General features: G+C 43.9%; 3 protein-coding genes across 9 annotated transcripts in view; all 3 read right to left on the bottom strand.

The window, feature by feature from the left end:
* Nucleotides 1-22,082, bottom strand: part of PHF8 (PHD finger protein 8) — a 33,140-nt gene extending 11,058 nt beyond the window's left edge. The window contains exons 1-9 of the mRNA XM_075835243.1: nucleotides 21,883-22,082; nucleotides 14,216-14,460; nucleotides 13,112-13,197; nucleotides 12,826-12,943; nucleotides 10,527-10,687; nucleotides 7,707-7,848; nucleotides 7,262-7,448; nucleotides 307-469; nucleotides 132-219 (exon numbers count right to left, since the gene is read on the bottom strand). Of these exons, the coding sequence (XP_075691358.1) occupies nucleotides 132-219; nucleotides 307-469; nucleotides 7,262-7,448; nucleotides 7,707-7,848; nucleotides 10,527-10,687; nucleotides 12,826-12,943; nucleotides 13,112-13,197; nucleotides 14,216-14,313 (1,043 nt within the window). The 5' untranslated portion in view covers nucleotides 14,314-14,460; nucleotides 21,883-22,082. The remainder of the gene's footprint in view (nucleotides 1-131; nucleotides 220-306; nucleotides 470-7,261; nucleotides 7,449-7,706; nucleotides 7,849-10,526; nucleotides 10,688-12,825; nucleotides 12,944-13,111; nucleotides 13,198-14,215; nucleotides 14,461-21,882) is intronic.
* A 6,835-nt stretch (nucleotides 22,083-28,917) lies between these two features.
* FAM120C (family with sequence similarity 120 member C) lies at nucleotides 28,918-58,332 on the bottom strand. 2 transcript variants are annotated; one of them, XM_075835242.1, is made up of 16 exons: nucleotides 57,425-58,332; nucleotides 47,441-47,687; nucleotides 43,517-43,599; nucleotides 42,192-42,320; nucleotides 41,842-41,941; nucleotides 41,670-41,752; nucleotides 41,066-41,343; nucleotides 40,662-40,941; nucleotides 39,362-39,533; nucleotides 36,943-37,192; nucleotides 36,736-36,850; nucleotides 36,431-36,640; nucleotides 36,059-36,260; nucleotides 35,845-35,959; nucleotides 35,657-35,720; nucleotides 28,918-34,947 (listed from the first exon to the last, which is right to left on the bottom strand). In XM_075835242.1, the coding sequence occupies exons 1-16, from the start codon at nucleotides 57,968-57,970 to the stop codon at nucleotides 34,723-34,725; spliced, it is 3,099 nt and encodes a 1,032-aa protein (XP_075691357.1). In that variant the 5' UTR covers nucleotides 57,971-58,332; the 3' UTR covers nucleotides 28,918-34,722. The 2 variants fall into 2 exon arrangements, with proteins under 2 accessions (XP_075691357.1, XP_075691356.1); XM_075835241.1 differs by having other exon boundaries at nucleotides 35,845-35,983; nucleotides 57,425-58,330.
* Nucleotides 58,333-64,739: 6,407 nt separating this feature from the next.
* Nucleotides 64,740-141,412, bottom strand: WNK3 (WNK lysine deficient protein kinase 3). 6 transcript variants are annotated; one of them, XM_075835237.1, is made up of 25 exons: nucleotides 141,366-141,412; nucleotides 132,246-132,839; nucleotides 111,059-111,231; nucleotides 107,031-107,251; nucleotides 102,870-103,027; nucleotides 102,432-102,520; nucleotides 100,580-100,799; nucleotides 100,143-100,434; nucleotides 93,426-93,622; nucleotides 92,272-92,367; nucleotides 88,943-92,185; nucleotides 87,149-87,198; nucleotides 85,965-86,106; nucleotides 85,765-85,881; nucleotides 84,889-85,032; nucleotides 84,759-84,807; nucleotides 84,054-84,182; nucleotides 81,826-82,640; nucleotides 79,756-79,990; nucleotides 79,211-79,338; nucleotides 77,537-78,030; nucleotides 75,906-76,117; nucleotides 72,895-72,972; nucleotides 72,477-72,679; nucleotides 64,740-72,011 (listed from the first exon to the last, which is right to left on the bottom strand). In XM_075835237.1, the coding sequence occupies exons 2-25, from the start codon at nucleotides 132,771-132,773 to the stop codon at nucleotides 71,697-71,699; spliced, it is 8,328 nt and encodes a 2,775-aa protein (XP_075691352.1). In that variant the 5' UTR covers nucleotides 132,774-132,839; nucleotides 141,366-141,412; the 3' UTR covers nucleotides 64,740-71,696. The 6 variants fall into 6 exon arrangements, with proteins under 6 accessions (XP_075691352.1, XP_075691349.1, XP_075691354.1 ...); XM_075835234.1 differs by lacking the exon at nucleotides 141,366-141,412 and adding an exon at nucleotides 140,729-141,334; XM_075835239.1 differs by lacking the exon at nucleotides 141,366-141,412 and adding an exon at nucleotides 140,729-141,334 and having other exon boundaries at nucleotides 79,897-79,990.
* Between the last annotated feature and the right edge of the window lie 2,767 nt (nucleotides 141,413-144,179).

Raw genomic sequence — 144,179 nt, 5'->3', positions numbered from 1 at the left:
AAGTAAGCACAGGCAAGCACTACCTACAGAAGTTTTTACCTTTTTTTCTAAATATGATATAAATAAATTTGTGACCCCTCTAGTGACGCGCTGACATGAATGATGTACACTAGTTGTTCCTGTTCTCTTACCTGAGCTGCATGGCAATGTTTAGACTGTGCAGAAAATTTCCTCCGAAAGCTAAACAGTCCACTGGGGTGAGCACTGCATGGATCCACCCTGTGCAGAACATACATGACAATCAGTACATAAACCCCCACCATCATCTGTGAATAGAAACAAATCCTTCAATAGTAACATGGTCACCTGTAGGGATGAAGAGCGTCTGCCCCTGTTTCACTGAACACCGGTAACACTTGTCTACTTGATCACCGTAGAACATTTCATTCTGGTTGGATGAGCTGCTCCAGCATTCAAACAAGGCCAGATTAGTCTTCGTCGGCTGTATAAGGTAGAAAATCTTTTCTCCCTGTTGAGGCAAAATAGTCACAAAAAGGTCATTACTGCTACAACTCACAAGGGAGAGCCTGGAAATAGGACGGCACGGTAATGGCAATAACGGCATGTCGACCGGCACTTGTTTGCCCCCTTTAAATGTAACAAGTATCTGGAGTATGGGGGTGAATGAGCGTCAATACGATAGTTCGTCCCCATAGAGTTTGCAGATCGCCCCCAGCACATCCCATTTACACAGGGAGATGTACTGGCCACATACGACCATTTCTCCAGCCACATAAAAGACCAGACCGGCCGACACACGAGTATTTGCTTGTTTTGCCGGTTTATTGCTGCCGTGTTTACACAGGGCAATGATCGGGAACGAGCGCTCATACATGCGCTTGTCCCTGATCATAGGCTCGTGTAAAAGGGCCTTCTGCTTCACTAACAAAACCTGAGACACCTGAATATCCTTTAAGGAAATGCTTTAGCAGGTATGTCTACATAATACGCCAATATATGGACTAGTGCCTTCTAGATGATGCAAATCTACAACTCCCGGAGGGCGTGGCTTAGCGGCATATGTGAGCAGACGCAGGAACCGGAGCTCCCGCTGCCGATATCCTGAAACACATCCTGTGGCTAAATTCCTCTAACAAAGACATACCTGTGCAGAGAGGGGAGAAGGAGGAGAACCTGGTGACACTATTCTGTAGAATCTGGAGGCTGTAATGACCCGTTCAAGGAAGTCTAAGGCGGCAGAGGAAGGTGAGCTGGGATTACAAGATGGCGCCGACATGTACGTGATGGCAGAGAGCAGAGACTTGAGAGGGGCGGCGGCATCCCGACTGGAGCGCTTTGCCAGAAAGACACCCGTGAAGGCAGATGCTGGAGGAGAGATGACAGGAGTAGGGAAAAAGCAGGCAGACTGCTCCGGGTCCAGATATGAACCGGTGCGGGCACAGGTGGACTCAGAGGAGGAGGAGGAGAATGGAGAAGATGTTGCAGGCAGCTCAGGAGGAGGGCTGGATCGAGGCCCGCACAATTCAAATAAGCCTGGGCCTACGTTGGCAGATGTTTTTTCGGCGGTAAGCCTATGTAATGCCACGCTAGCTAAACTCACTTGCCAAGTGGGCGGAATAAAGGAGGATATTTCCATAATACGGCACGATCTGCAGAAGGTGTCGGAGCGTACAACAGCGGTGGAAGGTAGAGTCAGTGATGTGGAAGACAGAATGCTGCCCATGAGGAGAGATGTAAATGCGGTAGCTGTGGATGTTACTTATCTGTTATCTAAAACGGATGACCTGGAGAACCGTTTACGTCGCAATAACGTACGGATGGTGGGAATACCCGAAAAAGTGGAAGGGTCCAATCCGGATTCCTATTTCGAAAAATGGTTACTGGAGGTGTTTGGCAAGGAGTCGTTGACACCATTGTTTGCGGTGGAAAGAGCCCATAGAGTACCAACTCGCCCGGGTCCACCTGGACGGCCGCCAAGACCTGTGCTGGTAAAGCTGCTTCATTATAAGGACAGAGATTTAATTCTTCGCCAGGCCCGGGAAAAGCAGGATATACGGGTGAATGGTGTGAAAGTGTCATTTTACCCGGATTTTTCTGTAGAGGTCCAGAAAAGAAGGATGCAATTTCTGGATATCAAACGACGACTGAGGGATCTGCGTGTTCAATACTCCATGTTGTACCCGGCGAAACTTCGAGTTGCGGCGCTGGGATCTGTACAATTTTTTGAGAACTCAAAAGATGCGTTAAGATGGCTGGACAGTCACGAGGATCGCCTTCGTCAGAATCGAGAGGAAGCTGCTGCGTGATTATGAGGTGGATGGTTGAAGAGGGGACTCTGCTTACTATGAAAAAGGAGGAGGATGCGCCGCACAGGGGAATAAGGCATTGTTTTTCTGCATTTTATTTACTGTTCTAATTTGGGGCTGCAGCCTCTAGGTTTATAATGCTGAAGGAAAGACAGAGATGTCAGGTTAATTGAAGATGTTGGGGTCACTAAAATGCTATATGTCTATGGTAGTAAGGTGGCGGGAGGTTTGTGGTTCTCAGGTTTATATTGTGGGAAAAGATGTGTTTCTGCAGTGTAAATGGGAAGCTGAACAGTCACATTGGTGGAGATTTCTTCACCAGCCCGGGCCCTCTTTGGAGGGTAAGTTTCTGGAATGTTGGGCGGGCTAGGGAGGGGGGTGGAGGGAGGAGAATGTTTTGGAGGGAAAGGGAGTTGGAAATGCAGTACGCACTGGATTAAAGGGTAATGGCCTCTGTCAGATAAAAAAAATGGATAGATGGGGGGTAGGGTAAATCTTTTGTCCTGGAATGTGAGAGGTATGGGAGAGGCAACAAAACGGAGGGCTATATTTGACTTTCTGAAAGGGCAGTCTGCTGGAGTGATGGGACTACAGGAAACGCATCTTACTGCTGATACTGTGCAACAGGCACATAGGGTGTGGATTAGACACAGCTTTCACTCCTATCATTCCACATATTCAAGGGGGGTTAGTCTCCTGGTTCATAGGGATGTACCTTTTTGCTGTTTGGCTTCCTTTAAAGATGGAGAGGGCAGATATGTAGGGGTACATTGTAAGTTGTTTAATTGGGAATGTATAATTGTGGTACTGTATGTGCCTCCCCCATACTCGGTGGTTCCAATAAGAGAAGTGTTGGAAAGGCTGGCTAGTTGGCCGATGGTCCCGACTATACTTATGGGAGACTTTAACAATGTAATGGATATAAGACGTGATAAATTTCCAAAAGGGGGGGGGGGGTAGGTGAGGCTGTTCTGACGCGGTTTGGGAAGTACATGATAGAGGTGGGGTACACGGATATTTGGCGGGCAAAGTGGCCCTCTACTACGCAATATTCTTGTGTGTCATCTACTTATGGATCGTTGTCTAGAATAGATTTGATGTTTAGTAACGGGTTGGGGATTGAGTGTGTGGAAGGGGTGGAATATCTGCCAAGGTCACTGTCTGATCACTCCCCAATGATATTGAAAGTTCGAACTAGTCCGCAGATAGGGGGGCTAAGACTGCATTGGAGGCTAAATCCGTTCTGGATACGACTAGTGGGGGAGGAGATAATAACTGCGAGCTTGCAGGAGTACTTTGAGTTTAATAAAGGTACGGTACCTATAGATATCTTATGGGACGCTATGAAGGCGAATATCAGGGGGGTGTATATCTGGGAAATCACGACCATTAAAAATAGATCACGACAGGTGGGAAAACATCTACTGGAAAGGGTGACATTATCCGAGGAGACTCATGTAGCTAATAATACAGCAGAAACGAAGGCCCAGTGGAAGGTAGCCCTAAAATTACTAAAGGAACATCAACTGGAACAGGCAGCTAATAAAAGGTTGTTTTTGCAGCAAAAATATTATGAGGAGGGGGAAATGACGGGCAGATTGTTGTCAAATATGGCTAGGCCTCAGAGGGAGGGTGCGTTCATCCACCAATTGCAGGATAAAGAGGGGACACTGGTTGGAGAAACAGGGGACATACTGGATGTGTTGAAGTCCTTCTATACCGAGCTGTATCGTACGAGGGTAGATTATCCGGAAGATCTATTGACAGACTATCTAGAGGAAATGGAGTGGGTTACCTTAGGGGAGGAGGAGAGGGAGTGGCTGGAAGAGCCAATTACATTGGAGGAATTGCAGGAAGCAGTGAGTTCTATGGCAAATGAAAAGGCTCCAGGCATGGATGGTATACCTACAGAGATGTACAAAACATATGGGGGGGAGCTTCTGCCAGAGTTATTAGAGGTGTTCCAAGATAGTTTTGCCAGGGGACGACTGCCACAGACTATGTATGAAGCGGCAATAGTAGTCATTCCTAAAGAGGGGAAAGATCGAACACAGCCGGATTCTTATAGACCAATATCCCTGCTGTCCGCAGATGTAAAAATTTTGGCAAAGGTTCTGGCTAATAGGCTGACAAGAGTGGTGACTAAGATAGTGGGCCCGGATCAGTCGGGATTTATGCCATCAAGATCTACAGCAGTTAATCTAAGAAGATTATTCTTGAATTTGCAGACAGAGGCTGCAGATACACAGGGTAGAGCAGTGTTGTCCTTAGACGCGGCTAAGGCATTTGATAGTGTGGAGTGGGGGTATCTGTGGGCTGTTTTGGAGCGGTTCGGATTTGGGAATAATTTTATAACATGGGTAAAATTGCTGTATAAGGAACCGGTGGCTAGGATTCGAGCCAATGGGCGGATGTCAGATTCCTTTAGACTAGAGAGGGGGACGCGTCAGGGATGTCCACTTTCCCCGCTATTATTCGCTCTAGCGATCGAACCTCTCGCAAATGTGGTAAGGCAACATCCGGGTATAGAGGGGTTTCGATGTGGGGAGCTGGAGGAACGCATAGCATTATATGCGGATGATATTTTACTATTCCTGGGAGAGATAGTTCGGTCACTGCCGTTGATAATGACCATATTGGAACGGTTTGGCAAATTTTCAGGGCTTCAAATTAATTGGAGTAAGTCGACATTGCTGCCACTCAAACCATTGGAGGTGCCACTGGTGGTGGGGGGAATTGCTGTACCTTGTGTTAAGGAATTTAAATATCTGGGGATTAAGGTCTCGGGGAGGGTGCAGGATTTTGTTGCGCTGAATGTGAAACCATTATTGGACAAACTAAAAGATAAGACCAGAATATGGCTTGGACTACCACTTTCAGCGCTAGGAAGAGCAAACCTGATTAAAATGATTCTGATGCCTCAGGTTCTTTATGTGGTGCATAATGCCCCAGTGTGGTTGCCTAAATACTGGTTCAGGAGAATACATAATCTGTTTAGGGACTTAGTGTGGAAAAGGGGGATCCCCAGGATTAAATTGGAAAAATTACAATTACCAACGGAAAAGGGAGGATTAGCTATTCCAAATGCGTGGATATATTACTTAGCAGCCCAAGCACAACATTTTAAAGGTTGGAAGAATAGGGAAGAGTGGGACTCTAGTGGGAAACTGGTGCATCATTTGAGTCGGGGCGAGGATATACTAGAGGCAATGGAGTCTCATAAACTAAGGAGGGAGGCGAAAGGGAAACCGACTTTGCTATTGATACATAGGGTCTGGTGGGAATGCAAAAAAATACTGGGCGTTACTGGGTGCTCCAATTATATGCCTCTATGGGATAATCCATACTTATGGGAATTCCATATCTTGGACGGCTTTCAGGAGTGGAAACAAGCTGGGGTCAGATATGTATACCAGGTATATGAGGGGGGAAGTCTCAAATTGTTCTCACAGTTACAGGAGGAGTTCGGACTCCCACATCGGATGTTTTACCAATACCTCCAGTTGCGGCATGCGGCGCAGGCCCAGGGTAGATTGGTGGATTTGGGCTGCTCTACTATGGGAGTGATGGAACAGGTATTGGGAGCAAAAGACACTAAAGGGATTATTTCTGTGATCTATGGTACATTACTTTCCAAATTCCTTGGAGATCCGATGGGGGTGATCAGATGCAAATGGGAAGAGGATGTGGGGAATATAACTGATGACGAGTGGGAGGAGATACTGGAATCGCCCAAAATGCTCTCCATTAATGTAGCACACAGGAGGTCACAACTTTTTCTCCTACATAGAGTGTACAGGACGCCTAAGGTGTTAATGCAAATGAGACTCAGACCAACGCAGGAGTGTCCCAGGTGTTCGTTTGAGGGGGCAGACATAAAGCATATGTTCTGGAGTTGTCCGAAGCTGAATGATTACTGGAAGGAGGTTGGAGGCATGGTAGAGAGGGTATTTGGGAGAGTTTTTCCGTTGGAACCTAAGATCTATGTGTTGGGCTGCATGGGGGAGGAGGGGGGAGATGGAGCTGAATTACTGGCCATAAAAAAGGTTTTGTATCATGCTAGGAAACTAATAGCAAAATATTGGTTGAATGCGGATCCCCCGGAGGCGTCTGAGCTAGTGGAATACGTTAATCACACGGTGGCATTGGAACATCGGATATACCTAAAACGTGGGGCAATACACAAATACGATAAGCAATGGGGAAAATGGGAACACAATTATGGCACTGCAGGGAGGTAGAATACACCTTAAGGTGGAATGATCAGGAGGCAAGTATGGATATATCAGTAGGAGGCAGGAGAGAGAATGGTTATATGAGTCAGGGAAAGGAGGAGGTTCCGCCGGGGGGGGGGGGGAGTTGGGATGGAGGGAAGTGGGAGTTGTGATACATATAACTGTATATGTTGTACAAAACTGAAAATGTATTGACGGTTGGAACCAAGTTAATGTACATGAGATGTATGATATATGTTGTATTATCAATAAAAACTGGTTTGATTTAAAAAAAAAAAATCTACAACTCCCAGCATTCCCTGAGAGTCACAGCGGCCGTGGAGGACCTGGCACATCCATGCATTTCACAGGCAGCCCCTTGATTTCAATGGGCACCATATAACGCCTTATTTTTCCTGTGGTGGCGCTGCAGGGGAAATGAACACTTGCTGCACAGATTGTAGCGGACCAATGGCCATCCTAGCAGTGGGACACAATATGAGCAGATCATTATTAGTAGACCCTAATGAATTGCCCAAAAATAGACAACCCCTATAAGCTGGGGGCACACAGCCCGATATATGAATGCAGGGGGATGATGGAGAATGCTTCAGGCACGTTGACTGGCACCCTGTCGCACTGGTGACATCGTTGGCACAAAAGAGGTGCAGGCTAATGTGATGAGCGACATCTTATGTGACCTGCTTTAGTTACGCAGAACTACTTTAATTGCTGGTACTGGAGCAGGTACATTGAGTGCAGCATTACATAAATGCCTACCTTTAACACGTGATACCAGACAGAGGTGCCCCCAAAGTCTATGTGGAAATCTGTATAACTGTCCTTGACGCCCATCAAGCAGTATTTTTGAACATTCGGTCTCTCAAATACACTCTGCTCCGGCCACAGATTTTCAACCCAGGAAAGTTTGCGGACAATTTTTGGAGTTTCCACAAGGTTAGATAACCTATTAGAAAAAGATACAAAAATGAGATGATCAAGAATTATGGCTGGAGGAGATCAGCATGAGCTAAACGAATGTACTGTGTTATTTCTAGTGCAGGGCCTGAGGGGGTGGAGCATGACAAATGGACTCAAGGAAAACCAGGGAGAATCCATGTGTCATGCTCCACCCTCTCAGGCCCTGCATGGAGCATATTATAATTTATCAGTGACGTAAATTATTGTTGTAAATCTTATGAGGTAAGCCGCAATACTCACACACCTCGTCTCAGAAAACTCCAAGCTGATAACATTCAGAACTTTCTCCCTTTTGGGGCTATTGTAATATTTCACAAAATCCTTCAGCTTCATCTTCATGTCCGCTTGTCTTGTCACGTCAATGACATCAATCTCCTTCTCTCCCCCTGGAAATACAGAGAGACAGAGGTTCATAGCGGACATTAAAGGGGTATTCCGACCATTAATATTTTTCGAATAGCCATAGGACAGGGACGAGGAACCTTTTTTTCTCCCAAGGGCCATTTGGATATTTATAACATCATTCGCGGGCCATACAAAACTATCAAATTAAAAATTTGCCTGCTATATTTGGTCAAACATTTAATTAAGTCACCCCTAATGTGACGGCTGGAACGGCTGCTCTTTGGTGAGGCGTGTGATGTTCGCCGGTATCGATGATGTTGCTACTGCGTTGGTCAGTCTGGAGCGCAGTCGACTCTTAACAATGGTAAGTTTTGAAAAGAACTCGCAGCAGAAAGTTGTTCTGACATACTTAAAGGGTTTTCCCATCAGGGACACTTATGACCTATCCACAGGATATGTCAGATAGATGCGTGTCCCACCTCTGGGACCTGCAACTATCTCTAGAACGGGGCCCCCTAAACCCTGTTCTACCTCTTTGTGTTCCGGCTGATTTACGAACATGAAGAAGAAAACAGCGGAACTCACTGAGCTGCGCTGTTTCCGTACCTCCCATAGTAGTCAATGGCAGTTACAGAAGCAGCGTAGCATGCGAGTTACGCTATTTTCGTAACTACTATTCAGTTCTATGGAACTTACAGAAACAGCGCAGCTCAGCAAGTTACGCTGTTTTCTTCTTCATGGTCGGAAATCACAAGCTCCAGCCACAACACAAAGAGGTAGAACGATGATTGGGGGCCCTGTTCTTGAGATAGATCTGGGGGTGGGAGCTGCATGTATCTGACATTTATGACATATCCTGTGGATAGTTCATAAATGTCCTTGATGAAAAGTCACCTGACCTCACTTCGAGTGGGTAGGGCGTGTGGACGGAGCCAAGGAGGGAATGACACGGCGGCAGCGGCGGTCAGAGTGAGGACGGGTCATGCTGTGACAGGAGTGGACCAGTCCAGTCACCTGACTTCATGTCACTGACTTGAGGTAAGCTGACTGGACTGTGCCGTTCCGGGAGTGGACCAGTCCTGTCACCTGACCTCACATCACATCACTGACTCCGGTCAGGTGACCGGACTGGTCTATTCTAGGGCCAGCACACAACGACCTCACTCAGACCACCGCCGCTGCCATACTTGGCTCCGTCCCCCCTTCTCCTGCTCCTAAATGTGAGTGAGTGGGGCGGACGGAGACAAGGAGGGAATGAAACGGCGGCAGCAGCGGTCGGGGCGTGCTGTGGGAGGAGTGGACCAGTTCAGTCACCATGAGTTCAGGTGACTGGACTGTGCCGGCCTGCAGGGGCGTAGCTAAAGGCCCATGGGCACTGGTGCAAGAATTCAGCTTGGGCCCCTCTACCCCTCCCAAACACCACCAGACCCCTGCGCACGCCTATGCCTAGCTGCCTTGCCCAACAGAACCCATGAATGGCCCCCACAGTATAATGCCCTCCATAGCTGCCCCCACAGTATATTGCCACCACACCGTATAATGCCCCCATAGCTGCCCCCCCATTCTAATGCCCCAATAGCTGCCCCCACAGTATATTGACACCTATAACTGCCACATACAATATAATGCCCCCATAGCTGTCCCATTCTGCATAATACCCCCATAGCTGCCCCATACAGTATAATGGCGCCAATACAGTAGAATGCCCCCATAACTGCACCATAAAGTATAATGCTGCCATACAATATAATGCCCCATACCGTATAATGCCCCCATAGCTGCCCCATGCAATATAATGCCCTATAGCTGCCCCATACAGTATAATACCCCCATTGATGCCGCATACAGTATAATTCCCCCCATAGCTGACACATACAATATAATGCCCCCCATAGCTGCTCCATACAGTATAATTCCTCCTCAGCAACTACCATATGAACCCCCCTCACATACCCAGTATAATGCCCCCATATGTACCTAATAGAAAAATAATAACATAATTACCTACTTATCCCCACAACGGGTGGAGGATCCTTCTCCTCCTCTGCTCTTTGCTGTGAGTGACTCGACGCAGACAGGCGCGATAACGTCACTACGCCGAGCCGCTCGCGGCACATTGAATGCTGGAGCAAGGCTTCAGCATTGAACCCAACTGGATGTGCGTCCTGCGGACGCAGACTCAGACAGACCAGCGTGGTCAGCGCCGTGTGGCAGCGGGGGCCCTGCGGGCCAGCCAGGTTTAGGGGCCCGGTCGCAGTTGCGACCCCTATAGCTACGCCATGGCCCGGGAGTGGACCAGTCTGGTCACCTGATCTCACGTCACTGACTCAGGTCAGGTGACCGGACTGATCCAGTCTTGGGCCGGCACACACCGACTTCACTCAGACCGCCGCCATACTTGGCGGAAGCGGTGGTCAGAGTGAGGTCGGGCCGCACTAAATGATCCCGACGTTCCCCACCCCTGCCATAAGATATGCCATTAAGGTCAGACTAGTAGGACCCCCAATAATCAAAAGGGAAGCCCTGTGTCCCCCAGTGTTCACATCTGAGCAATAAGCAATAAAATGGGGGACATGGGACCCCTGTTCTCTGGATCATAAAAACCCGCTCCATACAATATACAGTCTGATAAGGTTATAAGACACAGGACGTAATATGAATAAAGCTTTAGAAAAGGTGGCAAAGACGTGTAACCAAAAAAGAATAATCTCTAACTTACCCACATAATACTCCACATCATTCACTGCGAAGGAGAGAGGGGGGAGGGTCATCCCAAGTCCATCTTTTTTCAGAACCAGGATTGGGACACTGAAACTGTTCTCCTCCAAATACTCCACGGTCAGCTGAGCTCCCTGCGGCTTCAGGATCACCTCATCTGCACTGCAAGTACATAAGACGGGGTGAGAACCAAAAGTATCCAAACAGCAATGAACATGACTCTGCGTCATCCATGGACGGATGTATCTCATGCTGGACTGATATATCAACTAAATAACTGGAGTAGGACTAGAGTTTAATAAAATATAACTAGAGGAGATGTAGAACACCCCCCCCTCCTCGCGTGGTACTAGGTCTGATTCACCCTGTGAATGCATGCGTCGATAGATGCCTGCTGACCCTCTGTCCACGGAGGGCGGCTCCGCTGCATTTGTAGAGGTTCACCGACTGTGACAGGAGGCACAGACCCGATGACTCGCGATTTTGGTGGGAGGAGCTATGCGCTGCCAACGAAGAAACAGGCACCACCCATTGGGAGGGGCTCTGTGTTCGGCAGCGTATCAGCTTCCACCTGTAAACACACCTCCAGATACGTCACTGGGGGTGTGCGCAAGAGGGAGGAAACTCCTAGTTAAATAGTAGCCAAAAAGCACATGTGGGCGATGACGTCAGACAGGCGCACGTTCCAGCACTGTGGGAACAGGTGCGGTTAGGAATCTCTGCCACTGCAACTTAATTTGAGCCTCCAGTTGAAGGGGCCATCTGGCCTTATCGCTTCTGAAGAATTTCAGCCACAAAGAAACGCGTCGGGAGATTGCCTAGACATAAAAAAAGGAATAATGAGGTTTCGCAGTCCCCAGCCGTAGGAACAGTACGGACTCTGCTACACTACAGAACGGGTAGGGGGGGGGGGGTTCATTACCCCATAGATACCAATATCTATCTTTCTGGGAAGAACATTATCCCTATGTATTGAAATAATTTGGAGCATTACATCCATTCTGTCAAAAATATGAATATTACCTGCATAAATCGGCATCTAATGGAGTGTTATATTCTCTCTATAATCGGGAGTATTTCTCTGTTGTGAAAAGTTTGTCTTAGTGTGTTCTTATTTGCACACCTTTTTAAAACATAGGAGTAAAAGTTATATCTTATTAAACTCTAGTCCTACTCCAGTGATTTCATTACGATTTTGAGTACAGAAATTAGAAATTACCTTTGGCGGAGGGCTTTAAATATACCACTAACACCTAAATCTGGACTGATATATATTAACGGTTTATATGCCAAACAGATTTTGCGGATTCCTTCACAGTATGGGATATACAGAGGGACTCATTGGCCGACAGGGTCATTAAAGTGACTGTCCATCTATTAACAGCGCATCTTTTTAGGTCCCGCATTCTGTGTGGATTCATTCATCATCAGTATAAGGGTTGGAGCTTTGTTTTTCTAACACAGAGCTCCAAATCCCCTGCACAGTAAGACATTCTGGAGGCACTGAGGAGGTTACTGCATACGGATTGTGGAGATCAATGTAGAACTCGTCAGATTGAAATTTAAAGAGTAACTGCACTTATCAAACTTTTAATATGTCAGAGACATATCAAAAGTTTGGATCAGAGGGGGTCACCGATCCTAAAACGAAGGGGCCGTAGCGATCAGTTGAGCGCCCTGCACCCTCAGCTTTGATCAGCGTCCTTCATCAGGCAGAAGACGGCACCTATCTAAAGAACGGGGCCCCCTAAACCCCGTTCTACCGCTCTGTGTTCCCGCTGACGCGTTCTCGCTGAGCTATACTGTTTCCGTAATTGCCATTCACTGCTATGGAAGTTATGGATTAAATTGTGGTCCTATTCACGTCGATTGGCCACGGACGCCTTTCCGTATATTTACAGATGTGTATCCAGGCCGTAGAAAAGATCCGCAAAATATAGAACATGTCCTATTCTTGTCCACAATTGCAGCACAGACTCGCCCATAGAAGTCTATGGGCGCTTCCGCAATTGCGGACGGCTACGGATGTGTATCTGTAGCCGTCTGATCCGTATTCGGGGACAGTAAAAGAGATATATATATATATATATATTCAGGGATTTGGAGTCACATTCCGCATTATTACACGAATCACTGCAGTTCATAAACCGGAGCATTTGGGGTAAGGGGGGTTCCCTCAAATTTTAAAGGAGAGCCCCCATAGTCAGAGCTTCACTTTAATCTTCAGCATGATAGATCCATTATTAAGAGATGCATCTTGTATTAACCCCTCCCAGTCCTCATCTACAAGTCGGGTTTACCTTGGAAAATTCCTGCTTCTCAATTCCTTAATAAAGCCGGCGCTTCCGGTCTGCACCGGCTTCCCCACATCTTTGATCACAGACAGTTCTTGCTTTGGATTCCCTCGTCTTTTCTTCACTGATTTAATAGAAAAACACAGAATTATTATAAGAGAAACTTAAGAGTGAAACGTTGCAGAGACCGCCTGCTATGCATTATGGGAGAATATCAGTAAGTGCCAATTAAACCCACTACAAGCCCCACCCAAGACGAGCTATACCATGCTTAAAAAACCAAAGTACTTACTGACGGATGGTCCATGAGTGATCTGGCAGTTCGGACAATGATAGAGATCAATATCGGACGCCTTTTCCTCCTCCACACCTACACAGCTGTCATTATGGGAGGAGATGGTTAGCACAATGGCGAATCACGGCGTCACTATCAGTAGAACGGCTGTATAGGGGGGTAACACCTTCGTCCACTATTTAAAGGACATTATCATGAAAACCCATTAAAAAATCAATTCCCCAATATATGAATCACTCCCTTTATCAATGGGGCTGAAGAATTCGTCAAACTTTCACGACTAAAGGGAGTACTGCCAAAAACAACATATTAAAGGAATATTCCCAACTTAGACATTTATGGCATATTCACCTGACTCCCGTTTTTCCTGGTCCGGCGGCCGCAAGCTGCCGATTCCAGGTGGAGACTAGTGGAGAGGGGGAAGCACCTATCCGTTTTGTTTAATGGGAGTTACAAAAGAGCCGAGCAAGCGCTGCCCCCTCTCCACTAGTCTCCACCTAAAATCTGCAGCCTGTGGCCGCCGCACCACGGGTGGGTGACCCCTGTTCTTGATATAGGTGAAGGTCCTAGAACTGGGACCCGCATCTATCAGACATTTATGGTATATCCTGTGGATAAGCCATAAATGTCTAAGTTGGGAATACCCCTTTAAGGGATTTTTATTTTTGCAATTGCCTAATACACTCTTTAACCCTTTCGCTGCTGGAACAACTATTACGTTTTTGCCAAACATAAATCAAATTTGCATTATAAAATGTAAAAAAACAAAACATAAAAAATCATATTATACCCCCACATTTTTTGAAAGTAGTCACCCTACACATTGTAAAAAAAATGCCACCCAGTACTTTACACTCATGGGCGGCTTAATGCAAGTGTGCATCTATGTGCAATGTGTTGGAAAAAAACCCGCATAAAAAGTGATGTCTGTGGCTAAAAGTCCGACCCAAGCCAAGCCTGGGACACACAATACCTCCTAAAGTCCAGGATGTGCAGCGTTCAGATGCCACATAACCTTCCTGATTGGTAGGTGATAACATGAAGAACATTCCCATTATCACCCACATGTCGAATCATGTATCCCACCAGTGTATAACCCACCTGCCATGGAACCAGTCTTGGCAGACATCACATTCGATCATAAAGCGTGTCACGTCATAGGGCAGACGGCACAAGCAGTAGACTGGCACAGACGCCATGCTGCACGGCCCGGTTGGTCACTACAGTGTTAGCGGTTTCCTCTTTATCTCCGCTCAGTAGGTGAGAGGCGCACGGACAATCCGGGTAACGTTGTAATTTTCTGCTATCAGTGAATGGTTCTCATGAAATCAAGATTGTAGAGGAACCTGCAGAGAGAGAGAGAGAGAGAGAGAGGACACAATGACGGGCACTCCGCTGTAATCCAATCTACATGATCTGAAAGACCAGCCACTAATCCTCAGGGAGACGCTCCGCACTCTGGTAAATAGAAGGGATCCCATGGAAAGTGGTCACCTATAATAGACAACCCCTTTAATTTTCAAAATGGGACCAAGCAAGCAAAGGACGTAACCATGGCAGACGAACCTATAATATATTGGCACTATTATAAATACGACTGGTAGAAGTGCTACACTGGCATCTATGGACACTACGGCATAAGGGTGCCTGGCTGGCCATATTAGAAGGGTGCCTGGCTGGCCATATTATATTATAAGGGTGCCTGGCTGGCCATATTATATTATAAGGGTGCCTGGCTGGCCATATTATATTATAAGGGTGCCTGGCTGGCCATATTATAAGGGTGCCTGGCTGGCCATATTATAAGGGTGCCTGGCTGGCCATATCATAAGGGTGCCTGTCTGGCCATATCATAAGGGTGCCTGGCTGGCCATATTATAAGGGTGCCTGGCTGGCCATATTATATTATAAGGGTGCCTGGCTGGCCATATTATATCATAAGGGTGCCTGGCTGGCCATATTATATCATAAGGGTGCCTGGCTGGCCATATTATAAGGGTGCCTGGCTGGCCATATTATAAGGGTGCCTGGCTGGCCATATTATAAGGGTGCCTGGCTGGCCATATTATAAGGGTGCCTGGCTGGCCATATTATAAGGGTGCCTGGCTGGCCATATTATAAGGGTGCCTGGCTGGCCATATTATAAGGGTGCCTGGATGGCCATATTATAAGGGTGCCTGGATGGCCATATTATAAGGGTGCCTGGCTGGCCATATTATAAGGGTGCCTGGCTGGCCATATTATAAGGGTGCCTGGCTGGCCATATTATAAGGGTGCCTGGATGGCCATATTATAAGGGTGCCTGGATGGCCATATTATAAGGGTGCCTGGCTGGCCATATTATAAGGGTGCCTGGCTGGCCATATTATAAGAGTGACTGGCTGGCCATATTATAAGGGTGCCTGGCTGGCCATATTATAAGGGTGCCTGGCTGGCCATATTATAAGGGTGCCTGGCTGGCCATATTATAAGGGTGCCTGGCTGGCCATATTATAAGAGTGCCTGGCTGGCTATATTATAAGGGTGCCTGGCTGGCTATATTATAAGGGTGCCTGGCTGGCCATATTATAAGGGTGCCTGGCTGGCCATATTATAAGGGTGCCTGGCTGGCTATATTATAAGGGTGCCTGGCTGGCTATATTATAAGGGTGCCTGGCTGGCTATATTATAAGGGTGCCTGGCTGGCTATATTATAAGGGTGCCTGGCTGGCTATATTATAAGGGTGCCTGGCTGGCTATATTATAAGGGTGCCTGGCTGGCTATATTATAAGGGTGGCTGGCTGGCTATATTATAAGGGTGCCTGGCTGGCCATATTATAAGGGTGCCTGGCTGGCTATATTATAAGGGTGCCTGGCTGGCTATATTATAAGGGTGCCTGGCTGGCTATATTATAAGGGTGCCTGGCTGGCTATATTATAAGGGTGCCTGGCTGGCTATATTATAAGGGTGCCTGGCTGGCTATATTATAAGGGTGCCTGGCTGGCTATATTATAAGGGTGCCTGGCTGGCCATATTATAAGGGTGCCTGGCTGGCTATATTATAAGGGTGCCTGGCTGGCTATATTATAAGGGTGCCTGGCTGGCTATATTATAAGGGTGCCTGGCTGGCCATATTATAAGGGTGTCTGGCTGGCCATATTATAAGGGTGCCTGGATGGCCATATTATAAGGGTGCCTGGATGGCCATATTATAAGGGTGCCTGGCTGGCCATATTATAAGGGTGCCTGGCTGGCCATATTATAAGGGTGCCTGGCTGGCCATATTATAAGGGTGCCTGGCTGGCCATATTATAAGGGTGCCTGGCTGGCCATATTATAAGGGTGCCTGGCTGGCCATATTATAAGGGTGCCTGGCTGGTTATATTATAAGGGTGCCTGGCTGGCCATATTATAAGGGTGCCTGGCTGGCCATATTATAAGGGTGCCTGGCTGGCCATATTATAAGGGTGCCTGGCTGGCCATATTATAAGGGTGCCTGGCTGGCCATATTATAAGGGTGCCTGGCTGGTTATATTATAAGGGTGCCTGGCTGGCATAATATAAGAAAAAACAAAACGGAGGACCTAGGTAGCTGGTGGGCTGAGATACGAACAAAACACATCAATATTGCCAAAGGCAAAAAGATTAGCCCTTGTTTCCCAGGTTCCTATTGAACACTTCCTAATATTATAGCGTAGGACTTTATTGTAAATGACTATTCAGCAGACAAATGAACATTAAAAGCGCAATGTGAACTGAGTCTCCATCTAGTAACGCTGATATCGCTCTGGAGTCTGTACTATCTGAGTGCAGAGTCAAACCACCACCTCTGATGACCGCACGGCCTGTAGGAAACAACTACAGTTAGGCTGGGTTCACACGAGCATGTTACGTCCGTAATGGACGGAAACGTATTTCGGCCGCAAGTCCCGGACCGAACACAGTGCAGGGAGCCAGGCTCCTAGCATCATAGTTATGTTCGATGCTAGGAGTCCCTGCCTCTCCGTGGAACTACTGTCCCGTACTGAAAACATGATTACAGTACGGGACAGTTGTCCCGCAGCGAGGCAGGACTCCTAGCATTGTACATAAGTATGATGCTAGGAGCCCGGCTCCCTGCACTGTGTTTGGTCCGGGACTTGCAGCCGAAATACGTTCCGTACATTACGGACGTAACTTGCTCGTGTGAATCCAGCCTTAGCAGCTGCAGTCCACTTAGGAGAGGACTTGGAATTGTCAGAACACATTGAATTTTAAAAGAACAAAAGCCCCCCCCCCCCCCCCCCCGACATGTTTCACCACCGTAGCGGCGTCCTCAGGGGAAAATGGGGTTAATGGCGGTGAACGCGGCTAGGTCTCCTATTTATGACCTCACGCGTGACGTCAGCTAAACTAATGCTACCAATGGAAGTGGTCCTCATAAGACAAGCCCCTAGGAAGAGAGATTTGCTCCAATCACGCAGCGCTAATGCCCAACTAATGAGGGACTTCCTTTCGCTCCTGTGGTTAGAATGATTGACAGGAGTGTGCTCCAACCCTGCATCGCTAACGCCCGGCCAATAGGGGACTCACTTTCGCGCCTGCGTAGTAGAAGGAAATTTCACCGGATTGATAAGTATAGAATCCAGTTGACTGCGCATGTCCGTGAACACCTGGTACTTCGGTGATATATATTCTTTATCATCACTTTAAGTAAGTGCTCCGAATTCTAAGTTCACTGACATGCAAAGTGAACTGGATTCTATACTTACCAATCCGGTGAAATTTCCTTCTACTACGCAGGCGCGAAAGTGAGTCCCCTATTGGCCGGGCGTTAGCGTTGCGGGGTTGGAGAAAACTCCTGTCAATCATTCTAACCACAGGAGAGAAAGGAATAAGGGCCAGTTCACACAGAGTTTTTTTACATGTTTTTTAGGGTGGATTCACACGAACGTGTATTGCGTCCGTGCGGGCCGCGTGGTTTTCACGCGTCACGCACAGACCAATACAAGTCTATGGGGCAGTACAGACAGTCCGTGCTTTTTGCGCAGCGTTTGTCCGCTGCGCAAAAAGCGCGACATGGTCAATATCTCCGCGTTTTCCGCGCATCACGCACCCATTGAAGTCAATGAGTGTGTGAAAACCACGCAGGTCGCACGGAAGCACTTCCGTGCGAACTGCCCGTTTCGCGCACCAGCTGTCAAAAGGATGAATGTAAACAGAAAAGCACCACATGCTTTTCTGTTTACAAACATCCAAATGGCGTGTCATAATGATGGTGGCTGCGCGAAAAGTACGCAACCTCGCATCATATGATGATGCCTCACGGAGCAGGGAAGTGGCTTTTGCGCAGGCAAAACGCCGCATGTTTTGCGTGCGCAAATACGCCACGCACGTCTGAATCAGCCCTTAGACGCGGAAAAAAAGTCCAAAAATGCCTCCCATTGTTTTCAATGGGAGGCAGAGGCGTTTTTTTCCCGCGAGCGGAAAAGCCGTCTCGCTGGAAAAAGAAGGGACATGCCTTATTTTCCGGCGTATACGCCTCTGACCTCCCATTGACATCAATGGGAGGCAGAGAAAGCGTATTTCGTGGCGTTTTATGCATTCAGGGAATTCCAAACGGAATTTTGAGGCAGATTTTCCTCCTGCAAAAAACTCTGTGTGAACCTAGAGTATGTTCACATGGAGTCTTTTGCAGGCAGAAAATTCTGCCTGGAAAATCAGCTCTGGTAGTGGTTTTTCACCACACGCGTTTTTTGCTCTCATCAACAGAAAGGGCATGACCACACATGGCGGAATTCCTCCGCAACTGTCCGCATCAATGCCGCACCTAATCCGGGTTGCGGATTACGGCTGCGGATCTGCACAAAATGTGCAGAAAATTGATGCGGACTAGCTGCTGCGGACTGCGGGAAAAGTGCTTCCCTTCTCCCTATCAGTGCAGGATAGAGAGAAGGGACAGCACTTTCCCTAGTGAAAGTAAAAGAAATTCATACTTACCGCCCGTTGTCTTTATGACGCGTCCCTCCTTCGGCATCCAGCCCGACCTCCCTGGATGACGCGCCAGTCCATGTGACCGCTGCAGCCTGTGCTTGGCCTGTGATTGGCTGCAGCCGTCACTTACACTGAAACGTCATCCTGGGAGGCCGGACTGGAGACAGAAACAGGGAGTTCTCGGTAAGTACGAACTTATATGTTTTTTTACAGATACATGTATATTGAGATCGGTAGTCACTGTCCCGGGTGCAGAAACAGTTACTGCCGATCGCTTAACTCTTTCAGCACCCTGGACAGTGACTATTTACTGACGTCTCCTAGCAACGCTCCCGTCATTACGGGAGCCCCATTGACTTCCTCAGTCTGGCTGTAGACCTAGAAATACATAGGTCCAGCCAGAATGAAGAAATGTCATGTTAAAAAACCAATACGCTCCGCACCACACATAACATGTGCATGACAGCTGCGGACTTCATTGCGGAACTTAGAATCTCCATTGAAGTCAATGGAGAAATTCCGCCATGAGTCCGCAACCAGTCCGCCACTGCTCCGCAACAGACAGAGCATGCTGCGGACACCACATTCCGCTCCGCAGCCTATGCTCCGCAGCGGAATTGTACGCATCGTGTAAACGAACACTGCGAAATTAAAGTGAAAGTCAATGGAGAAACGGCTCCGCTGCGGATTAACGCTGCGGAGTGTCCGCAGCGGAATTTAAGTGAAAATCCGCCATGTGTGAACCCGCCCAAAGATGGAATAACCGCGAGTGGTTTTTTTCCTCGAAAAACGCATCAAGAAATGCATCGCGGCAAACAATACGCGTCAAAAAAAGTCTCCCATTGATTTCAATGGGGTTTTTGAGGCGGAAAACGCCTCAACATAGGGCACGTCGCTTCTTTTTACCGCAAGCGTTTTTTTTGCTCACGGTAAAAAAAACGCCTCCAACTCCCATTGAAATCAATGGGAGTCAATTTCGGCCGTTTTTTTGCCGCGATTTCCGCGGAAAAAAACCTCATTTGTCTGCTGAATAGTCATTTACAATAAAGTCCTACGCTATAATATTAGGAAGCGTTCAATAGGAACCTGGGAAACAAGGGCTAAACTTTTTGCCTTTGGCAATATTGATGTGTTTTGTTGGCATAATAGAGGCACCATAACATACTTTATAAGGACACTATGGTTGGCATCTCATATGGTAGGCACTACTATAGGGGCACTATAACAGGTATGATATAGGCACTACGGTTCATATAAAAACTGCACTGGCATCATACTCTGTACTATGACAGACATTACTATAGAGGCACTTAGCTGGCATGATGCAGGCACAATAATTTTGGCATTATGGTTGGCATCATAAAGTAAAAACAGTACAGGATGAAACACACTGGCACCATACGTCACTATGACAGGCACTATTATAGGGGCACTATGAATGATTTAACCAATGTACTGTCACAACATGGGCAATATTACTATTATAGGTAGGCGGCATTATGAAAGGCTCCATTACAGGGGCAGAATATGAGAACTATTACCAGAACTATTATTGTGGCACTATAGCTGGCATCACATACTGTGGGCACTATGAATGATTTTAACATTGTAATGGCAACATATGGGCAATATAACTAATATGGAGGTACTATGGTTGGCAATACACGATCGTTATGATTGGCACTATTGTAGGGGCACAGTGGCTGGCACTTCTACAGCTAAACTATGGCTGGCATTGTATGAGCAATAGGACAAATTAGTATAGGGGCACTACAACTGGCACTATTTTATGGGTACTATAGCTGTCATTACAAGGGCACCATGACAAATTATTATAGGGGCACTATGCCCATATGGCCAATATAGCTGGCATTATGATAGATAATTATATAGGCACTATAACAGTCATCATATGAGCAGTATGGCTGGCATTATATGGGCACTATGACAGATTATGGGCACTATGTCTGGCATTACATGGACACTATGGCTGATGTATGGGCGCTATAGCGGTCATTATTTGGTCACTGTGGCTGGCATCATATGACCAATATAGCTGCCATTATGATGGATTATATGAGCAGTATAGCGGTCATTATATGGGCACTATGACTGGCATTTAATGGGCACTATGAATGGCATTATTACAGATTATGGGCATTATAGTTACCATTATATGGGCACTATGGCAGACAATATATTGGCATTATGATAGATCATGGGCACTATGGTTATCATTACATGAGCACTACGGATGACATGGGAATTATGATAGATTATGGGAACTCAGGTTGGCATTAAATGGGCAGTGTTACTGGCCTTATATGGGACCTATGACAGATTATTGGCACTATGGCCAGCATTATATGAATTAGGACAGATTATGGGCACACAGGCTGGCACTATATGGGCATTGTGAAAAATTATGGGCACTACAGCTGCAATTATATGAGCAATATGATAGATTATGGGCACTATGGCTGCCATTATATTGGTACAGAATTGTGACAGATTATAGGCACTGTCTGGCAATATGTGGGCACTATGGCTGCCATTATACGGGCAGTATGACAGATTATGGGCACTATGGCCGGCAGGGTTTACATCTCCCCTGTCACATTTTACCACAGAGATAATGTAAACAGATGAGAGAACTGCCGGGAAGACGCACGTCTACGGAGGGACAGCGCGGTACCGGGGACGTGATCTCATCATCAGCTCTATCCCGGGGAACTAGCACCGAGATGAAGGACGCGGGCTCATCCACTATGAGAGGCCGCTCTGTGCTATGACGGGCCCGGGCGCGCGTCTTACCAGAGTCCGAGGCCTGACGCGGCGCCTCTACTCCAGCGGAGGTCAGAACGGAGAATCAGCGGGAGGGACAGGAAAGCTGCAGCCGCTCAGAGGACGAGCTCAGTACGACAAAATCCAGACTGGAACCGCGGAAACCGCGGCATAGGTGGCGGAGGGGACTTAGGCCTTCGCGACGCCATTAGCCTGGTAGCTCCTCCCAGTGTCAGCATCAGACTTTTAGCGACATGTTCGAATAGATAAAGTTTGTTGAAGTGACATCGGCCACTGGGTGCCATATTGGTAGTGGCAGATATAAATACAACGTTATCCATTCTAGGGCTGCCAACATAGAGAGGGCTGATTTGCCAGGTTGTTAGTAAGGCATGTGTGCCCATGTTACAAGAAATATCAGGCAACAAATAGTGTATTGGCAGTTAAAGATGGCAACCTGGCAGATGAATATTCCAATTGTTTTTTCGGTTTGCAACTTATCATTATAAATGGAAAGCGACGTTCTAGAAATTAGTTTAGCAACCTTGAAATACCTTTGAGAATATTGACTGTTTCCAGTAACAACCAGCAGAACTGTGAATGCAGCTCTGGAGTATAATACAGGCTACAATATAAGTATTGTCATGTTTTTACAATCTAACTTTTTATGAAGACAACCCCCTTCAAGACCCAGTACATTCACGTGGTCACCTATTAAAGGGGCTGTCTGGGCATGAGGGTGGTTTTTCATACCGATAACCTATCCACCGAATAGGTCATCAGTATATGATCGGTGGGGGTCCGACACCCAAACCCCGCACCTAGCTGTTCTGGCTGCCTCCGGTAACAGGAAGTGATGCAGCGGTCGTGCTGGGAGCAGATGGCTCCGGTCTTGTGGATAGGTCATCAGCATGAAAAACCAGCCCATGCCTGGACAACCCCTTTAAATAGGCAGCCCCAATTTTTGCGGAATTATCGGATTGCAAAGTGGGAGGGGCTTATACAAATTTGCTTAAAAATGGGCGTTCGTGTGTGGATTGTTGACGGGACTTAAAAGTGTCTCACGAATGGGGATGCAAATTTTGGGAGGTTTGATCATGTGAGAGTAAATTTGCATATAGCGATTAAAAAACACATACGTAATAATGCATATGAGTTTTACTGCGTTTTCAATTTTTACAGGTGAAAGACTAAGTAAATGCCGCAATGGAAAACGTGAAAAAAAAATGCATGCGTTATTTCAGATGCAGTTTTTAACTGCAGCTCAAACGCTATGTGTGAATATGTCCTAACGCGATAGTTACCCGGCTACAGCCGGCCGCAGCTTCTCCGGGGGTTGGAACCTGGACCATCGCCCATCAGCTTCAATATAAAAGTTCTTCCATTAGTCAAATACGATCATTCTGTCAACTGTGTTTACTGGATCCCCATCTTAGGACTCTGTTCACATCTGCGTTGGGTTTTCTCCCATATTTTGCGTCTGTGCTGTGGGCTCCAGCTCACCACTACCAGCCCCACGGTGTTGTAATGAATGTCATAAAACGAAAAAAAAAAAAAAAAAAAGCAATCGATGGCGTTGGGCTCGGATAATTGTTGAGTTTAGTCCAACAGAATCCGTCACGGAGAGTGGTAACTGGCCGGCTTGTCTGCCGTAAGTCGATGGCCATGGTTGTCCGACAACCCTGATAGATGTTCCATTGTCACATATCCAGACTATTTTGGCAGAATATCCTAGTGGTCGTAGCTGCTTTGCATCCAGATAACTTCCATCGCAGTCCTCACCGCTCACCAGACAGGAGACCCAGTCTTCTGATGAGATTTTCTAATATTATTTTCATCAGTGTCCGCTACTTGTAGTCTAATAGGGGGTCTAAAACGCACTTCATGCCTCATTGTAAGCTCAGATTGCTGCTTTATCAGCTTTCCATGCTTTACACTGCAGCTCTGCTTGCTCGGATTGATGCTTGTGTTTAAAGGAACAGTGTCATCACAATTTTTTTTTTCATATGTTAAAGATGTTAGTGCTTTATTAAAAACGTTTATATTTATTTGTGTGTTTGTGTTTTACTTTTTCTTATTTTTACACTTTTTCTTCCCTATGGGGGCTGCCATTTTTTGTTCCATTTCTGTATGTGTCGATTAACGACACACACAGACATGGAATACGGCAGCCACAGTCCCATAGGGACTGCGAACTGCTCCCGTCCCATCCACTTCTGTGTACGCCGTCTGTGTGGGAACTGCGCATGTGCCGCTCCCACACAGTCCAATTTGAAATTGGCGCCGTCCGGCACCATTTTCCTGTGGACCGGAAGTCGCGGCCGGACAGTAAGATTACTACTTCCGGTCGCGGCTTCCGGACTTGTGCACTTGGACCAGCGGCAGCAGACGGAGCGGACGGGCCGGAGGGAGCCGCAGGAGCAGGTAAGAGATTTCAATGTATGTTCGTGTTTGTGTACGTTTACTACTGTATGTAAACCTACTACACTGTGTGTTAGCTCAAAAAATGGCGACACACAGTGTAGGAGGATACACCGTTCAAACCCCTCGTTTATCCCGGCACTAGCCAGGATAAAGGAGGGGGGGATGCTGAGAGCTCACTAGAGCGAGGGCTTTTTACCCAATTTTGCAATGCTGCAATTTTGGGAATAGCTCCATCTAGTGACCAGCAATGGGAAATATTATAAATTAGAATCTAATTTATAATATTTCCTGGCTCGTGAAAAAAATAAAAAAAATTTGAACAATGTTTAATCACCTACACACTAAATGTTTAATTAAAAATAAACAAACATGTTTTTCTGGCAACACATTCCCTTTAAGGAGGTTGTCTAATGGAGCCATCCATGTATGTATTATATGCCAAGCGATACTCAATTCCCCCCGCAGTGTTGGCTGTAGGGTATCTATCTGGCTGGCTACTCCTTCCCCTAGGGGCTCCATATTAACCCCCTGGCACTGCAGCCATTTTTGTTTTTTAATTTTTTACTTCCGCATTCCAAAAGCCATGACTTGTTTATTTTTCCGTTTATATAGCCGTATGAGGGCTAGTTTCTTACGGGACGAGTTGTATTTTTTAATGACCATTTATTGTATAATATAATGTAGGGATCAATTTTTGGTCTATACTGTATCCTCCCCTTTGTGCCTGTCTAGTCTAAAGGGGGTTTTACACTGGGCGATTATCGGGCAGACCAGCATTAACCCCTATCCGCACCAGGACGTAACTGTCCGTCGTTGCGGGAGGTTACTTCCCGCACGAGGACGTACAGTTACTGAGTTAATCCCGGTGCACACTGTCGGCGACAGTGTGCACCGGGAATCGGGAGGTCAGCTGTCGCCGACAGCTGACACTCCCCTCTTGCCGGCCAGCGGTCCTTTGCCGCTGATTTCGGCGCATTAACCCCTTAAATTCGGCGATCGGATGCAATCGCCGAATTTTAGGGGTTTCTAACATATCGGCAGACCCCCGTCCGAAATCGCGGGGTCTGCCGATAGTTAGTATGGCAAACGGCTTCCGGGTCTGCCATGGACGGAAGCCCATCAGGACCAACCTTCGGCTGGTCCTGATAGGCTTCCTGTCAGAGTGACAGAAAGTCACTGTGCCGTTCCCGATACACACTGTCGGCGACAGTGTGCATCGGGAACTTGGAGATCAGCTGTCCCCGACAGCTGACACTCTCCAGTGTTGCCGATCAGCGGCTCATCGCCGCTGATTTCGGCAATTAACCCGTTACATGCGGGGCTCGATTGCGATCTCCGCATGTAGCGGGTTTGTAGCGCATCAGCAGCCCCCATGCAATCGTGGGGGCTTCTGATGCTTGTGATGGCACCCGGGGGCCAGACAACGGCCCCCAGGTCTGCCATGTATGTCAGCCTATGAGGATCAGCCTCTGCTGATCCTCGTAGACCAACTGTCAGAGTGACTGTGACGTCACACTGACAGTTGGAATACATTACACTACCTAGGTAGTGTAATGTATTCTAGCAGCGATCAAAGCTGCAGGTAAAAAAAATAAAGTGTAAAAAGTAAAAGAAAAGTTAATAAACAAAAATATAAAGTGTAAAAAGTAAAAAAAAGTTAATAAAAATGTTTTATAAAAGTGTAAAAATAAAAGGTTTTGTTTTCCTATAATAAGTCATTTATTATAGGGAAAAAATGAAAACGTTAAATAAAAGTACACATATTTGGTATCGCCGCGTTCGTAACGACCCAATCTATGAAACTATAATGTTAATTTTTCCGCACGGTGAACGCCGCAAACAAAATAAACGGAAAACTGTCAGCATCGCTATTTTTTGGTCACCACCCCTCCCAAGATAGAGAATAAAAAGTGATCAAAAAGTCACATTTACCCCAAAATAGTACCAATAAAAACTACAACCCGTCCCGCAAAAAACAAGACCTCCCACAGCTTTTTTGACGAAAAAATAAAAACATTACGACTCAAAATAGCGTGTCCCAGAAAATAAATTATTTTATAGAAACTTAATTTTATTGTGCAAATGCTGCAAAACGTAAAAAAAACTATACACATATGGTATCGGCGTAATCGTACCGACCGGCAGAATAAATTAAAACGTAATTTATTGCGCACGGTGAACGCTGTAATAAATAAAGAATTTAAAGCGCCAAAATCGCTGTTTTTTGGTCACCTTAGCTCTAAAAAAGATCCTGAGGGGCCAAAAAGCTCACTATACCCCTAGAAAAATTCCTTGAGGGGTGTAGATTCCAAAATGGGGTCACTTTTGGGGGGTTTCCACTGTTTTGGTCCCTCCGGGGCGTTGCAAACCCGACATGGCACTGAAAACCAATCCAGCAAAATCTGCGCTCCAAAATCCAAAAGGCGCTCCTTCCCTCCTGAGCCCTGCTGTGGGTCCAAACATCAGTTTACGACCACATATGGGGTATTTCCGTAATCGGGAGAAATTGCTTTACAAATTTTGGGCTGCTTTTTCTCCTTTATTCCTTGTAAAAATTAAAAAATTCTATGTTTCCACAGAAAAATAGGTGATTTTCATCTTCACAGACTAATTCCACTAAATTCTGCAAAAAAAACTGTGGGGTCAATATGCTAACTATACCCCTAGAAAAATGCCTTGAGGGGTGTAGTTTCCAAAATGGGGTCACTTTTGGGGGTTTCGACTGTTTAGGTACCACAAGACCTCCTCAAACCTGACATGGTGCCTAAAATATATTCCTAAAAAAAGGAGGCCCCAAAATCCACTGGGTGCTCCTTTGCTTCTGAGGCCGGTGCTTCAGTCCATTACCGCACTAGGGCCACATGTTGGATATTTCTAAAATCTGCAGAATCTGGGCAATAAATATTGAGTTGCGTTTCTCTGGTAAAACCTTCTGTGTTCCAGATTTTTTTTTATTACAAATGAATTTCGACAAAAAAAATATAGGGTTAAAATATTTTCTGAATGTGGTTTTGAATACCTTGAGGGGTACAGTTTTCAAAATGGGGTGATTTATGGGGACTTTCTAATATATAAGGCCCTCAAAGCCACTTCAGAACTGAACTGGTCCCTGAAAAAATAGCCTTTTGAAAATTTTATTGAAAATATGAGAAATTGCTGCTAAAGTTCTAAGCTTTGTAACGTCCTAGAAAAATAAAAGTACGTGAAAAAAAATGATGCAAACATAAAGTAGACATATGGGGGATGTTAACTAGTAACTATTTTGTGTGGTATTACTATCTGTTTCTCAAGCAAATACATTTAAATTTAGAAAAATGCACATTTTTGCTAAAATTTGAAGTTTTTCACAAATAAATATTGAATTTATCGACCAAATTTTTTCACTAACATAAAGTACAATATGTCACAAGAAAACAATCTCAGAATCGCTTGGATAGGTAAAAGCATTCCGGAGTTATTACCACATAAAGTGACACGTCAGATTTGAAAAAATCATCTGTGTCCACAAGGCCAAAACAGGCTGTGTCCTAAAGGGGTTAATAGAACGCTTGTTGCTGATAATTGTCCTGTGTAAACAGGGGAACGATCAGCAGATGAACGAGCAAACGCCCAATCATCTGCAGGTCATATCATTATAAAAAAGTGAAATATTATCGTTGTCGGCAGCACATCCTGGTGTGTAAACAGGGAGACGCACTGCCGACATGATAACGTATGGGGACGAGGGATCGGAGTAACGACCGCTCGTCCCCATCCATAGCTCCGTGTGACAGGAGCAAACGAGCGCCGATCAACGATGTCTCATTGATCGGCGCTCGCTGCACCATCTGCTTATCGGCCGGTGTAAAAGGGCGACACTTGTCAGTATACAGCTGCTGCATTCGTTGTTCGGGTACTTTGCTGTATTTACCTCTGCATTTCTTTCTATAGGAGGTTTTTAGTATTTACCTGTGGGGATCCTTGCCTCATGGGTTTGTCGATTTTATATTCTGTATTTTATATCTAATAAAGATGTTGTATTTTGCATTATACTGGTCATCCTGCCTGTATTTTGTGTTAGGAATAATAGGCCATCAATATTAGAGTGGTGGGGGGGGTCCATCTTTTGGCACCCCTCGATCAGCTGTTTGGAAGGGGTCTCTTCATTGGTTTTCTGCTCGTTCGTACTTTCCACGCACCGTTGCGTTTGTGGCATTCACTTGAATAGGCCAGTGGTGCAATACCTGGCAGAGCAGCTACAAATGTAACGGCGCCTGCAAATTATGAACGAGGAGGAAACAGCGCTCTTACGAGTGCCGCGGCCCCTTCAAATGATCTGCGGAGGTGCCGAGAGTCAGACCTCTACCGATCTAATATTGATGGCCTATACTAAGGATAGGCTGTCAATTTTAAAAACCCGGATAACCGCCATAGACAGGGATGTTTCACCTCTACCTATGGATTAGTGAGACACTTCCCGCTTTCTATCCCCCAGTATGATGGGGATGTGATCCTTTACTATGAGATGATGTCATTGCACTGCAGACAATTGAGGTCAATCAGGGGCAGACAAAAATGTAGTGTTCTTAGTGTTACTGGGCCAAATGCCGGAAGCGGGGAATAGGGAAACATAGTGGTGCAAAAAGAAACGGGAGAGACACGTTTTACTAAAAGAATAGACTTTATTAAGCATTGTAAGTCTTTCTAACTGGAAACCAAGCTCCTCCATGAAGCAATCCTAAACATTCTGCATCATAAGTTCACCACCTTCTCCACATCAGCAGACATTCTCAAGAGTTTTGCCGCTCTAACTTACATTGATAAACTATGGAGATGCTGGGGGCAGGGATTACAGGACAGGAAATTTTTGGGAGGTGGGAGATAGTTACACATTACCCATCCACTAAACAGGTGACTAGCATAAAAGGGGGTGTTTATTAACAGGGGAGAAAATATAATCCAGAAGCCATGGTTTTTTTTTTTAAACTTTTTTTGTATTGTTTTTTTCGATATTTTTTTTGACTGTATTAAACATAGACAGTATCAGTTAAACATGAAATTACTAACAAAGATTCATTGCAGTGAAAGATTCACCTAGCTAAAAAACAAACCTCAAAAAAACATGAAAAAAAAAAAAAGAAACCTGAAGAGAAAGCGGGAAGTTTATATTAATTGGGTTTAACAGGGAGCGGGCTTACAAAATATATATACTTACACTTTGAAAGTCAGCAAGATTTCCTTTCAAAGGTTCTGTTTCTTCGTGAAAATTAATTCGCAATTAGTTACCACTAAACCAGGAATAAAAGAAGCGTAATATCACAAATACGTGTGCAGCAGATACAGATGGGTCAAGTTTACACCCAAAAGGAATCGGGTGCAAGGACAATTTTTTTTTTTTGTAATTTTTTAATATATATTTTTTCTTCTTAATTGTCGTTTCTTACATTTAAGTCTTAAGAAAATGTTAGTTTACTTGTATTTTTTTCTTCTTTCGAACATCTACCAATTAAAATCTTAAAAAGACACGTTAATTTTATCTGTATGTGTGAGAATCATCTCCGATGATGTGATCGAGCCATAAAAAAAAATTAAAAAAAAATTATCAGAAATATATGACCAGTAAATAAAGATGACGAATGGGTTTTACCGCCTGCCCTGTCGTAAGACATCAACAATGGAAACGATCAGGAGTTTGATGTCGAAGTTAAACGTCATCGGTAACGGGCAGCTTCTTCCCCACACAACACGATAGAAGCCTTTCAGATGATCGGACTATATATATATATACGGCCATGACACTACTGCAGGGGTCTACGTGTGCTGGTCACTCACGTTGTAATGAGTTCTAGGCTTCATCTACGATGTGTTGTGACAGATGAGCGGGTCCGGCCCAGAATACTGGGAGTGGTTGCTTGGTTAATATATACGTCAAAGTACTGCACTGCTGTGTAGCGTCAGGTAAAGTGTCATGGATGTGCCTTGTTGTTCCATGCCAGACTGTGCACAATACACAAAACAAGGCAACACTTATCTACTGTTCCCAAAACTTCCTACCGTCCAACGGGCTCCAGGACGAAAGCCGTGGCCCGTTTGGCTTTATATAGATTACAGGGGGTTCTTGGGAACCTATCATAGTCAATTCGAGCAATATGTATATAATAATAAAGAACAGTGTTACATCAACAATAACTGCCCACCCACCCTCCCCCGTAACACCAAAAGTATATAACCTAGGCGGGTATTTTAACATTGAAAAACAGAAGGCAGGGCTGCTACTCACCCCTTCTACGTTACGTGAGATTAATTGGTTTAAGCCAATTTACCTTTCTAAAATCAAACGAGACAAAAAAAAAAAAAAAAAATGGTAAAAAAATGATTTTATTCTTCCGTACATGCCAAGCTGTCTTTGCGCACGTCCTCGATGCAGGCAGAACATACGCCAACACCAATGGAAGACGGCGTGTTTAACGTCAGAAAGGTATCGAGAAAAGTGCAGCTTTACACAATGATGTGAAATAAATGAGATTAGCGGTTACTTTAACATCAGAGAGATTATGGTTAGTGAAAAACATTTTAACAAAGCCCTGGTGAGTGAAAACAGTTTGCGTTTTATCGCCTCTCACCAGCTACATAATGTGTGAAGAACACATGATAAAAAAAACGAAGAAAAAAAACAAACCAATTGTACTAAAATCGAAAAAAAAAAAAATTGATATCAATACGGCAATTAATAGTGGATAATTAAGTGGATGTTCACGTGTGATTAAAATTAGTTTTCATTGTGAAATGCGGTTCAAAGAAAAATCCGAAAAAAAAAAAGATACGTATTAAATGGTAACGGCATAAAAATCGAAAAAAAAAAAATCACAAGTTGACACTTTGGGCGGGAACGGACTGTTCTTTCCCCCCCTGTGAGATATCAGGACAGGTTGCCCCCTTATGATCAAAACTGTTTTACCCTCTGTTACCCTGTGGGCATGATCCGTGGCCACTGTAATAATGAATTCTCCAAGAACCCAAGTCCGTCCAGGTGGCCAAAGTAGTAAACAGAGGGGAATTGTCGTCACGATTCCTGGGTTACGTGCTCCCAGGACATGTTTTTGATAACAATGTCTAAAAGAAGTGATCCAAGCAGCAGGGCATCAGTTGATGCCAACATCAGAATGTGGCTTGGCATGACTCCCGTTATTATCAACAAGGTAAAGAATGGGAACATGAATGCCCAAGCCTGTTACGCTGCCAAATGGTATTTTTGAGGTTTGAAAAGACCTTTGTAACGTTATCTCCCTTCTTTTGTATAAAGTTTGGAGGGAAAAAAAAAAAAAGAGCAATAAAAAAACAAAAACCCACAAACACACGCAATGTAGGGGGCTGGTTACAGCACCACAACACTGCCAGGACATATACCACCCTTACACTGGCTGCGTATATCGGCTCAGCTCTACCAAGGATGCACTGAGATCACTTGTAGTCAACATGGGATGAATGGGACAAATACTATTAGAAAGGGGCAAGAATTGGTATTTGTATCATAACCATCTGAAAGCAGAATATGCCAAGTGGATCCATAATGCTGAAAGAGATGAAAGCTGAAATAGTGGGCACAAATACAACCACTAAATAGCCCCCGAAAGGGCAATTGGGCAATCTAAGTGAGCTGCGTCATCCCAGCCCCCGAAAGTTTCTTTACGCGGTTGTGTTGTTGTCTTTGTGAAAGCCACAACGTCCAAACTCCCTGCGGCTCTACTGAACTACTTAGATCACCATAGGGGTCTATGGCGCACTAAGTGATTAAATAAAACTGTGAGGGGGCGCTGCGGTCGTGCGAAACCAGCCTAAGGGCTGATCAGGCTATCAAAGCCTCCAATGTCACTTAGGGAAGTTTAGTGGGGGCAATTGCACATGAAAGTTCAACGGTATATGGGGATTTTAAAGGGTAACTAAACTTTTAAAATATCAGAAGTTTTGATCGATGGGGGTACGAGCACGAAGAACCACACCAATCACTAAATCGAAGCGTCAGAAGCTCTCGGGTGAGCCGCTGTGCCGATTCGTTCCTGATCAGCCCTGCTCGGGAAGCAGAACGAACGGTGTATGAGCTCATAGACTCTCTATTGAGCTCATACACCACTCCGAGGAAAGCCAATCAGAAATGAGCCAATCAGAAATGAAGCCACACAGCGCTCACGTGAGCACTTCTGCCGTTTCGTTTTCGCAATCAGTGGGATCCCAGTGCTCGGACCCCCACCGATCAAAACTTCTGACATGTCAAAAGTCCTTTAAAAAGTTTAGTTACACTTTAACAAAAATGGGGCCTGTGTTGGTGACAAGTTCCCTTTAACACCAAAGTATTTGCATAATGACCTCAAATAGTGAAATGGTCTTGGTACCCAACATAAAGTAACTGCCAGTAAACAGGTCAATGATACTTTAAAGGGATTGTTCAAAATGGCAAAACGAGGTGAAATCCCATTTTTAATAGGGGCTTTATAGCAATAGGTCATCAAGGTTTTAAGAAGTCATATCTGTCGAATAGAGCTCTTCACATGCAACCGCTAAAAGGTGCACCGAACAGCGGGTTACACAACCATAGCCCTCATTGTCCGTCTGTAGATACATGAAGTGATGACCCCAAGAATAAATGTACAACATACGTGGGGGTTAGAAAAAAACGAATCCTTCTAAAATCCCAAAAGAATTCGGGACAGCTTTAACACTACCGGTCCTCTGTTATTGGATGCAAGACGCTGCCCATAGTCTGAGCTCAGAGAACCACATACAGCAGGAAGGACTTAGAATTACCGTAGCGTTTCAAAATTGTTTTTTTCCCCTACTGGGAAAGGGACGTCGTTCCTAGTGACAGGTGCTGAGTAACAGCCGGCAAGCCTCTCAAACAGAGAAAAAGCCGATGGGTGTTGTGGTGCTTCTTTCATCAACAACAAAATAAAAAAAATAAAAATAAAAAATCTTGTTTCTCGTTACTTTTGGAGAGGTGGGCGTCAAGCGAGGATTCCAAAATGGAGCGCTGGACACGAGAGCTAAATCTGCCCTCTCCTGTTCTAGTGAATTACACGTCCGGAGTACAGAATCACCACAAACCTCCCCCCTGCAGCGGCAGCGTTCTCGAGGAATACTGGTTCTGCTTAGGATGCAAATGTGGCTTTTAACTAAATATATATTTATAGGTTACATAAATAGATCTCTCTCTCTCTGCCTCTCTCTGTACATAAAGTCTGTGCACAAACGTATGCATATTCACAATATACACAGTGAGCCTTGTCAGACAAGTCCTAGATGCGTACTCGGCATGTATCCGCGCCACGTGGCGGCCGATAACATTATGCACATACAATCATTCACAGTACATCTTCGCCAAAACTGAGGTTTAACCTTTTTGTGATGTCAAGCAATGTGTGCGAGCTCCTCCGCTGCACCGGGTTATATCATTTGCTACCGGCGGGGTCAATTGAGAGTATTATTCATCTACCCTTCTCTACTCCATTTCCTTCTAACATTCGAGCGTGTCTAATATTCCTCACTATAGAGGGCCTGCTAGGAAATGAAGGTAGATCGTCATGTACAGAGATGCTGCTGACTGTGAGCGCCTCGGGCCTCCGCAGAGGAGTGGGTACAGAGGGCACGTTATTTCAGCAAAGTTATATATGGCTAATATTGCTCCGAAGGTATGAAAGAAATGGAGGCAGCTTTTCCTGCAGCAATTGAAATGACCCAGCATAAACACAGGCTTGACCTTATCTAAAGGCAGGAAAAATCTGCCCATGACAGTCCTCTTTCCTGAATTTCCCCTTTGTACAAAGGCCATATTTATATATATATATTTATATATATATATGTACATATAAAAAATAATATTAAAAAAATTCTGACAAAAAGTCCCACATTATCTACAGGATTGGGTCGTCTGGCAGGAGGATATGAGGAGGAGAGCGAGGGAGGGAGGAACAACTCCTATTTTCCCCTGTCAAAATGTTTAATACTGAAAATCTGTCAGTATAGAGTATCTATCCCCTAGTCTGGAAACAGGACTAGCTGCGGCTGTTCTGCCCCCATGACGCTTTTTAATCTATATATTGCAACTTTTTCCTTCTACGGCCAGGAACAACTAGCAGCATTGCAATATGTGTGTTAGACCAGGACTCATTTCTGCTATTTGGGTTTGTAGAGAAAAGACACGAGTCAGATACTCGTGCCAGGACCGGGATCACACAAAATGTGCCCCTGCTAGGCAGACGATCCATTAGCACTGAGGACAATGTATGTGCGCACCACAGTAGAGATTGACAATCAGAGCACCATAGATGATTTTGGTTAAGTGTGTGCAGAGGGCTCACTTGCAAATGTGTTATTTTTGAAAAATATATTTTTGGGGGGGGGGGGGGGGGGGGGGGTTGTGCCTCCCTAGGACACTCTCCTTCTCCTGTGTTGCCCTGTATTTTCCTGCACTGCTCATTCCTCCTTCTGGAGGGGTGTTGGACCCAACTTTTCGTCACGGCAGTTGTCCCCTCCTTCACTGCTCATTCCTGTGAAGTGAGGGCTGTTGCCATTGCTGCAAGGCTCACTGCATTCTCTGGGTAAGGCACATGCTACGGTTTGAGGGCTGGATTCTTCCTCAGTAACTGTGTTTCCACTGGTCCCATTCACGTGGGACGGACTACGGCTGTCTGTCGATCCCTAGGGTAAAATGCAAACACAGGAGCTTTACTGGTGTGAACTAAAGACCGGAAGAGTAATTTCATCTTTACAAATATTGAGAATGTATATGACATTGTACCTGTGCATACTGACTGGTGTCATCATCTACTATAGTTTTATCAGCTGATGGTAGGGGATGCCGGACCCCTGAAATAATCTGTTATGGCCAGGAAAGACCACTGGCGGCTCCTCATGCATCCATGCTTTCCGCTTTGGCTAAAAGGGGAGGGTGGGGGGGTCCGAGTAGGTGACGCCCTCTTATTACATCCATATGCCCTCTGAGGGCATATGGATAGGGGTTGACTAAACCCAATAATCCCCTTCCGATGCCCCTAGATTTTTCGGGATCCATTAACAATCTAATGTTGGTCATCAGATGAAACAAAGATCAGACAGGTTTGTTTTTTCCTGTTCGGTCCTCAATCAGTTTCATCAGGATGTATAAGTGCCTGGCCGCAGCTTATCTTAGCACAATATTGAAAATATATATATATTATATATATGGCGTGGCTGAACATGCATTATATAGGCGCTGATAGCTGAAATCTAATACTAAGTCCTAAAGCCTAATAAATCTGCAGGTTAATGTATTGCATGGTATGTACACCCACAGCTGACTGTTTTAATATAATGGCTGCTGCAGAACCGCATGTCGTCTGCAGATCGTCGGTGATCATCAGGTGCTTACCGGTTTGTTCACTTTTTTGTTTGTTTTTGTCACTTTATTAACAGAGTTGTTATCTCTTCCACGTCTGAAAATAAAAAGGTAAATATGGAAGTGGATATTGTGAATGTAGTCATACATCTAATAAGACAAGACTCAATAAAGGTTATCCACAGATATCCAACAACAGATGGAACATATTGTACACTCACCCTTTTCCTGGACCCCCAACGGAGACAACCTGCATACCGAAAGCTCCTCGCCCTCGGGAAGGTTTACTGCCAGCCCACTGACCTACAACCATACCCGCAATTTCCAGCTTGCCTCCTTGAGGGGGGATAGGATGAACTCCTGCATTGGAGAAAAGCAAAGTCACGAACAAGCACAATAAACAGCATCTTGTACTATAAGATATCAAATGCATACCTGAAAAGCCTCTGTTTCTGCCAGGGGGAGGTGGGGGCATGGAACCCATGGCTCTAGGATACAGTGGGACAGGGTAAAATGGTGGCATCATATGGGGCATAAATGGTGGCGGCGGAAGAAGTGGTGGAGGTAGTTGGCGATTAAGATTGATCCCCTCCAAGATGCTCTGTCTCATCTTCTCCACTTTGGCTGCCTGTTCTGCCTGCAGTGGGTATATTCACAGATCACCGTCATGTTGGCACAGAATAAAATTATACAACGTAGTTTACCGCTACAGGCATGCGAAAACTAAAATGGTTGCTGTCCTACAATCATATTCAATATCTACTATGCAAATCCAAGACACATTTTCAAGCAAATCCGACTTCTTACCTGGCCATCACACAGTTCGATTAAGGGGACTTTCTCGCGGCCTGCTCGGATTAGCTTGCTCTGGAAAAGCTTCCCATCAAAGTAAATCCAAGGACAGCAATGCTCCCAGGGTACAGGCTGGCCACAGGCATCATTGGCAAATAGCGCAGTGTCCACCCCACTCATGAAAAGCGCTGCCAGTTGCACTCCACGGGTATCCAGCTTTTCAATCTGCTCAATATCATCAGGGAATTAATGTTGGCTTTTCATTTCTAAGGTTTATTCACACAATCCGCTCCTAATTTTCCAAAGAGTCCATCCCTTACCTTGAGCTCTTGAAGCTGGTCCGGCTCATAGAGTTGAGAAGATACAGCTTGGGCTAAGAATGCATCCAGCTCGTGCCTCAGTAATATCCTTCCTCCAGGCCACTGCATCATATACCTGCAAATAAGAAGAGACTGTGACTCCTACACGTCCAGACAGGGCCAACGACTCCTCTAACACCGTAAAAGTAGAAGATCAGTTCTCCTCACCGCAGTACGCAGCACATCAGGAGGAGATGAGTGGGCACATTGGCTGGATTTAGCATGCTGGGGGTATCTGACTTCATACAGGCCAAGAAAGCTCTCATTCTGCGGTTCTTGTCTTCTACAGCTTTGCCAAGCCATAGTTTCTTCAAATTAGGACAGGTCCATTCTCTGAAGGTCAAAGCTGACACCAGCTCTGGTGTTTGAGGGGACTTTCCTTTATAGGCCGACCATTCCTTGATGATCACTGGTGGAACTGGAGGGATAAATGAACAAGAGATAATTCACCATTTGTATTTTTCTCCTAGAATGAATGAGATTGCTGTAAACTAACAAGTGGGGCTATACAGCTTGATCAAAGCGTGTACGAGACCCTCATGTTCATGCTTAGCAGCGATAGTAAAATATGTGCTGACATTTTCTCTTTTTAAAGAGTAGTCTCTCTACACTAAGGCCTCGTTCACATCTGCGTTGGAGGCTCCTTTAGGTCCCCACCATCATAGGTCCGGCCCAAAATTACAGAAACAATAGCGCAGCATGCTGCGATATTGGTAAAACCATGGACACCATGAAATAAACCCGACTGAACTCATTAAAGTCAATGGGTTCCTTCAGACGCCAATGGTGTCCGTTGTACAACGCTTCGGTTGTTTTGATGGGGCAGAACGGAAAGACTGACGCAGATGTGAACAAGGCCTAAAGGCTCCATGCACACGACTGTGTTTTTCATCAGTAATTACGGACACATTCATTTCTATTGGCCACAGACAATTTTCAGTATTTTTACTGATGGGTGTCTGTGCTGAAAAAAATTATAGAACCTGTCCTATTCTTGTCAGTAATTACGGCACGGACTTCCCATAGAAGTCTATGGGAGTTTCCATAAATACGGACAGTATATGGATGTGCATTATTAGTGACAAAGTTCTGATTATTTTAACATTTGTGAAAAGTTTTTGTAAAAGCACCAACTGTGCGTTTTTTTTTTACTTTAACCAAGTGGCCGGTGTAAAGAAGTGTATGACGCTGACCAATCAGCGTCATACACTTCTCTTCATTCATGCCCAGCGCGATCTTGCGAGATCACGCTGTGACGTGACTTCCTCTCGCAGTTTCTTCACCGGAGCATCGGGAGAAAGACCAGACATCTCCTCCAGCCAGGAGGCGGCTGGAGGAGATGTCTGGTCATTCTCCTGTCGCTCCGGTAAAGGAACTGCGGGAGTGGGAGACGACGCAGCGTGATCTCGCGAGATCACACAGTGCTGTGACTAAAGCTGGGCATGAATGAAGAGAAGTGTATGACGCTGATTGGTCAGCGTCATACACTTCTTTACACCGGCCACTTGGTTAAAGTTAAAAAAACACCCAGTTGGTGCTTTTACAAAAAAATGTAATAAATGTTAAAATGATCAGAACTTTGTCACTAATAAAGTTTTAAAAAACAAAACAAAAACACAGTAGTTATCTACAACACAGCGCCTATTAGGTAGGAGATAGAGAAGTATGAAACTGGTGACAGAGCCTGAATGAATATCCATAAAATAAGACAACTCAGCAGGGCAGCAGGGCAGGGTAGATGGCACACAGCAGACAGAAATATCCTTAGGAAGATTATGTTTCAGATAAGGCAGCTTAGTAGAACAAAGGATTTGTGTAGAGCAAGAGAAAAATAAACTAGAACAGACAGGAAGTAAACACGTGACGTATGGCGTTTGTGGTTTGTTCTGTTTACACGTGCTGTGATCTTAAAAACCTATTAAATTTTGGGAATAGCTACAAGCTGTGTAACCGCATCCACATTATACACAGCAATGTACACAAAGCGAGAAGTATGAATACAATATATACAATAGAGGCGCGAGAAGTATGAATACAATATATAAAATAGAGGCGCGAGAAGTATGAATACAATATATACAATAGAAGCGCGAGAAGTATGAATACAATATATACAATAGAGGCGCGAGAAGTATGAATACAATATATACAATAGAGGCGCGAGAAGTATGAATACAATATATACAATAGAAGCGCGAGAAGTATGAATACTATGAAGCAGATTTACTATTGGTCCTGCGCCAGAATTTTGGCCTAAGTCACACCTTTTTTTGGCGCAAATCATTTTAGACGCATTATCATGAAATGCACCAAAAAGAACAGATGTTTGCGTCTCGTCAGTCAAGGGGGCACAGATTAAGATGCGCCAACATTTTGGCACAAAAAAAGTGGTTAAAGTAAGCCAACCAATGGGTGGTATAAAGTTAGATGGAAGAGTCTAAAGGTGCGCCAAATTTCTCATCCAGCATGAGCCACTGTGTTAAATTAGTGAAATTCTTAGCTGTCTAGATTTAAGACACTAATAGTAAATCTGTCCCGATATAGAAGTATGTATACAATATATAAAATAACCACAGTATTTGCTCACCATCTATGGGCAGGCGGCGACGCATAGCTAGTCGCTCCAGACGCCTCTGGGTCTCAGCAAGGCTAAAAAGGACTCCATATACATACTGACGAGCTGGGCGGAAGAGGATGGCAGCAGGAGGAAGGTCAGCATTGCACTCATCCTCTATGCAAACAGGCAGTTTAATCTCACCCTATGAAAAAAAAAAGAAAGAAAAATAAATAACCAGATAAGAGTTTTCTTGCCCGCTATAGGCCGTGCTTTACTTATTACAGCAAAGCTAAATAGTCTGTATAGTGTTAAAGCGGATCTGTCATCATTGATGTTTAAGGGCAGCATCGTATGGAGACAGGACCGCTGGACTATTGGTTAAATAACACAACAAATCTTGTGCCGTTCGACTAATAGCAACTATCAAAGAATACAGCGGACTGTAAGAAAAGTTAAAATGTGCTATAGAGTAATATCAAAGGATTTGTCTGGGAGTATAATATAAAATGAAAAGTGTACTACAGCAATCTATAATAAGGAGGACAGGTATGCATTTAAAGTGAAAAAATATTGGTGTTTACAATGTAACGCGCTGAATGTGGACAGGACTGCAGTGATGGACAGCTCTGCTCTCAGATGTGGATCTGCCAGATCAGTGTGTCTGTAGATCAAGGCACACAACCTGCCGCAATAGTAAATGGGTTGTCCAGACATGGGGCGGTATTTCATACTGATTACCTATCCACAGCATAGGTCAACAGTTTATGATCAATGGCTGTCCGACACCTGGACCGATTAGTAGATGGCTCCAGTCACTGTACAGCGGCCGTGCCGGGTTACTGCAGCTCTGCTCCTATTCACTTGAATAGGAGCAGTACTGCCGCTATACTGTGACCAGAGCAATCTGCTACTGGCATCGACCACTGCATAGCTTCCGGGGGCCCAGAGGCAGCTGGAATAGCTGATCGGTACGGGGTCCGGGTGTCGGACTCCCACCAATCATATACTGATGACCGAACCCGTGGATAGGTAATCAGTATGAAAAACCACCCCCTGTCTGGACAACCCCTTTGAATATCACAGACATACAGTATATAGAGGAGTGTGTAGCAGTACTGGAGTCTCTGTCAATCGCAATACAGAAGGGCAGAGTATATAAATATTACATATGGATTTGAAGACTATGACAACAGTGCTGCTGGTTGTGTACAGTGATCTCTCACCAACACAAGCAGCAGGGCCAGCAGCATGGAGTTAAGAGTCTAATAGGATAAAGCACATTTTATCCAGCCCTTGGACTCACATACACAATGCTACCTCTGCGTCTTACCTTTGTAAGGACATGGTAAATGTATGGATACATAAGACCACGACGATGTCTATGTTCTGCCACCCTTAAGACTTCTGGAGCCACTGGAGGTAGAGGTGGAGTGGTGATGTCCATGTGGTTCCTTGTTGCCATGGACAGTAATGATGGAATCTGTGATTCATTGTGCCCCATGTTCTGGCCTGACTCTACACCTCCTGACTGATGGCCCCAGTTCTGGGAGTGCTTGTCACCAGAGGATTCCTCCCAGTTAGTCTTATGCTGACGAGCATCTGTCACATGACTGCGTAAAAGAAAGCAAAAAAGGATCGACTTGCAGCAATATTTCCATACAAATCAGATATTTAATGCTGAAACTAAACAGCAGCTTGTAGAAATAGGTCATATCATGAAATGATGAGACTTACTTGGATGCGGCGCCATTCTGGTCTTCATCAGAGGAAGAGGATGGTGACGATTCCTGGCCTGATGAAGGAGAAGGCTTCATTGTCAAGTGATTGGGGAACTTGGAAGCAGTTGTGTCGTATGGAGACCAGCCAGAAAACGGGCCCCCTTTCAGAAGGTGGTCATCATGAAAGTGAGACAAGTCACCCATGTGGTGAGGAGGAAACACAAACCCAGAATTGGGGCCTGGAGGAAACGGGTGGTGCTGATACTGAAGCTTTGGAGGCATCTGATGTCCAAACTATAAAAGGAAGACAGGTTTAATTTATTTTCCTAACACTTTATGATCCTTAAGTTGAAAGAAATCCGCTCATTTTTATCCACATCCAAATACCCACAACAGCCCCACAAACTCATAAGAATTGCCATCCAAGTGCATGAGACTGGGCTGCAATACCAGACCATGGATTAAGAGTAGCGCTATTTCTGGGGGGAGCAGACCCTTTTTTTTTTTTTTTAAACCCGGTGAACCCCTTTAACAAGAATTCCTAATCACTTTACACTATACAAGGCACAAGCAGATACAGTTATTCCTATAGGAAAAAGGTATAGACAAGTAAATCTCACCATAGGCTTGCCAATGTGTACACCTCCCATTTGGTTGTGTGGCAGAGGGGGAACTCCGAACTGATTTGGCCCATATCCTGGAACTAAGGAAAAGAAGAACTGAGTTGTTACTCTCCAACAAGCATAGTATGATCACAAATACGTCAGATATGATCACTACCAACATACTCACCAAAGAAAGGAGGATTGAGCGGAGGTGGCCGCTGCTTGGTGGCAATTGAATAATATTCCACGGCTTTTTTAAATCGCTCAATCTTATCTTCTGTCCTCGACTAAAAGACAAAAGAAATATCTGTCAATAAGCATATCTCACGTACCGGAAATCTATCTGGGAACATAATCTCTGATTCAATCTTGCTCCCATTTGTCTTCTACATTGATGCTACATTTTTATACCTAGTGTTGCCTCCTAGTGGCAGGGCCATATACCCATGTTGTTGTGTCCCCCAATATTAACAAGAAATAATTGCTTGTATTGATAACAGTAAATTCTACCATCCAGAAATTTGCCGTTCTGCTCACCTGTGAGTGTCTGAATATCTCCTTCCCCACAGCATCCAGGTTAGAGGCGTCTTTAATCGTTGCCACATACTCAGACACGGCTTTTATAACCACATCACAAGGTGGCAAGACAAGCTGGTGAGCTCTGACCTAGAAGTAGTTGGAAGTATAAAGTCATTAAAACAAGCACATATTGGGATCACAGACATAAATCTGATTGTCTTTTATGATTGGATTGTTAAAGGGGCAGAGTCACAAAGACCAATGTATAAACAGAAGTCAGCCTGGCATCAGCTTCTCTAAAGGTGCCCTTACACATTAGACCAAACTCAGCTAAACCAACCGATTTTGGCGAGATCGGCCGACGATCTGATGGGCACTACCCCTGACGGCAGATGTTGGGGGAAAGAAAGATGTGGCCTGTTGGATTTTAACATGCCCCATCCTTGTTTCCATGGGAGATAAGTGGTTGCCAAAAAGGGCTGGCAGCGGCTTAATAACCTCTCCCAAATAAAATAACCAGGCAGGCTCGGCCAAACCATGCGTGAATGTTTAGGTGGGCGTCAGAAGAAATAACTGTCCGCAAAACAAGCGTTCAGTCATCTGTTATTTAATGTATATGGCCACCATAACCCCAGGCCATCGGCGGCCAATGTACGGTAAATCTAGAATTAAATGCTGGCCAATGAAATGAATAGCCAACCATGTAATGCACAGAGAGGTCAGTTCCTATCATACTGTTGGGTAGTTACAAATATATATATATATGTGTATGATGTTATAAAAAACATAATCATTCCTTACAGTATGTAGTAAAAAAAGACAGAGGAACTGCAGCTGCATCTCCCTCCTCCCTGTCTTCTATTTAGTGTATTACTCTAGCAGATTTTTTTTTATGACAGGAGGTTTTCCGAACAGGGAAAGGGGAACTAAATGCTGCTGAAAGGTGAGGAATAAGACCTAATGCACAGTCTCCTCTCTCCTACATCTCGTAGTGATTTATGCAAAAAAATAAAATAAATTGCTATTAATAACAACGGCCTATTATACTGAACCCCTGACGGTTTTAATGTCAACAAGTGGAGTTATTGGGGGCTATGGCTGAATTTTATCTACTTAGCTGCTTCTAATTATGAGCATTGGTCTCTATGTACACTGCTCGTCCTGAGACCTGCATACCCAGAGCGGCAGTGTGACCCAACACTGGCACGTTCTTAGTTGTGGTTCCCTGGTTGTTAGAAATGAATTCCCCCTTTATAACTATATACCAGAACATAAAATGCCTATTTTAATTACTAAATGTAACAGGCATTGCAAATAATCATAAGTGGGAAAGAAATAATCACCTTCAGTGAAGCGAGAGGATGATCTGGTCCCAGCAAACTCCAATGAAATGCGGCTAAGTCCTCATCAGGTAGAATATGATTTCCTGCAGCAATAAGATGACATGCTGGTTTAATAGACTAGAATACATCCTTTATAATGTAATGCACTGTAATAAACTTGTACCCTCCGAACCCTTATGAGTTAAAGGTAAGGAAGGGGCAACCTTTTTCACCACACAGACTGGCGTCCAGGGAGGCTGCCACCCTTTGTACTTCCCTTCTCAAACTGGTGCCGGCAAACTCGATAATAGACTGTAATATCTGCTTCCATCGTGCCCCAGATGCCACTCATTTTTGGTAAAACAATTCTGCATACAACGTAGATGCCCCATAATGACCGGCCTATTCAGTAAATAATAATAAGCTATATAGCCAAATGTCATCCCATTTGAAGCTTCTCATTCCGCTAATGCTGGGGTGCTGTAGCCGAGCTTCTGGGGTCAGGTGTTAACAAAATCACACAGCGATAGTGGAGACCCCACAACATTTCTTATAATGGGCTTAATACGACATGTGAGGTTACAACTGGGTAAGAACAGAGAGCACAAAGTGCAGAGCTCCAGAAATATCAGCAACCTCCTCACTCAGGTATCATTCACGAGAGAACGTCTGTAGAAGTTCCATATTTATAAGGTCCTGAATATGGATCTGTTGTCATTTCACATATGCGGAATAGTCTAAAGTCCATATTTCTCTATGGAAAGGGACAGCGCATGCTCATCCTGCTCCCCAGCCGAGAACAGGGGTTATAGGTTTGGTTTTATTGTAAATATCTATAGGATGCAGAAAATACTATTGTAGTGTTATACCAGCATACTAGAAGTCCGTAGCTGGTTACATGGTTGCAAAAATGCAAATATTTGGGACCACAAGATTTAGTGAAATGTAAACTTCTATCATCTAAACTAGAACTGAAACTTTTTACGTTTAGCCCCGACCGACAGCTTTCAACTAGATGAGACCCCATGGCTGTCAACTAGGGGAGACCACAATGCTGTCATCTAGGGGAGACCCATGGCTGTCATCTAGGGGAGACTCCATGGCTGTCATCTAGGGGAGACTCCATGGCTGTCATCTAGGGGAGACTCCATGGCTGTCATCTAGGGGGGACCCCATGGCTGTCATCTAGGGGAGACCCATGGCTGTCATCTAGGGGAGACTCCATGGCTGTCATCTAGGGGAGACTCCATGGCTGTCATCTAGGGGAGACTCCATGGCTGTCATCTAGGGGAGACTCCATGGCTGTCATCTAGGGGGGACCCCATGGCTGTCATCTAGGGGAGACCCCACGGCTGTCATCTAGGGGAGACCACAATGCTGTCATCTAGGGGAGACTCCATGTCTGTCATCTAGGGGAGACTCCATGTCTGTCATCTAGGGGAGACCCCATGGCTGTCATCCAGGGGAGACCCCCATGGCTGTCATCTAGGGGAGACCCCACGGCTGTCATCTAGGGGAGACCCCACGGCTGTCATCTAGGGGAGACCCCATGGCTGTCATCTAGGGGAGACCCCATGGCTGTCATCTAAGGGAGACCCCATGGCTGTCATCTAGGGGCAACCCCATGGCTGTCATCTAGGGAAGCAGAGGTATCCGCACTACAGTTGAGACAATTCTGCCTTTAAACAACATTTCAGGCTGGTTTCAGACAGGTGTAATACTGCTGCATTTTTGCAATTCTGACGGTTCCTTTTTGGTATGTGTACACAGCTTTTCTGTACCATGAAAACAGTCATGTGACCTAATAACGCACAATGCACTGCTCTCTGGTAACAGCAGACTCCTGGATATAGTGCTCTGTTTGACTAGGGGCTAAAATATCATCATTAAAAAGCAATTGTGATTTACATGTGAAGAGTCAACATTTTATGCAGATGTAACCTGTGGAACGCTGTGCAAAGATGGAGATTTCCTTTAATAAAGTGAAGAGCAGGTGTCATTAACCCTGTGTGATCTGAATCATCTCTCGGTGCACTATGTACTGTATGGAGCAGGAGACCCCGAGTTTTCTGCTTTGTCAGACCCCTTCATTATATAATGGTGGAAATATCATCCAGACTCCAGCGCACTCATTTAACATTTAGGGTCCGTTCACATGCAAAACCCTCTAAGGGCACAACAGGATTGACTCTCACCACAGGGAAGGAGGAAACCCTTTCCTTTGGGACAGAAGAGCGGCAAAAATTAAGCCATATGAATTGGGTTATCTGGACCAAACAATCCATTTAGTATAACCAACATTTTTATAGGAAAAGTGGAGCAGTTTGGCCATAGGAACCAACAAATTTTTCGAACCTTTGTCGTAAAACTGCAACCTGACTGGTTGCTATGGGCAACTGCTCCTCTTTTAATTTCCATTTGATAAATGTCCCCCCTAGATTTTCCTTAAAGGCTTTGTACACCTTTGAAAAAGTTTGTTGTTTTTTTTTAATAAAAATGTGTATTAGTGTGTTTGGTGAAACTTTGTAATTACATTTGGTTAAAAATGATTTTTACTTTTTGAAATACAGCTACTTTGTATCCTGTGTACAGAGCAGCTGTATCCGTCAGTTCAGCAGCATCGAGCGGTTTCCGATCACATATAAATCCATAACTTACAGGTGATCGTTAACAGGTGGATCTTGCGTGTCAGGCCTCAGCGCTAACATACAGCTGCTCGGTCTACAGGATACAAAGCAGCTGTATCTCAAAAAGCAAAAATTATTTTTAATAAGATGAGAATACAAAAGTTGCACCAAACACACTGATGCACTGTTGTATCAAAAAAAAAAAAAATGTATACCTTCACAACCATTTTTTTTTTTTTTAATGTTCCATCTGAAATAAAAATTAAAGCAACTTTACAAAGTCTGAATTTAAAATCTACTTTTAGGTCTACAGCACCTACGTGTCTCCATTGTGACAGACTGCACAGGGTTTATAGTCATATTGAAAACCATCAGTCCCCTACTACTTGCTAATCAACCAATGAAGTTAAATTAGGGCACGTTCAGACGTGGCGTATTTGCATTGCGGATTTCGCTTCAATATACAGCACAATACAAGTGGATGGGCTTTTAAAACCACATCCACATGTAACGTAAAAAAATCTGCAGTGAAAATAGAGCATGCTTCAAACTTTCCAATCTGCTGAATGCTCAGTCTCTTGCGGAAAAGCAGCAGATATCGCCAGATATTTCTGCTTTTGCAATGCATACGCTGAAACCTACGACACAGGCTACGATATCAGCAACTAAATCTGCAAGTTTCATATGTAGATTCTGACATTAATTCACAGCAAAATCTGCAGCAGAAATTGTTCGCCATGTCTGAACATGCCCTTAGGTAACAGATGGATCTGACTACACAGGGTTTGTTTGTAGTCTGCATAGGAGCTATAGACACAAAACTATAGATTTTTAATTGACACTATTTGCAATGTTGCTTCATTTTAGATGCGCTCGAATAGTAAAAAATGGTCGTAAAGTTGGAAATTCCCTTTAAACTATATTTCAGTCTAATTAGAAATTAGTTATAATGCAATTCCAAATTATTGTATGGCTTTATGCGCCATTCATACAACCGTAGTTCCATGTGGGGTGTATTTTTTCCCTAGAAGCTTTAAAAAGAGGACTTCTAAGGGAGATCATGGTCCGATACACAGCATCCAATGGTGCCTGGTGTCATTTTTTTTGTGTGTGGAACTTGCAAATAAATAAAAAAAAATCTCCATATTAAATGACAGCATGCATGGCCCCATTGAAATGTATTACCACCATATTGGAAATGTGTGTGATAGGGATGGCAAATACAGTTATATGCATGAGGCACACAATGGACAGAAATCACAGCAGCATAAACGCGCCCTTTAAGCTGCAGTATCTTGCTCCTTGGTTGCCGCCTTACCCAACAGGGCAGCGAAGATGGGGAAGTTGCTCATCTTGAGGCCCAGCTGTTTGGCGACCTCTTGCATTAGAAACTGGTTGGTAGTAAGATTCTTCCCATTCCAGCTGAGCTTGAGGGCGTGAGAACTGTAGTAAGAAGGGATGTTACACAAAGCATACTCAGAGTCATGAGCAATGAGGCCATGAAATCCATTCTCCCGAAAGAAAGATACTACTTCCAGGTGATGATCCTCCAAACTCTGAAACACCTGAAATGCAGGAAGGGTCATCGGGGGTGTGATTATTGCGTATTCTTGTCACAGCACAAAAGAATTCAGAAGCCAAGCAATAAATAAGGAGCAGAAAAAGCCGAAGACAAGACAGCGGAGATGGTAGAAATCACCCAGAGACACCCACAAGCGAGGGAAGGACGCGGCCCAGGAGGAAATGCTCATGTGGGACATCTACAGAGAAAAAAAAAAAACATGCCCGAAGCAGTTTCAAAAACTTTATTAAAAGCAAATGTTAGGACATTTTCCAAGAACAGAGGTTTATGGCATTGAACGTTACATAGACCCGGGCTTATGCTGGGATCGTGTCAGACTCATCACTATACAATATTGTGTCACCCCGGCCCCATGTTAGACGTCTTCCTATTAAGCCAGCAATGAATTCATCATGACAGCGGCTGCAGAGCATCAAGCTCTGACATAACCAGCTCTGCAGCTTGTATGGAGGTTTTATACTCAAGGCTGAAGGGGAAGGACAGAATAATATTGGTGGTCTCCTTTTTAAGATTAGAGGGAAGAGCTAGCTGGTCCAGTCCATGCAGCTATTCATGGGAAAAACAGATACCGTGCAATGTCCAGCCTTATCCCTATAGTGAAAAACAACCAGGCAGAAGAAACAGCGCATGTCCATGATCATAGACGTGTCCAATAAGTCAATGGATCCAACTGAGGTGTCTGGAATCTGCTCTATTAAAATAACATGAACATTAGGGTATGTTCACACAACCTCTTTTGAGACGCGATGGAGGCGTTTTACGCCTCGCATTACGCCTGAAAAGACGGCTCCAATACGTCGGCAAACATCTGCCCATTGCTTGCAATGGGTCTTACGATGTTCTGTGCCGACGAGCTGTCATTTTACGCATCGCTGTCAAAAGACGGCGCGTAAAATTACGCCCGCGGCAAAGAAGTGCAGGACACTGGTTGGGACGTAATTGGAGCAGTTTTTCATTGACGCCAATAAAAACCAGCTCCAATTACGTCCGTAAAAGACGCAGCGATAAACGCGTGCACTTGTAAAAACGTCTGAAATTCAAGAGCGGTTTTCTCCTGAAAACAGCGCCGTAATTTCAGACGTATTTGGCGTTGTCGTGTGCACATACCCTTAGCCCTCTCCAATAGTCATTAATGGGGGAGTCTGGGGTAGATGCGGTCAGTAGAACATCTATGAAATGTCTATGGTCAGCTTCCACTCCCAACATTGTTGGTCTGTGTAATATTTACTCTATACACCGCCAACGCATAGCTCAGGCAACTGCACATCAATTCCATCTTATTACGGAGTTGGCGATTTCCTGCGTACCTGCTGGTTCACTTTAATGTTTAAAGGGTCGCTATAGTTTAAAAAAAAAAACTTCAGACGTCATAGCGACATGTCAGACGTTGCAATTGGTGGGGGTCCAGGTGCTAAGACCCCACCATTGGCTTAGTGCTGTCCCCTTCCGTTCTGATCGCCCTTTTGGAGAGCTGAGATAAGCGGCATACAGGCTATAGAGTAAATAAGTCTATAGTCCGTACAAGGCTAATCAACCTATCACAAGAGAACCAGAAAAGCTAAACGGGGCACCTCGTTCAGACATCAGTGGGGGTCTCAGCACCAGGACCCCCGCCAATCTACCCGTTTGGCATGCTTCTAGGATGTCACAATTTTTTTCCTCCCTAGAACAGGGACACGAGTAGTTACGCCCTCAAATAGAGGATTTCAAATATGGGAAGACTATAAATATGGGTGCACTTGGTTCCCACTGATAAACCTTAATTGAAGCCAATATAAGTGAATCTATGGAGCATTTTTCATTTACCATTCTGCATTGGCATTTTAAATGGGTATAAATCTATTACCAATGTCCCCATCTGTATAGAGTACCATAGACTATACCTGCATTATATGAGACACGTCCAGCCTTCTAGTCTTGGCGCTAAAGAAACGTTAGATTTCATAGCTCACCGCTACAAATGAAAAACTACGTAAGAAATAAGTGTGAACTACCTGCCAACCCACGAGTATTGAAGTCTTTCCCAACCCCCCATAGAGCTACTAGAATTATATCTGCTCCTCCTCAATACTTCTCAAACTTTACATTGGCAGAAAGATCATAAGAGTCTAAATCACTCAGTCTGTGCCTGTCACAGCATGCTGGGAGTTGTAGTGCCACAGGTTGACGACCGCTGGTCTATAATATAATATTAGTCTCCATTGTAAATCTAGAAAAAGGATTCTTCTAATGACTCCCATCATGTTCACCCTCAGCGGGAGCTTACAGATAAAACACATCTTTGCCACACACTTAGTCTCTATTCTGACCAACCCGTCAGCGCCCGACTAATGTTTCACGGTCCTGCCCCGATCAGAAATCAACAAAAGCAAAGTCAACCTAAACTTATCTAAGAGATCAAGACAAATAAATGGCCTTTACATGACGCCCTGGCGCTGGGTGTGAATGTACAAACCTCTGTTCTCCGCGCTTCATAAATAATATGACATCTGCTGACTATTACATCTGACTTCTGTAGACGAGATACAGTCTTTACTTTTGAAGCATTTTCATCCTCGCTGGTACACGCAGGTCTAGGAGGGCAAATTTACAGCTGCCACCACTAGGGCAATCTACATCACAGGGCGTCCTACCACTTGTCAACCCTACCAGCTAAATAATACATCAATCTAAGGCCCCATGCACATGACTGTAGATTTAGTCCGTAATTACGCACCCATTCATTTCTATAGCCGGACATCTTCCCGTATTTACGGGAAGGTGTCCGGACGTATAAAGGCTCCGTAAAATATAAGAAATTTTTTGCTTTTTACGGACCGTGCTCTCATACTTTATATGGGAGCACAGGCCGCAAATGCGAGTGGATGTCCGCGGCCGTCAGCATCCGTAATCACGGACCGTGATTACGGGCACAGTTGTGTACATGCCGCCTAACACTCAGCACAGGGTATACTCTAAGCGGTCGCTGGTCATACTATCATCCTCTGGCCCCGTGCGCACGAACGTAAAAATCGTCCATAATTGCGGACCGTAATTACAGACCCATTCACTTCTATTGACCATGGAAACCTTCCCGTATATTTGTGGGAAGGTGTACGGGCCATAGAAACGTTCCTAAAATGATGGAATACGTCCGTTCTTTTCATTTTTACGGGATGTGCATGCTCACATAATTTGTATGGGGGGGCACGGGCCGAAAATGCGAGTGGCTACCATTCATATTCTTGTCCATAGGGGGCAGTAATATAGCAGTCAGAAATTTCATAAGTCATGAGGCTCAATGGGTGTATTCAGAAAAGACGTTTTACTTGGGTAAAAATAGTAGTATGGGCAAAAATCTGCTACTGTGATTACAGCGGTAGTCAAGGTAATGGATGACACCATTGCGAAGAACATCGCCGTAATCCAAAACCGCCTCCGGTAGACTGTGCTGATGCCTAATAATAGATGTCAGCACGTCTATGGAAAGGCCAAAAGTCATTCACCTACCCAAACCATGCTGTTCTCCCTGGCATCCTTAACACAACTATATACCCCACGGTTGCCCATTCATGTGAACGTGTAAGGTTGCAGTCACACACAGCAGATTTTGGTGCAGAACTTTCTGCGACTGTAATTCAATTCATCTGATTGGAGCTTGCAGAATCCATGCACCTGCTGCAAGAACAACTCCACAAATGAATGGAACTGATTTTCAGTCACAAAATCTTCCACGTGTGACTGCGTCCTTATACTACATTTTCCCTGTAGTAATAAACGCCCACAAAAACAGCTGAAGTCCGAGGGCTAGAGAGGCCGGACCTGTGGTTATCAGCTGATCGTTGAGGTAGCTTCATTCTAAGATGGGGTCATCCAGTTGGAACAAACCCTTTAAAAAGGAAAAACCCTTTTCCATTTGCACCATAAGGGCATGTGAAAGAAGTGGGGGGGGGGGGGGGGTTCTCCATCGATACTTTCACTAGAGCTGAAAGCCACTGTAGAGGGAGCCTCTGGACGACGGCTGGCATCTATGTATTACACGCATCGCTTCCATTGGGCGCTGTGTATTGCTGGTGCGAACAGTGATTGATGGGGATCAGCTATTCTTTGGGGGGCACCTAATCAACAAAAAAGCATCTATATAAAATACTCTCCGATAGTTGTGCTTCCTTTATATGCTCAGTGCTTCTTGGAGATGCTTAACTACTAAATATACCAGTTTCTCTTGGCTCTAAACAATTCCCAAAACTAAATTTGCATTACGGTGCCCATACACGTCAGAGGACAGTCGGCTCAACCCGCTTATCTCAGTAGGACCGGACGACTATCTGATCTGCATGGGGGTGTCCAGTCTGTCGTCGTCGTCCCCCCCCAACAGCAGATGTTGGGGCAAAGAAGGATCGGGCATGTAGGATTTCAACATGGCCGATCCTTAGTTTCCACAGGAGATAAGCTGATGCCAGTTGTCTGGCAGCGGCTTATTTCCATGTCCCTATAGAACACATATGCACGCTCAGCTGAGCCCAGTGTGCATGTGTATGGGGGGCGGGAGGATTAGCTATCTTTAGTGTATACACAGCTTTAGTAACAAAGGGTCAAAGGTCACCCATTCAATAGAGACGCCATCTTCACTTGATTTAAGAAATCCGTTTAGACCAATTACAAAATAGTGAGCTTTTTAGGAAGCACAGCAGGGAGCCTTACATTGCTAGAAATGAATGACCCGCACTACACCATTATCCTGCTACAATGAACGAGGAAATCCAGCAAGGTTATAGGTTATAAAACACAATAGTGCAACACTGTACACTAATCTAACGCTGCATAAAAGCAACATCCACCAAACTAATCTCCATTCTCATCAGACAAAACATCGCCACCTAGTATAAAAATAAATCACCAATTATTATCCAGTGAAGTCCTGGAGTTGTCACACTACGTCAACTTATCAATCCTATCCAGCCGTTCTTTGGTTATATCTGTTTCCAGGAAAGCTGGGTGACAACTTGTATGGCTACCATTACAGCTCCCACAAGGGGTGCTATGACCCAGCTTTCCTAAATGGCAAACCCGACATGTTCGGCCCTTTTCACATCACGTCAGCATCCTGTTCAGCACGCTACTCTATTTCGTCTTGAAAACAGCAGACACCATGAAGGAAACCCCAAAAAATGTAAACGTTAATAAGCTCCGTTGATGTCCGTCAAGCGACAGATCTGGCGCTTCTATTTTTCTAGTTCTGATCCTTCCCCGAATGGAAAAAATACTAACAGATGTGAACCCAGCCTTACAAGTTTCCATCGGGATCCAGTTTTTTTCACATGACATACAAACAAACAGAGTTTAATTTTTCTGTCCTGTTGAACAACAGGATCTTGAAGAATCTTTTTCTGTACAAGGCAGGTCTATGGCTACAGGAGAGGGATCCGGTTTGACATCTTTTTTCACATGATTAGCCACTGTTCACATGTGCTTTGGAGGATCCATTAGAGGCCTCAGTCGAGGATCCAGCAGAGATTACCGGAAACGATAGCACAAAACCAGACACCGCGACCGAAAGACGCTGGAACCCATTAAAGTCTATGGGTTCCATCGGCCGCCGGTTGAGTCCGTGGTGCAACAAAATCGTCACTTCTGGTATTCCCTTGACCTGCGCCACTGACGGACAGAGCATCGGAATTACCTGACAGATGTGAACAGGGCCTACATGAAAAACCAGGTGGTTTGCGCAGGATGCTATAACATGATGTGAACGGAGCAGAACTATGCATATTTGTCATTCAACGCTCTAGAGAAGCAGCGAGACAACCTGGTTGTTACCCATTTCCCCAGATACAATTGAAATAAAAATGGTTAAATTGAGAGAAAATCTGCCAAACCGAAGTTTGAGTTCTACTCGGACCAGTGGTGCCCATCCTTACCAGCACAGGCGCCCATTTGAACAATCTGCCCACAGCAATAACCCTTAGTTGGGGGTGTTAAGACACATACCAAGACCTGTGCGGAGCACCACTGGAGAGGGTTTTGGATCAGGTCATGTGGAGTGGAGACTGCCGCCAGATCATCCAGAAGCAGTGGCTAGGCTTGTAAAAGGGTAAAGGGTGTGCACCACCAGCAAAACTTTTCCCTTTAATCATTGTATAGTTTTAAACCTTTCTAATCAACTTTGTGTTTCAATTCCTCATCAATTTTCAAGATCTCTGCTTGTGATCAGTGAAAGGAAAAATTATTGTTTGCATCCTGAGGCAGAAAAGGGGTCCTGCTCTCCCTACAGCTGAGGTTTTGTGAAAGTTGTAAGAACTCTTTAGTAGAGGACGCTATTCCCTCCAATGGGATCCCATCAATCAAATTAGAATAGGTGACATTTCAGGCAGGACACCGCGACTCCTCATCCCCCCTAGCCCCACACAGATGTCTCCTGGTAAGCCATTTACACACAGCGAACGACAATTTATAACTTCTTTTTAGACAATCCTAAAACTGATCATTTTGTCAGCAGCATTTCCAGCATCACGGCTTGAACTTAACCCCTGAAAAATCTAGCGACAGGTTCTCTATAGAGTAACCAGCCTTGAGACGATTGTCTTGACTGAATAGTTAACTCAGCTGTGATAAGTATTACCAGGTTTCTGGATGCGAACAAGAATGTTCCTATTCACTGACAGCAAGCATAGATCTTGAGAACGTAGAGGAATTCGAGCAAAGTTAGAATGTTGCAGAACTACTCATTATACAATTTTTAAGCTTTATTTACATAACACTGGACAATCTATATGAAGCGCGGATGAGGCACAATATCTGCTCTACAGTCATGTTATACACATAGCACGGAGGCCACATTCTTCGCTGGTCAGGACTTAGGCCTCTGGGGACCAAGCTGTAATAATCTGGCACCCAGCCTCAGACCGCACACATGTAAGTTATTACAACATGGATACCAGCCGCCGGTCAGTAACACTTCGCCAGTCACCTAGGATTAGTCACAGATAAAGAGGATGTAGATTAGAAAAACATGGCTGTTACATTGCAGGAACAGCGCCACTCTTGTGCATAGGCTGTGTCTGGTATTGCATTCACATACATAAAGGTGGTCATACACCTTAGGGTCAGTTCACACAATAGATTTTGCATGGCGGGTCCCGCGGCAAAATTATTCCTGCCATCGGCAGGAAGATTCCTCCTCCCACTGACTTCAAGGGGAGGTAAGGGCAGAATCCGCCCCAAGATCAGGCAGGACGCTTATTTTTCCGGCTTGCTGATTTTTTCAGCTACCGGGAAAAAGAAGCACTCAATTCCCATTGAAATGAATCCGCTGCAAAAATTCTGCCGTGTGAACAGGGCCTTAGACATCCATCAGATGAACGATCCTCCCATAGGCGCAGCCTAGCATGCATGTGTACTCAAAGAGGAGAATACCTCCTGCTAGACACCTTTGGCGGCGGATCATCACCCACTAGAACAAAGGATCAAGCATGTTGAAATCAGGTTCAGCCGACATTCATCTAATGTGTACAAGCACCTTAAGGCCTCATGAACACGACCATAGCCATGTGCACGGCAGTGATTTTCGGGTCGGCCGGCAGCGGACTGTCAGTCGCGGGCCATGCACATGACCGCCGCCATTGTTTTCAATGAGCCCGGACCGCAGAAGACGGCCGTAATAAGACATGCCCGTGCTTTCTGCGGTGCGGGATCCCGGGCCATGCAAAGACCGCAAAAACTACAGTCGTGTGCATGGCCCCATAGAAATGAATGGGGCCGCAATTCTCCCGTGGATTTTCGGGGGAATTGCGGCCGCAAAAGCACGTTCGTGTGCATGGGGCCTAACAGTAGAGCTATATCTGGGAGGAAGCAGCCATGTTTTTCTAATCTCATACGTCTCCTTTAGTAATATTTGCTGAAAATAAAGCGTGCATCCTAGAGGCAGCGTAAGCCACTAAAGGGGGGATAGTAATAGATGTCCCACATGAGAACCCAAAAGACAGAATTAGAAGGATTGGTTTGCAGGATTAAGATCTAGAAAACCCAAGCTGGCGACATTAGTGAAATAAATTAGGGCACAATTGCTATTAATATGCCATCCACACTGCCCATATGCACCAGGACAGACAGACACTTGGGGAAATTTATCAAAAATAGTAAAAGAAAAAAGGTGTTGCCAATAGCAACCAGATCACCATTCTACCCATGTTGGTTGCTAAGGGCAACTGCTCCCCTTTCATATTGCACTACTGTTGGTAAATCTCCATCAATGTCTTCAGACCGATCACACGGGCTCCTTATAGGAAAGTGCATGGTTGTCACCTATAGACTAGGACTGAGTCAAGCAATTAAAGGGGTTGTCAAACTTAAGGGGGTTGTCCAGGATTAGAAAAAACATGGCTGTGTTCTTCTAAAAGACGCGCCACACCCATCCACAGGTTGTGTCTGGTATTACAACTCGGTCATATTCACTTCCATGGGGCTGAGCTGCAATACCAGGCAGCCCATGGACAGGTGGCGAGTTTTTGGAAGATAGCAGCCATGTTTTTCAAATCCTGGACAACCCCTTTAAGCTATGTTCACACACAGTTTTTTTGACGCGGAAACCGCGCCGCAAAACTCGTCAAAAACGGCCCGAAAATGCCTCCCATTGATTTCAATGGGTGGCAGAGGCGTGTTTTTCCCGCGAGCGGTAAAACTATCTCGCGGGAGAAAGAAGGGACATGCCCTATCTTCTGGCTTTTATGCCTATGACCTCCCATTGACATCAATGGGAGGCAGAGAAAGCGTATTTTGCGGCGTTTTATGCCCGCGGCGCTCAATGGCCGCGAAAATCGGCGTGCAGGGAAAGGAAAATCTGCCTCAAACTTCCAAACGGAATTTTGAGGCTGAAATTCCGCCTGCAAAAAAACTCAGTGTGAACATAGCCTTAGGATGCTCATTCATCAGCAGAATGCGCATTGGGCCGCCAGCGATCTTCCCCATAAACATGCATGCTGGGAATAAGAGGCGCCACACACATTTCCGCTCATCTCCTGGAAGAACAAAGGATCGGAAATGTTGGATCCTTTATTCGCCACCCCCTGACGGCAGATGTTGGGGACAGTCATGCAGCCCCCCCCACATATTAAATTGCCATCTGGGTATAGCCGACAATCAAACGTGTCCATTGATTTCTATGGGAGAGAAGAAAGCTGCAGGTCATAAATGTTTAATGTCACATCATGCAACCTGAGTCGGGTGGTAAAAGTGTCTACTTGTGCCAGGCAGTGCCCGACTAATGTCACATGATGCCACTTTCACTGACTCCTTCCCAATAGAACACAATGGAGCCAAGTCCGTCAGACAGGAGCGTCTTATGACGCCATCCACTCCCGATCATTGAGCTGCATGGTGTTTGTGGCACAATGGGTAAGATGGAGCAGATCGCAACTTGCCAACCAGACTACATCAACTCTGCTACGGGGACTACAATTCCCAGCATGCTGCCAAATATCCTGGGCATAGATGTCTATGTAAAATCATGCAAGCGGTATGATGCCTGATTGTGCATAGAGCAGCATAGATGGCATGACTCAGGGCTAGTCTATAGGTGGCAACTAAGTCCACATCTGTCTCACTGGATGGGGGGGGATGGGCACAGCTGTCATGACATCTAGTGGGTGGGAAGCACGTGCTGTGAGGCCCATTATGTGAGGGGAGACAGGGGGTTACTATATACACATGGCACAGGTTGGCACACTGCACAGTCCTGGTTACCTTCACTCTGAACCGGATCATGGCCAGGCGAATGCAGTGCGCCAGGCAGGCGGGTGGCAGGAACCAGGCCCGGGGGGGCGGGGTGCCCTTGTTTCCAACGTGGCTGACAATAAGCTGAGCCGTCTGCCGCTCGCCCTGTGCCCGCCGGGCCCACTCGGGCAGCCTCTCTTTGGCCAGCGTGCCGTTGAACATGGCTACCAGCTCCAGGCCCCCCTGGTAGAGACAGGCCTGGGACAGCGCTGCCAGGTATCCCAGCATGGCGTTCCACTGCCCCCCGCATACCCAGTCTGTCTGGTAGCCGCCATAGAGCCGCTGGAGAGCAGAGTCCGCATCCACCAGGACCCGGCAGGGAGGAGGAGAGGGGGGCGCCGCCGGGCAGGGGAGCTGTGGAGGAGGGGGTGGTGGGGCCGGCGGATAACCCCCGGGTGACAGGCCCGCCCGGTGCTGTTGCCGGGCCACCGTCCGTGCCAACTTGAGCAGGTCGACGGGCACCACCGCCCCCGGGCATCTCTTCTCCAGGAACTCCTGGAAGCCCTGCACCCCCATTGTGCCGGGCCGCGGCTTGACAGCGAGGATGAAACCGGATTAAACGAGGCGGGAGATGGAGGGGGAGCACGGAGGATGAGAAGAGCGCGGTGTGACAGAGAGCGGTGACTTGTTCGGCTTCCTCCCTCCTCACAGGAGCTGGGTGCTGGGGGAGAGTCCCTGCGCGGCACAAGCCGCCATCTTAATCGCCTTCTTCTTCGGCAGCTCTTACAACTACGCCCCACTCTCCCCCAGCTATTCTGAGGGGCGCGGTGTTATCTGGGATATGTAGTTCCCGCCCCTGCATCGGTAACTGGTGACTGAGAGAAGTGAACGACAAATCCCAAGAGCTACGGCGGCCGTCAACGTCTCCCTCAGTTTCTCTGAGGAACGCGGTAGACTCTGGGGCATGTAGTCCTCGCCTTCCTATCAGCTACTGTTGAATTAGAGAAGCGAACTACATATACCAAGAGCCAACCCGGAGTTAGGATCCGCTTTTTGCTAATATATCTTTCGGAGTTAGACAAAACGTTTGCAGATTTTTAGTCAGCATTTACATGTCCGCCTCAACCGAGAAACAATAATGAACATTTTATACTTCATGAAGAGAATGATAGAATTCGAATGAGTATTGTAGAGGAGGGCAGGTGAAGAGCCTTGATGCACTCTGGGAAGTGTAGTTTGTACTTAGCTTGTCAGAGGCATATTAGCGGACTCTGATAAAATCATTGGACTACATTTCCCGACAACACATGCAGCTGGATTCTGCCATTCTGGAGAGCAGTTCTGAAAAAAATGTATAAAGTTTTTGCCCTTACAAGGGTTTTATATTTAAGCTGTTGATATTTTCCGACTCATTCAACTGCACATAATCCCTCAAGTAATAACACATGATGGGTAACTGTGCCTTGTACAGGCTCATGCTCTTTCCTGGCATTGGGCACTTGTGCAAAATGGTGGGCACAAGAATTAATTTCATTCAAAGTGCCCACCAGATTTATCAATGTGTCATGAGAAGAAAAACTGCTGCAAGAGGGTCATGAAAACTGCTGCCGGCCATTTTTTATACTTTTTTTTTTCTAGTCACGGTGAAATCTAAGACCATATATTCCTACTCTCAAGGGAATGTCCGCGAGATTCCCGAAAAACCTCCCTGTGAAGCCAGAAAACACATAACGGTGCCAGCCACAGTGCCCCTTCTCTTACCGGGGTCGCCATCATGACACCATTGGTGGTCCAGCAAGGACTAGCGAGTACGAATCTGTGCAAGTACACACTGGCTTCTGTACAGGCTGCAGGGACAAACGCCATTCCCTGCCGTCACTGACCCACCAATAGCGCCATACAGTGCCCAAGTAAAAGAAGGGGCACTGGCACTATGTGTTTTCTGAGGATCAACAGTCATGGCATGGGACAGATTATGTGGCCTTCTTACAGATTTTGCATCAGGGTCCAGGAGCTTGAAGCTATTAGTAATATTCCTTGATCTCAAGTAGGATGGGAGCCCGATGGTCTCATTCACACATTGCAGATTTTCTCAGTATTTTGCCAGGACTGGATCTTAAACGCAAGGAAAATAAAATGGAAAAATGTACACTCCTCCGCTTTGCATCCACTCCTGATTTTGGCTTCAAAATACTGAACAGATCTGCAATGTGTGAATAAGGCCTAAAAGGAGAAGCGTAAAGGAAAGCATCCTACCTCTATTCTACAACTGCACTGTGTGAACTAGAGACATAAATGATGACAGTTTTTACATTGCCCCAAAGCCTGTTCCTATAACTCTGAAGTGACTCCTTTATAATTTACAGTACGTGGCACATTATTCTTTATAATACCCACCTTAGCTACTGCAGAACCTCGTTGTGAAGAGAAAAATTTAGAGTTCTGTCCACCTTTTAAAAATAAGGTCATCAGGATTTGAGTTATCTAGTATGTTCTGCAGCATCTGAGGTATTACGATGTTCTGCAGCATCTGAGGTATTACTATGTTCTGCAGCATCTGAGGTATTACGATGTTCTGCAGCATCTGAGGTATTACGATGTTCTGCAGCATGAGGCATTACGATGTTCTGCAGCATCTGAGGTATTACGATGTTCTGCAGCATCTGAGGTATTACTATGTTCTGCAGCATCTGAGGTATTACGATGTTCTGCAGCATCTGAGGTATTACGATGTTCTGCAGCATGAGGCATTACGATGTTCTGCAGCATCTGAGGTATTACGATGTTCTGCAGCATCTGAGGTATTACAATGTTCTGCAGCATCTGAGGTATTACGATGTTCTGCAGCATCTGAGGTATTACGATGTTCTGCAGCATCTGAGGTATTACGATGTTCTGCAGCATCTGAGGTATTACAATGTTCTGCAGCATCTGAGGTATTACAATGTTCTGCAGCATCTGAGGTATTACTATGTTCTGCAGCATGAGGTATTACAATGTTCTGCAGCATCTGAGGTATTACGATGTTCTGCAGCATCTGAGGTATTACGATGTTCTGCAGCATGAGGTATTACGATGTTCTGCAGCATGAGGTATTACGATGTTCTGCAGCATCTGAGGTAATACAATGTTCTGCAGCATCTGAGGTAATACGATGTTCTGCAGCATCTGAGGTAATACGATGTTCTGCAGCATCTGAGGTAATACGATGTTCTGCAGCATCTGAGGTAATACGATGTTCTGCAGCATCTGAGGTATTACGATGTTCTGCAGCATCTGAGGTATTACGATGTTCTGCAGCATCTGAGGTATTACGATGTTCTGCAGCATCTGAGGTATTACGATGTTCTGCAGCATCTGAGGTATTACGATGTTCTGCAGCATCTGAGGTATTACGATGTTCTGCAGCATGAGGTATTACGATGTTCTGCAGCATCTGAGGTAATACGATGTTCTGCAGCATCTGAGGTAATACGATGTTCTGCAGCATCTGAGGTAATACGATGTTCTGCAGCATCTGAGGTAATACGATGTTCTGCAGCATCTGAGGTAATACGATGTTCTGCAGCATCTGAGGTAATACGATGTTCTGCAGCATCTGAGCTGTCTAATATGATGTTCCACAGCCTCTGAGGTGTGTATTATGTTCTGCAGCATCTGAGGTGTGTATTAAAGGGAACCCGTCACCAGCATTTCACCTATTAAACCAGCAATACCTGGTGGAAGTGGGTGAAAAGTCATTTTTATGTAACCTATAATTATCTTCTAAGGATGCTCTGTACATTTACTATTCCATCTTTTATGCTCATTAGCATACAGTGCGGCAATACTAAAAGTCATCTTCATTTCTCAAGCCTTTCTGAGTTAACCCCGCCTCCTTACTGTTGATTGGCAGCTCCTCACCAGCACACACTAAATCCTACGCTTGCGCATTGATGTCCTGTTCTGGTGCGTGCGCAGTAACTAGATTCGAGGCCCGGACAAAGTAGGGAAGAACGTAGGACCTAATATGACGGGCGCATGCGCGCTATCTCAGACGAGATTTCGGCTTTCAGCCTAGGCCAGTTTTCAGCGGTGGAAGGGCATAAGAGGTACGAATGAGACTGCCAGATTACCATAAAAGGTGCAAAATTGCAGACCGTTATTTACGGTCGGAGGAGTTTAGGAGAGGGGACGACAGCAATGAACTTTTAACAGCAACGTCCAGCGAGGGGTGAGGAGAGTTTAACGGGTGAAATGCTGGCGACAGGTTCCCGTTAAGTTCTGAAGTGCGTAGTATGATGTTCTGCAGCAGCTGGGACACAGAACTGTAATACTTTCTGCTGCTGCTAAAAAAAACAACCTCTTAGGCCGGATTCACACGAGCGTGTGCGTTTTGCGCACGCAAAAAAAAAAAGCGGCGTTTTGCATGCGCAAAAGGCACTTAACAGCTCCATGTGTCAGCCCTATATGATGCGCGGCTAAGCTTTTCGCGCAGCCGCCGTCATTATGACACTCCGTTTGTATGTTTGTAAACAGAAAAGCACGTGGTGCTTTTCTGTTTTCATTCATACTTTTCACTGCTGTTGCGCGAATCACGCACGTCCCACGGAAGTGCTTCCGTGTGGTGCGCGTCATTTTCACGCTCCCATTGACTTCAATGGGTGCGTGATGCGCGAAATACGCACAAAGAACGGACATGTCGTGAGTTTTACGCAGCGCACTCACGCTGCGCAAAAATCACTGACAGTGTACTGCCCCATAGACTAATATGGGTCCGTGCGAGGCGTGTGAAAATCACGCGCGTTGCACGGACATATATCACGTTCGTCTGAATAAGGCCTTAGAAATATATATATTTTTTTAAAAGGCGTTTAACAGATAAATTTCACTGACATGTACTATAATGACCTAATGCTGTTCTAAGGGTATGCCAACGCTATTTGCAGGACCGGGTTGCCTAATTGGCATGTAAAGACCCAGCAAGCCAATGACCCATTACATCAGAGCACCTTGAGACTATGGAAATGTATCCTATGTCCTTGTAGGAAGATCAGGAGCTGGAAAAAGTCATATCAAATTGAATGGATCGAAGGGGTTCTTTTCTCTCTCTTGGGTTTTCATTGCACTGGAGCTTTGCCCTCTAAAAGTGGACAATCCCTTTAAGGATGTCATTGCAGAGCAGTAGTTGCTATATTCACGTTATGATGTGCTTGGCATACCAATGTTAATGCTATTTCTGTAAATGTGATCGTTGGCATCACCAGCCAAGAGGATATCATGTTCCCATGAAGCTTCACCCGTTACATTCATGTCATCGGTCTCGTTATTGTCAAGTCATTGTTCCCACACATAATAACAGACGGAGAGGCTGGACAATCAGCAGTGTCAGTGGTAGCTTAGATACCTCAGCTCATCAGTTCCTTGCTAGTCTAATACCATTTCTATTGTACCAAATGTACTAAGAGCACCGGCACCTACCAAACCATCTATAGTTGTCATGTTTCTGAAATGTGTTTTGCATTTTTATGCTCTGTACAGAAAACTAAGGGAGTAAGTAGCATAGATGCCACCCACTTTCACTAAAGGGGTATTCCCAAAATCATAAATTATCCCCTAGTCACAGAATAGGTGCTCATTTCCTGATCGCTGAGGGCCCCACAGTTCACAAGAATGGTAGTCCAGAAACTTCTCACTACGGTCAGGCATGTGTGATGCTTCAGAGTCTATAGAATCAACAGAAACTGCAGAGTATAGCACTCACCGTTTTCCATCATTCTCAGACCGTGAATGGAGCGTCGAACGCATGCTCGACCGCCACTCCCCCTCAATGCAGGGAGTGTAGTGAGGGAACCCCTGTCCTCATGATCGGTGGGGGCCCTCAACTATCAGAAAGTTACTAACCATGCTGGGGATATTATATGATTTCCCTCCTCCACCGTAAGCGTTCTGCATCTGCCAACCCCAGGGTGATCTGTTACACCACTGCTAAGTCCAGTATCGGCAAGTGCTCTATATACCACTTCAGCCAAGTCTCGGCATTGGGCATGCTGAGCTTAGACTGGTCTGTCCCTACTATGGAAACCCAATCCATAAGAGACTCCCCCAAACAGTTTCACAGTCGGTTTGGGACTCATTGGGGAGTGCTGCAGACAGGTTTATGTACGCAGAGCTTCAATATTTGCCCAATTTTCCAAAGTCCAATAGGTGGGATTTTTACCTGTCAGATCCTTTGTTTCCTCCAAACATGACTGGCACCAGGGGACTGTGGATGTTAAGGACCACAGCTGTGGGTGATGGCAGTGGGGAATTATATGTTTATGTAATCCATGGAAAAAAATACATAGATATGTGTTGACAAGTATACTACACCCATGTATCAACAAACTCCTATACTGATCCGTGCTCATGGACTAAACAGCTGTTTTATATGTACTCACACAGCTAGAGTTAAATGATAAAATTCTGGTCACATGTAAATGCCACTAGGGGGAGCTTATTGAAGACAGATGGATACAGATCCCATTAGGCCTGAATCTCACACACAGTTTTCATGCCTTTTTTGGCTCATTTTTTATTTTTTTAGCCAAACACAGGAGTGGACATAAAAGAAAGAAGATGCGTCTTTTCTTTACACCTTTCTTTTTCTAAAAAAAAAAAACTGTGCCAAATACTGCATGTGTGACCCTGGCCTTAAAAGATTTTTTTTACCAAGACAACTCATTTTTAAAAAGAAGCCAGGGCGGTGATCAGCTCACTGCAGGTGATCCAGCCTCCCTTACCACCGTCAATCAGATGATTGCAGGTGATCCAGCCTCCCTTACCACCGTCAATCAGATGATTGCAGGTGATCCAGCCTCCCTTACCACCGTCAATCAGATGATTGCAGGTGATCCAGCCTCCCTTACCACCGTCAATCAGATGATTGCAGGTGGTCCAGTCTCCCTTACTGCCGGCAATCAGTCGTTATCGCCAAAGGAAGCCTCTGAAAATTGGCAGCTGCAGTGGAAATGTAGCATTAAATGCCAGCAATTCAAATGAATACATGAACATGCCAGATCCACCATAGTATACAGAGCAACTCTCCATTCTGGCACATAGAAGGCTCCTGAGCAATGCTCCCCCCCATGCTGTCCATATGCCCTGATAGGATATATGGACTGGGGTTGCTGTGCCGAGATCACCCCTCTAAACTATACCTAGTAATAGCTGTGGGCAGCCTGAATTATATCATTTAACTTCATGACTGTGTAATAGTAAGTTGAGGATATGGAACTTCATCAGAAAAACGGAGCCACAACCTCTATAAAAATCAAAAAATTGTCAGAATTTTTGTGAGCGTGTGCAAGAAAATAAAACCCATAGAAACATTTAATAATGACAGTTTAATGATTTTTTTTTTATGCAAACTTTACAAGACCCTCCTGTAGTTAAACAATTACAATTCCAGTGATGGAATGTTAGTATTCTAAAATACCCCAAAAAAGTGCATGCTGCGTCTCTAAACTTAAGTATATTGCAGTAAAAGACCAACTTTCAAAAATAAACACAGTACTTGTAATAAGAATATATATATATTATGTATAAAACACAAACCACTGGTAGATTTAAAGCAGGGATCTGTTCAGACTCGTAAGAAATAATACAAAAAGGCAAAAAAAAGACGAGAGATCGAGCCAGAGCTGCCATTTCAAAAGAACTGAAACGCTGTTTTCGCTTCGGCTCTTTAAATCGTTGCAATGTTCACTGCTATTTGGTATCCAGCAGTAAAAAGGAAAGAAGGGAGAGCTTTAAAAAGGACAGACATTCTGAACAAATCCCTGGGGAGCGCGAAAAAATATTCACAGTTTGGAAATGTTGACAAGAAAACAGTGTACATGAACGTCGTCCCGAAATCAGCAGGTTCAATCGAAAAGATGTGAAGATTCGCCACCGGGCTTCTCTTATGTATGAAATACGAAAATCAACCGAAGATCGGAAACGAAAACGACAACAGTGGCGTAAAGCGGCATGTCTTAAAGGAACGGAAAGCAAATTTACTATTTAGTGCGAAACAGCAATTTCCTACAGTTGCAACTGCTTGTTGAGAAGCCACAAGTCACCTGCTCCTGTCCTACATGGTGCCAGGACTGTAGAGATGCAGTATAACCACCGCATAGTAAAACGGTGTACTGGTATAGACAATCCCTCATCTTTTTCCACCAAAGACCCCCCCCCTCATGTAAGGGGTCTCAAAAAGAGCACCCATCAGCTCTCCTGACAGGTCTGGTTTAGTAAATACTTATATTTCTCATGACAATTATATAGAATATTTTATTACAGCTCTGCAAGGTACCGTTCCCCCGTTATTGCTCCTGGAAATATAGAACAAAACCTTCCCCTTGTCGGCGGGTCATTTACCTACACAGTCTAACACTGTCCAATCAGTGCTGATAGCGCCAGGGACACACCACATCGACAAGGGGAATTGTAACACCAGGTTGTCAACTTATGCATACATTTCCAGGAGGAACAACAGAGGAATGGCACAAAATACCTCCGCCGGGGCACTGTCCTAGTATTGCCACATACTTGAAACTATGAACACCACAAATTGTGTATGTATATTGGCACAATGAGAAATACTCTGATAAAATATCATTATTTCTCATTGTGCCAATAAACATAACCCAATTTGTGGTGTTCGTAGTTTGAGGAATGGCACAATATACATTTAAGAAAATATTTATTTTATAGGGAATAGAAGTATTTACTAAAACATGTCACGTAAGCTGCTCGTTCGTCTTTAAAGAGTATTCCCTCTTCAGTAAATAGGAATCATGGAGTCGTCCTCTGACGTAAAGTTGTTAAAGTTGTTGCTCAGTTATGTACATTTCTGAAAATAAAATATATGCCTGGTTATGCAGTGATACAATAGGGGTCAATTCAGTAATGTGGGGGCAGCTCGGCCCTGTGAGAGGGGTTTGTCATGTGGTTTTTTATTCAGCCTTACCAAGCCCCTGACTGACCCTCTAGTATACTGCTGCATAGGTAGACCACAGTGACTGGGAGCTGTAAAGGTAGACATATTGAATAACACCCAGCTTCTTTCCCAGAATCCTAGAACGAAGGCCAGAATCACACGAACGAGTGCAAAATGTCAGTTTTTCATGTCCGAGTCGCACCCGTTTTCATGGATCCCTCATAGACTTTGAGGGATCCGTGAAAACGGACGAAAATAGGATACGTCCTATTTTTTCACGGCCATCACACGGACGAAACATGCGCTCATGTGAATCTGGCCTAAGAAACATCCAGGTAGACTAGACAGCAGAAGACGTATGACGTCATCAGTGTGCCTCCGACCATGAGAGAAGCCGCCACTCACATAATACATATAAAGCACCGATTTACTCTGCTCGCCAGTCCCACCACTGGTATATTTGCACTTCGGAGAGGATGACGGCAGTGTGGCCGGCTCACGTCGCTTCACTAGGTCAGTAGTGTGACAAGGGAGCTGGAGAGATTTGGATTACATTCCACAAAGCTACATTCACCTTAAGACACATCTACAAACCGACGGCCAAGTAAAAGAGAAAAAGGAAATATATTACAGGGGACGACACCGGCTGTGTAACAGCAAATCCTCCATGTGTCACGGGGTGGCAGAATATCGCTCCTGCACAATCCAGCAGAGAATCGCACGCAGAAAACATTTACTGTAATTCTACCTCCATATCACATTAAGCATCACGTCCTGTGCTCCAGAAAGAGAAAAAATATACTATTCACAGTTCAGTAGTTGCTACGACTCCAATAAAGTAATCACCCAGACCATTTACCCCAAAGCCTACGACCATCGAGAACCAAACGAGTGTAAAGGCATTATATGGTAAGAGGTGGCCACATGAAATAACCGTCTGCCAAGCGTGCTAGGTCAACGGGGAGAGAAAACAAGCCGCTGCCATACACCCCTGGCGGCAGCTCATCTCCCGAGGTAAGAAAGCAAAGAATTGGGTGTGCTAAAATCCAACAAGCCTGATCCCTGTCCCCCACCATTCAGTCAGGAGATCCTCATACACATGAGGTTGTTGACCAATCCCGCTAGATTCTGAGAAATTTTGTCTAATGTATAGCACCATCTTAAATGGTCTCTATGGGAATTGAATACAATAGTCTTAGACCCCCCCGCAATATAATGGACAGAAACCACAACTTTACCATATACCAAATCCATTCTGGCCAAATCGGTCATGGCAACAGACTTCTCTACATATGGGAACGCACCTAAGTAGTAGTATATTATGCAGGTGCCGATTCAGAAGAAAAAATAAAAGCTGAACTGTATACGCAAAACCAGTGGCTGTTATATTAGACCAGTAGGGTGTTAATCCCAAGGAAAAATCATGACCGATCTGACACCGGATCGCTTGGTTTGCATATACAGTAATCTGGATATCAGAACTCTTGATACACACTACGGCTTCCACCTCATAAAAGACCCACAGTCCCATATGGAGAGAAGTCCGTCACCCATGAGAGACCTCGTACAAAGTTAATGTGCAGAAGAGACTCACTATATGACCACCCCAATCCCACAGCCAAAAAGATGCAGACCTGTAACTACAGATGGAGCCTGCACGCTAGAGATCAAGTGACCAGCTCAATACCAGCAGCCTCCAACCTGTGGCTCTCCAGCCGTTGTGAAACTACAACTCCCAGCATGCTGGAGAGGCATAGGTTTGAAACCATATAGAACACATTTCAAGGGGAATGCAAGAATTGGCCAGTACAGTGTCACACCCCCCAACTTATACTGAGAGTCATGTAAATGCTGCATGGTGACGCAGTGTGGGGCACATAAAGACTCATTCCAGGATCCATCAATAACTGTTCAAATGTAGAAAATTCATTTATATCACACAGACAACCCTTTGACGGGAGTATTATGGCACATTCACATATTAACAGAGCTCCTACATATCAATATCACAGTCTAGCTGAACATATACATATATATATATACATATATATATATATATATATATCTCTCGCAACTTCACTAAAAGAAACCACTAGTGGCCACCCTGACAAGACATGGCTGCCAGCTTCCAATAGGATGAAGAACAGTCATGACACTGCTGACTCCACAATGTTACTCGCAGTAATACGATGGTCGTCCGCCTTCAGACGCCACCTGCATGGTTGAAGGCGAGCCGCCTAGTCTCCATGGATCCATCCAGAAGCAAGGAAATGTTTAAGACAGACCAGGCAGTTTACTTCTGCCCATAGGGTGGAAGACGACGTAGGTAAAGGACCCATTTAAAGGGCTTGTCCAGGATAAGGAAAAGGCACAGCTTTTAATCCAGAAATAGCGCCCCCCCCCATGTCTGCGGTTTGTGTCGGATATTGCAGCTCAGCCCAATTCACTTAAATGAAGAAGAGAACAGTCTATGGAAAAACAAAAGCAGGACTTTTTTTTTTTTTTTTTAGATCCTGGACAAACCCTTTTCAATAAAATTAAATACTATATTAAAATCCGCTTCTATTTTTAAAGCCAAGTGTTTTACTTTCTTCGGGCTGCAGCTGTCTAACTACAGAAAAGGCAAGCTCAAAAAGTCTTCAAGTTTTCCAAGGGATTGATAGTTACATTTTCAGCTTTGGCCAAAGTCACATATCCCCATGATGCCTAGGAAGACAAGGCTGTAGTGGGAATGTGATGACCCCCCCCCCCCCCCCAATCCCAGTAAACGCTATATAGCCCTATTCGTAAAAATGAAAGGCAAACATTGAGCGCCAATACCTCCGGTGAAGATCTAAGCACAAACTAACAATTCTAGCATGAGACACTAAGTCAGGTTATTAAAGGCAAGACTCCATTCACATTGTAGTAAGAAACACTTGTGTCGCGGTTAGATAAGGGAATACATGTATAAGAGCTACCCCTCTAGGCCGTAATCCACAGATATTTGCTGCCGGCCGCGACGCTGTGCCTACGTGTTCTTTATTTCAGTTTACCAGTTTTGGGGAAGAACAGAGAGGAAGGCCAGAGATAAGGGAAGGCCCTCTCTGATACAAACCATCAATGTGCAGTTCCTGCATTCAGGATGGGCGCTACAAAAAAACGAGGTAGATAAAAACAAAAATAATAAAAGCAAATTATAGCTGAAATGATACGGTCTACCCAGCCATTCACGCAGAGCCTCAGAAGAAGAGGACAATACAACGTTGTACAAATATAAATAAACCTAGAAGAGAGCGCTATCCTCGAGGATGTGGGGACCAACTGTCCGAACTGTCAAGAATTTTTTTTTTCCATTGCACAAATGTTTCAAAAATGTCAGATTAAAAAAAAACAAAAAACAATAATGGAGCTTTAGGAGAAGAGCAGGAATGAATGCTGCGCTCATGTCAATACAAATCCTCCATATGTGCTACCTTATGATTATGGCACAAGAATAAATTCACAGCAGTAAAACCTTACTGTAACCTTGAGCAATAAAGAGCCTCATAAAATTAAAAGGTCTTAAAGGGGTCGCCCAGAAAGAGGAAAAAAAAGGGTCTGATTTTTTTACTAGAAAGAGCGCCACCCTTGCCCATGGGCTGTGTCTGGTATTGCAGCTCAGCTTCATTCCCTTGAATGGTGCTATTCCTGTAAAAAAAAAAAAGCAGGCCTTTTTTTTCTAAAAAGCCGGTCTGCGTTAGGTGGTCCCTTTTCATGTGCCGTTCGGGCATACGTGACAAAGATGGGATTGGATCAGGACGCCCTTTATTAGCACGGCTCTTTCTGCTTTGGCGGACCATAAAAATCCATTGAGATGAATAGTGCAATGCCTTATTTTTCCTGCAGTGGTTGTAGGGTTCCACAAACCATGACATCTGACTGAAGGGTGTCCCATCAGAACCACTCAACTAAATTCCAGGGAACCCACCCAACAATTTTCTGGATTCAAATGATATCTTGCTCCTAAGCTGGGTCCTATACACTACTTTTCTGCAACATTGTCAAACTTAAAGGGGTTGTTCAGGATTAGAGAATCCGGACTGCTTTATTCCTAGAACAGTGCCAAAACAGTCTGCAGGTTGTGTGTGGTATTGCAGCTCATCCATATTCACTTTGATGGAGCAGAGCTGCAATACCAGACACAACCCTTGGACAGGTGTGGCGCTCTAAAATAAAGAAACCACATTATTCCTAATTCCATACAATCCTTTTAAATTCTCGTAAAGCCCTCATTAAAATAATAGAGAGGAAATGGGGAGAAAAAAAAAAAAAAGTTATCTAGTATAAAAATGTACCTACAATAATCTTTACTTAAAATACCTTCAGCTTGCACACTGCGTTCTAAGCACAGCAAGTAGCCAAAATGGCATATCAAATTCAGAGATGGCAGAATGTACAATATCCCCCAAGGCACAGCAAGAGTCTGCAGGCAAAGCAGAAGCAGCAGCTGCGCAAAAGACAGAAGCTACAAGGCCTCTATGTTATAAGAAGGTACTGATGGGGGGGTTAAATGCATGCAGGTGAAGCCATAGAGACATTGCGCTTCAGAGCAAGTCCAAACGAGAAGAGAATAAAACAAGCACCCCTGCTCTGGAGCCAATGAAGCTTGCCGCCGTCAACGGATAGCAGAAACTGTACCACTGCCTGGGTAGAAAGCATCCAAAATAAAATGTAACTTTTTGCAAAACAACATATCAATTCACATTATTGTAAAGCTGGTGTAGGGAGCTTCTGCTTCAGGATATTTCAAAAATGGAATCACTGGATACAACGAAATGAACGAGAAGACAAATTTCAAGGGAAGGGTCTGATCACCCTCCAAAACAAACAAACATGGGGGCAAAGGAAGTGAAGAAGCCACGAGAGGATTCTCTAGTTGAAAGGAGACATTGTTGTGCTGTGTAACCCTGTACAAAGGCTTGGGAGGTGATGGGAGAATATGACAAGTGAAATATTCCCCACACCCCTCACTCAGTACTTCACTTGGCTGCGGTTTCTTTTGAAGGGCTGGGACACATTCATCCACCTGTATGGCACCAGGAGTTCCCTCATAGAAAGGTATTTGCTTTCTCCAAGGTGAAAGTAAAAAGTGAAATCACATTGCAGAATGACTATGTGTAGCAACTAGGGTACGTTCAAACCCAATTCACACAACACAGCACGTAAGAAAAAAAAATAAAAAATCCCCATTAACCGGGGAGGCATAAATCAGCACACCCTGTGTATCACAACCAACCAAAGAGGTAAAACAACCAAAGAAACAGCGAGTGGGTGTCTGATGTAGTCTGTGCGGGAAGGCGGTGAGATCCCAGAGAAGAGTCTATAGTCATTTAAAAGGGATCATTTGGGGGATGATGGGATTGTAGCAGCTTTCTGAGCTGTAGCAGAGGGAAATGCTTGCATTCCAATTCCAGGCTGGTAAGCTGCAAGGTGCTGTGAGGGAAGGCCTGGGTTCTGATTAGACCACTGCACAGGGTAGCCGGAGTTGCCCATTGCATTGAGCTGGCAGGCATGTGGTATCGGGTATGATGGAATGCCTCCGGATGTAAAATTTGGGTGTACAAGTGATTGAGAGATAGCAGCTGGAACAGTCCCATGAATCTGAGACAAAGTTGGGGCCCAAGAAGATGGGAAGCTTGATGAGACTGGTGAAGTCTAAAAAGAGAGAGAAAAAAAACCCACAAAATTATTAAACACATTTCACTCAGATATCCTTCCATTACCATATGAAAAACAGTCAATCTCCAGGGTTAATTTTATGCCTGGTCTCCCTGCACCCACAGTGGGTTGACTAGGCTGCCAGTCCAGGCTGACAACACCCTGCAGCTAGGGGGGGGGGGGGGGGGGGGGGGGAGCATGGCAACCCTGAACATCAAGTTATGTCTACAGACTCAAGGCTACAACGGATTTAGCCAGTGTCTTTGGGAAGGGTATGGTCTCCCCGGGCATAGCAAAGACTGCCCTACCTAGTGTCAGCCTCCTAGTGGCAAAGACCTATAGCCATGGTGCTGTGTCACTCAATGATATTAATGAGAAAGGTCAAATTTAGTTCTAGTCTCGATGGCCCAAGACCTTAAGTTATGAAAGGATTAAGAAACACACTTTGGGACCAATTCTTACCTCATGAACCCGACTCCAACCGTCTGCCTCTGGGCGGTTCTGGTTCAGTTTAATCTGATTCAGGCTAGGTTTTTGAAGTAAGTTGCCCGAGTTTTCCTTTGCCCAGTCATCCACCAGTTTATGCAGGTCGTCAGTGAACAGACTCTTCTTTTCAGAGACCAACAGCTGGCCGGCATCCGAGTTACTCTCACTGCATTGCTGATCTGAATAAAGAACCCAAAAATATTAAAAAGTCTAAATAAGAAAGACATCTATAATTTCCAATTAACACATCATAATAGCCAGCAGTACTTCTATCAGTCTGCAGGGGGCACCCTTATTCACATAGTGGCCATGCGGCATTGATGTGCAGCGCAGCAAAACAGGGGAAAAACGCATTTGATATTACCGCAAATTGCTGAGGTTTTTGGCCGCGCACCTTGTACAGGTGAAGCACATTGAGACCATGTCAATCTGGACATATTGGTATGAGCCAAGGACAGGATTGGATCCGGTCCTATGGGCACACATATTTTCAATATTCGGTTAGTTACATACCCAACACTTCAAAATAGTATAAAGTAACATATGCAAAGTCCTTGTACAAAAACATTCTTAAAAACACCAAGTTACTGGGGCTTGAAATTACAAAATGTTAAACACTATGGAAACCTTTGGTGCCTATTTTTTTTTTTAATGTAATGTCAAATGTAAGTTAACCATCTTAGATTTAGATCATCAGCACTCGGCTACATGCAACTTGGTGCAGGAAATCTGAATAAAAAAAAAAAATGCAGATAATATTCTGCAAACAGGTGAGATTACTTAAAACCTCATTCACATTGCTAGTACTTTGCAGATTTGCCACCCGAACATCCGGACGTAATACGCATCATGTGCAAACGGCCTTCGGGTTAGATGAGGTGTCAAAGGCACACGGGAGCTGATGTTAAACCAGCTCACTGACTGATTCAGCAGACAACGTCGTTCTGCAACCTGTATGTACAGTCGATACATAGAAGCTGCAGAACACAAACTAAGCAACAAATTATATTATATGTATGTTACAAAAGTGCGTAGTATCCCAAAATACATACATACATTTTTAGTTTTTTTTTAAATTGTATTCAAGGTTTTCATAGCCTTTAGAGCCGGAGGCTGTTGTACGTCTAGGTCCTCATGACCATAATCCCTATTCTAGGCTCTGACTTTATTCAGCATTTTTATGGGGTGGTACCAAATCACTATCTTCATTCATCTTCACATCCAGTCTTAAATACTGACAGTAATGTGTATACACGTGTGTACATTAATATGCATGGCAATTTAGATCCACACAACGTTCTTATCACAAGCCTAAAGGAGACCAGCGAACAGGCAGGAAGTGTTGTCATGAGGACTCATGAGTGATAAAACTTCAGGTTTTGAGTCTGTAAATTCAAGCAGTGATAACTACATTTTCTGGGCTTTTTTTGTATTTTTCATTCACACACATTACTTTTGGTTGTACTCATATAAGGTGGCCATAGTCATGACCTATTTCTGTTAAAAGATCATGAAGCCTACAATTATTGAATGCCTATGGCTTGTGAGCACCGCCCAGTATCAGATAATGCAATAATCTATAATCATTTAGAGGGAGATGGTAGTTTTATGGAAGTAGAAGGCTTCTCTACCTGTAAGACTTTTTTGGGGGTTCCTGTGTTAGCCAAACCCTATACATAAGCGCTTTTAGGTCCCCCACTTGCAAATCCCCCCTCCCTTTCTATTTGCAAGGACAGAGCGCCACAGCAAAGTGTGTGTCTATCTCTGGAGTACCCGGCTACATTTTAACAAGTATCATGTCATAAGGTAGAGCAGGCATGGGACAATTTCCTCATGTCTACTCTGCCTGGCTCCTATGGTCTGTCAATGGAGATAGGCTTTCAGCACATCATGATGGTGTCAACCAACACAACCTCTGATTCTCTCATTCCTTCTCTATTATTAGCCAAACTGTTCCCACTTGTAAAAGATTCTATACAATAGGACTAGATGCAAATGCAATTCCCTAATATACATTATATGGAGAAAAGTATTGGGACACTAATCGTAATCATTGAATTCAGGAGTTTCATTCAGTCCCATTCCTCCAGGTGTATAGAGTCCCGCACTTCGCCAGGCAGTCGCCTTTATAAACATTTGTGATAGAATGGGTCGTTGTAAAGAGATCACTGAATTCCAGCGCGGTCCTGTAATAGGACGTCACCGATGTAACAAGTCAGTTCATGATATGTATTCCCTCATAGATATTCCACAGTGGTGTTATTGTAAAGTGGAAGCATTTAGGAACCACAGCAACTGAGCCATGAAATGGCAGACCACGGTGCTGAGCCACATAGTGCAGAAAAGTCGCCAATGCTCTGCTGACTCTGAGGTTCAAACCTCCTCTGGCATGAACATCCGCACAAAAACTGTGCCCAGGAATTTCATGGCATGGGCTTCCATGGTATTGCAGCTAAATGCAAGCCTTACATCACCAAGCACAATGCCAGGCGTCGGATAGGGGGGTGTAAGACACGTCGGCACTGGACTCTGGAGCAGTGGAAACGTGTTCTGTGGAGTGATTAACACACTTCTCTATCTGGCAGTCTGGCGGATGAGTCTGGGTTTGGTGAATGCCAGGAGAACGTTACCTGCCTGACTGCATTGTGCCAACTGTAAAGTTTGGTGGGGGAGGGTAATGCTTGGGGTTGTTTTTCAGGGGTCGGCCCCTTAGTTCCAGTGAAGGGAAATCTTAATTCTTCAGCATACCAAGACATTTTGGACAATTGTAGCTTCCAACTTTGCGAGAACAGTTTGGGGTTCGGCCCTTTTCTGTTCCAGCATGACTGCGCCCCAGTGGACAAGGTCCATAAAAACAGGTTTGGTTGGGGAAGAACTTCCGCACAGAGCCCTGACCTTAACCTCATTCAACACCTTTCAGATGAACTAGAACGGAGATTGTGTGCCTTCTCCTCAAACATCAGTGTCTGACCTCATAAATGCTCTTCTGGATGAATGGGAAAACATTCCCACAGACACCCCAAGATCTTGTAGAAAGCCCCCAGAAGAGTGGTAGCTATTTTAGCTGCAAAGGGGGAACAACTCCAATGTCTATGGATTCAGAACAGGATGTCATGAAAGCTCCTGTAGGTAGAATGTGTATGTGTCCCAATACTTTTGTCCATATAGTGTATAAGCAAAGATGAACCTATACATCATCCTAATCCGTCAACCCCTTGCATTTTCTTTTCTATTTCGTACATACATTTTTCAGTTAAGCTAAAAATTGTAAATTATACTTGTGGGTGCTAAATAGTAACAATGTAAATGACAAATGTTCAAGCAATTAAGATTCCTGGTAATTCGAGTCCGCGCACCTTCTAGTGAAGGACACTCAGCCCTCGCTATTTATGAATGACCGTTTACCTGAATGTCCGATCCCATTATCCATGTGGGTCACAGACTGCGGTCTGCTGCGCTGCTTACTTTTAAGAGACCTGGGACGACGTGGGGACATTGGTTGGGAAGAATTGTCAGAGGACTGTGCTTTGTTCTCCCTCAAAGCGCGCAAACGTACATATACTTCTTGTAGTTCTCTGTTCTGCTGGGCCTGTAAGCTCACCACCTCCTGAATGTGCCTGTATAACAAACAAATATGCGCATTTGTCCAACATTCTATATCTAAAAGAACACTAAACATAGAAAATACACAAAAAAAACAAAAAAATTCCTCCTAAAGGGGTTGTCCTGTGGAAAACAGGATAGGTCATCAGTATATGATCGGTGGGGGTCCGTCAACCGGACCCCACACCAATCAGCTGCTCCGGATGCCGCTCGGCTCCGGATGTTTTGAACGGTATGCAGTAGTTGGAGCCGGAAGCAGATTGCTCCGACAACTGCAGATCGGCCGCTATTACGTAACCGGAGCCATCTGCTTCCGGCTCCAACTACGGAATACCGTTCAAAACATCCGGCGCCCGGAGGCAGCCAGAACAGCTGCTCAGTGCTAGGTCTCGATGTGGGACCTCCACCGATCATATAATGATGACCTGTCCTGTGGAACGGTCATCAGTTGTCCGGTTGTGGACAACCCCTTTAATCCCCTACTTTCTTTTGATCTTATCCTGTCTCATATTGCAATCAAGTTTACATCTGGTTACATTTTCTTAATTTCCAGGTTGAGTTTCCCTTTAATTTCCAGGTTGAGTTTCCCTGAAGTCCTATTTCTATAATAGCAGCTTTGGTCTCTACTAAGCTTTTGGGTTATTCCCATCACAGACATTTACAGCACATCCACTGGATATGCCGTAAATGCGTTCGATGTGTGTCCCACCTATGTGATCCAAACCTATGCTGAAAACTGGGGCTGTTTGCTCGGCTGTTTTCGTAATTGCCATAGAAGTGAACGGAGAAAGCCACTTCATTATTTATTCTCCATCTGGATACGGCAGCTGGAAGCCACATCTAGCAGGTGAGAGGTGGGACCTGCATCTAACAGACATATATAGCATATCCTGTGGATGTGTCATATATGCCTGGGATGGAAATACCAATTTAACTTTAGTCTAAAGATCAAAGTTTTCAAGGACAGTTTATGTAAAGTAAACAACAGAATTGTCCAAGTCTGGTGCACTGGCTTCAACTTCTTAATAATTATATACCTCTTTATCAAAAGCTGTATCTCAATAGGAAGTGCCCATACAAATTTGAGAATATGTGGTTGCGTTGGTTGGAGGTTCCGGAGACTGCGGTATAATATGCCTTATTGGTTGTTGATGGGGTTGGGTGGTGGCAGGGTCAGGTGGCGCACAGGTTTGATTGTAGTGTGAATGTGGTGTTGTGATGGTTGGTTGGCAATGGATGGCACCTTCTAGGCCCTGATTATTACTACATGTGTTATCTCTGGTGTAATACCTTCCAAAAGTGACTCATTTACTATTGCATTGTACTTTGTCTTGTATTGGCGTACCATTAAATGATATACTGTATAATGTTACTTTTGATTTGTAAAAGAATATCATAAAACTTTTTTAAAAAAAACATCAGAATGCACTAACTTTTCCCGCAGTTTCTGCAGTTCCACCTTTAAATCCTCGTCCTCTAATTCAGATTCATCATCGCTGCTCATGGGAGAAGATGGAGAGTAGAGAAGGGAATTCTGGTTTTGGGTAAAGTCTTTTTCCCCAAAGCAGTTCTGTCCAGCCTCCCGTGCTTTAAAATCTTGGGCTGTACCAGGGGCTGCAGACATTTCTGAGTCACTACTAGCCTGCTTGGCAAAGCTGCTTAGCTTTTGTATATCTCTCATCCACACCGCAGAACTAGATAGGGCACTGCTGGCCATGGCAGAGGTTTCTTCTAATTCCCGATCAGGGGTAAGAGAAGATGCATCTGTCTCACAAGCTATGCTGGCAGACTGTGGAGTTTCCTCAGCTCTAGTGGCGGCAGGCTCCGTCTCTTCTGCAGATACGGTTCTCTCAGACTGCAGGGATGTGTGAGGAATATTGGAAAATTCAGCAGCAATGGGTTGTTCTTGTTGTGGAACCGTGACAACCTGCAGATGAAAAAGAGAAGGATAAAACCACAAGGTAATTAAAAAAAAAGTTTTAAAGCAAAATCAAAAGGGCAAGTTTCATTGAAGGCCATCTCAAATGACACGCAAATTTTCTTCGAGGGATTTTAAAATCCCTCATGGTGGCCATATACCTCTTAAAGCGGGCAACCAAACGCTCATTTGGCCAACAGCTATTCCTCCAGACCTTTCAATAGGCACATCCGTTTGGTTTGGCCAAAAATTTATGTGTTCTCAGTGAGGAGAGGGGAATAAGCAAATGCCAAAACACCTCGAACGTTGGCCAAACATCTAATACACATTAGACGGTTGTCTGGTTCCCGCAGGTCCGGCCGACGTTAGTCTGGTGTGTATTGCAATTTTTCGACTCTGCTTAGGAACGGAATTGCTGCTGAAGAGCGCAAATATTTAGGGTCTTTCCCCAAAGATCATTTAAAAACTATTCGGGGACTTTATTATTTGATACATTTTTTTTGACACAATATTTTCCTAATATAAAATGGGCTGTCCCAGCAGCCAAAGTTACAGGGGAAATCAGCCCTGTTACAATGACAATTGGGCGCTGTGCTGATTCTAATTCCACCCAGCAACAATCTTCTTATAACATCTAAGCAATCTCATGTGACCACCACGACCAATTGACTCATTGGCTGCAATGTATATGAAATCAGAGAAGACAGAAGTGGAGAAAACCAGCGTAAAGCCATTTTAAACCAGCCCCATAAATACGCAAAGGTGCATATTTACAAGACAAGACTGCCAGTTGTAAATTTATGACAGGCAGTCCGTGAAAACTGTAAGGTGAAGAAGTTGGACAGGAGAAGTATAAAATTCTTCTGAACTTTCATATTGATGAAGACTTTTGAGAATACTGCGGATGGCTTGAAAAATACTAAAAGTGGGCCAAATCCTTCCAAATGGGGCACAAATGATCTGACTGAAGTGATCTTATTTTGGACAACCATGACAAAATAAAAAAAAATTCCCTGGCGACTTTTTTTTTTTTTTTAGACGCAATTCACCTATGATCAAAATATATGCAGATTCACTTGAATAGGTAAGAGCTGAAATAACAGGAACACCCTATAGACGAGAAGAGCCGTTTCCGGGAAAAGAAAAAAAAAATTTCTCTAAACTTTACAGCCCCTTTTAAAGCACAGACCTGAAAACGTCCACGTTTGAAGGCGCTGGTTCCAGAAGAGGTTCCCTCAGACAAGGCACATTCAGCCAGTGCTTCTACCACCCTTTGCGTAGCATCAGGTACTTCTCGTCTCACTCCATCATCATCAGCTAACAGAGATTAAAAAAAAGAAAGAACAAAGCTCAGAAGTTTCTGCTAAACGAACAAAATGTGAAGGCCTGATATCCTACTACAATAGTGAAGGAGGGGGGGGGGGGCAAAGGAATACAACGGTACGTGCGGGCTCCAGCTAAAATACATGTTGCCATGCTCAGGCATAAACCAGTGGTTCACATGAAGACATAAAGCAATGATCGTCCGATGCTCTTACAATGTGCCAGTAAAGACACAGCTAGACAAACACAAAAAAAAAAAGTGAAAGTGCAAGAAACGTGAGGGAACATTTCTGAGGATGAATAAAACGAAATAAAAAGGTAACTCACTAAAAAAAAAAATATATATATACGTACGGAAATAACCAAAAGGGATGTTTCCTATGGTACGGGCCTAACTGTAAGCAACACTACCTTGGCGGACTCTTGACCTCTTGAATAAGCTGTTGGAATGCCGCAACCTGCATGCCCAGCTTTTTAATTTGCGAGCCCACGGTTTCTTGCTAATGGGGTTTTTGAGATTAGGACAAGTAAAGCTTAGGCCAAAATATCCACCTCCTGTCTGTAGATGCGCGGCTCCAGTGCCCATAGAGCGTTTGGTGCAGGCATGAGAAGAACTTCCAGGATGCCAGGCGTCTTCAGACCTTTCCTGGAGAGGATGAAATTCAGGAAGAATAAGAATAATGAGAATGTGAATAATACTAGAAACGGTATTGAGAAGAATTTTATAAAGCAAGTTTTGTTCCTACCAAAAAGGGAAAATAGTAACCGTCAGCTTCTCATTTTGGATAATGCACTTATGCTTTGCATACATTCTCAATGAGGCCCCACCATGTCCCAGTACAGCTAATGTGGAACATTCTAGCTCTTGTTTATGCAAAGACGCCTTTCACAAGCATGAACAGAGCTATACACATCTTAAGGCATTGAAGAATCCCCTATTCATTTTTTTAATAATCCTATAGCAGCCTAAATCAGTTTTTTTCTGATACAGAGCTACAAATCTGCATAGACAAGGAATTAAAAAGAGAACATGCTGGCTGCCTGCAGCTACCACTAGAGGGAGCTTACTGCATACAGTTTTATCACTAAAGGAAGGAAATACGATAGGTGATAAAAGTTTGATTGCTAGGGGGTCGTGAGCCTCCACTTTCTCCTCACTGCACAACCACAGTGACGAGGAGATTGAATGGAGCGGTGGTCGTGCACGTGCCCTGCCGCTCGATTCAATGTCTATGGGGACGACAAACAGTTAAGCAACTTAGCGGTTTCTCTTAGCCCTATAGACATTTAATGGAGCGGCAGGACACACGCGTGGTCACCAAGCATTTTAATTACTCCTCACTCGGTCGTGCAGTGAGGAAGTGGGGGCTCGGACCGCCGTTCTAGAGATCAGTGGGGGTCCCAGCAAACAGACAATTAACACCTATCCTGTGAAAAGGTGATAAATGTCCTTCGTGGGACAACCCTTTTAAAGGGCTATTCTACCCTAAAGAATTTTTCATCTAATCACTGGAAGGGTCATAACTGCTTGATTGATGGGGGTCCGACCTCGGAGATCCCCACCAATCGCCAGAACAGCGGACCTGTTACCCCAGCAGCAAGATGATGGCTAGGAGGAGTTTAAATGTCAGTCAGCTGGGCCTGCCCTGCCGCTTCATTCAGAGTGTATGGCCCTGATGGAAACAGTCAAGTACAGCAGATGGCAATCGGTGGGGGTCCCAGCGGTCAGACCCCCAGTTATCAAGAACAGATCACCTAACCAATGAATATAGTAGATAAAAATGCTTTATTCTGGAATACCCTTTTAAATCGATTGTATAAAAGTATGCAGTTAGCTCCCTCTAGTGGCGGCTGCAGACAGCCAACATGTTATCTTTTCCATATAAGTAGATTTGTAGATGAAAAACAATGCCCTGACTGCTATAAAGGTATATTAAGAAATTAATTAGCAAAGAAATTTGAAGTTCTTTAGATTTAAAAAAAAAGGCAGACATTCACTTTAAGCTTAAAGCTTTACTTTTATATTCCAGGGTAGATGGGGAATACTCGGTTACATCTTACCATCAGTGTGGTGGAAGAGCACAAATGGAATCTTTGCAAGTCTCTTTGCTACACACCAAACCACACCCCTGACACTATATAACATTAAGGAATAAGCTTAAAAGACCAAAATGTGGGGTTTATATGCCCAAATGAACTGCATAATAAATAAAAATATATATAGAAATGCTCAAAACAGAAAATAAGTTCCTGCTTTGGGCAAACAGACTCTTGAGTTGCTCAACATTATCAGAGAGTGAGAAAAAAAAGAAATGGATTTAATTTCTAGCTAGCAATAAACGTTGGTGGTGGGAAATGTATTGCTAATGAAAATTAAACTACATCTGAAATGGGGAAAGAAGAGAATATAGAGAATCACACTTGCAAACTTGCACTTCCAGTAAATGTCTCAGGCAAATCTTGGAGACATCAATTACTTACAGATGGAGTTAATTCACCAGGAACCGCAACGAGCGCTTCAGCAGCGTTGACAGGCAGGGGATCGACAGGCTCTGTCTGCTCCGGAGGGTCCTGAATACTGTCAGGATTCACAATCGCTGCATCAGGGGCAGGGCAAGACAGGGTATCCTCAGCAGAAGATGAAAGGGGGGACTCCGTACTTTGTGTCTCCTTCTGGCTGTCGGCATAAGAGCTGGCAGAGCTGTCTTGATATAACAGGTTTCTCAATTTTTCATCAAGCGTTTTGATACAGTTATCGGAATATTCTATTTTTGGGGGACCTTCATTGTCAGACTCCTGTACTGAAGCAGAATGCACAAGTGAAGATTCAGATACAGGTGTCTGTGGATAGTAAGGAGTTTCGGATGGTCCGATACTGTCTGACTTAGTAAGTCCGAGAGACATAACTGTGGTGTTCTGCGCAGACAAGGGACCAGCAGTGGGTTGAACAATGGACTCCACTGTGTACACACCACCATTTGCCACTTGTGAATCTTGATCACTACCAGTGTGAAAGGCTGGGTGCGGAGCTTCTGTTACCACAGCTATATTGTTGTTATATACCTCGGGCTCTTTCGGATTCTGCACTGCTACGGAGCTATTGTTATTAATACTAGAGGACAGGATTTCATTACCATTTACCACAGTAGTGGTCACTGCCAAAGGCTCAGTTTCTTTGGATGAAACTTGCCCGTCGGAGGATGTGGAGAGTACAGTGTGCCCGGTCTGAAAGGAGCAGTTTTGCTTAGCACTAGAAAGATCCTCAGGAAGACTACGCCTTGTTTCATTATGTGGTCCTGGGGGGAGAAGAAAAAAAGAAAAAACAAAAAACGAGAAGAGTATGAATTTATGAGTACTATACTAAAAAAACTGGCCATTCACATATTAAAATAGTTGGTTTAGCGCTTGTTGTCCCCCCCCCCAACTTCATCAGATGGATTAGCTGGACCTGTAGGGAGGGAGAGGTGATAAGCAGCTGCCAGATGCGTCTGGTAGCACTTATCTTCCATGGAACCAAAGGACTGTGCAGGTTAAGATCCAATATACTCGATTCTTGGACCCCAATGGCAGATATTCGCAGGCTCCGCTAACATTTATCGAATGTGAATGGCCGGGTTTACACACACAGCAGGTTACAGTATTACATAACAAACACATGGCTCTATAAGATGCCTTATTAAAGATCTACTGTTTTAATGCTACAAAACTCTTTGTGGACCACAGAGAAATGATCCCCATGCCCTTCAGAATGAGGAACCTGCCACCTTACAATCACAGAATAGACTCACTTCACACTCGCAGGACAGGTTGGCAGGAGGTTACGCATTACTCAGGCCAGTGACACTTGGAGAGAATGACAAGCTGATGCAATGCCAGGCTATTTCCAGACAACATAACAGAGAAAGCTCCAGCAGCCTAGGGTTCTGGTAAAAGGAGAAACGCTCTGCGTCACAGGCACATTCCCTTGTGTACTTCTGCCGACACCAGAGGTTTATGCCTTCACACTCCAAGGAAAGTAGAAGAGTGAGGGCACGTGTAGAGGGAAGATCCTGTGGTGACTGCAGACAGCAGATAAAGCGTTCCCCTGACACTGCAAATTGGGTTGAATTTCAGGGTAGACCTGAATTAATGAGAATTCTCAACAATTAGGTTTCCAAATAAAAATATTTTTTTTACATGTAGTGGAAACTAATTCCGAATAGAAAAACGAGGGGAAAGGGTGCAGCAAACGTCTGTGCTGCTACTAAGCATCCCATCGAACATATCCCTCCGACAAATACAACTGTATTCCTGTATACAGGCGGAGATGCCTGTAAAGAACAACATATACCACTTGTAGTGAAGTTCTCGACTACCCTTTCAATAAAGTTTAAAAGGTATACTGATCTAATCCAGCCAAACCCTTTTGGAATAAATTTGGTTAATGAAGTCTATGGGCACATCGGCACAAACATCAGGTGCACTTCCCGACGTATACCCTAAACGTACATGTGGAGATGTGAACAGAGACTTAAACTAACGCACTATGAAGTAGGAATCCTCCAGGTACTCCAAAAACATTGTGTGCGTGCGCGTGTGCGGGAAACTACATTGTGAGCCCCATTGGGGAGACAGGGACTAATGTGAAAGATAACAATGTCTGTGCAGCGCTGCGGAATATGATAGCACAATTATATGCGATAGAAACAAAACAACTTTAGTTTCCTGACCTGTAGCTTGCTGAGGAACTCTGGTAACTGCAGTCTGGGTGACAAATGATTGGGCTTCACGGTTTCGAATTGTCTGGTTTATGAAAAATCTCCATCGACCTACAGGTGACGACTGTGGTGCGGATTCCCCTGGGGACAAAAAAAAAAACAACAGTTTTTAAGCTCCGCAAATATATGGAGAATTATACAGTCACTAAAGTTGGAAAAACAGACCCATCAAGATGAAGCCATTAAATGGATATGTGCTATGGTTAATCTGAAAAACTCTGAAAAACTCCTTAACGTTACAGGACTTCAAAAATCAAAAATATCTTCAATATACGGCTTGCCCTGCCTCCAGGCAGTCACATGACCACAACAAGCAATCGTGAAACAGCCCTGCAGACAAAACGCAACCAGGCTGTGCCGTGATTGGCTGTTATGGGTCATGTGCTGTGAAGTCACTTCCCGGAGGGCCGGCAGTGGGCTTGGAGCAGGACACTGTACTGGAAAGTGTATTTTTCAAGACCAAGTATATTGAAAATATTTCTGTTCTTGGACACCCTGTAAAGTAAAGAGGTTTTTTTTGCAATTCACCGGAATCTTTAGAAAAATGAATCTTTCCTCAGTTAGTTGGTTAATGGTTTAACATTCCAAACATTACATTTTCAATAAGCGATCTATTTGGTTTCAAATGGAGATCCCAATCACTCCAATGTAACTCACCTCCGGCTGGGGCTGATGCTGCCACTTGCACAAGTTCAGAAGATCCCATCTATAAGAGGATTTTATCAAGTTAATACAACGGATAAAACAGCAAGATGTGGCCAGGTTACTGAACAGCATTCTAACTCACTTGGCTGGTTGACTCGGATGTGGCTAGTTCAGCTCTCTCTTCCACTGGAATACTGCGCAGAATCTCCTGAGCTTGCGTTACAATCAGCTTCAGCTCCTCTACAAACTTATCTTTTTCAGCTTCCAGTACAAAGTCATCCTCAACCTAGAGATTTAGAACAAAAACTTTAATCTTTAGAGTGATTTTTTTTGTGATCTCTCATTCTTATACTCTCAGAGAATCGGTACCTTCCAAAAGCTGCCTGAAAAGCATGTCATTCTGCCAACCGAAATCTTACTCTGTGCTGATGAGGAGCAACATCACCGAAACGGTGCTGTCTACAGATGGGTGTATCTAGTTTGGCTATTAACCCGAGAAATGTTTCAAGGCTTGGACATTGGACTTCATGGGAAGATACATATAGGGGGCACTAAGGAAACTTTTTTTTGCTCTTCTAGAGAAGAGACATTTTGCATATGTTTTTTCCAAAGAAATACTACGCTCTTCCAGCTGGATCTCCAAAAGAGGAGTATTGTAATTCATTTACCAAGTAATTCAACTTTTTACGTAGAATAATTCTACATGTAAGGTGGAAATTACATTTAAAAGTGAACACACGCATTATATAGATGTGTTGTATGCATATTATGGCTTGCTGGTTATTTCATGTTTCTGCGTGTTTTTTGCTGATTTATGATGGAGATGGATGCGTATGTTTTCTACATTGATGTATTCCACTGGCTTATGATTTCGGTGTTGAAAAATAGCCAAAAATATAGAATGTTAAAAAAAAAAAAGTGAACACACTATAAGTCAGAATTCACAAACTTTGTTATATGTAATCTATATGTATAACAAAAATAAATCTATTTAAGCAGTAGTTTCAGTGAAACTAACCATATAATGGGCAATGTCCTCTGGAGCATCTCCGTCTGCATCAAATTTAAAGGTCACCATCTTGTTGTTATGAGTCTCTAGTTGGCATTCCACCATGTTATCACCAAAGCTTGAAACCTGCCGGCACGAGGAGAAGAACAATGGATGAGAACTTCTCACTCATTATGCAAGGTAACAAACTGGAAAACAAAGTCACATACCTCTAGGAAGGACAGGTTGAATCGAGTCATTTTATCTGGTCTGGGGCAAGAAGCTCGACGTTGCTTTATCTTTTCGTGCTTGCCATTTCCAAGAGGTCCATCGAAATTGCCAGCGTTGTCCCTGGTATAGTCAGCTTGGGCACTGCATTGAAATATTGTATTACCATAGCCATTAGGTAGAAAACACATTAATATAGGCACTATAAAAGATTAGTACCTTGCGTTTTACATTCTATTTATTGGTACAAAGATTTAGGGTTCCTCCACTCAAAGTGTAACTAAACTTTTAAAAAAAAACAAAAAACTTTTGACGTGTCATAGTGACACGTCAGAAGTTTTCATCGGTGAGGGTCCGAGCGCTGAGATCCCCACCGATCTAAAACGAAGCAGCAGAAGTGCCTGAGTGATCGACGTCCCGCTTAGTTCCTAATAGCTCGGAAAGCCGAGCAAGCGGTGTACGGACTCAGACTTTCTATTGAGACCCTACACTAAAGCCGATCAGAAACGAAGCAGCACAGCGCTCACCCGACCTTTTTTTTGGGCAAACAAACAAATTATCAAAAAAAAAAAAAAAAAAAAAAAAGGAACTGAGAACTAGTTCCTCTCTCCTTTCTACATGTCCTTCCTTTAGCGTTCGCTCCAGCAAATAAATTGCAAAAAATAGCTGCATGAGTGATCCCTGTAGTAGGCCATCATGTACATAATAGGTGTTTAACCCTTACATGGCTTACAAGGGATTGTACAAGAAAAAAATTAAAACACAACATAGTTGTCGCTGGGTTGTGTCTGGTATTGCAGCTTAGATCTATTGGATAAGGTCAAAGGGAATGGAGCGGATCTGCAATACCAGACAACCCGAGGACAGGTGTGCCACCGTTTTTGGAAGAAGACAGGCAGGATTTTTAACCCGGTACAATGGTCACAATGGCATTGTAATAATGGCATTATGGTCCAGTGCACACAGGAAATGTAACATTAACCCATAGATTCCAGCTTTTATTTTCTAGAGGTTATGAATTTAGTGACTGGTTGCTATAGGCAAACCCAGTGTCCGTACAATGCTTGTAATATCGGTGTAATAAGATGGAGAATAAACTTTATAACTTGTCATCTACTAAACCGATCATGGAAGAAAATGCTTAATCTGAAACCACCGAGGACAACCATAAAGATTAATAACTTACCTTTGAACAGGGTCAGCTTTCTGGCCAGTCGATAGCTCTGCCAGATGTGCCTAGAAATGCAACATTTTTTTGTCAATAGCTGGAATATGTATGAAATACATGAATCCACAGATCTCAATGGTATAGAAAGGTAGTGAAGACAGGAAAAGATTTGGGGACAAGATGTGACTCACATTCTAGAATTAGTTAAAGGGATGTTACATCTAAAATATATTTTCGCTACATCTGCTGTGTAGTTGAAAATAATCCATTGTATCAGTCAAGGTAACTGTAGCGGTCTTCATTAATATAACTTAAGAAAAGTTACTTGCCCCTTCAATGACATTATCAGACATCTACAGTTCTTATAATGATTAAAAACATTAAAGCGGTTATCCAAGAAGTGAGGATTTTTTAGTAGGGGCTGCAAATGAAATAAACCAAAAAACCAATACTTACCTATCCTTGCCCCCGGCGATCCAGCACTAAGGCTCTATCTGCACTCCCGGTGGCTGTTTGCATGCACGTAGCATGTGACCGCTGATTGTTCATCAGCGGCCATATGTTGTATTTCTGGCATTGCGGCATGCGATTTGTAACCACAGTCCTCTCAATGGCTGCAGCGGTTCCCTGCTACGTGCATGTAAACGCCAAAGCAAAGCATCATCACTGGATTGCCGAGGGCAAGGATAGGCAAGTATGGTCTGTGTGTATTTTTTTTAATTTGCAAATTTTGCTTCCCGGATAACCCCTTTAACGTTTGTCATGTTTGATATTGAATGAACTAAGCAGCTCCTTGTATAAGTCACCGTGTCGTTTAAGGACTGTCGTTTATAAATCTCAGCTTTACATTGTTTGAATAGGATAGCCAAGCCTGCCAAGGATATGGTATTTTACTTACAATACAGAGTCCTGACCCAGGAAAGCTTTGTAACAGTATTCATAAATGGTGGCCAACTAAAGCAAAGGCTATTCTTATGGTCAAACACTTTACTGTTGGAGGTTCTTTTTTTATGCACCTTTTATAGCCATTTTTTTCCATTCTTTGCTAGGTTTTGCAACTAAATGCAAGGTGTGAACACAGCCTAAAATGTCAAATGAAGTGGACATTTTATGTATACACCAGCCCATATCTCCGGGTCCACACTATAGACAGCAGAGGGGTATTTCACGTCACATGTTTTGGTCTACGTTTGACGAATACGCTGGAAAAAAGCTGATTTATACATCAAAACTAGAGTTGTGACGGATGCCTAACAGCACCCATCACCTATAGGCTATAATGGTATCCGTTTAACAGATCCGTCATAAAAAGGGGCATGAGCGTTCAGTACATGTGCATTAGAGGAATTATATTATAGCCTATGGGTGACGGAAACCACTGTTAGGCATCAGTTTAACCCATCCGTCACCTTTCGGCTATAATGGCATAGATTTAACAGATACGTCATGAAAAGCTCATGACATATTCATTTAATAGATTCCTCCAGTGGATGCCATACAGCGGCATCCGTTACTAATAGGCCACTATGATTAAAAAAAAGTATACGTTTAATGGACCTCTGTAAACGCGTTTAGCGTGTATGTCGGGAGCTTTCCCGACATACATACAAAAACAAACAAAAACCGTGATCTAAAAAGACCATAAGTGCATTGTGGCAGTAACTTCTGAGTCTTCCTAAACGTACCTTCGTCGTGTCTATGAGCTGGTGTGATTATAAAGTAATGGTGGAATAATAACGAGCATTCATGTTCATAGAGACATGCAACAAGTAATTTCTGTGTAGTGAAGGGGTATCCAGAACAAGGTCATACCTGCTGGAATGCCTCCTGAGGAATAATATTCTCAGCTGTCAATCCAGCTGTAGCGGAGGACGACTGCTGGGACATTGGATTAAGGTAGCCAGGTTGTTGGGATGATTCATGGTTGTCAGGCTGGAGAGGAAGCTGCTGTTGTAGAAGTGGTGCCGGCTGCTCGGATGCAGAATGAACTTGATTTTGTAAAGAGATTTGATTCGCAGCATCTTTGTGGTGAGATACGGAGAGTATTCCAGGCATTAACCCCGAATGGTCTATGGTCTGCAGCTCATATACTTGTACAGGTGGATGCTGCGGCTGTAGAAATGATTCTTGGGTGAGAGGGGAAGCATTTGCATGCATATTATTTTGATGGCCATTCTGCTGTGGTTGGACCAATAAGCTCGGGTCACGTTCGGAAGGAAGGGCAACAGCTGAATAAGATGCTGAAACAGAAACCTGCTGATTTAGGCCCCCCACTTGCACAAAACTTTGGTTTGTGGGCTGCTGAGAGCTCGGACCGAGACCTGTATGAATCACTTTTTGTTCGGCATCTGATTGAACTTGTTTATCTGGAGACTGTATAGATTGCTGTGAATAAACAGCGTTTTCCGCCTGCACTTCTGCCCTGGGGTCTTGCGGCGGGGTCATCGTTTTCTGCAGCTGAAGGTTTGTCGGAAGCTCGGTGGACAACACATGTTTAGAATAGCCTTGCGTCTCTACGGTTGTTATCGCATGCATTGCGTAGGACTGGTTTTCTGAAGGTGGTATTGAATTCGGAGCATAGGCAAGTCTATCTGAAGACTGCAGATGTCCATGCACATTAGAAGGGGTGGCATGACTGTACAACAATGGATTTTCTGAAACCGGAGGGGCATGCTGCATTGCTGCTGCATACACAGGTTGATGGGAGGGTTGCATGGGTTGAGAACTGTACATGACTGGATTAGACTGAGCAACCGCCTGCTGATTATATAATTGTTGGTCCGCGGGAGTAGTCATCTGCGGTACATACACCTGCTCAATCACTGGGACTTGTGAAGCAAAGGCCGATTGAGCAGCCGGAGAGTCGGGTCTATGTATATGTTGCTCGGCCCCTGGTGCTGCATGTTGTGTAAATGCAAGCTGTTCTGCAGCAGTTATTAAGTGTTTATTATGTATAGCTTGAGGGGGTGGCTGAGAATATCCTTGCTGATCAATTGAAGGAGTTAGGTTTTGGGCATAAACTTGTTGAGATGAGTTGGCATAACCCGTATTGTCAGATGATGGCACAGCTGGCTGGCTATACTGCTGTTCGCTTGGTGCAACGTATTCACGGTTATACAAGACCTGATCTTTGGGAGCTTGCTGTGAATTCATAAATGTTTGGTGGGCATAAACAGGCTGCTCAGAAGGTGCCATAGCATGCTGTACATACACAGGCTGCTCAGATGGGGGCATAACATGCTGCTCAGATGGTATCATCATATGCTGGGCATAAACAGGCTGTTCAGGCGGTGGTACCACGTGCTGACCACATAGAGGATGCTCTAATGGTGGCACCACATGCTGTGTACTCAAAGGTTGAACATATGCAGGTTGGTCAGATGAAGGCATTAAATGCTGAACATATACTGTCTGTTTCTCAGCTTGTAGTATAGTATGCTGGGGGTATATAGGCTGCTGCTGCTCAAGGGGTGGCAGTAAAACTTGCTGGGTATATGTCATTTGCATCTCTGGTTGTGGCAGAGATGGTTTACCGCATACTGGTTGCAGTTCAGGTAGCGTCACGCTTTGCTGGGAACCCACTGGCTGCTGTTCAGCAGTTGGTGGCAAGCTTTGCTGGGCATATACAGATTGCTGCATGGGTGAGGGTACGGTTTGCTGGGCATACAATGGTTTCTCGGTTGGTGGGATTATATTCTGAGAATACACGGAGTGCTCTGGTGGAGGTACATTTTGCTGTGCATACACAGGTTGGTCAGCTGGATGAACAGCTTGCTGGACATACCCAAGCATTTCAGATGATGGTACCGTTTGGTGGGCATACACATTCTGTTCAGATGATGGCACTGATGGCTGAGAATATGCCGGCTGCTCAGTTGATGAAGTTTGCTGTATATATACTGGATTCTGAGCGGATGTAGTCTGTTGTACATACATAAGCTGTTCAGCGGGTGTAACTTGTTGTGGATATGCAGTCTGTTCAGGTAACAACGATTGTTGTGAATAGACTGGCTGTTGGGCATGAGTGAACTGGTCGGGCATAGGCATGCTCTGTTGTACGTAACGCATCTGGTCGGCAGATTGCAAAATTTGCTGGTTGTAAATCAGCTGTTCAGGCAAGATCCCTGTTTGATGCAGAGCTTGGTCAGCTGCTGCAACACATTTCTGACCATAAACTTCCATTGGCGGAATCTGGATGTAAAGAGGCTGCTCTGCAGGATTCTGCACGGCATTAGGATGAGTAGGAAACTGCTGTGAAGATGCTCCTATCTGTTGAGGAAACACTGGCTGCTCCACTACAGAAGGTTTAACCATGTGCAGTGCGTATGTTGCTTGCTCATGAACACCGGAAGCCTGCTGGACAGGGATCTGTGACAACGGGTGCTGGTTATTTGTAAGCTGCTCATGACCAGACGATGTCAAAATTTGATGTGTATGTGCAGTAGCTTCAGGGACAGCAGATATTGAAGTGGTGAATGGCAAATGTTCTACCTCATGGGGATGTTCAGTACGCACTTGCTGCGGCACAGTTTCCTGTGCAACAGCAGTCGAGTGTACGATATTACGTTTCTGATCCACAATAGTCTGTTGCGTTAATGGACTTTGGTAAGACGTCTGAGGGTTTAAGTTCTGCAGCTGCTCCAGGTGTGGCTGCATGTGAAAGTTCTGTCCTTGTTGTGCATTTGATGTCAAATGATCTTGAGAAGGCATTGGTGGCTGCTGTACTGCAGCCACCTGATGTTGCTGAACATTACCCTGGACCCCCATCACATTCTGCATGCCATACTGATTTAACATAGTCGGATGGCATACAGGGAGAAGTGTTGGAACTTGATTATCTGCAGCTGGCACAGTAAGAACTTGTACACCTGTTAAGCCACATGCATCGAGCTGAATGCCAGCCCTTGTTTGCGGAGTTGCCATTTGTGAAGTCATTATTTGCGGGGACAATGCAGAAATTGCTGGCTGCAATACTGGCATCACTGAATTATCTAAGGTGTTTGAGTGTGGAAAAGCATTCCCTTCAGCTGAAAACGCCATTTGAGGATCCATAGACTAAAAAAATAAAAAATAAATGTTTAAATTCATAATAGACTAAACCGGTAATGCCAGAGACATAAATCCAAACATATTATTATTACCTGTGCATTGAGCTGTCCGTCCATCACTGGTAGTTGCTGGTAAGGAGAGCCAGGCTGAGGCATGCCCTGCGCCGATAACATCTGTGGTATGGACGTCTGGACAAAAGAAAATGAAAAAAAAAAAATAACTGAGGTGCACTAGAAGAGATGTGATAATTACTAGGTAAGCAAAGAGAAAGCGAGGTAGTAAAAGCCAAACTTAACCAAGAAGCTCTCAAAATAATATTAATCATGTTGTCTTGTCCACAAGCAGATACCAATGATGTTTGGGGATGTGCTTAGGTGAGACCATTCAGACTACCTTCTACAGAAGATTTCACTTTTGAATAAAATATTTATTTTACATGCAGAGAGATATATATATATATATATATATATATATATATATAACCAGTATGGAACATGAAAGGAGATAAAGTTTAATAGAATACTCTGCTATAATTGCATTAAGAAATGGTGGCTTTATCAGAGACCTTTCACTTAGTAACCGAAGAAGCATTCTGTGGGTGACCACAGCAAATCTTTAAGCCCTTGTGCATATTCGCTGTTGTCACTCATATTAAAGGGCGCTGCAGAGGGTATGTAGCATTATATGGCTGCTATTCAAGTAAATGGCTTTCCATGTAATACATCAATGGGCCAGGTGCACTCTCTGTTAACGGCTCCCCACTCCGGCTAACAGCCAGGGGGATCCCCCTCAACGAGCCAGAGTGGGTATATGGAAAGGGATTGTCTAGTGAGATCACACCTCGAGGCATTAAAGGGGTTGTCACTGGCATTTCTGAACATAGATTGTGCTGAGTGAGATTTAGGACTAGGTGGATTCTTTAAGAAACAGGAATGTATCTACAGCAGGAGGATAGACAAAGTTGAAAAAAATAAATGTGCATATATATATATATATATATAGACTAGATTTCATGTGAACATTTTTCCTGAAAGCCTGAAAAGGTAGAGTTTTCCTACAGATTCTAAATTGGGTAACTCAACAGAGTTAAAGAGAAGGGTTCTATGACACGCTTTAGAAGGCGCATTTAAATTTGTCAAGTGTTAGATTACAAGAACAGCACCTCTACATATTTCATGGCTACCACCACCATCTCTCTCTTCACTTGGAGAATACCATTCCTTTTATAGAAGGCGCACGCACTCACCGCTTGAGTCTGCTGATAGTGACCCATGACGTGCTGCTGAGGGTAAAACTGCCCCACGTGGCTGGGTTCTGTTTGAGGCATGCACGGTGCTTGCTGTACAGTTATCGCTTCATGGGAAGTAGCATAGACGGCACTGTGCTGACTGGAAGCATCGGACAGCCTGATAGAACCTCCTCCTACATCCGATAAGCTATCGGCTATTAGAAAGGAACAAAAACAGAACATTATTTTCAGTGTATCAGTTTATGTGTACTCCCAAAAACTGGAATTCACATGGTTGCTGTAGTTCTAGGTAGTTGAAGAGTAGAATATGGCAGAAAACGATCTGAATATATTCTACACCAGAAAAAGAGAACCCCCTGACAAAAAGTTCCCCTCATAGGGAACTACCTCGTTCCTCCTGTAATGGAGCCATCTCTTGCTGTTGCAGTCTTTTGGGGAACCCTAAACTGGTTTCAAGTTACCGCAGGGTCACACAGAACCCAATTTGGAAACACTGCAGTCACTAAACCTTGCACTCGGCTTTTGAGGAAGCACTAGAATAAACTGCAGGCTTGAAAGCCTTGCACTTTACAGCTTCCTATGTAAGCAAAATAATCTTAAAAGCAATTGTGATCAATAATACCAAGAGCCTGCAGTGTTTTCAGAGTGGTTAGTTTGAGTTGCAGTCCATAGGATACCAAGAAGTGCTCATCTAAAAGTTACGTACGAAGTTTGATGTTAGTTTAGTTCAATCATTTGTGAAGACAAAAACGAAAGTCATTATCCAAAAGCACAAAAAAAAAAAAAAGGAGGAATTTTAAGAATAACCAACTACTTTAACCCCTTCCCGCTCCTTGACGTACTATTACGTCATGGCAGCTGTATCGTTCGCGCTCCATGCCGTAATAGTACGTCTCGGGAGTAACGGCCGTTTCGGCCGTCCTCCCGACACATACAGGAGCTGTGACGCTGCTGTCTTGTTCAGCAGCTGTCACAGCTCCTACAGCGGGGACCGATCGCTGTGTCCCCGCTGATTAACCCCTTAAAAGCCGCGTTCTATAGAGATCGCGGCTTTTTAGGGGTTAAGCTGCCATCGCCGGCCTGCTACGCGATAGCGGCCGGCGATGGTGACTATGGCAACCGGACACCAAACAATGGCGTCCGGCTATGCCATAGACGGAAGCCTAGTGGGTCCTGACAACGTCAGGACCCACTATGCTTGCTGTCAGTGAGTAGCTGACAGTTCTAATACACTGCACTACGCATGTAGTGCAGTGTATTAGAATAGCGATCAGGGCCTCCTGCCCTCATGTCCCCTAGTGGGACAAAGTAATAAAGTAAAAAAAAAGTTAAAAAAAGATGTGTAAAAATAAGAAAATAAAAGTTTTAAAAGTAATAAAAGTAAAAGTCCCACTTTTTCCCTTATCAGGCCTTTATTATTAATAAAAATATATAAACAAACAAATAAACTATACATAATTGGTATCGCCGCGTCCGTAACGGCCTGAACTACAAAATTATTTTGTTATTTATCCCGCACGGTGAACGCCGTAAAAAAAAATATTAATAAACCGTACCACAATCACAATTGTTTGGTCACTTCACCTCCCAAAAAATGGAATAAAAAGAGATCAAAAAGTCGCATGTACCTAAAAATGGTACTGATCGAAACTACAGTTCGTTACGCAAAAAATAAGTCCTCGCACGGCTTTATTGATTGAAAAATAAAAACGTTATGGCTCTTAGAATAAGGTAACACAAAAAGTGAATGATTGTTTACAAAACGTATTTTATTGTGCAAACGCCATAAGACATAAAAAAAAACTATAAACATCTGGTATCGCCGTGATCGTATCGCCCCGCAGAATAAAGTTAATATATCATTTATAGCGCACGGTGAACGCTGTAAAAAAAAAAGTATACAAAAACAATAGTAGAATTGCTGTTTATTAGTCACCACGCCACCTAAAAATGGAATAAAAACTGATCAAAAAGCCGCATGCATGACATGAAAACTACAATGGATTCCTCAAGGGGTCTAGTTTCCAAATTGGGGTCACTTTTGGGGGGTTTCCAATGTTTTGGCACCACAAGACCTCTTCAAACCGGACATGGTGCCTAATAAAAAAGAGGGCTCAAAATCCGCTAGGTGCTCCTTTGCTTCGGAGGCCGGTGCTTCAGTCCATTACCGCACTAGGGCCACATGTGGGATATTTCTCTAAACTGCAGAATCTGGGCAATAAGTATTAATTTGTGTTTCTCTGATAAATCCTTTTGTGTTATAAAAAAAATGGTATAAAAAGAGTAAATGTCACCTCTACTTTGCTCTAAATTTCTGTGAAACACCTAAAGGGTTCATAAACTTTCTAAATGCTGTTGTGAATACTTTGAGGGGTCTAGTTTCTAAAATGGGGTGTTTGATAGGGGTTTCTAATATATGGGCCCCTCAAAGCAACTTCAGAAATGAACTGGAACCTAAAAAAATAAATAAATGAGGCAATACTTCGCTTCTTACATTATACTGATAATGAGCCGTGCCCACTCCGAGATGACCCCAGTTTTGACCGTTTGTATAAACGGAGACCCCTATTAGACCGTTCCAGTGCCCGGTTTTCCCAAGCATACACCCCCGAGAAGTGTTTTTCTATTGATGAGTCCCTGGTACATTTTAAAGGGAGGGTTCAATTCCGCCAGTACCTGCCAGGTAAGAGGGCAAGGTATGGCGTGAAGATGTATAAGCTGCGAGAGTGCATCAGGGTATACCTACAGATTTAGGATATATGAAGGAAAGGCCACCCCCAAACCAGACTGCATCCTGGACTACAATAGGTACATGGGAGGGATGGACTTGTCAAATCAAGTCCTGAAGCCCTACAGCGCCATGCGGTGAGGTATAAGAAGCTGGCCGGGCACATCATACAGATGGCTTTGTACAATGCGTATGTGCTACGTCGATGTGCAGGCCAGAGGGGAACTTTCCTGGAATTTCAAGATCTAATCTTTAGGGACCAGGAAGGGGGGGCGCATCGTACCAGGGCAACACTTTCCAGGAGAAGGTCCCCAAACCGGTGGAAAGGGAAAGAGTCAAAAGAGGTGCAGAGTCTGCTATAAGAGGGGGATAAGGAAGAACACAATATACCAATGTGACACGTGTCCCGAAAAACCAGGGCTCTGTATAAAAGATTGTTTTAAAATGTATCATACATCCCTTGATTTTCAATTTACCCTGATGCACTCCGCACAGCTTACCCCCCTCATCTTTCCCTTCTGAGCCCTGCCGTATGCCCAGGCAGCTGATAACAGCCACATGTAGGGTATTGTCGTACCCAGGAGAACCCACATTACAATTTAAGGGGTGTATATCTCCGGTGGCGCATGCTGGGCACACTATATTGGACACTGAAATGGCATATACATATATAAAATTGCAAATCTCACACTGCACCATCTGCTGCGCATTATCTTTTACACAGTACCTGTGGGGTCAAAATGCTCACTACACCTCTAGATGAATGTCTTAAGGGGTGTAGTTTTTAAAATGGGGTCACTTCTCGGGGGTTTCAACTGTACTGGTACCTCAGGGGCTTCTGCACACATGACTTAGCACCAGAAAAGCTCCAGTAGGCCAAATGGTGGTCCTTTCCTTCTGAGCCCTCCCATGGGCCCAAAGGGCAGTTTATCACCACAAATGGGGTATTGCCGCACTAAGGACAAATTGGGCAACAAAATGGGGTATTTTGTTCCCTGTGAAAATAAGAAATTTTGATCAAAAATGACATCTTATTGGAAAAAATATCATTTTTTTCATTTCACAGCCCAATTCAAATAGGTGCTGTGAAAAAACTGTGCGGTCAAAATGATAACAAAAACCATAAATGAATTCCTTGAGGGGTGTAGTTTCCAAAATGGGGTCACTTCTGGTGGGTTTCCATTGCTTTGATACCTCTGGGGCTCTGCAAATGCAACATGGCACCCGAAAACCAATCCAGCAAAATCTGGACTCCAACAAACACATAGCGCTCCTTTCCTTCTGAGCCCTCCCATGGGCCCAAACGGCAGTTTATCACCACAAATGGGGTATTGCCGCACTAAGGACAAATTGGGCAACAAAATGGGGTATGTTGTTCCCTGTGAAAATAAGAAAATTTGATCAAAAATGACATTTTATTGGAAAAAATATCATTTTTTTCATTTCACAGCCCAATTCAAATAGGTGCTGTGAAAAAACTGTGTGGTCAAAATGATAACAAAAACCATAAATGAATTCCTTGAGGGGTGTAATTTCCAAAATGGGGTCACTTCTGGTGGGTTTCCATTGTTTTGATACCTCAACGCCTCTTCAAACCTGGCATGCTGCCTAAAATATATTCTAATAAAAAAGAGGCCTCAAAATGCACTAGGTGCTTCTTTGCTTCTAGGGCTTGTGTTTTAGTCCACGAGCGCAGTAGGGCCACATGTGGGACATTTCTAAAAACTGCAGAATCTGGACAATACATATTTAGTAGTGTTTCTCTGGTAAAACCTTCTCTGTTACTAAAAAAAAATTGAATAAAATTGAAATTCAGCAGAAAAAATGAAATTTGCAAATTTAATTTCCACTTTGCTTTAATTCCTGTGAAATGCCTGAAGGGTTAAAAAACTTTCTATATGCTGTTTTGAATACTTTGAGGGGTCTAGTTTTTAAAATGGGGTGTTTTATGGGGGTTTCTAACACATAGTCCCCTCAAATCCACTTCAGAACTGAACTGGCACCTTCAAAAAAAGGCTTTTGAAATTTTCTTAAGAATATGAGAAATTGCTGTTTATGTTCTAAGCCTTGTAACGTCCAAGAAAAATAAAAGAATGTTCAAAAAACGATGCCAATGAAAAGTAGACATATGGGAAATGTGAACTAGTAACTATTTTGGGTGGTATAACCGTCTGTTTTTCAAGCAGATGCATTTAAATTCTGAAAAATGCTATTTTTTGTAAATTTTCTCTAAATTTTGCAATTTTTCACAAATAAAGACTGAATATATCGACCAAATTTTACCACGAACATGAAGCCCAAAGTGTCACGAGAAAACAATCTCAGAATCGCTTGGATAGGTTTAAGCATTCCGACGTTATTACCACATAAAGTGAAATATGTCAGATTTGAAAAATGGGCTCTGAGCCTTAAGGCCCAAACTAGGCTGCGTCCTTAAGGGGTTAAAGAAGTGTTCTAGTATCAGCAAGTAGTGAACAAAATGACAATGCGGCGCTCACAACATTGCAATGCAAACTATGATATAATATATATAAATTATAATACCTTTTTAAAGTGTCCAGATAACTTTATGTAGAATAAATCTAAGTAAGGCCTCATGCACACGACCGTATTTTTTCCCACCCGTAAATACTGGCGTAAATACGGGTCCGGTGTCACACGTATTCCACCAGTATTTACGAACCCGTGCCCGTAAATATGGGTCCGGTGTCACCCGTATTCCTACCCGTATTTACGGGCACGTTTTTGGCGGCAAAATAGCACTGCACTAATCGGCAGCCCCTTTTCTCTGTCAGTGCAGGATAGAGAGAAGGGACAGCCTTTTCTGTAATAAAAGTTAAAGAAATTCATACTTACCCGGCCGTTGTCTTGGTGACGCGTCCCTCTTCACATCCAGCCCGACATCCCTGGATGACGCGGCAGTCCATGTGACCGCTGCAGCCTGTGATTGACCTGTGATTGGCTGCAGCGGTCACATGGCCTGAAACGTCATCCAGGACGTCGGGCCGGATGTCGAGAGGGACGCGTCACCAATGCAACGGGCGGGAGACCGGACTGGAGGAAGCAGGAAGTTGTCGGTAAGTATGAAAGTCTTATTTTTTTTTTTTACAGGTTTATACTGATCGGTAGTCACCGTCCAGGGTGCTGAAAGAGTTACTGCCGATCAGTTAACTCTTTCAGCTCCCTGGACAGTGACTATTTACTGACGTCGCTTAGCAACGCTGCCGTAATGACGGGTGCACACATGTAGCCACCCGTCATTACGAGAGCTCCATAGACTTCTATGGACTGTCCGTGCCGTTATTACGGCCTGAAATAGGACATGTTCTATCTTTTTCAACGGCACGGGCACCTTCCCGTGAGAAAACGGGAAGGCACCCGTCGCCAATAGAAGTCTATGAGCCAGTTATTACGGGTCGTAATTACGACCCGTAATAACGGGAGTTTTTACGGTCGTGTGCATGAGGCCTAACTTTGTAAATACAATGAATTACTTATCTTGTACTGGTCTTAAGTAACAGCTTGTATTATACTCGAGAGCTGCATTCAGAATTCTACAAGCTTCAGAGCTGAACTCTTCGCATTCCTCGCTGTCTTGATGTCTGCGCAGAATTTGATCTGGTGATTTGCCTTCTAAGAAGTGAATTCTACATCATGTACTGTAATCTGAAGAATAAAGCGCCATCTCTTGCACTAAACTATAGGAGCTCAGCTCAGCGGTTATTGGGGTGTCTGACGACAATCTTGATGACTGTTTTCAATGACATCCAGCAGAACGGTGAACACTACTCTGGACTATGATACAGGCAGGATAAGTACAAGATCAGTGATGCAATGCATTTTTTTTTTAAGAAGGTTAGCGCTATGTGTAAAATGGCATTCAAAAGGTGGACACAGCCTTTAACCAGGTTATGAATATTTGCAGGTGTAAAACCAAAATTTTGGTGCAGTAAAAAAACACAAATAACTCTCTGGGGTATACAAACCCGTAACGGACGAGCACTGCTGATATTGCTGCTGCTGGAGTTGCTGACGCACATGCTGATCCACCTCAGTCTCCTCACTCTCATTCACTCCTGCCTGTGAAACACCAGCAGGAACAGGGGTGCTCGTCTGTGCTACTGGAGCCCCCACAGCTCTGCTCTGAGAATCCCGGCGCTCCTCTACATGTCCAGCCAGCTTCTTCCTTTCCCTTGTATTCTTGATTAATGAAACTCTGTCACGTATAGATTTTGAAACAGCTTTACTGTCACTTTCATGGAAAAACCCAGATTTTACCTGCACAAATACACATAAAAAAACAAAAAACGTTAAGCATCAATTAAACCAATATACTAATATACACACACACACATATATATATATACACATATACACACACACACATATACACACACACACACACGAGAATAACAGCGATCACCATTTCAAAAGCCACTTCTTCAGGATCATCCAACTCCAAGTTAAAGCTGAATTCTATAGCTTCATTATCTTTGTGTTTTCCTTTGAGCTTTTTGGGATCTTCTACCCAGAGCCTTAAAGCTAGAGATGCGCTGACGCCATCATCATCCTCCGCTAATTCGACTCGGAGGCCAGTGTCTTCAGCAAAGAAGGCGTGGTTCAATAGCTCCTTAATAGATAACCTGGGGTAAACAAAGAAACCATAGAGCTAAACATTAAAAAGTCGAGATGAATACATTTTTCCAAACATTGGAAGGCAGGTATGGGAATCGTTGCACCCACTAGTTCACGCTTTAGTATCAAAAATTCCCAAATATAAAAGGACTATCTTATAGAAAGGTGCCCTTTAATTACTTTACATACAAGATAGACCATACAATTAGTGGCCATTGCTACGAATGTTGGATGGAACAGTTATTGCTGATTTATCACTGGGCATTACAATTGGCGATGGCTTTCCTTTGCTGCAGCTATGTTACTAGGTTAAGCTCAGTGATGTCGATATTTTACCGGGTTGAATTCTGAGCTACATATTCATTACAAGGATGAGCTTAGGGCTGCAGCTATATTAGGGGGCCCTATAATACTGACAAGCAAACTTTCCTGCATAGGAACGCGAGTAACTATTCTATTACTAGAAGAGTCTCCATTTTTAAGATAAGGAAACCTTTCCAGATGCTCACACTCAAACTATATACCCAAAAAAGTTCTCTGTAGAATGACAGAGGTAAAGTGTTAAGAAATGTCCCCCTTTTCTAGTGGCCTTATTAGCTGAAGGTCATATGGCAGTCAGGATTTCTGAGCAATACATTAATATAAATTCTTTATAATACACAAGTGTTAAAAAAAATAAAAAAATCTCCCTAATCACTAAAATCTGAGGCACGTCGTGCTGCGTTCACGCTTGCATTATACAGGCTTATGCAACCCTAAAGAAATTTCCTCATGAAGACCCATAACCGCTATTCTAAAGATCAATGTCCTGGCAATCAGCTAAATACCAGTAACTGGCACCTCTGGCCATTATTGCCTAGGGAAGTCTTGACTGGCTATACTTGACCGATACGTGGATGGGCCGGGCCCGTCAGAGCAGGAGTTGGTCTTACTTCAAGTTTCCCTTCACTGGTTCATAGAGCAGGATACCGATAGGTGGACTCCTCTCTATGGTGTCCATATGCCCTAAAGAGCTTTTGGACAGGTCAGTGGCGTAGCTAAAGGGGTCACAGCAGTCTCCCGAAGCCAGGGGGAAACATTGGCCCCTGCAGCATGTCTATCCACAGTTACTGTAGTAACTGGGGCCTATGTAGTAAACTAGACGGGCCTCTGTTACTACAGCGTATACTTATCCTTCTCGCTCCTGAGTCAGGTCCGTGCGCAGCGCTGAGTCCTGAGATTATGTGGGCCATGCACAACGTCGTGACACTGAATGGTGTCAGGACCCGTGCTGCGCCGGGAGATGAAGTGTACCCAATTCAGGAGCGAGGAGAAGTTTAAGAACAGTGCCCTGGGCCCTGCATCTAAACCCATCATGCGTGATATTGTATTGCAGGGCCTCTACCCATCTATAGATTTTGATAGCGCTGCATCGATGGGTCACTTAGTAGATCCAGCGATGAAGGTGAAAGCTGCGGGTCGTCGGCCATGAAGTTAAGGGGGGCCAAGAAGGTCTTAGGCATCGAGGCCCCATGAGCGTGGAGCTAGGCCTCTGACAGAGGTGGTCTTTATCAGACAACCCATTTAATCATTCAAGTGTTCAGTATAGGTAAAAATATGTATGAAATATAAGCATTACCTCCTGTACTGTATTTTCTTACCTTTCAGTCTTATTCTGCCGTATGCAGCTCTCTATGATTTCCTTTATCTCTGGGTCAGACACTTGGTTAAAACTGGCAGGCTTAATACCCTGTAGTGTCGGGAAAGACAATTAGCAGTGCTGATGAGCTTAACGTAATGCATCTCATTATCTCAGGCTATAATGGCTAATGAACACACAGATTCTTATACAAATAAAAATGACGTTCTGAGAACGACCGGCTCAGGTGGAGATCTATAACCCAACTACACTAGATCGGAAACAAAATATACGCTATAGTTAGGAAACGCAATACAGAATTAGTTACAGCTATAAGAAGTACATATCATGTTATAATAGATCACAGCCAAAAGAGGGGGAAGGGAAGCATATGATCGAACGGCTTTAATGAAATCATATTCCAGCACAATGCACAACCAATGTTAAAAGGAAGACGTACACTGGTTACTTTGCGGTAGATCTGAGCTGCGTTCTGGCATTCGGAGTATGGATATTCTGAGGTAGCCATTTCCAGCATGCACATGCCAAACGCATAGACATCCACAGATTCGTCGTAATGCTCCTCATACATTTCTGGGGCCATGAATTCTGGGGTTCCTGAAGAGAAATGATCAAAGTTGTCATCTCCGAGACCATTTTGGAAATTAACTCATCAGAAAAAGACAATCTTGTTTGTGGAAGCAACAACGCAGAAGAAAGGCAGAAAACAGTGGCGTCAGCGGTCACGCTTCATTAATCGAAATAGGTGAAAACATTTTAACAAATTAACCCTTTGTAAACATATTCCTCTACTGCAATGTAACTCCTGTTTTATAACTACACGAACGTAACATAGTGGATGCTGTGCCTTATCAATATTCAATGGTAAAATTCAGGGGATGAGGGGGCTGCTGTCTGTTTACATAGTTGTCCATATAATATAAATCTCATGTCTAGACAACGTGAATACATGTACAATTACAAAAAAAAGGAAGTGGAATTCTGGATTTCTGCATGGATTCCTAATAAAATGTGGTCTGATAGTTATCGAAGTCACAGTTATAGGCCAAACTAATTCAACTAAACGGAGAGGAATGATATGTGTGTTCTTAGGAATTGATTGTCCAGTTTAGATCACAGAGTAGCAACAGTCAATTTATTTAACCGTGGAATGATGTACACCCGGGTCCTTAGCATTGCTTTTGTAGCCTTTTCCAGATTTATATGCCTCTATAAGGGTATGTTCACACAGGGCAGGTACGCTGAGTAAAAGTACACAGCATATCCGCCCTGCACTCCGCGGGGAATTCCGGACGAAAAAAACGCACCAAATTGTGGTGCAGTTATTCGGGCGGGACTTCCGCAGCAGAGAGCAGCGCTAGAAAAAAATAAACCGTTAACACTTACCCTAGGCCGTAGTCCTGGCAACGCGTCCCTCCGTTGACAGAGAAATCCGGCCTCCTGGGATAACATTTCAGCCCATGTGACTGCTGCGGCCTGTGATTGGCTGCAGCAGTTACATGGGATGAACAGTCATCCCAGGAAGCCAATCTAATCGCCTAAGTATAGAGATCTGGGTAAATATAAGCCTCCCCCCCCACCCGAGTTGAAATTTGTGCGGCAGAATCACAACTTTTCTGCCGCAAAAAAAAAAAATCTCATCCACTCTGCTGCTACTCAAATACAACTCAGATTTTCCAAACTGAAATTCATTGCGGGAAATCCAGTGTTTATGCGAAGCGTGGACTTACCCCAACACATAATCTGATGGCCCCTGAAAGTGGCTTGCCCTTAGTCATGGTTCACGCCAAGCAATCTTTTTTTAAAGGGAAGGTGTCACAGGAAAAAACATTTTTATGTTATTTCGAAAATTTTATTTGTGTTTTACTTTTTCTTTTTTCTGACTTTTACTTCTCTATGGCGGCTGCAATTTTTTTTTCATTTCTCTATGTGTCGATTAACGACACATACAGAGATGGAATACGGCACATACATCACCATAGTGAATGCAAACGCGAGCCGTTCCATTCACTTCAACGTACGCCGTCTGTGTGGGAATGGCGCATGCGCCGCTCCCACACAGTCCAAATGGAAGGTCTTCGGCAGTGCGACATCCGGCGCCATTTTCATGTGGACCGGAAGCCGCGGCTGGACAGTAAGACGACTACTTCCGGTCGCGGCTTCCGTCCATATGTTCCAAAGCAAGCACTAGGAGCGGAGGCGGCAGGAGCAGGTAAGTCATGTTTGTGTATGTTCGTGTTATAACCACTGTATCTAATCCTCCTACACTGTGCATTTGCTCAAAAAATGGCAGCACAGTGTAGGAGGTTTGAACATTCAATCCCCTACTTTCTCCTGGCACTAGCCAGGATAAAGGAGGGGGGATTGTTTGAGGACGCTAGAGCGAGTGTGTCTTCTCCAATTTTGCAGCATAAAGCAATGAGGTTGCTTTACCACATGCCAATGCTGCAATTTTGGGAAATGCTCCCTCTAGTGACCAGCACATGGAAATGTTACAAATTAGAATCGAATTTATAATATTTCCGGACTTGTGAAAAAATTAAAAAAATTATAACAATGTGTAATCATGTATATACTAACTGTAACTAAAAAAAAATAAAAAAATTCTAGCGACATTCCCTTTTTTTAAGAATAACAGATTAGATGGTAACCAGGCTGTGTGTGTGTCTTTATTTAATGGGAACTGCGCCTGTGAAACCCACTCTTCCATTCTCATCTTTTATTGAAACACCTTTTGTCAATTAGCTCTTGGAGAAGTCCGTAACACAGAGATTCACTTATTTTTGTCCCTGCCCTGCGGAGGTTTACTCAATGTGCTCAATAAAAGACTAACAGTACCAAAAATGTATGTGTAATCATCTAGAGTGTGTCGATAATTGTGACTTCGATAACAATCAAACCACATTTTATTAGTAATCATTGAAAGCCTCCAGCTAATTCCAAAGGGTTCCCTTTCTTTTGTTGCATTTGTAAATATTCCCCCCATATCATCTTAGAGATCAGTGCTAGGGGAACACATTTTTCACCTCACTGATGACCTGTGCTGATCTGTAAGAAACAGAATATAAATTGTTAAGTCATGTTGTGAAACAGTAATACGGCAGCTTCTACCTTGCAGACTGTCAGTGGGTTTCAAATAACAGCAACCACAAGTAAACAAATTGCAGCAACGCAACAATCCGGACATTTAAAAGACAATATGAAACCTAAACCTAATGATTAAAATGTTCTATATCAATGAAGGAAAGCGCTACATTCATTTTGTAATTCTACTTAGTGGAACGATTTCTCCTTCGAGGGTAATCCTGCTTTCAGCAACACTTCACTATTTAAAAAGGAACACCCCTTGCAAAACCAATTCACTTATTCCTGGTGCAGGGCCTGTGCAGGACACAAGGATTCTCTTAGGTGTTCTTTAAATCCGTGTCATGCTCCGTCCCTGGCGTGCATCAGTATATTTTGCTTCTTTTACAGCAGATGTGCTGTACTGAAAACGAGCGGGAGGAGACGTCATACCTTTACTACTCCGTGATGTCCCAGACAGCGGAGATGGAGAAAATGTGATAAAGGTACACAAGAGCACTAGAAGTCGGAGGGCAAATTTCTTATTTTTGCAAAAAACTTGCTACTGGGGAAAAAAGTGGTATTCCCATCTTATAACATGATGGCATATCACTAGGATACACCAACATTTCATCCAACCTCTGAGACCCCCACCAATCCTGACAATTAAAGTGCCGCAGCGCTGCGTCCTCTTCACTGTTTTTACTTGTCCCCTATCCACCCAACGTGCGGGAAACTGCAGCATGGCCCCATTTAAGGGAACGGGCTTGGCTGCAGTTCCCTGCACAGCTGGGTGGCCAGAAGTGCCCCCTGTGCAGGGAAAACTTATCAGAGGCAGCGCAAAATCAGCACTGCAGCTCCTTCATTCTCAGGCTCAGTGGATGTCTTAGAAGTCAGACCCCCGCCAATCATAAAGTGATGACATATCCTAGCTTTAGGTCATCGCTTTATAAAATGGGAATAAGCCTTTTATGCAAACAGGACAGACTTAAAACGTCCATTTTCATTTGTGGGAAGGAGTAAAAGAAACTCACTGAGGCTTTGTTCACATCTCCTCTCTCCTACGTTCGGCAAATACTCATGACGTCCACAAGGTTTATTGGGCCCGACGTATGCCAAAAGAATGTCCTTTTAGTTTATGTTCCATACAGTTTACTGTATGGAAAAGTGTAAGCTGCTGCTCTTTTCCTTACAGGAAAGTCCCATGTGGTATAAGCTTTTTTTTTCCTTCTCTTTGGCATACAATGACTTGCATTTTAATGTATACAGATACATACATGGCACGATCCATCAGTAGTTTTAAAAGCTGAAAAGCTACTTTCCAAAGGAAACCTATTTGCACATATCAGCAGTGCATTTGACGAATTAAAGACATTTACATAGGACTGCAGTGTGCATTACAGCATTCCTTCAAAGGGAAGGAAAATGACAACTGCTAAGTGATCGAAGCAGTGGTTGGGCTCTTGATTTTTTTTAAAGCAAGTCAAAATCATAATTCTAAATATAGTAATCTGGTTCATATCGGACATCAGCTCACCAATCACACTCTTCGCAAAGGACGTTCGCATCAAGGTGGCCAGACCAAGGTCTCCAATCTTCACAGAACCAGTGGGCCCCGTAATGAAGATGTTGTCACATTTCAGGTCGCGGTGGATTATAGGAGGAGTCCGAGTGTGCAGGAATTGCAGTCCCTTCAAGATTTGTCTGCACCAACTTCTTAAAACTTTGGGCTTCATTACTTTGAATCGTTTTAAGTAACTAAAAATAAGAACATTACATATTAATTTCGGTACAACCAAACGCCAGGAATTTAACTAATGGGTACAGAAATGAAGTATGGTTATAGGTTGTTGAAAACCATTAATATTTATGAGGGGTCCCTCCCCTGTCCAGCACTCATAACAATTCAGAAGATTTCTCTACATGCTAACAGCTGATTGGCCGGTCATGTGACCTCACATTCACTGCTGACCAACAGTGAACGCAATTGGTCAAAGCGCTCACTAAGTAGACAAGCTACAGCCTATGGGCTCGTTCAAAGCCTTCATATAAACTGAATCATACCCTGGGTGGGCAGGGGTCATAAGAAAGCAGAGCCATGTCCTTTAGGCTGGATTTACACGTCAGTGTGAAAACGTGTTTTGATCGCAACGTGTGTACCCAGCCTCAACCTGTGGCGCTCCATCAAAACTACAACTCCCAGCCTGCAGCGGTCAAGTCATACTGGGAATTGTAGTTTTGCAACAACTGGAGATCACAGATTGGGGGAACACTAAAGTAGAGCAAAGCAGCGATTGCCCTGAGAGCCAATACGTAGACGACAGGCTGCAATTATGGCTGTCTATAGGCTGTGAATAGAACAAAGCTGGTCACAAGACAGCCTGCTGTCTATTGACAAGGGAAGCCGCAGGCAACTTGAAATTTCCCATGAACTACTTTTGGACAGCGGAGGACAGTAGAAGGAAGCAATCCCATTAACTACAGTATAATAGGGGAATTGCATGAAATGTAATATGAAAGTCACCTGCAAACCAGACATATCATTTAGTGAGTTATTAGTGATGTGGCAGTGGGGGGGGGGGGGTATATCTATTATACAGACATAGTCAGTACATGATATATGTCGCTTTCCATGAAGACTAGCCCAAAAAGGAAATTTTCCAGAGCTGGCTCGGCTTTATAAAGGGAATGAGAAGCTTCCCCGCTGTGTATGCAGGAGTTATGGAGATGGACTCCTGATTACTTACAGCACCAGCTGCCAGGTATACTCTACTAACATTTCCATTCCTCCCATTATAACCCACCCCCCTCCTCTAACTACAGATTTTGTTCCGTGTCCTAAGCTGGGTATTCTAAAATATCTTTCCTCACTAGGTCAAGATCAACTATAAACTCTCAATATAATCAGAGATCTGAGCAGAATAGGAAAAAGCATTTAAGTTTTAGCAGTAATGCTGACTATTGAGATAAAAAACAAACCATGAACCGCTAAAATATTAAAGGCATAAACACTATAAACAGAATCAACAAATTCATACCGTGAGTATTCGTCATTTCCTAGAGGAGAGTTGTCATCACCTTTAGTAAATCACTACAGCGCTGCCGCCTAGAAAGTCTATTTATGTTCACTAACAAACTGATTGTTTAGGCCCAACATCTCAGTTAAAAATTGGGATAGCCTGCGTGTAACCTAATCGATTAATCGGATACGAAGGGTCTTCACTCACAAAAACAGGACCTTTTCGTCTTTCAGGTTTTATGTAAATAATACAAATAATGGGCACTCAAATTCCTGTATGAATTAAAAGTTTTAAAACTTTCCTAGTTCATTTTATGCTTCAATTACTCACCAATTTCAAGACATTGAATGTAAACAAGCGTGTCCTGATTCACTGACCGGAAACCTGTACAGACCCAGTGTATTCATATAGAAAATATAGAAGCGGCACTCACCCAGCATACGTATGAAAAAATATATCCTTCATTGCATTCCCAACGGGTATCACAGCGGGAGACGGCCAGATGAAGCGTGCTCCATGGGAAACGGCTGTCGCCTTGTGCCCCCGCTGTGATACCCATCGAGATTGCAATAAAGGATATCTTTCTTTCATACGACTACTGGGTAAGTGACGCTTCTTTTTTTTCTAAATGAACACACAGTTTTTGGCATTGTCCCAGTTAAGTTGAGCACCACCCGTGTAGTTTTCTCCTGTGAGCTATACTGAGTCCCAACCGCCTAGATTTGGCGCGCATACAGTCTATGGAGTAGTACCAGCCATATATCTCCATTAGTCCACCTGTACAGACCTAGTCCTGATCTCAGCTGCGAAGTGGATACAATTGTATCCAGTCAAGACAATGCTCCTGAGCTTAACAGCCTGGACTCCAGACTGATACATTGTAACAAATTACCAGGGAAATATGTGCAACTGCTGATGTGGAACTCACAAGCATTGCCTGGACTGGATACAATTGCATCCACTAGGTCTCTACAGGTCTGCTGCCAATGAATGTACACAAGAGTGTTCCCATTCACTGACAGCAAACTAAGAGCGCTATATTGATCTCAAATAGCCACATCGCTAAACAGAGTACTCCCGCAATGGTTCCCATAGAGTGGTTCCACATACTGGCATCAGAAGAAGTACTGTATTTGTATTAACAGCAACATACGCTGGCATATAAACATCCAGTGCCAGTAAAACCGTATAGTCCGTGTAACTTGTATGCTCCTAGAATGCTTATTTTGTATAACTGGGCACATGAAGCTATAGTGTCTTTAGAATAATCTTAAAGCGGCTCTGTCACCACATTATAAGTGGCCTATATTGTAGATGTGATCGGCGCTGTAATGTAGATTACAGCAGAAAAACGATCATTTTTGACAGGTATGACCTATTTTAGCTTTATGCTAATGACTTTCTTAAAGGACAACTGGGCGTGTTTTACTATATGACCAAGTGGGCGTTGTGGAGAGAAGTGTATGACGCTGACCAATCAGTGACCAATCAGCGTCATGTACTTCTCTCCATTCATTTACACTGCACTAGCGATATAGCTATAATCACTATGTGCAGCCACATACACACACACACACACACGTTACTCAAGTGTCCTGACCGTGAAAAGACATCAATATCAGCCAGGACGTGATGTCTATTCAGAATCCTGACACTTCAGTAACGTTTCTGTGAGATTTACATCAAGGCAAGCGTAATCTCGTTTTAAATGACATTTTACAGCTTAATCTTGCGATATTACGCTTGCCTTGCTGTAAATCTCACCGAAACGTTACCGAAGTGTCCGGATACTGAATAGACACCACGTCCTGGCTGGATGTAATGTATATTCACTGTCAGGACACTGCAGTAACATTATAGTGTGTTTATGTGGCTGCACATAGTGATATAGCTATAACGTTACTGCAGTGTCCTGACAGTGAATATACATTACATCCAGCCAGGACGTGGTGTCTATTCAGTATCCGGACACTTCGGTAACGTTTCGGTGAGATTTACAGCAAGGCAAGCGTAATATCGCGAGATCACTGTGCTGTGTAAATGAATGTATGACGCTGATTGGTCACTGATTGGTCAAAATGTAAAACACACCCAGTTGTCCATTAAGAAACTCATTAGCATAAAGCTAAAATAGGTCATAACTCCGTCAAAAATTATCGTTTTTCTAAATAAAAACCACTGCTGTAATCTACATTACAGCGCCGATCACATTATGTAGGAGATAGGACACTTATAATCTGGTGGCAGAGCCTCTTTAAGTCGACCACAAATGCACAATCACTCCTCCACAGTTGAGCTGTAGATATGCTCCTTCTCCATTTACATATAAGTGCCCCCAGAAAGTTATGGTAACAGTTTACAGTTTCATATCCATAGTCCCCCCTATCCTAGTACCATTCATGCTGTAACCATAGAGGTCTGAAGCATAAAGCAGATCAATATTCATAGAAAAGCTGGTAGACCATCAGAATAACCCCCATAACAGCACCCACAGGAGACTCCTAAAATCATGAAATTATCTGTCAATGTTAGAACAGAGGTTTACGTTTTTAAGGTGCCAGACGTCATCAGTTCTGTCACTAAGACGATGCATTTCTTTCCCTTCAGTGAAGATTCCCATGAATCATAAAAACGAACAATGTTCGGATGCTGAAGCCCCTTTAACATCTCGGCTTCTTCTTTGAATCGTTGCTGCTCTGCTTTGGTTAGTTTCCTGTCCTGGAAAACAAAGAATAATCTCTGATGTGAAAGTTCAAAGAAATGTAGAGGAAGCTTATGATCCTATGGCAGCTTTCAAAACATCCACACATTTAGGAAATAAAATAAGAAAATACAATAAATCTCCAAAAACAAAATTAGTCATAGGGTAAGAAAAGCCGCAAGTTGCAGAATGAAACTGTATAAAAATGGATAAGAATCACTCACAAGGTACATGTTGTGGGACTACATCACCCAGCATGCTACGACAGGACGGATAAGACTGGTTGCTTTAGAGGGTGCATAGGACCAGCATAACCGTTATGTATGATCTGATTTACCCACAATTGTATCATCAATCTGAGCAATATTCCCATCACATAACACTCTGCTCAAGTGTCAGGATCGACCCATATCTGTCAGATAAATCTCTACTGACGCATTTAAATAGTGAAGTGATGTGACCGTTGCCAAATGTACTAGTCTCCGATTATTCATTTCTAGAATACATGGATTTTCAATCGTGATGCAGTGAATACCGCTTGCATCTGTATAACTTTAACAGGCCCATTTAGGCCTCATGCGCATGTACGGAGCATACATGGTGGTACAAGGAGTCCATATGGTTTTGTATTATAGTGTTCGACACTCCATGTGCTTCAGGATGGTGCAATAATAGAGGAGAAGACCTTAATACAGCATCCAATAGAGCGAGGCATAAGGAGGTACAGTATAAGCACGTAGATTTATAAAGGCACCATATTATGGATCAATAATACGGTCGTGTACGTAAGCCCTTATACAAAAGAAATACAAAATATTTGGCCTGTGCAAATGAGAAAAATATATACTATTTTGCAGCCTGCAGAATGAGGCCTCATGCGCACATCAGTATTTTGCTTCAGTATTTGGAAGCCAAAACCAGTAGTGGAACAAACAGAGAAAACCCTATAGTGGAAAGATTTGCACCTCTTCCGTGTTTTGGACCCACTCCTGGCTTTGGCGTCCACTTACTGAAGCAAAATACTGACATGTGCATGAGGCCTTAGGCCCCATGCACATGGTCGTGCCCGGAATCACAGCCCGCGATTGCCCGACGGCCAGCTGCATTTTCGGGCCATGCTTCCATACAAGGTGTGGGAGCACGGCCTGTAAAATGCAAAAGAACGGACACGTTCCATAATTTTCGAAACATTTCTACGGCACGGACAACCATTAGTAGCGATACGGAAAAGTGTCCGCGGCCAATAGAACGGAATGGGTCCGTAACAGTTTTTACGGTATTGTGCATGGGGCCTAAGGCCCCATGCACACGACCGTATTTTCAGCTATCCGTGCATCTATGATGTTTTCAATATGTTGCATAGAAATGCTTCTGAAAATACGGACGTTTTACGGATGCACATCTGTAGTTGGCCGTATTTACATAAGTGTCCACAGGCTTCTATGGGAGAGTCCGTGCCGTAATTAAGGACAATAGGACGGGTTCTATAAATTTTTTCAGCACGGACAGCAATCCATAAAAATACGGAAAGGTGTCCGTGGCCAATAGAAATGAATGGGTTTGTAATTACGGATGAAAAATACGGTCGTGTGCATGGGGCCTGACTAAGACTGTTTAGATACAGAAGTATTGCAGAAACATCAGCAAACCAGTTATCACTTCTTACCACAGATACAATATCACCACATGTAAACTGACCTAGAAGGTTTTGAGAGCAAAGAAGAAAAAAAACAAACACTCACTGTACAGAGATAATGGCACAGATTATACTAGATTACATTGCCATCCAAACAGATTCTCAGGGTTTAAAGTTGGCCTCCAGGCTAAACAGTCTTCTGACACGTCACAGTGAAGGAATGGAAAAATACAGCAGATTTGTGAAGCCAGTCAGACCAGAGCAAGGGTCAGTCTTACTGACGAAAAGAACTTCATAGACGTCATCAGAGAACGACCCAAAATGTTACGTGGCAGGAAGCCAATGCCCCAAAATTGGTTACGGAGTCCTGGGATACGTCCAACCCAGTCAAGAGAATATGTCAGCAGACGGGGGCCTTGCGAACTGGTATCCCAGTCTAGAATATAAAAAGGCCCCGATCTTCCTTCTGCCAAGGGTCATGGGTTACACTGCATGCTGGGTAAAAGGTTTTATGTAAATATTACCTCACAAGATGATTTTCTTGAATTAGTAATTATTTTTAAGTGCTTTGTTTGATAGGCAGTGCCAAGATGAGTTTGGCCCACTGCCTAGTAACTGACACATCAGTGGGTGACTATGCCGTATCTCCTTTACTCCCGCGGTGACTAGCATAGTGCCAGAAGCATTAAAGAGGCTCTGTCACCACATTATAAGTGGCCTATCTCCTACATAAGGAGATCCGCGCTATAATGTAGGTGACAGCAGTGCTTTTTATTTAATAAAACGATCTGTTTTCACCACTTTATTAGCGATTTTTAGATTTATGCTAATGAGTTGCTTAATGCCCAAGTGGGCGTATTTTTACTTTAGACCAAGTGGGCGTTGTACAGAGGAGTGTATGACGCTGACCAATCAGCGTCATGCGCTCCTCTCCATTCATTGAGTCAGCGCATAGGGATCCTTTTAGATCCTTATGTGCTGTCTTATACGAACACTTTAACAATACTGAAGTGTTTAGACAGTGAATAGACATTCCACGGGATGTCTATTCACAATCTCTGCACTTCGTTACTGGTCTGTGGTAGTTACAGCAGAGCAAAGTGTAATCTAGTTGTATCCTGTCATTTACAGAGTAATCTCGCGGGATTACGCTTGCTCTGCTGTAACTACCGTAGAAACATTAACGAAGTGCAGAGATTGTGAATAGAAATCCCGTGGAATGTCTATTGACTGTCTAAACACTTCAGTATTGTTTGTGTTCGTATAAGACAGCACATACTGATCTAAAAGGAGCCCTATGGGCTGACTAAATGAATGGGGAGAAGTGTGACGCTGATTGGTCAGCGTCATACACTCCTCTGTACAACGCCCACTTGGTCTAAAGTAAAAATACACCCACTTGGGCATTAAGCAACTCATTAGCATAAATCTAAAAATCGCTAATAAAGTGGTGAAAACAGATTGTTTTATTAAATAAAAAACACTGCTGTCATCTACATTATAGCGCCCATCTCCGTATGTAGGAGATAGGCCACTTATAATGTGGTGACAGAGCCTCTTTAAAGCAGATGTCCAGGATTAGAACAACATGGCTGGCTTCTTCCAAAAACAGCACCACACCTGTACACAGGTGGTATTGCAGCTCAGCCTTAGGCCTCATGCACACGACTGTAGCCACGTGCACGGCCGAGATTTTCGGGTCGGCCGGGGGCGGAGTGTCACCCGCGAGCCGCCCGAAAATCGCGGGCCGTGCACATGACCGCGCCCATTATTTACTATGAGCCTGGACCGCAGAACACTGCCGTAATAAGACAACCTACCTGCGGCGAGTAGGTTATAGAGCAGGAGTAGAACAGGTTAATGTATATTTTTTATAGCAAAAGATTCAGTACAACTTGTAATTTATTCATTTAAACCTTGGCTCATTCTGTATTCAGGAGTGAAGTGGGCAGTCCTACAGAGGGATTGACAGTCTTCCCTTTAGGAGTGTGAATAGATATAGCAGTCAGTGATTAGGACCGCCCACTGGACTCCTAAGCCCAGAATGAGCAGAGGTTTAAATTAATAAAATTACAAGTTATACTTTATCTTTGGCTACAAAAATATACATTAACCTACTCACCTATTCTAGCTCTATAAAATGCTGCGCGCCGATTGGTCTGCATTTTCAAAGCGACAGGTTCCCTTTAAGAAAAAGATGCCAGACTTGTTGGGGTAAAGGCCCCAGTAATGTCGTCATCTGGTCCAGGCATGAAAAGAAAAACCTTGACTTGACAATACCAAAATGAATGATTGGTGCATATGTGGTGTAAAGAATAGAAAATATTCAAGAAGAGCTGCACACCGAAGAAAAAAGTGCTGCGGTCAGTGGTTCAGTAAAAAAGTCTAAGACAGATGACATTTAGAAAGTTCCTATGATCATTCAGGGGAACAAGAAGTGATCTAAATGGTGACTGATATAGAAACTGTCAGTGAGAACTAGACACGAAGACAATTTGTTGTGGTCACTGCTAATTTAGATTAATGTATATGTAATGACTAAAAAAAAAAAAAAGTTGGCCTGTTCTCAAGACAGGCGATCAATATCTCATCGGTGGTGGCCCGACTCCCAGCACCCCCGCCAATCAGCCGTTTTGAAAGGGCCACGGCGCATATGAGAGCGCTGCTTTCCTTTTATTCCTGCCACTGCTCATACTGTGAGTTGACGACAAACTTGTAGCGGCGGTTTACAGTATTACAGCCTACTCCCGTTCACTTCAATTAGGGAAGGCTGTAATACTATGAACCGCCGCTACAAGTGTTTCGGTGATTCACAGTACAGAGAAGGTAACGAATGAAGGTGAAGTAGCGCTCACAAGAGAACCGCGGCCCATTGAGAAACCGGTTGCCTTAAATCACTAATACAACCAGCTTTAGGACCTCTAAGACAACATAAGTCTAAAAATAGTGCATAAATGGAGGGCAACATTTTTAAATAACCAGAAAATATAACCTTTTGAGACTACCGATCCCCGTGATGGCTGCAGTGGAACTGGATTAACTAATCGGACAGGTAAAATAGAGCATGTGATGATCTGCTTTTGTACCGACACTAAAAATATAGGGACAAATGGGGGGGGGGGGAGGGTTTATCGAAACTAGTGCAAACAAAAAGTGAAAGAGTTGCCCATAGCAACAAACAGGGTCACCACTTTTATTTTTAGGTTTTTGCTGTGATTCCCCCCCCCCCCCCCCCCCCCAATCAATGGGATTTGAGAAAATAGCATGTATAGACTTAAATGGACTCCAGCATAAGTAGTTTGGAAAGTTAATCTAATAGTATAGCTGATATATATATATATATAAGCTTTGTAATATACTTACTGTTAAAATGTAGTTTTATCCATGCAAATTCTGTGTGAAGTTACTGCCACTAGGTGTCTCCCTTCCTGTAATCTGCTGTCCACCCCGTTGTCAAGCAAAATCAGTCCCTTGTTAGACAGACTGCAGAAAGTAGGGGTGTCTCTTCACTGCCTAGCAATACAAGTCTATGGAGAGGGGAGGGGCAGCAGAGAGAGACAGATTCTGTAAATAAAAATGTATGAAGAGGGAGTAGTAGTAAGAGGGGGTAGTAGGGAGAAAGAGGAGAAAAGTGAAGCTGGTAGTAGTTATTTGTCACCTCCATACAACTTCTTTTATTAAATCTGCCTCTAATATTTTCTTGTGAATTAGTTGCATGAACATCTCATGAAAGTTGCACGTAAACTCGACTCAATGTAAAACTATGGATTAAAATTTTGTCTGACAGTAGCCCTTCTAGTCTGTGTAGCCCTGCATTGAAGATTTTTTTTTTGGTAACAAGCCGGGAGCAGGACACCAGTACAGATTTCCGCCTCTGAGTGTAAATAAGAATGTTTCCATTAACTGACAGCAAGCTGCGATCTTGAACATGGTAAAGAACGGAAACACAAAATATGAGAAAATTGCAGCATTTTGCTTTATAAAAAATAAAAACTAGAAATACAATTCTTCACCTACATTGTCAACATTAAAGTGGCTAAGTCCGTTGTTTCACAGACCGACATAGCAATTTTATTTAAAGAGTCTCTGGCCTGACAAAAACAAATTTCCTAGCCGTATAGTATGGGAGGTTTATGACACAATCCGTGAATGCACAGAGATGTGTCATCAACCACCAGGTATAGAAAATTGTTCCCCGTTTTACCAGCAGGGGGAGAATTGTTTTACCCCTGATTTGGACTAAGTTCAACCATCCTGGCCATGTTTATGGAAATCGGCTCCCTCTCCCCAAGCTGCTTTCCTGTAATATTCCCTGGTAATAGCTAGGATCCAGAGAAGGGAAGGGGTTCAACTACCGCTCTGGTTAATGTAGGAGTTGTGTAAGCTTAAAGCCTCATCTTCCCTTCCGGGTTAAAAAAAATATATCTAAATATTATTTTTTTTTATGCTACTGGATAAACAATAGAATAGGATATGATCTGGCGTGGCCCCTTCCCATCTGCAGCATGACAAAACAAAAAGAATCAAAGATGGATTGAAGTCTTGTGTTTATGTAACTTTGTGTTGTCATTATTGCTCGTGTATATTCTTTGTTGTTCTCGGGACTGGTTTCCCTACATTTTGCACTACCTTTGATGTAAATTGGGTATAGATAATTGCCACTAGCTGTTATGATCTGCTGCCCATTGCTCTGGTGGCTGGGAGGCTACCTCCCACCAATGTTCATATGTCTTTGTAACATTTTTATACAGTCTGAATTTATTATGCTGCACTGTGTGCACGCTTTTGCTATTTTGCGAGATGTTTTATATGCTCTGTTATGTTTTCTACTCTAATAAAATTGTTTTGATAAAGAAAAAAAATAAATAAATAAATAAAAAAGATGGATTGAAGTTTTGTAGGATCCCATCATCATCATGATCATCAGGAACTATTACATTGCACCCTCACACCGTATTCTATGGGATGTGATCGGATTCATTCCCCACCCTTGGCTGCTGTGCTCATGTGGCAGGGGATGATCCAGGGGTGTTTATTCCTCCAGTTTCACTATCTGAAGCCGGATCCTTGAGACATCCCTCACATTCCATCTCACTTACTAATCAGCAGAGTCTTCCTCGTAACGGTACAATTCCCACTATTGTAACATATCTGGCCATTACATCACAACTGAAGAATGTCTTTCTACCCGTCCCTTCCATCCGCCTATTTAACATATTCTATAAGCTTCTGGAGTGATCCCATTACCTCCATGATACTGGGAATCAGCAGGATGTCCCTGCAATCTTCCAGCACGAGCAGCTTGAAGCCACGGCTAACACAATGGGTAACTGTGTGGGCAATTCCTTCTGATGCGGTTACTCCTATAGGGTCCATGATCCCCGTACTTTATTCCAGGTGGTAAAGAGCAGCTATGAAATAAAGACCATAACCTCACACTTCACAAGGCTGAATACAACCGGGTTACCCAATAATGAAGCTATAAATATCAACATGATTAATAAACAGGTAGGGGGGGGGGCCTGCCATTATAAGACCCCATATGGGGAAACACCATGGGCACTACGGGCAAAAGGGGCTAGATACGGCCTAGTCTCACGAGAATTATAATCATCAAAAAGACTTGAAATTAAACTTCTTGTCGGCATGAAAAACTAAAATGGACCACACGAAGCAAACAAAACTATTTTATTCTAAGGCTTCCGTTTACAATATATTAGGCCATATTCATATCGCATTCCCGAGGCACACTATAAACGTTTTCATAGGGCTCCCTTATCCCGACGGAGACCAAAGTGTGCCCTTTTGGTGTCTATCGGGCTAGTTTACATTTTCTTTTTGACGGATGGAATAGCGTAGTCGACTATGCTATGCCATCCTGAGGGATCCGACAAAAAAAATTAAATAAAAAAAAATTGATGTATACCACATGGTATATGTTTCTTAACATGGGATCCTATGGGTGGCGGATGTCACTGTATGGCAACCGTCACAGGTATACATTAAACGTATACCTAGGGGAACTCCCGACATCACTATTTACGGACCGGGTCTCGAATCCCCAGCCAAAACGTTGCCGGGGACTACGGCTTTGCATAGCTCCTAATGTTACTGTCCATATCCATATATAGACCGGGCCAGTCACTGGGTGACATAACCCACCATATGCCATTCAGTGGGATACATTTTGGCCTTTCATCTGTGGTATACGTCAGGAGTCTTCCCAAAACAGGATATGAAAGTGGCCTTACGGACATATGCCTGACTCTACGCAAAAGCGTCCTTTTAGAATACAATTGACAGGAAAACAAAAAATACACTTCTACTTTACGTAGATTTTTTTCTATTTATTTGTGGTCTGTGCAAAACTATGTATACCCCAAGTGTATAAGCCATCTGACCCTAAGGGTATGTTCACACGGCAGCGTCCATTACGGCTGAAATTACGGGGCAGTTTTCAGGAGAAAACAGCGCCGTCATTTCAGCCGTAATGGCATGTGCAGGCGTCTTTCGCTGCGTCCATTACGGACGTAAATGGAGCCGTTTTCCCATGGAGTCCGTGGAAAACGGCTCCATTTACGTCTGAAGTGACAGGCACTTCTTTGACGTGGGCGTCTTTTTTACGCACCGCCTTTTGACAGCGGCGCGTAAAAAAAAATTACCGTCGGCACAGAGCATCGTAAGACCCATTCAAATGAATGGGCAGATGTTTGCCGACGCTTTTGAGCTGCATTTTCGGACGTAATTCGGGGCTAAAACGCCCGAATTACGTCCGTAAATAGTGTGTGTGAACCCAGCCTTATTTTTTTGGGGGGGGGACCTTATAAAATATCTGGGCCATATAAAACAATTATTTTCATTTCTTGGCCAGAGTGAAGAGCAATTACAAAGATTGTCTATCGCTCTGAAGTACCTGTCCAATAATAAACAGGAAACCTATAGAATTGAACGCGCACTGTGTAATGCTTAGTTTCCCCTGTGGTGGCGCTGCAGGGAAATTGAACACTTGCTGACATGTTTCTCTACAGATCCCAACTGATCGCTGGGGGTCCCAGAAGAGAGACACTGATCTGCTTGTTGTCAAGGGAGCCTTCTAACAAGTAGGGATTGTGCAAAGCAGAGAACCCCTTTAATAGTTTAAAGTATAGCATTATTTTCTGGTGACAATTGATTTGTTTTTAATATGAAATTAATTCAGCCCCATGCACACAACCGTATTATTAATCCATGATTACAGACCCATTCATTTCTATGGGCTACGGACACCTATCCGTATTTTTATGGATGGGTGTCCGTGCCATAGAAATTATAGAACGTGTCCTTTTTTTGTCCGCAATTACAACCATACAAGTCTATGGGCGCTTCTGTAATTACGGCCAGCTACGGATGTGCATCCATGGCCAGCCGCAATTACGAAAGCGTTACTATGCGATGCAAGGGGATTACCCAAGACACTTCCCTGTTTTTTTTGCGGATACATTACGGCTGCACTACGGACCGTATTTACGGACATAGTTCCATATATGCGGAGGACTATAAAAGGACTACAGATCCGTATTTACGGATGGATGAAATCTACGGACGTGTGTATGGGGCCTTCACAAAAAAAGGAAAAAAATAGAAAGAAAAAAAAAAAACTGACCGCAAACTGACAAATTCAATTAGTAAGGTATAGAGGTAGGAAAATCAACAAGCTTCATAGTAATGTGCTCATTAGATAAGGTGACTGGTTTTAGTGCAAAATGTGACACTCAAAAAACAAATAATCCCCCTAGGCCCAGTAATAAAAATAAAATCATGAGTTTGTACCCGTGCGCCGACACGGGCCCTATTATCATAAAATCTTTCTGATCCATTGAATAAGGAAGCAGGTGAAGGCTATAAACCCAGAGAGCCGGCTAATGAATAACCTTTATTACCACAGGAGTCACACACGTTTTTAGCTCTAAATCTGTACGCTGGACATACTTAAGCCATCATTTATTAATGCAGTTCTTTAGGGGGCCGGCGTTTAGATGCCTTATCTACTAATACGCATTGAGGGTTTTTTTTCTTCTGGAAATGTAATTTTAGGCCAAATTGGTCCGCTAAATATTAGCTTGCAAACTCGCCGCATGTGCGCTGCTTATTAAACCCAAAGGAATAGCGCCCATGGGCACCTGTCAACAGTACAGTGATCGCAGGTACACATTTAACTGTGAATGTCAGACAAGTGAAATTTACTTTAGGTCAGGTTTACATAGCGACTTGTGGTTAAGTTTTGTCATTACGGTGACATGACCCCAATGTTTTCTTATGGGAGAAAAAAAAAAAAAAAAAGAGACATGGGCGATCTTGCGGCTACCGCAAAAATTCCGACCTACTCAGATTTTTCTTCCTATGGTCAGATGGTTTCCAAAGAGCGAACATTGAAGTCGCTTTGAGGTAATGCCGCAATATTACAGCAACTCACACGTGTCTGATTATGTTGTGAAGATTCAGGTAATGGGGGAAGAGCAACGGCATGGAAATTAAATCTCGTGTGTCGTCTCTGCTCCGCGCCTGCACTCTGTCAATGGAGAAAGTAGAAGTGCTATAGCGATAGTCACCAGATCTCCATATAAAGCCTATATTCTACAGACAACAGCGGCAAGGAATCTGACTTCCCCACAGCCGTTACCCCCTGCTGCTTGTAAAGGGAACAATTCAGGTAATAGGTATATATCTGGGAATTACTGTCAAAGCGAGCATACAAGATTCAGTAAAAAATGAGCTTTAGCAAATCCCAAGTCCACTGTATAATTTACTCCCCCTCCTCTCTAAGAATTCTTCTATAGCACTCAGTCTACAAATAAAAAAAGAAAAAGAAAAAAAAAAGAAAGAAGAATGTAAAAGATTGATCGTCTTCACCATAATGAAAAAATTAAGGTCAGAGTCTTTGGACACATTCCTGGAAGCGGTTAATCATTAGCCATAAACTATATGTTACAACATTTAAAGGGAAAGCAGCAGCAAAGTCTTACCAACTAATGTTCACACCAAAAATAAGCCTCGAGAGTACCTGCCCATACACATCCGCTAAACGTCGCCGAAGACACCGATTTTGGCAGGACCATCTAAAAAATGGGGGTGTCCCAACAGCAGAGGTTGGCGGGAAAGAAAAAAAAAAAAAGGAGGATAGGGCAATGCTTAATTTCAACATGCCTGATGCTTTGTTCCCGCCGTTGCCTGGCTTATTTACCTCTCCCAAATGAAAAAACAAGCATGTAATCAGGCCAACAGCCTTCTTAGGTGTATAGCGGTCTAAAGAGGGAGGGGGTGTGTATGATTAGTGAATAAGTCCTTGATCACACAGTGCAGATTTGCTGCCGATTTTGCATGTATTTTTTAAGCCCAAACCAGAATTGGATCCTGGAGAGCAGACCTATAAGGCCTTCCTTTATAGAGTTCTTCTATTTAGTTTCCGATCCAGGTTTTGGCTTAAAAAAAAAATACATGTAAAACCTACCGCAAGTTTGCACTGTGTGAACAAAGGACTAAACGTTTAAACCAGCAGATATTCTATACGATGTAGAGCAATTTTCTGACCGTCGATCAGCGCCCAATTGCTCCATTTAGATGGTGCAATAATCGGGCATATGGGAACGAACAATCATTAGTACAATACTACCTCCTCGTCCAGTTTGCATATTATTGGCAGCACATCCCGTGTTTCCACAGGGAGATGTGCGGCCAACAAACGATCATGTATTTCGGCGGCATAAACTACGTGATCAGCCGACAAGCAAGCGTTTGATCGTATGTTGGCGGATTGCTGCCTTGAGAGTGAATGAGCAAAAGAGTAATTGAGCACGAGATGAACGTATACGAACGTATTTGATTATTATGAATAAAAATCTGGATACAGATACAATTTGCCTGAGAGGCATGTGAGAATTAATAAAAATAGCGGATAAGAGCAGCCATTGTGAAGAGCTCATTACCCTGCTGAGAGATCTAGAAATATCTGCTGCAACACATAGGACCTCAGGGTAGCGATGGTATAGAGGCCACAATCATTTACAAGTATAGTGGGAGGTTTGGTTTTTTCATATACACACCGTCATCTGACCGTATGTTACTGGAAATGTTTCACGTTTGATGTGCTACAACACTCAGGGTTAACCACAGCCAGGCGGTGGCAAACAGACGCGCTCAGCCATTCCCCATAGATCCTAAACAAAAAGCATGTAATTTACTTGTAAGCACAGTGTACACTAAGAGGAGGCGCACACACCAGCGATCAATAAGGAAAAGGCCTATGGGACTTGTTTAGGAAACAGGTCGATTAGTCAGGTTGCAGCGTGATCTCCAGAGCTCCGTCTCTGGACAGTCTGTATTCACCAGCGCAGCTCCAGACCACGTCGGACCCGAAACACTTAACTCAAGAGTGAATGTAAGGGTATGTTCACACACACTAATTACGGACGTAATTCGGGCGTTTTTGCCCCGAATTACGTCCGAAAAATGCGGCTTGAAAGCGTTGACAAACATCTGCCCATTGAAAGCAATGGGCTGACGTTTGTCTGTTCACACGAGGCGTATATTTACGCGCCGCTGTCAAACGACGGCGCGTAAATAGACGCCCGAGTCAAAGAAGTGACCTGTCACTTCTTGGGGCGTAATTGGAGCCGTTATTCATTGACTCCAATGCAAAGCAGCGCCAATTACGTCCGTAATGGACGCGGCGTTCAAGCGCCTGCACATGCCGTTACGGCTGAAATTACGGGGATGTTTTCTCCTGAAAACATCCCCGTAATTTCAGCCGTTACGGACGCTGCCGTGTGAACATACCCTAAAAGCCACAAATAAAAGAACCGGCAGTGTCAAAGACAAGTGTTTTTTTGTGAATACATTAAACTTAAGAACTCATTAAGGAAATTAAGATCTTCTCCAAAACAAGGACGACTCCGAAATAGGTGATAAAAAGGCGTTTTACCCTTGTGAAAGTTCTGTATTTTTATTGCACGTCATTTCTACAGATTGGGCCATGTTCATATTTGCATTGGTGAATCCGGTCAGAGCCTGTGTCGTAAATTCTGTCAGATTTGATCATTGGGGGATCTTTCTAAGAAAGCGATTTTCAAAAAGCGGACAACCCGTTTAAGAAGCCACCCACAGGACTGGCGCTCGCTGGATGTTTACGGTTTTGTGCACCCTTCTCTATTAACTGAGGAACTCTCAACAGATCAGCAGTTTGAGTTTCTTAAACCATCCCGTCTGCTACTAACAATCAAGTCCACGGTCAAAGTCACTCCGATCACATTTCTTCTGTTTGTTCTGAACCTGTTGACCATGTCTGCATGTATTTACGCCCGAAGTTGCTGCCACGTAGTTGGCCGATTGGATATTTGCATTACTGAGTAGGTGTAAAAGCGTATCTAATAACGTGGCCGCTATGCTTTTTTTCTAAGATTTGTACTTTAGGCTTCGTCCTCGTTTTAAAGGGTTAATGGCACTCTTCTGACTGACTGATTTTGTGTACATATACTTTCAGGCATTTGTTTAATCATCTCCGGATTCATTGAAAACTTTCATGCCTCGCATGGCTAGTTCTTGTTATATAACCTCAGTATACTGATGTATTATACTGTGGACCTCTGCTGTCAACCAGAAGCTTTGCTAATGTCGAGCTGGCACATATCGGTGCCAACATCCTGTACAAACATTTTTTAAAGTAAATAGAAGGGTTACTTGGGCTTCAGCTGCTTACAGTCCACCAATGATGTAACGAGAAAGGCAGCAAGAAACGTATAACAGCGAGAGACCATAAACAGCGCTGAAAAGTTAGCTGGAGGTCAGTGTCCGGTTATATCGGCCATGTTCCTCCATCTCCGAGGCTTACACATAAATCCACTCTTTTCTAGTACATCCCTAAAATTACAATATTCTTTGACTTTTCAAGTACATAAAAAAAAAAAGGCTGCATGAAAAGTCCATATGGCAGCCAGCATTATATGGTATAATGAGTACGAGTACGGCGTCTGTATACAACGATCACCACGATGGTATCAGGAACGCCGCAAACGTCAAGAGCGTTGACAGGAGGTCTATGAATAAATAAATGTATTCATTCAGGTTCATCTGAGAATTGGAGGAATTCCTTGCTCTCCAGGAGCAAAACGACAGACTGATCGTAAGGCCTCTTACACGCGGCAGAGCAGTCCATGTGCCGCCATATGGTGCGCTTTACAACGCATTATTATGGAATTATTCTCCTTGATACAGGATCCGATGGAGAATGACAATTCAGGTTAGTCAGAATCACACAAAAATCTTCTGTATGCCTCCATATAAAATCAGTAGCATAGAGCTGCACTAGGCCCCATAGAAGTTAATGGGTGCCATATTGCAACCTGTAGGGTTGTGCCAAGACGTAATACTCCTGCGTGCATGGGGCCTAGGACTTTAGTGGACTGTACATGGCACGCTATATCTTACTGACAAATACTCAGGGCAATGGCGGAGAATTTAAAGCTATGCTATAATTTCCAATAGCTCTGGCTGCAAACCAGACACTTTGCATAAAAAAAACTATATTAGGGAATTGTAGTTTAAGCAAATCTTCAATAGGTTCAGTAAAACATCTCCAATAGACAGAGATATTCCTCAACTCTGCGTGGTTTACAAAACCAAATAATTAGGACATAAACATGCTCTAGTGGGGTCAGCAACCTTCGGCACTTCAGCTGTGGTGAAAGCTACTGCTCCCAGCATGCCCTGAAAGCCAAATGCTTTATTATTCAACCCAAAGACTGTCAGGGCATGCTGGGAATAGTAGTTGCCCAACAGCTGGAGTGCCAAAAGTTGCTGACCCAGTCTATTATATTCATTGGTATTTTTCCCGCTTTGTGTAGGGCCTCGTTCACATCTGTGTAGGCCTTTCCATTGTTCTGCTCCGTCAGAGGAGTGGAACCAATGAAAATACTGGTAGCACTGGTTCCATTGGCGCTCAACAGAACACTGACTTAAATAGGTTCTGTTGGGTTTCCACCAGGGTGTCTGTGGTTTTACCAGAAACAATATATTGCTTCCGACGTTTTCAGCCGGATCTGTGACGGAGGCCCCTAACAGAGCCTCCAACGCTTATGTGAACAGGCCCTAAAAACTTGTACGTCACCCAACTAAGCACTGCAGGTGGGCTTACCATCAAGGCTACACGACGACCCCTCCTGCCGGTCTGTATGCGCAAGGACCAGCATTCAATGAGCAACAGCACCGCTCTTGTCGATGGGCTATGTCTGGTATTGCAGCTCATCCCCATTCAAGTGAATATCAGCCATGGCCCACAGATCAGATCATGTCCACACGTTGTGGATTCCACATCAAAATCCTGACAATCTGCTTGTATTCTCCCGGCAATGCATCTAAATGGTGGATTTGATGCCCTACTCACATGCTCCAGAAAAAAAATCTGTGCAAAATAATGAACGCACTACAGATTTAAAAATATTTGGCATGTTCATTATTGCCACAGAATCCACACATTCACTTCAATAACAATAGCTAATCCGCGGGTGTATCCGCATGCAAATATACATAAGAAATCTGAGTTTTAGCTGTGGATTATCATTAAAATCAATGGCGGATGTGCCCAGTGCAAATTCAGACCGTGTGAACATACCCAAGAGTTCCACAAATTTCAGTTTTACAAATAAAACATAACAATGAACACATAATACGAAAAAGTCTCCCTAATGAAACAGCGGCTGCCAAAGCCTGTAAGATTTGTAGCAGCATTTCATACAGTCTATCTATTATTTCACCCAGCAAGAAGACATCTAGAATACATAGTACGCAGGTTTTCACACAGTACAATTTGTAACAAAACTTTCTAAAAGAAAAAAAACACAAAAAAAAACAACAACTGCACCGCTTTCCAAACAGGATGTACAAATCTGTGCCACTAAACAAGCCGGACATGCCTCAAACGCTGGAACAATAAGGTAAAATCAATTGAAATTAATACAGGCACAGTGACTACTGCAAGGAAAACCCTATAGCTGTTCAGAGACATAACACCACCATCATAGCTTAACCCCTTAATGACCGCCGATATGCCTTTTCACGGCGGTCATTAGTGGGCTTTATTCTGATGCAATAGCCGTTTTACAGCGCTGCATCAGGATAAATAAACAGAGCAGGGAACCGTCAAATCTCCCTGCTCTCAGCTGCCAGATGTAGCTGAGGGCTGGGGACATCCCTGCTCCAACAGTATCGATCTCACCCGTTTAACCCCTCAGATGCGGCGCTAAATAGCGTGCGCCGCATCGGAGTGGTTTTGGAGAGAGGGAGGGAGCTCCCTCTCATCCCACTGACACCCGGCGAGAAGATCGGCAGGTGTGTGTCTTCTATGGCAGCCGGGGCGCCTAATAAAGGCCCCCAGGTCTGCCTGTAGTGAATGCCTGCTAGGTCATGCCAGAGGCATGACCTAGCAGATGACTGTCCGTTTTAAACGGACAGGCAGTAATACACTGCAATACAAAAGTATTGCAGTGTATTATAAAAGTGATGGGATGATCGCATATTAAAGTCCCCTAGTGGGACTAGTAAAAAAAAAAAAAAAAAAAAAAGTTTAACAAAGTTAATAAAAAAAGAAATGTGAAAATAAGAAAATTGAAAAACCCACTTTTCCCCTTACAAAATGCTTTAGGCTGGATTCACACGACCATGTTACGTCCGTAATGGACGGAACTTATTTCGGCCGGAAATCCCAGACCGAACACAGTGCAGGGAACCGGGCTCCTAGCATCATAGTTATGTACGATGCTAGGAGTCCCTGCCTCTGCGTGGAACTACTGTCCCGTACTGAAAACATGATTACAGTACGGGACAGTTTTCCCGCAGCGAGTTTAATTTTCCTCATGTATTGCGACTCTGTGCTTCCGTATGACCCCGGACGTTGGTATGAAAAAAACTGCAGGTTAGCAGAATTATTTTTTATTTTTATTTTTTTTAAATGACCAGAAGCATGAGCCAGTGGCGCTTTAAATCAGGGCATTTATAAGCATCCCATAAAAGGTTAATACAGCAGGTGCAGAGCCCCATTACATAATGGTGGTGCTTTAAAGAAAAAAAAATAATTACAATTTAATTGAGGCGTTACCAAATCAAAATAATCATAGGCATGAAACACAAAAACTGCAATGAAATGGAAAAGAAAAAGAATCTTCAAAATGTGCTAAACTGATAAAAAAAAAAAAAAATCAGGAGGATAAGATATACCCTTACAAGAAATGGCAGCTGCTGCCTGTTTTTGCAGATCAGACTCGCCCATTGAAGTCAATGGGTGCACACTAAATACAGACCGCACATGCACGACATCCGTGGGCTATCCGTAATTTACACATCAGATGCTAGAAAAAAATAAATAAAAACAATACAGAGTGAAAAGAAAAAAGTAAAACCAGGAAGTGCTTGCAAAGGAGAAACACGGAGCAGAAAAAAACCGAGAAACAAAAACCAGACAGAAGTAACACAGATTGGAGACACTCGTGTGAACAAGGCCATAAACTCCAATGCTCACACTTTGGGGCAATGAATCAACAGCTTACAAGAATAACATCAGCCATTGGTTGTCTACCACATACAGTGAAGCCAGGATATCCTTCCTAATAAATTAATGTGTCCAGTAATAGATCCACTTTAATCCTTTGAATGAGGCCCTCCATATACACCGGCGTGAATGAGCATATTCATACATGACCTAACTAAACAAGCAGAGGGAAAGTTAGTAAAGTAATTATTCCATATGTTTCACTTGGTAGCAACTGGTGGACTAAAAAAAAAAAAAGAAAGCTGCAGCAGGGTCAGCAATTGGAAATTCCTCTTTCACAATCCTCCAAATCGCAGCTTCCCACCAGCCACAAGTTTTTACGTGTAATATTTTGACATTTTAATTAGCTTATGTCAAAAAATTATTACAATAAGTGTTCATAGCAATTTCTGGCTTTCCAATACTCCTCCTGTCTCTTGTGAAGAAAAACTTTCATGGAAAGCTAGTGTCTGAAAATTGCCTGTCTTTATTTGCTTTTAATAGAGGACTTGTCCCGTTCTCTAACATATAAAACAAACGGGATAGCTTTCCAGCCATTGAGGTGCTGAGTGCAGCGCTGGTTCTCTTTTCCTGCCAGCCACCATCATTTGTTTTGGCGCCCTGCAAGTGTAGACTTTAAATTAGGTGGTCCCCAGAACGAAGGTGAAACAGCCCTCAGCTGAGCTCTCTGCACCTCCAGCTGTGATCGGCGCTAATCGTTAGTTTGAAGACAGCTCCCATAAGACGTCCCTAAAGCTCCCCCTAGTGGTGACTGCGGGCAGCCAGAAGTTTAACGCAGTATTCAGGGGATTAGGAACAATGTAGCAGAAAAACAAAAAGTTCAACCAAGTAGATTAAGAAATGACTTCACAGAATATGGAACCCAAAAACGACAGATGGACATGCACTTGAAGGTGCCCATAGACATTATATAGCAACGGTCCAATCCAGCCACTATCAGCAGGACAGGGCAATAATCTTCACGTCTTTTGACAGCATCAAATAAGTATCTTAGTGGAAAGAACTATCTGCGGAGATGTCTGTATATTTTGTGCTACCGGTTTCCCCAAGATGGACTGTCAAATCTCCCCTTGAATATTTCTTAACACACGCACTAGTGTAATCCTAGCATGCATGCTAATAGAAGAAACATTTGACCCTTCGCCTCTATAGCTACCTTTATATGTGCACCTGCATAATCACAAGATACCTACAGAACGTTTATCTCACCATTATATAGTGTGATGTTGGAGTAAACCGGATTTATATTTCTAATTAATGGCATTTGGTTATGTAAGACGACATCCATATGACATTTCCTAATAATATAACTTCGTCATAATATTACGCCAAGAAGTCGGTTATAATTTAATAAGATTTAAGAACTTTCCTGAGGGCGATACAAATGTTGCCAAATGTGAAAAACGCAAGGTATTGAGTAATATTTCAGTCAACGCCGCTCTGAAGCAACTCGGCAAGAGAGTAATTATTGCACGTAAATTTGCTTCCCTCGTTTACTTGAACTCGATTAGATTTTCTTGTGGGAGATTTTTAATACTTCTGTTCAGTAATCTACATAATAATCTGAGATCACTTGTAAATATCATACAATTATAAACTGCGATCGAAGTTTATATCCACCTGCCTTATTAAAGGGGTGCTCTGTTTTAGACAATCCCTACTGATTAGAAAGGTCCCTTGACGACAAGGGCCCCCAGTGATCAGCTGTAATCTGTGGAGAAACCTGGCAGTAAGAAGAGGTTCACATGTGGCAGATTTGTCTAGAAATTTCCGCGGCAGAAAACCCGTTCCACACATGTGAATGGGGCTGTTTCTTCAGCATGTGCATCGATTTCTGCAAACTCTATTTAGATAAATGGGACAGTCACAGAAATTTCTACAACAAATCTGCCACGTATGAACTAACCCACAGTATTCAACTCCCCTCCCCATATAATTTAGGACAGGTCCTGAGCAGGTAGAGATGCTCTTTGTAACCGCTCTCCACTCTGGCCAAGTGATGAGGACAAAGAGAAGAACCCCCCTCTATTAGCTTATTCACTAAAAATGAATTACCTAAAAGAGTTCATGACAAGAACTTCTCTGAACCAGGCAACCCCTTTAAATAAAATGAAGAGTTTGTTTAAAATAAAATGTCCATCTTTTATTATCTCATTTTTAAAAATAAGGAGTTCGATTTTACAGTTTTGTTTGCCTGCGTCCACCAGTAGGGGGAGCTTGCAGTATACGATTTTACTATTGAGTTCAATGCATGCAGTATGCTACTAAAAAAAACACGTGTAAAAAAATAAAAAAAACGAACCGTTTGAGCTAAACATTGTTTTTCCCATTGAATTCAATGGGCAGATGTTTGTAGGCTTTTAGCTAGCATTTCAAGACGTATTTCGAGGCGTTTACGCCACAAAATACACCAGAAAACTCTGCGTGTGAACATACCCTCAGTCTATGCAGGAAATTTGAAGCTCTGTAAAAAGAGAATGACAAGGAATTACTTTAGACAGAAATTCAAGCAGAGCGCCTTCACACAACGCTCTTCGGCCTTATTCACACGAACGTGTTATACGTCCGTGCTCCGTGCGTGATTTTCAAGCGCGTTGCACGGACCTATGCAAGTGAATGGGGCCGTTCAGACTGTTAGTGAATTTCACGCAGCGTATTTGCGCTGCGTAAAACTCACGACACGTCCTATACTTGCCTGTGTTTCGAGCAGCACGCACCCATTGAAGTCAATGGGTGCGTGGAAATCGCGCTCAGCACATGGAAGCACTTCCGGGTGCCGCGCGTGATTCGCGCAACAGCAGTAAAAAGAATGAATGAAAACAGAAAAACACCACTTGCTTTTGTTTGTAAACATAAAAACAGAGTGTCATAATGACCGGCTGTGCGAAAATCACGCAGCCACGCATCATATGCTGATGACACACTGACCTTTTGCGCGCACAAAACGCAGCGTTTTTTGCGCGTGCAAAACGGACACGTCCGTGTGAATAAGGCCTTAAGCTGACAAATGCCACCTGAAAGTGCTCTCTATTTTACATTAATTTGTAGTTGCCATGGACTTAAAACACAAAGTAGTTACTAGTCCAGTAATATCATACTTCATGCTTACTTGCTTCAAAAGGATGATAACTAGATATAAAAACAGGAATATTACCTCAAATAGCGCCACACCTGGCCATGGGCTGTGTCTGTTAGTGCTGCTCAGCTCTATTGTAGTGAATGGGGCTGAGCTATATCATCACACACAACCTATGGACAAGTAGGACGCTGCTTCTGGTAGAAGGCAGCCATGTTTTTCTTATCCCATACAATCACTTTACTTTCATTTTAGTTGTCTAGATAATATTGGTATAAGTTTATGAGCTAGCACCACAACCAGTCTCCAAAGCTATGAACGTGTACTTTTCAGGGCACCTCGTCCCCCCTATTGTGAGTCAGTAAGAATTCCAAGCTGGCAACATACGCAATGTTCGCCATATATTTTCCTGTACTATAATATTCTGCGTCCTAAATGGCAGCAGTGGACAAGTCCACGACACCCTCTCTCAAGAAACACAGGCAAGTTAAACACACACATGTACCGAGCGCATGTGTGACCCAAGCGTGGGTGTTGAGAAATTCAATTTCCATACAGCTACGAGATGAAGTTTGTGAGAAGTTGTTAATATGTGCCTCACAGCTACAGCTCTGAAAGCAAATGAAAGACACATTCATAACCTATAACATTCCAGGAAGCTCGAGAGCAAACACCGGATTTACCGCCCGTTACAGCGAAGCAGCCGCACAGAGGTCACTTATAAAATGGAAGATTTTGGACTAACCTGCAGCTCACACCAAGCAACTTCTACCCAGGTCTCAGTGTCCAGTCCTTTGAAGACCGTCTTAAAAGCCCCACGGCCCAACTCAATGTCAAACTTCAAAAATCGGCCACCGGGAGACGTTGCCACGGCTTTCATTTCTGCCTCCTCCTCTATTTCCTTCTCCGTTTTCTCCCTAGGGGAGTCCTTACTGGCATCGGATACCACTTTAGGTTCGTTCTTATCATCTTGGCCTACAATTATGGCGATGGTCACGTGGCTGTCCAGTTGCTGCTTGATCTCACAGTCCGCAACCTTCTCCTCTTTGAGGGGTTGCTCCAGTATCCGGTCATCTTCAGTAATGTCTACACTTTTTCGGAAGAAACGCTTTCTTTCGTTAGTCCCTGAAGCAGAAATAGGTTTGTCGCTCTCTTCCATGCTGACATGTCGGACCAGAGAAGGGCCCTGGGGAACCAGGTTCTTTTCTGCAGAAAATCCAGCTGGTTTGTCAGACTCATCTGTGCTCGCTGGTTCTCCAGAGTCTGTCGCCATTTTCCTCAGTTTTGCTGTTCAAGTTTCCACCGAATATACAGTAAATTACCCTTCTAGAATTAAGATCTGTAGGCAAAAAAAATATATATTAAAAACTGAAGAGAAAAATATACATGTAATATAATATACTTAGAAGGACTGTGCATTGCCGCAGTATACACAACAGTCAAGTCAAACTTGTTGAAGGCTCGCCAATTAACACATCGGGTGAGTAAAATGCACAGGGTAAACACATGGCAGACCCGGTATGTTTCAAGTTCAGGGTTTTCAAGCTGTGTGCCAACTCGACAATTTAGCGACGGCTCTAACATAACAATGTCATGTTTTGTGCCTAAAAGCTGCAGTACAGCTACCACCTGATTTAGATTAGGGAGGAAAAAAAAAAACAACTCTCAAACCAGCCGAGTATAATCAAAGGCTGGCATTTTAACCTGCGTTCATTGAGGAACTTTACAGGAGAAAAAAGTATTTTGTCTAGGAGTACTGAAAAAAAAAAACTAACAGGTAATCTGTAGAATTCTCACGGTCTCTGTAATAACGGTAGTTATTTGCGATCTGATCATAAAAATGGGTGGTCTCATATCAAGAACACCTTTCCAAATTGCCTATCAAGGCATATGGATGTTATAGAGGAGGGTCCACGCCTGGGACCCCCTCTATGAGTCATAGCGGAGAGCTGCTGAAAAAGCCTGTATTACATGGACGGCCATTAATTGAACAACTGCATGTAATACTATATTTAGCCTGTAGTGGCCGCTGCAGGACAAATGAGCGGCGAGGTAACAGTCTTGGGCAAAACAAGCTATTTTCTTGGGGGGGGGGGGTGTCTCTGGAGGTTCTCATATTAAGATGACCGGTCACATTGAAAATGCAGTCCAATCTGGAAGCAGCAGGTTATGGAGCAGCGGAGCCGATGGACATATAGTTTTACAGCAAAGATTCAGTAGAACAGGTCACTCTGCTAATTCTGTTCTTAAGAGTCCAGTGGGCGGTCCTACACAGTGATCGACAGTCTTACCTGTATGAGTGTGCACACAATAAACGGTCAATTATTGATTAGGAGCGCCCATTGGACTCAAGCGCAGAATGAGAAGGTGTAAATTAATAAATTACAGGCTATCCTAAATCCTTTCAGAAATAAATATATATGCACATATATATTAACCTGCTCAGCTCCCCCTGCTCTATAACATGATGCCCAAGAATTAAACTGCATTTTCAATGTCACAGGTTCCCTTTAAATGCTACCAAAATCCTTACTGGTTGAACTTTGCTGCTATCCTATATAATCTCCTACTGCAATTCTTCGTCAAAACATCTCTGGTGTGTGACTTATTCAGCCCTCTTAAATACAACGCCAGCTTTTCTTACCAAAAAACACATACAAAAAGAATCTATCTAAAGGGGAATTTCTCATCCAGCAACAAGGGTTGAAAAGACTGAGAATATATGGAACCCTAATCTAATATATACTCTGTAAAAGTCCTGCTCCCGACATCTGATGTCGAGGACCATGGAATCATTATTTGCTACAAGCATTATTTATATAATTTAAATAGCACCAGAATATTCAATAGTAACGTACAGACATTGTCATCACTCACATCAGTCTCAGTCCTCAATGGGACTCACAAACTAATTTCACGCACTAGGGCCAAAACTTCAATGAACCTATCAATATGTTGAGCTACATAGGTAGAGATCAATGTACATAGCTTAGCATATTGGATACAGATGTCCTGTCCGCCGCCTGCTGTAATCCCTGCCGCCAGGAACCAAATTGAGACAGTATTAACATTAAAACAGAGGTAGACATCGCAGTATTTATGGATATTTACATTCATAAATATCAGCAGAAAGGAAAATTCTAGGATCACTGGCTATCTGGCTCCTGGGATTTGTCCAGCACTGGATTAAACATCAGCTCACTACATGTGCTCCGACTATTAACAATTTATGGTCAATACTAAAGGTCGCCTTTAAGAAAAAAAAAGAAAATCTGATCATCAGACGGTTTGTATATATGAGGATTTATATGTCAATCGCAGAATCTATAAGCAAAGTTTCTATGTGCCAAATACTTACAGTATGTTTATGTGTTGGTTCTAAAAACACTATAATTATTGCATATATCTTAAAAAAATAAAAAGGCTCCTATGTTTTGCTTTTTATTATAAATAAAGCCGTTTCGTCACAAAAGAAAAAGAAAAATAAACTTTTTTGTTTTTAAGTGCAATGTAAACTATGGTTTTCAGCCTGGTTGCCATGCATATGTCCTTAGACATTACTATAGGTCTAACTGTAATAGTATAAGTTCTCTTTATTGGCATTAGGATTAATCTTCTGCGTGCTTATCAAAGGAGTCATCTTATCCGGATGATAGGCCCTTAAAGAGGCTCTGTCACCACATTATAAGTGGCCTATCTCCTACATAATGTGACTGGCGCTACAATGCTGACAGCAGTGCTTTTTATTTAGAAAAATGATCTATTTTTACCACTTTATGAGCGATTTTTAGCTTTATGCTAATGAGTTTCTTAGTGCCCAAGTGGGTGTGTTTTTACTTTAGACGAAGTGGGCGTTGTACAGAGGAGTGTATGACGCTGACCAATCAGTGACCAATCAGCGTCCTGCACTTCTCTCCACTCATTTACACTGCACTAGCGATATAGATATATCGCTATGTGCAGCTACATACACAAACCCTAACATTACTACAGTGTCTTGATAATGAATACACATGACCATCCAGCCTGGACGTCATGTGTACTCAGAATCCTGACACTTCTGAATCTTTTCTGTGAGATTTCCAGCAAGGCAAACGTAATCTCGTTTTAAATTACAGTTTACAGCGTAATCTCGCGAGATTATGTTTGCCTTGCTGGAAATCTCACAGAAAAGAGTCAGAAGTGGTCAGGATTCTGAATACACATCACGTCCAGGCTGGAGGTAATGTATATTCATTATCAGGACACTGCAGTAACGTTAGTCTTTGTGTATGTAGCTGCACATAGTGATATATTTATATCACTATGTGCAGTGTAAACGAATGGGGAGAAGTGCATGACGCTGATTGGTCAGCGTCATACACTCCTCTGTACAACGCCCACTTGGTCTAAAGTAAAAGTACGCCTACTTGGGCATTAAGAAACTAATTAGCATAAAGCTAAAATCGCTCCTAACGTGGTAAAAATAGATCGTTTTTCTAAATAAAAGGCACTGCTGACACCTACATTACAGCGCCCATCTCCTTTTGTAAGAGATAGGGCACTTATAGTGTGGCGACAGAGCCTCTTTAACGTGTACTCCAGCAAAAACCCTTTAAATGTAAACATGTCCCTGGACGGAGCCATGGCAACGACAATAACATCATCCTTTGACATTGCCTCAAATAGGCTTATGTAAGCATTATGTATGGGGATAACCTAATGAGTTAATGCTGTACTAAGACCAGCAGGCAGCGTCCCAAATATTCTGCAATCCTGTTCCAAAACCAACAGCGATAAGAATAATACAAGAGATACTAAGATACCGCACTCATTCAACCAACAAATCTATTTTATGAATCACTGAAGGTCTTCACTATCCCTGTACACGATAGGGGGCTAAGAGCACATAATATCGGACATAACACAACATGAGCAGCAAGTGGCTGTCAGGGAATGCTTGGAGCGGTGGCTCTCCAGCTGCTGTGAAACTACGCATGCTGGCATTCTGGGAGTTGTAGTTTTACAGAAGCTGAAAAGACAACTCACAGCATGCGGCGGTCAGGGCATGCTGGGAGTTTTAGTTTCAAAGGAGCTGGAGAACCACATGTAGGGGATTACTGCTCTACAGTACAGGAAGATAAGAACACAACTAAGGAGTCAAACGCTGAGAAAAACTAATAAGAGCAATAAAATAAACACAATTACTCAGCCTCATTCTTGAAGCACCAAGCCACACGGGAACCAGGCTGCAGACATGGGAAAATACCGGGATAGGGCAGACTACAGCCTTGCGCCCCCTCTCCCAGGCAGATCAGGCATATCGTACGGGTCCTTACAGCAAGACTTGAGTACGGAAGGCAGAGCAGAAGAATACAGGCAGCTAACCCGAAGGAAGCAATGAGGTTCACATACTAGTTAGACCAGTTCTCTCTCATTCTGTATGAGCTCATCTGATGCCCTCCAGACCCAAAGAGGGAAAAAAAAAAAAAGTGTAGTTCAGCTACAGGTTATGGCTCATGCAAATAGGAAGAGATAACACAATCCTGAGAGCGTGCATATTCTGTCAGGAAACGATTACCATTTGTGAGAGAAACAATATAGAAAACCAGAAGCCGCATTTCCCCCACACACACAATGTCGCAGCAGAGCTCCCACTCAGAAGGGTCTCAATCAGTAAGGGCCACTCCATTCATTCCTATTTTGTTTTTGGGCATGCCATTTCTATGTGCCATTGTGGTCTTAGAGAAGGTAACAATATACATGTATAATAGCAATTATCTGCATCCATTTGTGTTTATGACACTAGTGCAGTGGTGTGGATATAAATAGGGCTCAAATAACAGAGCACATGGACGGATCACACTGGCTAATATGCAACGTGTTAAACTTTGCTCCCCGCCAGGAGATCTCAGCGGCTGAGGACTGTTTATTCACATGCTGCTCTATGGACGGGATATAGTCACCGATCTAGGGACGTATCCTAACAAGGAAGACACGCCATATGCTCCATAGATTCGCCTTAATGTAAACAATTCCTCAGTCCAGAAGACCAGCTCACAGCTTATCTACAAAGGGGGGATGTTTATTTACACAAGACTTATTGTATAGGCAGGTCTATGGAGGAATCCCATGGAATGACAAATACACAATGCTTCCCATCTATAGCTGCTCATCCTCCTCCAATTGTCCTCTAAAATAAGAATCACCCATTTCTTAGTTAGATCTGTTCCTGTGAACGTTGGGTGAGAACCAATACGCTATTACAGCTCCGGATAAGGCGGTCATCCAATTTTTCGCAGCTCCTGAATGGTTTAGGCTTCGTTCACATCTCATTTTGAGGGATTCAATAGCGCAGTCGACTACGGTATTCATTCCGTCAAAACGACGGAACCCCTGCACAACTGAGACAAACGGAAACCATTGGCACCGAATCCGTCACCATTGAAACCACCAATGGTAATGGCAACAGGAACCTATTTCCGTTTGTTTCAGTCAGGGTTCAATCAGAACGGGACCCCAAACGAAGCCTTAGGCATTCAAAACCCTTTGAACATTTTGTACAGCAGCACCTTCAAATTGGGTATTGGCTTCGTGATGAACTCAAGAACAACCCCTTTTTAGGGAGCAGTAATGGCGGCCATGTTGTCACCCAGAAACAGACAGAAATAAGAATAGACTTTTTAACAAGATGACAGGGCATGATATTACTGAGGCTTCATGTATAAATCAAACCAAAGAATCGTTCAAGCACTTAAAGGAGCACCCTGGGCAAAACGTATACATTGTGTTCTGCCTTGTGCAGGGTTATTCCGATCTTGTAAAGTGGCATATTCTGCTCACAGATCCTGAGGATGGCACAGAATGTGCCCTGCTCACTTGAACGGGGCATTGTTGCAGTTCCCTGCAAAGCGGGTTGTCGGTTGGCACTGTGCAGGGAAAACCAGTGACTGGTATGCAGCGCTAAAGCCTAGCAATATGCCAAGACTTTAGCAGATGGGAATATCCCTTTAAAGGGGTGACATGGAGTTAAAGAACACCAAAGAGAGAAGCCTTGTGTTATGCACTAAGCCCCCCTCACTAGGCAGAATACATTGTACCAGTTTGAGTGGCGTATTCCTTTAAAAGAGATTGAATGGAAAAAATAAATGTTACTAAGAGTCACAGATGAAATACACGTGTTCATTAGAACAATGAAAAACTAAAGCAGGATTGTTCCCAAGAGAGTCCCAGGAGGAAATTACCAAAGAATGTGCAACAAGAACTAAGTTTGTCAGGTGGGGGCGGCCCGGCAGCTGGCACAGCACATGAGCACAGTAATCATTACTGTCTCCTATATCAGGTACACAAAGCAGACCAGAACTGGGAAAAAAAGAAGCCGCACTGATAGTGTACGGAAAATGGAAAAAAAAAAACGTGTTCCAGCTCTGAGCGGCGGGCAGGACGTGTCAGCTGGCACACAAACAAACACTTATCTGCACCAAGAGAACAGTTCACAAAGCGAATTACACAGGCAGAAAAGCAGTTATCATGTAAACTCCAACGACATTTAATCACACCGCATACCCAGCAACCTCAATCAATGCAAGCGACATAACTTATTCATTACAGGGCTGAGATCCGCCACTAAAAAGGTGGACGCATTACAATACGGGCGGATGAGGAACAAAGCAGCTCCGACCCTCCCACCCTGCAACAGAAATAACCAGACTGACAGGGTAGACAACAGTGGGCAGTGCCACCATGCTGTTAACACTCCAGATACTTGTTGAGGGCATACATGTATGTATGGAAGATTAGTATAATGCTTATAATCTATAGGTTCAGGCATCAAGTCACAGAGGAAAAGATGTAGAAGGATGAAAACTTTCATAAGTCTGAGACCTACATAACCGTACTCAATACTACGAAAACAAGCCCCACGGGCATCATATAGTGTACGCGTGCCAATAATATACTTCTAGGGTTCTCGCTCATAAGTATTGAGTTCTTTGTAAAGACAGATACACATCTGTTATATATCAAAATAAACTATACATACACACAGATAGTAGATACTCTGTTACGTATTACCCACTGGACACAACAACAACAAAAAAAATACAACCATCTACCCAACAATACCCCATAAAAGCAATATATCCTGTATACTGCCCAATAACAGGACGAGCATCATCATCATATACATGAGTGAGGAGTCACAGCAACACATGTCTACCCAAACTTATTCACCTCATCTGTACGTGATATGTACCTGGAGATGTCACACAGCACCTATATAATATACCTACAGCACCTATATAATATACATATATTAGTCACTGCACCTATATAATATACCTACAGCACCTACCTAATATACATATATTAGTCACAGAACCTATATCATATACAGCACCTAATATACAATACATATAACTATATTAGACAGCACCTATATAATATACATTATAGTCACAGCACCTATATAATATACACACAGCATACAATATATACACGCAGCACCTGTATAATAAACAGAAACCTATAGAATAAAAACACACAGCATGCTTTTATAATATACACAGCACGTATATAATATACACACAGCATACAATATATACACAAAGCACATGTATAATAAACAAACCTAAAGAATATATACACACAGCGCCTATATATACATACATATATACACACAGTGCCTATATAACAGAAACCTATAGAATATACACACAGCGCCTATAAAATATACACAGTATACAATACCTAAACACAGTACCTATGTAATAAACAGAAACCTATACACACACACACACACACCGCATCTATATAATATACATACACTATATACAGTGCCTACATAATAAACAGAAACCTATAGAATATACCCACAGCCCCTATATAATATACAGTGCCTGTATAATACACACACAACATATATATGTAGTGCCTATATAATAAATAGAAACCTATAGAACACATACACAGCACCTATAATATACACACAACATATAATATATACAAGGCACCTATAAAATAAACAGAAACCTATAGAATATACACACAGCACCTATATAATATACAGCGCCTAAATATATACACACACTGCACCTATATAATACAAACATACTATATACACAGCGTCTATATAATAACCAGAAACCTATATAATATACACACGCCTATATACTACATACAGCACCTATATAATATACACACAGCACCTATATAGTATACACTGCCCCCTCCCGTCATCACAGGTCTCACCGGCTGCTGATAACGGTTCTCGGCCGCCCCCCTCTCCTTGTCACCGGCAGCTGCGTTCTGTCAGGGAGGAGGGAGACTAAAGGGGGGGGGGGGTAACGAGAAGCCGCGTTATACGGAGCAGTGGTGTGGAGAGGGGGGCGTCGGTTACATGAGGGTCTCCCCACCACCGCCGCTCATCACACAAGGAGCAACAAGCGCAGACCCGAGACAGGAGCGATAGCCGGGTGCGCACACTCTTTACCTGCGCGCCCCCGACATTTACCTCAAGAGGGGGGAAAAAAAAAAAAAAAGAGGGGAGGTGGGTAACGAATACTACGTGAGAAAGAAAAAAAACTGTTATAAGGAAATAAACGGTAAATATAGAGAGGAAAGCACGACCCAATTGAATGGAGAACAGACCCCTGGACAATAGACTGGACGACGAGCCTCAGCACACGGCTGCAGGGACCGGGGCGGCTCTACACTACACTACAGGGGCTGTCCGCTCTGAGTGTTTGGTCTGGGTTTTTTTTTTTCTCCTCCGCCCGCCGAGGCCCCCCAGCCATTGGACAGACAATGAGAAGGTCTCTGTAGCCGAGCGTCTCTTAGGCGCGTACTCGTGAAAGCGCTCTCAGCCTCGGGCGCGCACCCGACTCACCTCCTCCGCGCTCCCGGGGTCCAAGCTGCAGTGGGTTAGACCTTGGTAGCGCGGACGTAGGGTGACGTCGCACGCTGCCGCAAGTGGTGCCGGGAGATGTAGTTTTAGGCGAAGGAAGAATGCGTGCTCGGCTCAGTAAAATAGATGGTCTTGTTCACACAGTGCATTGTAGTAATTTTTTATTTTTTTTGCCAAAGCATTGAAGTATAAAACTTTATTTTAGAGTTGCCGACTCATTAGCCTGGTTTTGGTAAAAAAATAAAAAAAATTTAGTTCAGACGATCTCCTCATTAAAAATCAACACCGGAATAACTTTCATCAACAAGTCAATAGTGCCGTAACATACATACATTTAGGGGTTGTTAAAAAGGGCACAAATTGGGCGAAATTTATCAACTGTCTCATTGCAACCTTATGCGCTTAGATGACGCTTCATGTAAGGTAATCCTGCATGGAAGTAGAGGGGGATAAAAAAAAACTCAAACGGAACAAGAAAAAGTCAGCAGCCAAGGGGTATGCCCATACCGCCCAACTGTCCAGTTTTGTAAAGAGGGACAACTCCTGCGGTGCCGCATACATTTTTTTCGTTAAGCCACACCTCTAACTCCGCCTAATTTCTCCCATATACACCCAGTTCAGCCCACACAGTATCATGCTCCCATAGTGCCTCCCACACAGTATAATGCCAAATAGTAGCTGTCCCCGGGGAGTCCTCTGTACTAATGCTGAAGCAGGGAGTTGACGGTTCCCTGCTTCAGAATTGGGTTCAACTGTATCTGCGTCCTGAGGACGCAGATACAGTTGACACCGGGTGCCCGGGACTTGACACTGGTTGCCTGGGACAGCAGGGACGGTTGAGAGGTATGCAGAGTAAAATGCCCCCATAGTGTCCCCCCACAGTATAATACTCCCATTATGCCCCACTCAGTATAATGCCCCCATACTGCCTCCCCACAGTATAGCGCCACCCCACAGTATAATACCCCATATTGCCCCCCACAGTATAATACCCCCAGTGGCGTAACTGTCGCTGTAGCAGCCGTAGCGGCTGCTACGGGGGCCCGCAGCATGAGGGGGACCGCGCCGCCCGCTGTCACGCCCCCCCCCCCCATGGCCGGAGGCTCCGCTAGAAGCCGCTATGGCTGCTACAGCACGACGCAAGTGAAGGGGTTGTTCCTACAAAAGACATGCATTCCCTATATACAGGATAGGGATACATGTGGGATCGCTGGGACGCCAATCGATAAGGAGAATGGGGGATCCAAAGTCCCCCGAAGTTCTCCATGACAAACCTCGGATTTCCGGGGTCTGTCGGCAGCTCCATAGAAATGAATTGTGCACCGGTTGCACTTGTGCGCATGCGTGACCAGCGCTCCTTTAATTTTTTATTGAACTGCGCAGACCCCGGAAGTCTGAGGTTTGTCATGGAGAACTTCGGGGGACATTCGGTCCCCAGTTCTCCTTATCGCTGCCATCGATCACACATGTATCCCCTATCCTGTGGATAGGGGATACATCTCTATTGTAGCACAAACTATAGGCCGTTTTTTTTTTTTGGGGGGGGGGGGTTGGGGGCTGTATGGCGTTATCTACAGGGGCTGTATGGCGTTATCTACAGGGGCTGTATGGCGTTATCTACAGGGGGGCTGTATGGCGTTATCTACAGGGGCTGTATGGCGTTATCTACAGGGGGGCTGTATGGCGTTATCTACAGGGGGACTGTATGGCGTTATCTACAGGGGGGCTGTATTGCGTTATCTACAGGGGGAGGGTTGTATGGCGATATCTACAGGGGGGGCTGTATGGCGTTATCTATAGGGGGTGTGGGGCTGTATGGTGTTATCTACAGGAGGGGGCTGTATGGCGTTATCTACAGGGGGGTGTGGGGCTGTATGGTGTTATCTACAGGGGGGTGTGGGGCTGTATGGTGTTATCTAAAGGGGGAGCTGTATGGCGTTATCTACAGGGGAGCTGTATGGCGTTATCTACAGGGGGGCTGTATGGCGTTATCTACAGGGGGCTGTATGGCGTTATCTACAGGGGGCTGTATGGTGTTATCTACAGGGGGAGCTGTATGGCGTTATCTACAGGGGGGGCTGTATGGCGTTATCTACAGGGGGGGCTGTATGGCGTTATCTACAGGGGGAGGGCTGTATGGTGTTATCTACAGGGGGGCTGTATGGCGTTATCTACAGGGGGAGGGCTGTATGGCGATATCTACAGGGGGGCTGTATGGCGTTATCTACAGGGGAGGGCTGTATGGCGATATCTACAGGGGGGGCTGTATGGCGTTATCTACAGGGGGAGGGCTGTATGGCGATATCTACAGGGGGGGGCTGTATGGCGTTATCTACAGGGGGGTATTGGGCTGTATGGCGTTATCTACAGGGGGGGCTGTATGGCGTTATCTACAGCGGGGTATTGGGCTGTATGGCGATATCTACAGGGGGGCTGTATGGCGTTATCTACAGGAGGAGGGCTGTATGGCGATATCTACAGGGGGGGCTGTATGGCGTTATCTACACGGGGGTATTGGGCTGTATGGCGTTATCTACAGGGGGGGCTGTATGGCGTGATACCCAGGGGAGGGGGGCCCCAGTCAAAAGTTTGCTATGGGGCCCAGTCTTTTCTAGAATAACCCCATACTGCCACCCACAGTATAGTGCCTCCCCACACAGTATAATGCATCCATAGCCCCCCCCCCCCCCCCCCCATGCCCAGGATAATGTCTTCATAGTGCCTAGTTATAATAATAAAATAAACACTCATTTAGACCCATTCCCACGAGGAGTGGAGAAAATCCCTTTGCAGGTC

This window comes from Rhinoderma darwinii, chromosome 8 (assembly GCF_050947455.1).
Source record: "Rhinoderma darwinii isolate aRhiDar2 chromosome 8, aRhiDar2.hap1, whole genome shotgun sequence".
Classification (NCBI taxonomy): Eukaryota; Metazoa; Chordata; class Amphibia; order Anura; family Rhinodermatidae; genus Rhinoderma; species Rhinoderma darwinii.
The sequence above is the reverse complement of the archived record's forward strand: the minus strand, read 5'-3'. Positions and strand labels throughout refer to the sequence as shown.

Excerpts from the sequence above, each read along its gene's own strand:
- WNK3 (XM_075835237.1), bottom strand. The coding sequence starts at position 132,773 with ATGGCGACAGACTCTGGAGAACCAGCGAGCACAGATGAGTCTGACAAA. Across the intron at positions 87,199-88,942 it reads CTCAGGAGGCATTCCAGCAG|GCACATCTGGCAGAGCTATC; the intron begins GTATGACCTTGT and ends TTGCATTTCTAG. Across the intron at positions 84,808-84,888 it reads CATCCGAGTCAACCAGCCAA|ATGGGATCTTCTGAACTTGT; the intron begins GTGAGTTAGAAT and ends ATCCTCTTATAG.
- FAM120C (XM_075835241.1), bottom strand. The coding sequence starts at position 57,970 with ATGGGGGTGCAGGGCTTCCAGGAGTTCCTGGAGAAGAGATGCCCGGGG. Across the intron at positions 41,344-41,669 it reads TACACATTGGCAAGCCTATG|TTTGGACATCAGATGCCTCC; the intron begins GTGAGATTTACT and ends TTCCTTTTATAG. Across the intron at positions 36,261-36,430 it reads TCGAACTGTGTGATGGCCAG|GCAGAACAGGCAGCCAAAGT; the intron begins GTAAGAAGTCGG and ends TACCCACTGCAG.